The sequence below is a fragment of the Phocoena phocoena genome, chromosome 5, assembly GCF_963924675.1.
Source record: "Phocoena phocoena chromosome 5, mPhoPho1.1, whole genome shotgun sequence".
In the NCBI taxonomy this organism is placed as follows: Eukaryota; Metazoa; Chordata; class Mammalia; order Artiodactyla; family Phocoenidae; genus Phocoena; species Phocoena phocoena.
Window position 1 is genome coordinate 66,913,869 of NC_089223.1, and position 121,692 is coordinate 67,035,560.

At 41.3% G+C, this 121,692-nt stretch overlaps 1 protein-coding gene across 1 annotated transcript; it reads right to left on the reverse strand.

The window, feature by feature from the left end:
- Positions 1-12,007: 12,007 nt before the first annotated feature.
- SPATA18 (spermatogenesis associated 18) lies at positions 12,008-119,287 on the reverse strand. Its single transcript, XM_065877243.1, has 14 exons — positions 119,201-119,287; positions 111,643-111,748; positions 111,408-111,523; positions 109,876-109,988; positions 104,824-104,919; positions 102,985-103,239; positions 101,014-101,296; positions 99,347-99,505; positions 98,344-98,519; positions 95,748-95,871; positions 93,861-93,944; positions 91,200-91,245; positions 89,250-89,299; positions 12,008-12,145 (listed from the first exon to the last, which is right to left on the reverse strand). The coding sequence occupies exons 1-14, from the start codon at positions 119,285-119,287 to the stop codon at positions 12,008-12,010; spliced, it is 1,833 nt and encodes a 610-aa protein (XP_065733315.1).
- Between the last annotated feature and the right edge of the window lie 2,405 nt (positions 119,288-121,692).

The window sequence follows — 121,692 nt, forward strand, 5'->3', positions numbered from 1 at the left end:
AGAAAAGTGACTGCAAGTCATCTGCACTCTCTATGACCCTGACAATGTGACTGTTAGGACCACCCATGCCAGTTTGGATGACTAAAGCAAATGAGAAGCCTTAAATAAACCAAGCAGAGATGTCAAAATATTAGGATGGTCAGATCCCATCTGGCATACTGTGTTGAATTTTGGAGACCATATTTTAAGTGAATATCCTAAAGTTGTGTCCCAAGAATAGCAACAAGATGAGAAAGATAATGATAATTTATGTCAGGTTTTTAGCTCTGAATGAAGAGCTAAATTCAGGTTTTTAGCTCGGAATGAAGAGCTAAAAAACACTTAATAAGCATCATCGCATGGAATGTTCACCACAACCCCATAAGAGAGCTAGTGGTCCCCATGTGACAGACAAAAACACAAACACTAGAGAACTATAGGTAAAGTTTCTAAAGTCACAGCTAAAAAGCTATGAAGCTATGAAGATGAGTTACAGCCTCAGGTGTGTTTCATTCCAAAGTCTCTCCTCTTTACAGTTACAGAGATTTGGAACATGACCTTTCAGAAGAGGCTGGGAGCTCTTGAGAATGGCCAAGATGGAGAAGAATTGACAAAGACAAGACACAGCATTTGTCTTCATTGTAAGAAAAAAAAAAATTTTTTTTTCTATTTAGCTACAGACCTTGATTCTAGGATGGAAGCTTCTTAGAAGCAGGTGTGACTTAATATAAATAGGAATTCTCCAACAGCCTGAGCTGACTTAACAAAGAAATGGGCAGATGGGCAAGTTCTGAACATCCCCACATATTCAAGCAATAGCCCAGTGTTCTTCTGACAAGGAATGTGGTAGAGAGACCCTTGCATCAGGTGATGGCCAGACCATTACTTCTAAGATCTCATCAATACCAGGATTATGTAGTCCTGAGCCAGCATCTGCATTGTGTGTATCAGGTCATGTTACACACACAGCAGGCCAGCTCTTGAGTAGAGCAGCGTCTAAAGGAGGACTCTTTCTGATCTCAAATGACTGAAGGCCCAACTCAAACTGGCCTAGGCAAAAAGTAATAAAAATGGAAATAAATAAACCAGAGGGAACATACTGGCTCAAGCAATTGAAAAGTCATGTAGTTGTGGATGTGGCTAGAAATACCACTGGATCTAGTCACAAATAATAGCTTCAGGGTCTGACTTCTTCCTTTTTATCCCTCAGCTCTGCTCCATCTCTCTTGAGTGATTCTCACTTATAACATCAAGTTGGCTTCCAGAATTTCTGGGGGACTACATCCTTCCAGGTTCAAAACCATCACGAGAAAAAAAAAAAAGTTGAGCTGAGTGTGTTTGTCCCAACATTCCAATGAGCCCTGTGATTCACTTTGATAAAACTGGCTTCAGGACCTATTATGTCCAGAGAAATGAGAAAGTCTGATTGACCTGGGCCAGGCCACAAGTCAATTCCCAGGAGACCCACCCAGACCACACAGACAGAAGTGGGGAAAGACTAGATATTTTACTCATTCAATGAACATTATTCTATAAAAAAAGAATGAAATAATGCCATTTGCAGCAACATGGTTGGACCTAGAGATTATCACACTAAGTGAAGTAAGTCAGACAGAGAAAGACAAATATCATATGATATCACTTACGTGTGGAATCTAAAAAAATGATACAAATGAACTTATTTACAAAACAGAAATAGATTCACAGACATAGAAAACCAACTTATGGTTACCAAAGGGAAAAGGGGGAGGATAAATTGGGAATTTGGGATTAACAGATGTACACTACGATATATAAAAGAGGTAAACAACAGGGACCTACTGTATAGCACAGGGAACTATATTCAATATCTTATAATAACCTATGATGGAAAAGAATCTAATATATATATAATATATACATACATATGTATACATAACTGAATCACTTGGCTGTACGCGCGAAACACTGTAAATCAACTACAACTTTAAAAAATGAATATTATTGAGGACCTACTATGTGAATAGAGCTTTGTGCTGAGCACCAGCGAGCGTACAAAGATGACTAAAAAAATCAAACCTGTTCTGTATGACAGCTAAAGGACGGTTCATTTGTACTGAATGACATTTAGGAAACGGTTTTATGCTCATGATTTTGCCTTTGTGTTGGAAATCTTATTTTTCTTATATTATGAAATCTGGGGAACCTCTCACTGGTTCTCAATCGAGACAATTTTACTGTCCAGTCCCCACCTCCTGGGGATCATTTGACAACATCTGGAAACATCTTTTGTTGTCACAAGCAGAGGAATGCTCCCGGCATCTGGTGGGAAGAGGCCAGGGTGCTGCTAAACATCCTATAATACACAGGACAACACTTGAAAACAAAAATAAGCCTTGCAAAATGTCAATAGCACTGAGGTTGAGAAACCCTGCTGTAATGGAAAGCACATTGCATTTGCAATGTCCAGAAGCCTCCCTGTTACAGGTAAAACTCTATGGTACTGTAATAACTGAGAGCACAACAGTATAGCTCTGAAATGGGAGAGGTGTGCCACATTCAGATTGGAACAAAGGGTAGAGAATCAGGCCTGGGTTCTGCTTCATGCAGAGGCACTGCCAGTAATTGCTCACAGGTGGTTGGTCACCTACTCTCTCATCCTAATGAAACCATCCCCAGCTGGAACGCACGCCACATTACCTTCCAGCTTCCAAACTGATCACCCAACAATCAGTAACCCAGGATCACTAGGAATTCATACCTGCTGGAAACTAGCCAGACAGCTAATGAATTTCACAGGGTTGCTGTCAAACACACGTCTTTAATTGGTCAAGAGACCTAACTTCATTTCAAAACTATTTGCTTGCCTCGCAGATGGGTGTTCCAGATGTCAAGGACAGAATCCTGTTGATGACGCAGGAACTGGGCCAAAAATATCTGCTGGCAGTGCGCCAAGGAGTTGACGTCACACTCTTTGCAGTGGGCTAGAATCGGCCAGTGGTCGTGTCTATTCAAACCCCCCAACACTATCATTTTATTTATTCAGTTTTGCCGACGGGGAAACAAATCAACGGTTTGACTAATTTAGCATTGATTTCACTTAAGTCGGTAGTTCTCAATTTTGGCTTTATGTTGGGATCACTTATGGAGCTTTTATAAGTCCTAGTACCCAAGCCACTCCCTCAACAAATTCTTACGATTATGTAAGAATCTCTGGAGGTGGAAACCAGGAATCAGTATTTCTAAAGCTCTCCTGTTGATTCTAAAGTACTCCTGCCTACACATCCGTACTTCCCACTTTATGATCTGGTAACCATGAATGACTTAAGGAGGCTTAGACTATAAGCATGACCTGAGACTTACCACTAATGAAGGAAAAAGGCAGGAAAGAAAGGGAGGAAGAAAGAGAGGGAGGAAGGGAGGGAGGAAGGGAGGAGGAAGGAAGGAAGGAAAGAAGGAAGGGAGGAAATTCATTTCAGACCATTGCTATAGGTTCATTAGACTTGGAATTTGGGTTTCATGTATGCCTAACTTCCTCTCTATTAACAATAAAAAAGTAGCTGTTCAGTTCTCTTGTGCAGAAATAATTCTGCATAGTGAAAGTGGTTTTCTACAGTTTATGCAAGTAGAAAAGAAAGTCATAAACATTTTAGACCAGATAGTGTAGTCAATGCTGAGATATATCATTTTCTGGTATTACTACTTGTTTCCCCATGTTAATAAAAATATTGAGCCACAGGAAACGGCACGGTGGTTGGGGACAGAGGAGAGACTTCTCAATTTCATGTTAGTCCATTTAGGGAAGCACAGATGACTTCTATGCATTTGTGTTAGCCTTAACTAGAGACCACAGCTCTGTTATAGATGCTTGGCTTCACTTGGGTCATTGGAGCTAAGAGATGCCACCCACCTCCTTGAGCTTAGATTTTCCTAAAATAGTGGGACATAAAAGACGGGATGAACGTTCTCCTTCCCTGGTACAGGAGAGTTCTCTGGCATTTAGCCTCCCTGCAGGATCGAACACTACCCTTAAAAACTTCATAAATTCTGCCTGAGAGTTATGTTTTTCCAAGCCTAGGTTGCTAGTACAAGCTGTTTCCTGAAATTAATGACCAGTTGGAGAGAATATATGTTTGGAATTTGCATCCATGTAGGCTGTATAACCATCTCAGGACTAGATCCCTTTTTCCTGGGAGTGGTATGCTTCTCATAGCCCCTGATAGCTCATCATAAAAGGTTGTTGCTGGACTTCCCTGGTAGTTCACTGGTTAAGACTCCACGCTTCCAGTGCAGGGGGCAGAGGCTTGATCCCTGGTCGGGGAACTAAGATGCCACATGGCACGGCCAAAAAAAAAGGTCTTTGCTAAATTACTTGCTGTCACTCCCAGTGGAGACAGGAATGTTTGATACCATTTCAGGCGGTGAGGATAGGTGGATGGCAAGGCAGATGCAGAGAGGGTATGGGGCGGTAGGCCTACTCGGCTGAGGCCTCAAATGTACACTCAACTTTATCTCCAAAGCATGGAATTCATAGAGTCACCAAGATGACTGGGAAGATTCAAAGGCGTTATTCGTTACATCCATTTCATGTATACCCCACTAGCTGTTTACAGTGCCTCTAATATATTATGAATTAATGTGAATTAATATTTTAATAAATTCTGAATTTCTTATGAATAACATCATTACATTGCATTGTTTCTTCATGTGTTAAAAGTGCTAATATAGGGCTTCCCTGGTGGCGCAGTGGTTGAGAGTCCGCCTGCCGATGCAGGGGACGCAGGTTCGTGCCCCGGTCGGGGAAGATCCCACATGCCCGCGGCTGGGCCCGTGAGCCATGGCCACTGAGCCTGCGCGTCCGGAGCCTGTGCTCCGCAACGGGAGAGGCCACAACAGTGAGAGGCCCGCGTACCGCAAAAAAAAAAAAAAAAGTGCTAATATATTAAATGTAAACATTTACAATATACTACGATTTTTATAAACATGTTTGGATATGTCTGTTTTTTTTAAATGAACCTCAACCTATAGGAGTGGTCAAGGTCTCTCTCAAATTCTGAGGGGCCAGGGGGAAAGAGTGTGCGTCAGGAGATGGTCCCCAGAACCCTTCTGGGGGGAGCAAGGTATTCCATGTGGCTCTGTTCTCTGAAGCTCGGCTGGGGCTGGGGGTGGTAGCCCTTTGATCTCCCACATGCTGACAGAGCCACATTTGGCTCTCCCTCAAGCTGGCACAAAGGAGAGACCGGATCCCCTTTGAAGGGGTCCTGCCCAACAGAATGCAGACAGATGCTGGAGGAGGAGGTGCCCCCAGCACAGAGGCCTGTTGGATTAACCCTCCGCCCGTCTGCTGCTCTTTCACACCTTCCCTGGTGAGCAACCAGAGGCTGAGTTCAAAGGATACACAAGGGTCCTGGCCTCACCTGTGAGCACTCCAGTACCATATCCTGAGAAGCTGGACGTGCCCTAGACCTTGAGTTGAAGACTTTTATGTCTATGGGTTTTCTCAGATGATGACTCTACAGTGGAAAATTCTTCTCAGTGCCCCAGCACCATGGTTAGAGGTGCTATTGCTAATAAGAAGGGCAAGTACAAGTGGTTAGGCTAAATAATTTTTAAAAGAGCCAGTTCTAAACTAGTTGTAATAACAGAGCCAAGGATGATGGAGTAGTTTCCTACTGCAGCTGTTAACAAATTACCACAAACTTAGTGGCTTAAAACAACACGAATTTAATATCTTATAGTCCCAGAGGTCAGAATTCCAAAATGGGCCTCACTGGGCTAAAATCAAGGTGTCAGCAGGGTTGTATTCCTCCTGAGGCTCTAGGGGAAAATCGGTGTTCTTGCCTTTTCCAGTCTCTAGACATGCATTCCTTGGCTTATGGACCCTTCCTCCACCTTCAAAACCAGCAACAGTAAGGCAAGTCCTTCTCACTGAGCATCTCTCTGGTTCTGTCTTCTGATTCCCTCTTCCACATTTACACTTGTGATTACCTTAGGCCCACCCAGATAACCCAGGCTAATTTCCCTATTTTATTTTTAATCTTTTTTCTTGGCAATTTTTAAAATTTTATTTTTCCCAGTTTCACTGAGATACATTTGACATTTCATTAAGATATAATTCACTGAGAATACTGTATTAGTTTAAGTCGTACAACGTAATGATTTGAGATAGACAGATATAAATAGTGAAATGATCATCACAGTTAGTTAACATCCATCATCTCACCTTGTTACAATTTCGTTCTTATAATGAGAACTTTGAAGATCTATTCTCTTACCTATATTTTTGTATTCTATGGAAATACTATAATCTCCCTATTTTCGGATGATTAGCAGCCATAATTCCATCTGCAAGCCTAACTCCCACTTTCCCCACAACATGTAACCTAACATCTTCATGGGCCCCAGGGATGGGAAGGTAGACCTCTTTGGGAGGTCATTATTCTTCTCCCATAGGTGACATGGATACACTACAATTGGAGATCAAACAGGCTTTTATTAACAGACATTTATTGAACACCCAATTTGCACCAGGGACGTAACACTAGACACGAGGAGAGAAGGCAGTGTGAGAAGTAACAGGATGGATGCCTCGGCAAAGAGGAAGGAATGGCTCACTCTGCTCAGTGGGGCAGGGAAGTCCTCACGTGGAGCATGCTGTTTATCCAAGAATCTCACTTATTTCCGCCACTTTCCTGACAGTCATGTCAGAGCTGCAAAACTAAGTAGACAAATGGGTTCGTGTACCACCCTCACCATTGCTAATGTTTAATGGAGCACTTACTGCACGCCAGGTACTGTCCTAAGATGCTTTACTCATACTAACTCATTAAACCCTCGCAACAATCCAATGAGGCAAGTGCTGGTATCTCTTTAGTAGAGAAGGAACCCGAGGCCCAGAGTCTGCATAACTTGCCCAAGTTCGCAGAGCTGGAAAATATTCTTGCTCTTCCTCGTTCTGCTGGCTGTGTTTGTCATTGGCGTGGCCAAGAGACAGAAAATGATAATAGTAGTAGTAATAGTCATAGCAAGTGTTTATTGAATGTTTTCTCTTTACCAGGTGCAGTACTAAGTGTCCTACATACGTGAACTCACTTAATCCCAGCGACACCCCTGAAATATAATTATTATTCCCACTGTCCTGATAAATACATAGAAACTCAAAGACATCCACTTGACCATGGTCACCTAATCAGAAAGTGGTGTTCCAGCTCATCTAGCTTCAAACCCTGTGCTTGGGAAAAGGAAAACAAGGAGACAAAGTATGGCTCAGTGCAGTGGTTCTCAAACTTCAATGTGCACAAGAATCACCTGGAAGGCTGGTTGAAGTCCAGATGTTTCTGATTCAGTGGGAATCTAGTTAGATCTAGAGCTCTAAGCTGTGGCTATGGCAGGAGGAAATGACAGCTTCCTTGTTCTTTCAGCACTTCAGCTATGTTGAACTTTGACATTTGCCTCCGACCATCATGTGGAAAATTTCACCAGAGAACCATATGGGTGATATGATCATGGAGCCAGGCTTCCCAGAAACCTGGGAGACAATTTCATCTCAGGAGAACCTTATTAGAGCCAATCCTATTCTCCCAGAACTTCTGGTAACAGTGATGGGGACATTTGTGGCGTCAAAAACCTGGTGGGTCTGTGAGGACTGAGAAAAGAGCTTGGAGACATGAGCACTTATATAAATTGTATCATTATTTTTTTTCTTTAAAGGGTAAACAGTGTCTCATTTCAAACATTTCTCCTTCAGTCCTGTACTTGAAACAAAACCAGTGCCAGAGTCTTTTGGATTTGATGAAAGCTCAGCTTCATTTTTCCCCAGAAGTGCCATCCCTCTGCCAACCTCCTCATAATTAACAGCTGGTCATAACCTTCAGCTTGCACTTTCAGACACGCCTGGTAGAGTTCTCTTTTAAGATGCTAAAATCACCAGAAAGAGCCACAGACTCTGAGAAACTTTTCAGGTGTTAAGATATAACAAAAAAAAAAACAAAAAAAAAAAGATATAACAACAAAATTGACTTACTGAACACTTTCAATATTATCTCCTTTGGACACAAAATATATTCCCAGGAGAGTTAATCTGATAAAATAAAATGAGAAGCCAATGTCATGATTTATTAGAGAGATAGTTCTTGGAGAAGTAACGTCCAGGCCCTGGAGTAAGGGCTGATAAACACCTGGAAAACAGGGCCATGAGCATCAGGAAAGCCTGGTGTCTGTTATGCAAGTCTGTGAGAAAATTAGAGATAAAAAATGTCAGTCTGGGGCTTCCCTGGTGGCGCAGTGGTTGAGAGTCCGCCTGCTGATGCAGGGGACACGGGTTCGTGCCCCGGTCCGGGAAGATCCCACATGCCGCGGAGTGGCTGGGCCCGTGAGCCATGGCCACTGAGCCTGTGCATCCGGAGCCTGTGCTCCGCAACGGGAGAGGCCACAACAGTGAGAGGCCCGCGTACCGCAAAAAAAAACAAAGTCAGTCTGTGTCCCTCTCTCTTAAACACTGCACACTAGTGTGTGCTTACACACACGCACACACACATTTTTTAAAGGGTAGCCAGAATTTGTTTTAATCAGGTATGGTAAGACATGATAACATGAAAATGACGGTCACGAAGAAAGAAGTTTCTTATCCTCACAGATTCCTAGAAACAGGAGGCATGAGACACCACACAGGGCCATGTGGGGAAGAACCAGGGTTGGTGAGGAGGCAGAAGGAGTCAGGGGAAAACGTGGGCAAGAGCCTTAGGGTATGTGGTTTTTGTGGGAAGGGTAAGCAGGCTTAGGCTAGTTTGAATAAATTCAGCGAGTTCTGGGGCATAGGGGCTGTCCCTGGTTGTCTGGTATCTGGCCTTGGAGTGATCAGGGAGGGTAAATAGTGGCCCAGAGTGTGAGAATCCAGTAGAGAAGGTGGTTGGGGGAGAGGGTGGACTTTGCAATGATTGGTTTGCATCTGAAAGGCACACCCCTGGGAAAGTGGGTGCTATCTCTAGGAATTAGCTAACCCTGGAAGGGCAATCCCTCCAGGGCCAGCAAGGCCCCAAGATGTCAAATCATCAGAATACAGAAAATAGGAAGACATGATTAATATACACATAGACCCTTTGCTGGCAGTAGATGCTTTTTTCCCCCTGCAAGTGACTAGCTCGGTAATGGATGTTGCTGTCTTGTCTCTGCATCACATGTTGTTTTTATCACCAGTGTAGTGGTGGGAGGGGAGGGGGGGCGTCCAGGGTTTTAGCTTTTCAGGGCCTTTCAGGAGCTGCCCCAGCACTGAAAGAAAGGTGAGATCCAAATTTGGTGTAAGTCTGATAGGAAAGAAAAAAGGCCTCGCAGACTGATGGGAATGCTGATGATAGCAACTCCGTATATCACTGACACAAAAAAATTTCAAGGATTTTGGCAAACAGGTATTCTCTCAATATCCTCAAGAGGCCAATTAGGGGCGTATGGAAGCTTTGGTGTTTGTTTACCAGCACTCAGCTCCTTGCCCCTTTCTGATACCATACTCGATTGACCCCCTCTCCCGCCAATACTGCCACCAAGGTGGGTGACCCAGGCTAGGCCAATCCTAGTGTCCCATCTTGCTGGCCACATGGACCTTCACCCAAGCTGGAACAACCCCAGCCCTTCCCTGGGAGTTCTCTGCTGGTGTCTTCTAGGTTCAAAGAGCTAAAATAAAACAAACACTTAAAGAAACAATAGTGATAACTAATATGTGTTGAGTGATTATTAGATGCTGGACATACTCAAAACACTCTACATGGGTTATCTCTTTTAGCTTGATCTTCACAATCACCCTATAAAGGTAAGTACTGTTTTTGTCCTTATTATAAAAAGAGGAAACGGAGGCACAAGATAGTTAAGGAATTTGCTCAAGGTCATGACCTTGTAAGCAGTAGAGCCAGGATGCTGCCTGAGGCAGTCTGATTCCTGAACCCAAGCTCTGAACAATTATTGTCTATTTTCTCTGGAATTGCTGGCAGCTGTGTTCCCTGCTGTTTGAAGGAAACATATGTGGTAGAAGAGAATACTAAACTGTTTCCCATGAGGAATTGTTTTCAACTGCATATAACAGAAAACCCAAATAACACAGCCTTAAACAAGATTTAGGGAGTTAAACTTTTCTTTTGTATAATATGAAGTGCAGAAGTAGGCAGTCCATGGCTGGAATGCAGGCTTTCAATGTCATCGGGAATGCAGGCTCTTTCTTTCTTCTCCTCTGTCTTTAGTGCATGGTTTCCATCATCAAGCTTGCTTCATCATCCAAGATGGCCACTTGGAGCGCCAACCATCAGGTTATGATTCCAAGCAGGAAATACGAAGAATGGAGAGATGTGGGAAATGGTGGTTTTATCAACTCTTAAAGCCCCACCTGACAACTTTTGCTTATATCTCGCTGGCTGCTCTGGACTGAAGGGAACTGGGAGTACAGTCTTCAAGGTGGTAATTCCAAGGAAAGAGGGGAGAATAGGTGGCAGTTCTCAATTTCTGCTACAAACACAGATATGTTTTTGTAGCAGAAAACATACACTAACAACCAAAATTCTGTGTGTCCAACTCACTAGCTCGTATGTGCAAAACTGGGAAAAGATTTCAGTCTTCTGAACTCCAACTCAGGGAACTTTTCATCACACAAAGAGCTCACCTCCTAAAGCAGCAGCCAATGTTGAGCTTGGCATCCTTTTAAGCTCAGGAAGAGCCGGCAAAATCGAGTAGAATCAATCCACTGGCATCTCCATATTATCCTGGGGCTCGGAGAAAGCCTCATGCAGGAGAACTAGCTTGTTAGAAATGAGATATGCAGCAGGACACTGCCAACTTTCTCCAGGGGCTACCACAGACAGTGCTGACTGACATCCCAGGCAAATCACACAAGCTGGTTTCAAAGTTCTCTTGCATATCCCAACCCACCAAGGACCTAGACGACCAAATCCATTCCATAAGAACCTAATAATGCAATTATCACAAAGCCCCCAGAGCATATGAGAATGCTTTGTTCACAAAGTCCAACAGCCCTTGTAAACAGGCCCTAAAACTGGATTTCTCTCTAAATTTATGAGAGCAGTGAATTTATATTATTTCATATATCATGTAAAAATGAACAGTGCTGTGACATTTACAAGGCCCTCTCCCTCCTGTGTTATTCTTTCCTCGATATATATTCATATATACACAGTTAGTTAGGCTTGACTCAATCTTTAGGAAATATACCAAGAATGCAAAAGGGAGAACATTGCTGGTAATTAACCCTACACATCTGTCATTAGAAGATGGAAAAAGACGCTGATTCTTCACAGATGTACACTTACCCTATATGCACATTCACATAGTCTTTAGGCAGCCCTCGCCAGACCCTACACACGTCAGGGGCTTTTGTTTGTTTGTTGTTTGTTCATTTTGGCTTCTATGACTTTGCATGTGTTCTTCCCTCTGCCTAAAGCACTTTTATCTCCTTATCAGTCTGATGAACTCCTATTTGTCCTTCACAGCTCCACTCAGATGTCACCTCTTCTGCGAATCCTGAACTCCAAATTCCCTAGGATTCTCAAAACAAATTCATTACCAACAAGGACCTACTGTATAACACAGGGAGCTATACTTAATATTTTGTAGTAACCTATAAGGTAAAAGAATCTGAAAAGGAATGTATATACATGTGTATGTATAACTGAATTGTTGTGGGGTATATACCTGAAACTAACATGATACTATAAATCAACTATACTTCAAAAACAACCCCCTTGCTTTCTCTCCTGTGCCATTGCAGGTACTCAGCGTAATTATCATAACACATTGTTACTTATTTGTTTTCATGGCTGTCTCCTTAACTGGACCGTGAGCTCACCAGCAGGAACTGTGTCTTATTTATTTGTACATTCAGTGCTGGTTACACAGTAAGTGCTTAGCCACGTGGTCGAATTTTAAAGTGCATTGCGTTGGACAATAGCTCCCATCTCACACTGGTTTTCCCTGAACATATGACACCACCGTTATTCTCTCCCTCACTCACAGACTTGTGCTCCTCGAGGAATTGTGTTCAGTCTCACAGTGCTCAAGTTGCCCCATTCATCTCAGCAGCTGAATCCAAAGTTCTGAAAGTTTCAAACTCTGATGCGAGGAAATCCACTTCTCTCTTTGCACCCTGCTTATTTTTACTTAGCTTCTCTAAATTCTTCCCAAGAATCAGAACCTGTGAAAGAGGAAAATATGTCTTCTAACTAAGCAATTACAGATAAGATTTTAATTTCAATTAAAACTCCCTGTCTGATCCAGGAAAACCAAGGGGATATTATTGGATCAGGAAAGTTCCATAAGATACTCCTTATCTCCAAGTCAGACTGGCAAACTCTGAGCTCTGCTGGAGCCTGCTGGACTGTGGTTGGGAGGCTGTGATGGGTGCAACAGAGGACTGAGTGAGTGTATTGGCAAAGGACATTTGAGGGAGGGTGGGCAGGATGCCTGGATCAGATGTGGTTCATGTACAAGATTATCGGACTTAGTTTTAGAATGAATTTTATATGGTTGATGGGCATAAGAAGGCCCAGCTTTGGAGTTAGTCAGATTAAGGTTTGAATGATGACTTGGTCAATTACTAAGCTTGGTTCATGACTAAACTTGTGAGCTTGGGCATATTCTTTACTGGACCTTAGTTTATCATCTCAAAAATGAAGACAGTAATATGCACAGGGTGTCTGCTGGGATACAGTGAGCTTATCCCTTTAAAATATCTAGTGGCACATAACCAGAACATAGGAAGCTGAGTGTTACTCTCCTGCTTTCCTCTTTGAAACACGTGAGTCAAGAGATCATCATCCCTGACTGCCCTCCCCCTCGACCCCCTCCCTCAACCTTTAGAAGAAAAAGGAGACTTGCTTTGCCATTGAATAGAACCAGTGTAGGCACTTTCATTCACTCAACCAATGATTCAATGAATATTTAATGATGAATTGGACTACATCCCTTCTCTCAAAGAACTCACAGTCTAGAGAAAAAGACAGATCAGTGAGAGTTAAGATTTTATCCCCAAGGGCAATAGAGAGCCAGTGAAGAGACCATCATACGTGCACAGAGTGTAGAGAATGGATTGGAGGCAGAGCGAGGTGATGGCAATGCCAGTGAGATATTTGCAGCCTGATGGAAGGGGTTGCAGTGGACAGTTATGGAAGGAGAAGGGCAGTTAGAGCAGGTGTGCTGATTTAACACAGTGTAAACAGGTAGATGACAAAACTGGATAGATTGACTGTAAAGGAGGTGAGGAAGGAAGGGAAACTTAGAGTCATTTATGAGAGAGAAATACAAGGGAAGGAGCCTGTTGTGGGAGCTGGGAAGAAGGGTGGATAAGTTCAATTTTAGACACTGAGTTTGCGATCCTATGGGACCTCCGAATAGAGGTGTGCAGTGGGAAAATGGATGGGCAGTTCCTAAACACAGCAAAGAGATGTGGGCTACAGGCTCAGACTTGGGAGGAAGAATAGAGATGGCAGATGACCTGCTGAGATTATCCAAGAAGGGTACATAGATCCTAAGCCTTTGATCAGGAGACCAAATAAAATATTTCTTTATCACTTTTAATTATGAGGTTGACTATGTCTTTGGGGCCTATGGTTGTGTAGCTAAAATGTGAGCAAAGGGTAAACCAAAGAATCAGGAACAGGATCCTACCACAGCCTCAAGAACCCATAACCGGTCCTCTGTGGTTCAAAGATAGTGGCTTCTCTGGTCTCTCTTCCCCAAACATGTTTTGATTTGACTGATATTCAGAGAAAGGACACAGATGTGGCTGAGCTAATGCATGGCAAATGTAACTGTCTCCCTGTCCCAGATTTCCACAAGCAATTTAAGGTGCAAATGAGTATGGGCAGAGCTATGAGGATAGGACTTTTTCCAGGCTTGAGGTAAGCTGGCCCTCCTCCCCAATTTCCTGTAAAGGTACAACCTTGTTTATCCTGTGTTCTTCCAACGACGTCTCTGGTTTTCAACGTTCAATTCAATGTGCCCGTAGTAGTTCCTAGGTGCACGGTACTGGTTCTGCCTGGGTCATGTGGCCCTGACAATAGCATATCGTCAGGTCTCCAGGCAAGAGCAGCCTTTCTCACCTTGAATTGTGTACAGTCTTCAGATATCCTCTGGGATCAAGTGGCACAGCAGGATATCCACCCAAGCAGATGGGTCCAATTTCAGTTGCTCTTTTTTTGGCCAAAGGAATCCATATGGGCATTTACAGTAGCCATAGTGATTGCAAATTTTAACATATCTGAGTCATTGAGATAGCCATCTAAGAAAGCTAATGTTGGCAGGCCTATTCACTGAAGCATCTCAAATCCAGTGTAAGGAAATACAGTTTCTCATGGACACAGAGTCAGTTTCACACAATGGCTACACAGTTTTCAGAAGCTCTGGCTCTGGAGCTAGACTGACTGGATCTAATCTGTGGCTTCGGTGCCTATTAGCTGTGACCTGGGACTTCTATTTTTCCAGTCTTTAAAATGGAAATAATAATCCTACCCATGTCACTGGGTTATTGTGAGAACTGAATACAGGTAGCATGCCTAAAACTGTACCTGGTACATAGTAAATACTCAATAAACGTTTGGTATTATTATTTATATTACTATTTCTACATGTTTCTAGAATGAGGATAGTGTGCTCAAGCTTGTCTCAGTCTCACATAGTCATCCAAAGAAAATATCACAAATATGGAGTTAATTAAGAACAAGTGCCTGGGAGTATGTCAGAGTCAACTTCGAAGAGCTGGAGTTGGAACGCTAGCTGCATACAATCTGGCTGATGACGTCTTACAGAAGCTAAGATCATCAACGTGTTATGAAAAGGCCCAGAGCACTACTTAGCGTCCAGTTAGCTCTGACCAACCACATTCTAATGACCTGGGTGCAAATGAGTCAAAAACACACGGACTAGATTTCCTGTCAAGTACACATGGGTTTCAAAATTAAGGGGAAGGAGAGCTTGCCAAAATGCATTTCGTAATAATCACTATAATAATGAATGGCTCATTGAGCCAGAAACATCAATGGATCATCTGTGATCCTCATTAAACCCATGAGGCAGCAGGTTGAAATACTCAGGAAATACTTAGAAAGAGATCAAAGAGGCTCTGTCCCATCAGTGCTTGAAAGCTGAAATATGACTGATTGGAGAAGAAAAAGGAAGATGTTTCTTTTTTTTTGGAGGATTATTCCAAAGGAATATGACTTATTTAGAGAAAGTAGTCTATTTAAAGCAACATCATTAAAAAAACAAAAAAAAAAAACCAAAAAACCAGCACACTGTTCTAAACAGGGGTTTACTATAGGAAGATGTTTCTTAACTCTGGTCAGGAACACGGCACTAAGAAAGAGAAAAAAGATAGATTGAAAGGTGACAACTTGCTTCTCTGGACCGAGTGCAGGATTGCATTTTGGGAGGCTGGATCCCATGACAGTTCTTCCCTAGTTAGCTGCCAGACCTTGGACAAGTTCTTTCACCTCCTCAGGCCTGTTGCTTCATCTGCAAAGTGAGGATTTGGATACAATGTCCTCTAAGCTTTCTTGCCACGGTGAACACCAGTAGGCATTTTTTAGCAGAAAATAGGGACTTGAATCCTCTTGGTGTCTAGTAAGAAAATACCATTCCAAATTAGAAACAATAGGTCAGGTACTTGAAGATTTGGAAGAGAAGAACGCTGGAGACAAGAAAACTTTCCTGATCATAGCAAATCTCTGCTTTTGCCAGTTGAAGGCCTCACTGAGGAAAGCTGAAAGACTCACATCCAGATGGGAGTGTTTTAATAAGGCACTTTGGGCCCAATCTCTTGCTGCTGCAGTCAACAGCAGTTTCTGCTAATGAGCTTTGACAGGATTAGAAATATTAAAGTAAATTACAGATGTGGCAAATACACGGTTTGACTGAATTACAAATGTCTGGATGAAAAAAAAAAAAGCAAAATTCACCTAAAGCCAAATTATCCTAATCAGAGAACATACTTCTGGGATAACCATAATAAATCTAAATAATAATAATTATTATCAAACCTTTATTATTTAACCTTTTATTAGCTAAATTGTACAAATTTACCATTAAGATTTAGAGGAATAGTTTCTGAGCTTTGCCAGTTGCTAGATTGGTCCTGGGGTTACTTGCCTTCATGTCTGCTGCACTGAAGAGCCACTGACTTTAAACTGATAGCAGAAAAGGAGGGAGAAGGTTTTTAGATACTTCATTTTTCTCTAGTACTGTCTCATGTTCCTCATAGTGTATACTTTTTCTTACATCTGGATCAATGGTAATTTTTCATAGATGCTGCTGTACATGATTATGAAGATGTTCCTCCTTACATAATTTTGAGACGAAAAAGTTGGCATTCTGCTTTTAATTCATTCACCAAAATTCTTAAATGGTCTTTGCCTTCAAAGAAATAACCCAAATGGGGGTTAGATCACTCAAAATTAAATAATTTCTTTAAGATTATTTTGTTTAACGTTAGGAATGCTAATACACCAAATGATTCCACAAAGTTTCTAATTATGAATAAAATCGAGCTTGATTATTCAGCCTTGTGTTATTGTTTTAACTTTTATAAGCACGTGTTGGCTGGAAAAGGATATAAACTTCTTCCTAAAGCTGTGTGGTTAATACATTCTCTTACCGTTCATACAATGAATCGATTTACCTATTTAACTGTCCGAACATTCTTTTTGTTTTTGTATGTAAAATTAACAACTTTCACAATAATTAGTAATATAATATTACACTCTTTGAAATTAGTAAGGGTACACCTACTTCAAAGAAATAATAGAATTTCAACATATAAAACACATAAAGAGATTTTTCATCCAAGTTACATCAACAGTGCTTACCTACATTTAAAAGTGAGTATTCAAATGTTAATAAATTTGCTTTGTTACAATGATTAGATATGATAGACGTGATTGGAACTTATCCAATCGTGCAATCATTGAGACCAGCCAAGTTCAGGAAGGCCAAAAATGATACTGAAGAGGCATTTGGCTATTCAGCTTTCCAACAGTGGGGACCGATGTCTAAGTTAAGGGGCACCTTTTGGCCAAAGCCAACCTGCAGTGCATTCCTGCAGTGTTCACAGAGCTTCCCTCCAAAGCCTCTTAAAGAGAATTCTTTGCTCAGTCCATTTCTGGGCCTTAATTTCACTATTTAAGGCTATGGCTGGACATTAAAAAAACTGAAGAGCTTACATTTATTAACACGAGAGAGGCATGGACCTCAGTCTGGAAGGTGAGAGAGATCAGCTGAGGCTGGAGAGAAAGACAAAGACTAGAGACTGTCGGGAGCAGCTGCTGTAAAGATGCAACTCTGGGGAGAGAGAGATGTTTAAAGATGGGGTTTAGGAATGTTTGCTGTGTACTGTGTGGCAGTTTTCCATTTACTGCCTCTTCAAAGAGACTTCCATAAATTTTCTTTCCAGACATTTTGATGTGAAATTTTGTTTCCTCCTAGATGAGTCACATGCTTATTATTTTGAGAACACAAAGGCTTAGTCTCATTCAAATGGCAAAGAAGAAAAAGTCAAAATCACGCTGTCCTTGCGACACTGTTCACATTTAAATAGCTCTTGGTTAGAAACAAGTGGAAATATATTTCAAGCACATATAGGAATGTTCATTTTGACTCAGCAATTCCACTTTGAGTAATCTAGAGTAATTAGAAATGTAAGCAAAGATCTATGTGCACAGGTATTCATTATACCAAGATTTGTAGGAGCAAAATCAGTGGAAATCTTCAAAAGAGAAACGGTTCAGTAAACGGTACATATAATCACATGATGGAATGTTATGTATGTATCTATTAAAATGATGTTTTCAAAGATTTTAATTTGGAAAGGTCTCATATTTTTAAAGGGTTTTTTTAATCAGTATAAAATATAATTTTATGACACTGTGATGTATTTTTACCAGTATAAAATATATGTTTAACATAGATGTTTCATTTGCATCTTCCTGAAAGTTTTCCAGGCCGAAACAGTTTTGGCCAGACTAATGGAATAGAACTTGGACCTTCAAGTACCCATTTGTCTGTGCTTTGTAGCCCTTTGAAAACAATTTCCCCAGGGAAAAAACCTTGGGAACAAGCACCTCCTCAGCTCACTTCTAAGTAAATAATGGGATGGTCTTCTAAAAAGATGGGCAAGGTTAGGCCACTTCATTTTTCCAAGAGGATTTCAACCCTACCTTCATTATTTTACCCCAACTCCTGGAATCCCCACCATGGTCACCACCCAAACTGTCTCTTAAGACCCATGGGTCCATATCAGTGGTTCTCAGAGAGTGATCTCTGAAGTAACAGAAGCAGCAGCACATGGGAACTTATTAGGAATGCAAATTATTGGACCCCACCCCAAGCCCTCTAAAGCAAAACCTCTTGGGGCGAGCTGATAATCTAGGTTTTAAGAAGCCTTCTTGGGGAATCTGATGTAAGCACAAGTTTGAGAACCACCGTTCCATGTTTAACTCCAGGGTTCACTGGTAGTAGACCTCACTACTGTATTCCCCAATACTTACCAATCCTTGGATGAAAAACATTTTAAAACTATATTTACAGATGATTAATTACAGGATATGAAGTCCATCTATTTTTCTTTAGAATCTAAAATCTACCGCCATAGATTGTGCTGCTCTCCCACGTTAACTGCCTTTCCTGAATTCAACTTGGTCTTTTTTGAGGGATGCTATGAAACACAGACCACAAAATTCATCTTTTGTCCCAGTTGGGATGTTCCTGAAGTAGGCCTTCCCTTCTCCACTCTGGCACTCTCCCCCTACTTGAAATGATATATTTTTAACTTATTTACTTGGTTATTGTCTGTCTCTTTCACTAGAATGTAAGATCCCTAACACAGAAACTTACTAAATACTGTATTCCTAACACCTAGAACTGCCTGAACCAGAGTAGGTGCTTAATAATAATGAAACAATAAATGAAAGAATAAATAGCATCATTAATCACATTACACAATAGCCAAGTATTTATAAGATTACTTCTGCCTGGTCATAATATCAACAATAGCAGTATTTCTGTTGACAATTTGATCTGTTTTTAATCTTATGAACACCAAGCCTTTTGAAATGGACAACGCTCCCCTTTTTGGAACTAGAAGCTTACAAACTTAGAGCAAACTTTGTGGAATGCCAGAAGCATAAAAACCAGAAGGTGTTTATGGTTTGGAATTTTTAGTCAATTCCTGATTCCATTTTATGGTCTTACCTTTGTTTTTCCTTCCACTGTTCCTGTTTTTAACTGATGTCATATCACTCTGTTCTGTAACTTGGAGTGTGGGTACCTGAGCACAGTGTTCTGGTTCAAATCCCAGTCTCACCACTTATTTCCCTTGTGACCTTGGGCAAATTATATAACCTTTGTCTGCCTCAGTTTCCTCATCTGTAAAATGAAGATCATAAGAGTTTTTACTTTATATGGTAAAGTGCTTGGAATAGTGCCAAGCTTTTAATAAGTGCTGTCGTGCTGGTGGTGGTAAAAGAAACAAATAAGTAAACATAGAGATATAAAGAAAATATGCTCAAATGTTTATAGTGGTCATCTCTAGGTGCAGAGTTGGGGAATCATTATTTTCTTTTTACAGTTTCTGTGTTTTCAAAATCTTAAACAAAGAACACGCTTTAAAAAAAAAGCAAAAATAATAGTTCATGCAGTAGTGTAGTTGAGTTTAAAAAACATGACAGGAGAATTTACTCCAGTCATATCCCTAAAGAGCAATATATAGATCTGTCAGAAAAAAATCAGCTCTCTAGTTTATACAAAGATATATGGCTGGTGTAGATGACTGTGAGAGACACAGAGAGATGATTCAATCATAAAGATGACAGTGTTGGCTTATTTCCCTCAAGAGTTCCTAAAACTTGGACATGGACATGTAGGAAGATGGTGGTGGTCATATATTTCCCTTACATGTTTCAACCACAGTAAATAGTGTTATTTTAGGGTTTTACTGCCATTTCTAAACTTTTACCCTTTTTTTTTTTTTTTTTTACTCAGCCTAATTTTAAAGTGCAAAATAACAAAGGAAGTAGCAAACAATAAAAGGCACGTAGAGTGTAAGGCTCATTGCCTGGTTGAGATGGGGTGGTGGGTTGCCTCACTTGCCCTTCCAGATCCACCCTTCACCCTGCTCTGTGTCCTGGGACACTCACCTCTATGGAGTCTATCAGTTGGGCTTCTTTGCCCTCTGGTTCCTGTCTGTTTTGGCCAATGGCCATCCCTGGCAAGGGATTCAAGGTCAAGAAGAGAAAGATGTTGGGATATTTTGCTCCACGTTCCTTCCCTACTGCGTTGGCAGTGGTTGCGGTCCTCCACCAACAGCTACAGCTCCTGTCAGGCAGCCATCTCCTACAGCTGCAGACTCCTTCCATGTGCCAGCAACTGCTTCTCATGTCTCCTCCAGGCTCTGGCTGCAGTGGCTTCCTTCCAGCTGCAACCAGCCCCAGGAGGTCCCACCATAACTCACTGGTTTCCCTTAACCCTCCCCAGACCTTCATTAAACTCTTGACAATGATTTGTTAAAGCGTCAGGAGGGCCAAGACTCTGCCTGATGTGGGGGCAAATGTGCCAAAAGAGATGCAGTGAAGGAAACCAACCGGACTTGTATACAGTACGTAGTTCCAAGCCTCCTAGCAGCCAAGTCAAAAAGAAGAGCACGATGGATTACACGCTCTCCTTATCTAACAAAAGGAAGCATAGCTGGTAGCAGAAAAGGATGTTCTTGCTTTACTCAATATTCTGTGATAACCTATATGGGAAAAGAATCTGAAAAAGAGTGTATATATGTCTATGTGTAACTGAATCACTTTGCTGTACACCTGAAACTAACACAAAATGGTAAATCAACTATACTCCAATAAAAATATTTTTTTAATTTTTAAAAATTCTTTACTCTGGGCCCTGAGTGGAATTTTTCACATGTGCCTTTACACAGTGGAAGTGTCCGTACATCCCACCTCCATCATGGTGCTCTAACTTCTCATGTAGGAAGAAAGTGATCAGCATCAGGGTCAAATCAAGAAGTGGGGCAAGGGCTTCCCTGGTGGCGCAGTGGTTGAGAGTCCGCCTGCCGATGCAGGGGACGCGGGTTCGTGCCCCGGTCCGGGAGGATCCCACATGCCGCGGAGCGGCTGGGCCCGTGAGCCATGGCCGCTGAGCCTGCGCGTCCGGAGCCTGTGCTCCGCAACGGGAGAGGCCACAACAGTGAGAGGCCAGCATACCGCAAAAAAAAAAAGAAGTGGGGCAACAGTGAGGAAGATTCAGCACCATGAGGGCAGCTCTCCACACTTAACCAAGGTGATAATCATGCCTGTGAAGTAACCAGACTGCCAGGAACTTTGTGGTATCTTCTAGAAAAGTGCCTCAAGGCACATAGAAGACTCTCAATAAATAATAGCTGAATGAGACAATGAATATCTTAAAATCTTTGAAGCAACACATCTTGGCCTCTGGGTCTCAGTTTTTGAATGCCACATTTCCCATAAGGAAGAAACATGATATAGTAGAATAAGGTTCTCAAACTTGGCTGAACATTGGTGTTATCTGAAGAGCTGTGACAAATACAGTTGCCCGGGTCTTATGACAAGTCATTCTGATATCCTTGGTCTGGGGTTCAGCCAGGGCATGAAGATTTTTCCTAACATCATCCAGATGATTCTGACGTGCAGTCAGACGGAGAACATGGGTTTGCAAAATGTTCTGAAATTGGAGTCCTGGGTCCAGACCTCAGCTCTAGTAACGACAAGCAGAGAGTTCAACTCCTCTGAACCGCAGTTTTCCCGTGTGTGAAATGAAGACAAAAATATCTGCCCTGAATATCTCACAGGCTTTTGCGTGAATTAAGTAAAATTATGTCTGTAAAAATTCCTTGTAAACTCTAAAACGCTCTACATAGACATCACCACCATCATTAACATGTAACAGGAAATGTGTTAACATACTGCCATTAGTGACACATAAACCTGCTTACCATGTTGAATATTCTCCCTCAGGTCACATTTTAAAGTCCCCACAGAAGTGCATCTGATGTTGAAGACTTTCTTGAGATGCTATTTGAGGTCTGTAAACCATTATCCCCCAAGTTAAACAAGACACACCACACTTGGCAACAACACTGATAGCTCAAAGTAGAGGAAAAAGGCTTTTTCTTTAAACTCGATGAATTTGTAAAAAAGCCATGCTGAGAATGTGAATTTCCACGGTTATTTGGCTACACATGAGTACAATCTCAAGCTTGGTCATGCTAGAGAGTCCAACTGTGGCCCAGGATGGATGGACTTGACCCTAGCATTATTCTTTCTCTCCCAGATGTGTGTCCTATGGTGATGATCATTATCTCAGGTTCTTAGCATTTTAGAATCCTTGAGTCAGTTGGATCCCTTCCATTGTTTATTCATCCCCTTAATGTGTGTGACCATAGGAGATTACATTCCTTTTTGAAAACCCCAATAGATATTTTTAAAAATTCAGTCCAAAAAAGTTGGTATTACATACTCTACTAGTATAATTCTATTCAAATCTAGTGGGACATTTTGAAACTTTCTTTGGACTAAAACAAATAGTAGAATTCAAATGATACATTTTTATAAAACTGTAGATTGTCTTCTGTTTACTTGAAAAATCTGTTTTCCTTATAAAGTGTTTAATGTTCACTAGATCCCATTTAATTTCTATAAAATTTTCCAGGATGAGGAGTTGGGGGAGAAAACCCTGTAGGTTTTTTCAACCTAAACTTTTCTGTAAGTTCCCTTAATCATGCAAGTCTCATCTTCACATGCCATTTCCTAGAGCAAAAAAAAAAAATTCTCCCTTATAAGTCTGGAAGCCTTGTCTATCACATCTGAATTCCTTAGGAAAATCACTTCTTGCTAATGCTATGATTTTAATTCGACCAAGTGCCTCTGGCATCTCTTCAAGGTTACTCTAGGCCCAAATGTCAGCTTATAAACTCATTTGTACAGATATTGATGGGAGATGGTGTAGATTTCTAAAAGGCCATAGGAATGTGAAGACATGGAAGGAGCAGTGTAGAGAAGGTCACTTTGCCTGAAGAATCTGCCTGAAAACACCCAACTAAATGTTAGCTCTGTAGATAGGAAACAGAACAGAATCCTCATAAATTTCAAAAATATAAGAAAATATGTTTAGAAAGTGAAGAGATTAGATTTAAAGCAAGATAGGGGAGAATTCAGAAAAACACTGATACATTTTTAAAGACATACATTGGAGTACTTTGATTCCTTGATAGCACTTATATGCTCTAATGATTTTATATGTTCAACTTAACAGTTCAACAATTAGATGACAAATTACATGGTCCTGGCATGTAAAACCATGCCCAGATGAAAGTCACCCTTTTTAAGTATACAATTAAGTGGGTTTTAGTACATTCACAGAGTTGGTATATTCACCATAACCACTAATTATAAGTACATTTTCATCCCCCTAAAAAGAATCCCAGACCCATTAGCATTCCCATTCCCCCCTTACCTCAAGCCCTAGCAAACACGAATCTACTTTCTGTCTTTATGTATCTGCCTATCTTTGACATTTGATACAAATGGAGTCATATGATCTTTGCATTCATATTTTCCTTTAATTCTTTAGACATTGTTTCCTTTAGTTCTCTGCAAATATTTGCAATAGCTGTCTTAAAGTCTTTGTCTAGTAAGTCCAACGGTTGGACTTCCTCTGGATGCATTTCTATTGACTTCTTTTTCTCCTTTGTATGGACCATACTTTTCTGTTTCTTTGCAAGTTGGCAACCGGATATTTTCAATAATATAACGTGGCAATCCCCAAAATAAGGTTTTCCTCCTCTCCAGGGATGTTATTGTTGCGGTTCGTTTTTGTTGTTACTATTTGTTTGCTTAGTCATTTCCTTACTAATTCTGTAAAATCTATATTATTTTTTATTTGCAGCCATTGAAGTACCGTATTGGTTAGCTTAGTGGTCAGCTAATGATTGTATAGAGATTTCCTTAAATGCCTTGAACCAGTAAGTTTCCCACTCTTTTCTGAGGAGCTCTGTGTGTATATTGTGGCATGACTTCACCGCTGTGGCAGTTTACAATTCTGCCTCAGCCTTTACTACTTGCTTATACAGAGCCTCAAGGTCAGCCAGAGGTTAGAAATTAGAGCCTTCTCTTTCCTGGTAGTGCACATGTTTGTGTCCTTCTAGGCTCCCAGTAATATGCTGGAGCTTTTCAAAGTCCCCTATTCCAATTTTCCCTTTGGAAGTCCCCACCTGGTATCACTGCCTCCAGCCATTGTGATGCTAAACAATTGCCATTGATTATTTACAACAAACATCCTGGGAAAAGGGATTTCGCACTGAGCTAGGTCTGAGTCAAGTTAAATAAAGACAAGCTCTGCAAAGGAGGTTTTCAGAGAGCTGCCAGACAGGTCATTTTATGACAAATCTCTGGAGATGGGACTTGGGGGAGCTCCAAATCCATCTGCCTTCTTTAGGGGCCATGAGGCTGTTGACATAGCTTTGTCATGGTTGTAAGGCTGTTCATATTCAAGGCTACCATAAAACTGGAGAGAGGAAAATGAGATAGGGATAGTTAAAATGCCACAAAGCATGCTGTCCTTATCAAGACACAGCCATTTTTCTTGAATAAACACTCTTTAGATTTGTGCAAACTTTTGATTAATTTCCAGAGAACTGAAAATTTTAATTGTGAAAATTTTTACCAATGTTTTTGTTGTTTTCATCGAGGAGTGGATTTTTGGATGCCCTTATTCCACAATTCTGGAAGTACTTTCTCCCAAATAATAATTTCTCAAGTGTTATTGATTGAGATAGTCCTGGTTTGGGATCACAGCTCCAATTTTAGTCAGCCATGTGACCTTGGACAAAGTATGTGACCTTCCTAAGCCGATTGGTTTTCACTTCAGAAAATTTCTTGGAAAATCTTTGTAAGAGCCCATAATAGATGCCCACAAATGTTTATTTTTCTTTCACTTTGCCTGAAATGAAATGATACTAGCACTCCATTCTAGTGAGAGATCTAGTAGCAAGTCTGCTATACATTAACTGTTAACCTGGACAGATTATTTAACTCTAGGTATCTATATCAGCTATAAAATAGAGGGGTTTGTTAACCTCCCAAGTCCATTCTTTTTTTTTTTTTTTTAATAAATTTATTTATTTATTATTTTTGGCTGCATTGGGTCTTTGTTGCTGCGCGTGGCTTTCTCTAGTTGCGGTGAGCGGGGGCTACTCTTTGTTGCGGTGCACGGGTTTCTCATTGTGGTGGCTTCTCCTGTTGCGGAGCTCGGGCCCTAGGCGTGCAGGCTTCAGTAGCTGTGGCTCCTGGGCTCTAGAGCGCAGGATCAGTAGTTGTGGCACACAGGTTTAGCTGCTCTGCGGCATGTGGGATCTTCCCAGACCAGGGCTCGAACCCATGTCCCTGCAATGGCAGGTGGATTCTTAACCACTGTGACACCAGGGAAGTCCCCAAGTCCACTCTTGCACTCTGTTTCTATGAAAACTTGGTGCTTTCTTTTTCCACTAAGCAAATTAATAATGCAAACAGGCAGATTTTTCAAATTGATGCTAAACACTGTCTCTAAGCATTTTCAAAGTCAAAATAACATGATCCATTTACATGCACAAAATACATCATTACAAATTATGTTATCAGCTTGTTAAATTAGGCATTCTTTTAAGCAGAGAATTATTAATTTTTGTGATATTAAATCCTAATGTATTAAGAGTTATAACTATTAATTCTGATTTTCATGAATTTGAACTGTCTCTCTCTATTTTTTTCTACATTTGTAAAGGCATCTCAAGCAAGAAAATGAAGTTCAAAAGTGCAAGATAATCAAATTTTGGATTTAAAACAAAATATAGGTAGTTATCTCGAGTTAAAATATATTTAACTATTACCTATAATATAATAAATATAATACAAATGTATAATAAATACTTTTTTCACTCAAGACTAAAAGTGTGCTTAGATTCAATTTCAAAAATGAAGTGAAACAAAAAGACTAAGCCTTCTTTCCGGTTCACTTGGAGTGGCAGTCTTTTCCTGCAAAAGTTTTTGCATAATTATATTTCTAACTCATAGGACCTCCCAGATTTATTCATAGTAAATACCTGCAACTACAGTATGTCTCTCTTCACGCTGAAATCTACTCTAAAAGAAACTACGTGGTATCAGACTGTGAGAAATAATGTGACCTCATGTCTGTCTTCTGACATGACTGCACTGAAGTCTTCATTCATTTCTCATGTCTACTTGAAAAGCTGTTTCATAGCAGTAAATCCCCCTTTTCCAAGCAACTGAAAATACTGGGCAAGCTGAGGACAAAAGGGTCCAAAATTTATACCTGAAATGCAAATGTGGATTCTTCCAAATTTTTTAAGTAACTGTTCACTTTTGATTACAGAAATGATATATTTTACAGTTAAAAATTATAAAAGTATCCAAAAATAAGAAAAAAATGTCACCTATATGTTGATCATGCAGATATGGTCGTTCTTAATATTATGGTGTTTTTATTTTCTACCCACACACGTATATATAAAATACATGTATATATAGATATTTAAAATACGTTTTATATTCTCCCTCTCTCTCTCTCTCTTTTGCTCTCCAGTTATCCCTCAATATCTATGAAGAATTTGTTCCAGGATCCCCACAAATACCAAAATCCAAGGATGCTCAAGTCTCATATAAAATGATGCAGTATTGGGCTTCCCTGGTGGCGCAGTGGTTGAGAGGCCGCCTACCGATGCAGGGGACACGGGTTCGTGCCCCGGTCTGGGAAGATCCCACATGCCGTGGAGTGGCTGGGCCCGTGAGCCATGGCTGTTGAGCCTGTGCGTCTAGAGCCTGTGCTCCACAACAGGAGAGGCCACAACAGTTGAGAGGCCCATGTACCACAAAAAAAAAAAAAAAAAAAAAAGATGCAGTATTTGCATATAACCTACATACATCCTCCTGTATACTTTGTATACTTTAAATCCTCTCTACAGTAGGCATAATACCTAATACAATGTAAATGCTACGTATTTTTCATAGCATTGACTTCACCACAGTGGAGGGGGCGGCATGGGGTATGGGTCTTGGCCCTTCCCCACGCAGTGAGAACTCTGAGCACCTAATTGCAGCAATCACAGACAAAGACGAGGTAACCGGGCCTCCGACACCTCAGGGATGAAGGTCTGGGCCATCCCATTAGGAAAGTAGCCTAGGCATGAAATGATGGCTCAGAGTGAGAGGAATCTCGAATGAATAGAAGGACGTGTGTGTGTGTGTGTGTGTGTGTGTGTGTGTGTGTGTGTGTGTGTGATGGATTTCAAGTATGGCCTCAGATCCAGCTGCAACACAGGAACCACAGCTTGTTGTGTGAGCACTCCTGATTTTTGTCCTTTTCTCTTCTTAGAGACTGTGGCTGGCCACCACCTCGAAGCATAACAGAGCGGACGCATGGATCTGAGCGATGCAAACAAGGAACTACTTTACTGTTGCAGGGAGCCAAGCCACGAGAAGCTAAGGTCATGTCTTCATGGTGGAGGCGGGAAAGTGTACGGCAGTGGGTGAATTCACCACGGGGCGGTGTGGGGTACGGGTCTCGGGCCTTCCCCATCCAGTAAGAACTATGAGAACCTGGTGCACTGGAACAGATAACGGTTGCCGTTCCACCCCTCAACTCCTAGACAATTTGAGGCAGGTTGTCAGCTGCCTTCTTAACTACTTGCCTCTCTTTGCTTATCTGCCTGAAGGTTTTCTCCATCCCCCTGAGGGAATTTGTGCAGCCCTCCTGCAGGGCAACCACAAATGCCAGGGATGTTGCACATCCAAAGATAACTCTCAATTCATGAAGAACAGAAGCTGATGGATAAATGCTGCAGCTTCCTTGCCTCTCCAGGGGCCCCCAGGAGGTTGAACTCAGTCACTGACAGTGGTAAGTCCTCATTGCTGCCTGCGTATCAGCTTTGACCACTTCCCTCCTTCACTTTCCCTGTTGCCTCACTCTGTTCCTTGGGATCACCTTCCCAAATGGAGGACCTGCACTCCAGTCCTTGCTTCTGGGTCTGCTTTTGGGAAAACTCCAGTTCACAGTGTTTCAAAGGTTGAAAACAAAAGCACCAACAGGGAATGAACAGAGGCAGAGATAATACCCAGGAAACAGGAGTGGGCAGTGCAGAGATCACGGGCACATCCTCCCCCAAAGTTCATATCAAGGACTGGAAAGAGAGACAGCAGGAGAACAGAGGGGCCCAGGACTCCAAGTGGACACCCTCTGCATGGATGGTAGCTTAGGTGGGGCACCCTCATCCACTCAGTTTAAAAGAGAATTGATGGGAAGAATTCCAGGAAATCTTATGAAAGGGAAGTACATGAATAGGGCCTCAGGGAGCATGGGAAGTCTGCATTTATTCATCCGTTCATTCACTCAAATATTTATTGATGGCCCACTGCTTGCTGGGCATCATTTGAGGCCCTGGGGATACAGCTAGGAACAAACTAGCAAGACCCTGCCCTCACAGAGCTCCAGTTCTAGCAGGGGAAGACAGACAGTAGACACAATTAAATGTACAACGTTAGATGTGTGCTATGATGAAAAATAAAGGTGGGTAAAAAGAACGGTAGGATTTGTTTAGCTTTGTTTCTGTTTTAAGGTTAGGGGTCTCTTGGGGATTCTCTGATTAGGTGACATTTGCACAGACACCTGAGTGAATAAGGAAGCAAACCGTGCAGGTTTCTAGGGGAAGCACAGGGAAAAGAAATGGTGAGGACAAATGGCTGTCCTAGCCAAAACCCTTCAATTAGACCTGGAGCAAGCCATCTGCCTGATCTGCGTATTTGTTTTCTATCTCTGAGGTAATAAATTACCACAAATTAGTGGCTTAAACAGTACAATTTATTATTTTCCATTCTGGAGGTCAGATGTCTGACGTGACCTTCACTGAGCTAGAATCGAGGTGTCTGCAGAGCTGTGTTTCTTTCAGAGGCTCTAGGGAGCATCCATCTCCTTGCCTTCTAAGCTTCTAGAGGCTGCCTGCTCTCCTTACCTCATGGCCTCCCCTTCCTCCATCTTCAAAGCTAGTAATGCTTTGTCCCTTTGACCCTTCTTTTGTCCTCACATATCTCTCTGAGCACAGGCCTGGAAAGGTTCTCTGCTTTTAAGGACTCATGTGATTAGACTGGGCCCACCCAGATAATATGGGTAGTCTTACAAAGTCCTAAACCTTAATCACATTTGCAAAGCCCCTTTTGTAAAGGTAACATATTCACAGGTTTTAGAGATTAGGGCGTAGGCATCCTTGGGGGCCATTTTTCTGCCTATCACAGAGAGTTTGGATGAAGGATGTGGGGTCTTTGCTGATATAATTAAAGATCTTGAGATGAGATCATCCTGGATTATCTGGGTGCGCTCTAAATCCAACGACAAAGTTCCTACTAGAGTGAGGCCGAGGGAATTTTGACACAAAGAGGAGATGGTGACGTGAAGACAGAAGCAGAGTAGGCCAAGGAATGCTGGCAACCACCAGAAGCTGAAAGAAGCAAGGAAGGATTCTCCCTTAGAAACTTCAGAGGGAGAGGGGCCCTGCCAAAACCTTGATGTTGGATTTCTGTCCTCCAGAACTGTGAGAGAATAGATATCTGTTTTAAGACACCTAGTTTGTATATGAGAAAACTAATATACAAGTGCATCCAGGGTTACCGGATTCTCTCACTTTCTAAAATTAGGTAGAAATCCAGAATTTTTTACATGTGAAATCTTCTTATTTTTAAAGGTCGACAATGTTTTCAATGTTAAAACACTGAACCATCCAAACAAAACACATGTGCAGGTAAATTCTGAGTCACTGGTACCAATTTGCCATGTTTCTGCTAAATATTCACAAAGCCTTCCCAATGCTTAACCACTCATTAGTCAACACTGACTTCAACGCACATCCCCAAATCAGATTTTTTTTCTTTATGGGCCTTGTTCTGGAAATAGGCTCAACTGGTTTCTAAATCACAAGGTGGAAAATAAAAATCACTTGTTCTTTACATCCACCATTGTTCAACACTAAAAATGAGAAAGATTTCAGATCTCCTGCTTGATACATTTAGGGATAACAAACGCATCGATTAGTTTTTTTTGAACTTGACATATGTCTTTCAACCCAAATCTGTGTCAGAGACAGATGCCAAGCTGGGCCTGTTCAGACATCTACCCTCGTTAAGAGTTTGGCCAGCAAACACTGGCTTACAGGCCCATGACGCTGTCAGAAGAAATCAGCTGTGAGTCCATCTCCACTTCTCCTCTTTCCAGAGAGTTTTGCATACTTGCTGTTAGATTCATTCCTGTAAATAAGTTTTAATTTGCTGTCTCCCCATTAGCATTTTTAGGTTGCTAAGTCATTTTGCCTGGATTCCAAGGTAATTTTGAAGAGGAAATAACAACTAATCTTCCCCATATTTGGGCTAGGCCTGGCCAACAGGAGATTGGGCTTCAGTCCCAGTTTGCCACTAAACAGCTGCATAACCTTGGCCAACTCTCTTCACCTCTCTAGTCCTCAATTTCCTGTAGCCGATCTCTGAATTTCCTCTCAGCTTTAAAAATTATTTGGTAATTTAATTATGCAGTAAGATCTCAAATCTAGTTCATCTTTCTTCAGGTTTACCCAAGGGTAGGGAACGCAGGACGGTTGCTTGCGTTCATTCACCAACCATTCACTAGGCTTCTACCATGTGCCAGACGCTCTGCCAAGCGCTGGGGCACAAATCTGAATACAACACCGGCCCTGCCCCATGGATCCCACAGTCTCTTGGGAGCTGGGGGTGCAGCTACAAAGAAATCAGCAAATATGATACAGGGCTATGTTAGAGGGCTGCATGGAGCTCAAGAGAAGCCTTAGAAAGGCCAGGCAACTCACATGGGAAGAGTCAGGGGAGGGTCATTGAGGGGGTGGGGCTTGCAGGACCAGCAGAGGTTAGAAAGGCAAAGAGGAGAAACAGCAGCCCACGCAAAAATATAAAGGAATAAAACAGTCCCCAGAAAGTGCGCGTGGCACTCCGAGAATGGCCAGTAATTTTTAGCTGAATGAATAAAACGGGATGACAACCACAACACCTGAACTACATTTTCATTCATTCTTTCAAGGAACAGGATCCTCTAGATGTTGCCAAACAGATGTGAGCTAACAGTCTTACTACTAAATGAAATCTGAGTAATGGTCACTGTCACAATGGCTCACAATGGACAATGTTCGCTCTCCACACACCCGTTTATATGAAACTTTAAAGTTCTTGGGTGCAGAATAGACTCCCCACCTTATCCTACCTCAAACTTTTGTGGCTTCTTGACTCCACAGCCCAAGTGCTGAAAATATTCAGAGCGCACAAACAGGAAGTTATGGATAAGATAAAGCTTTTCAGCTTACTATAAAAGACCAAGAAATACTGTATTTCTATGTGAAGGACATGTTCCTTCTAATTTGATGAGAATGAGAGTCATAGCCACATACTGTGATTCCTTCTTCCTGAACATTCAAGCACATAAAACGCAAGATCTACAGACGATGACCTCGCATAATCTAAAGCGTGTTTACAAGTTGTTCCAGCTGATACTTTCAAAGGAAACAGGCAAAGAAAAAAAACTGTAAAAATAGTCAGCAGTCAATAGCTCTGCCTAAACCAGTTAAACGGCTACAGAATTGACCTGTGTACAAGAACTCTCTGGAACTTCTAATTAAAGAACCTCATCTGACCTTTGGTTTAGAACAAATGTCTTTTCAGGAAATTCAGCTGTAAGAAGGTGTTAGCATCTTGGGAGAAAGAGGATTGAAAAATGTACACCATCTATTTTCCTTAAAGAATAAAATCACAGCAAGCAAGTTAATTTGTGCCCATATTCCCAGCATGTTTATGCAACTGCTACGAGGTCAGTTCAAATATTTTTATTTTTTTAAAAAATTCTGAAGAACTCAACAGGACTTCTTGTGACCTTCCTTAAAAAAGGAAGCACTCACCAACTGGTGAAGACACAAAAGAATGGAAACAACCACCAACTAAGCACACTTAGCGGAAAGCCAAGGCAGGAGGATCCAACCCGGGGTCCTGCAGCACCTTTCCCCACTGCCTGCACCCTCTCCAACTTCTTTTTGCTTTATCATTGCTGAAGATGGGAATCTATTATATCAGCAGTCATATGCATTCTATTGTATCTCAAGGGACTGTTGAATCCTCTTCTTATTAAAATTATTTGATCTCACTCATTTAGCTCCCTTAGAGAGACCCCCCCAAAAAAGGACCATTTAAAATACATGAAAAGACTTGAAGTTCAGGCATGTTTTATTGCTGGTGTGATCAGTGATTTAAGCTATTTCACGTACAAGCCATGAACACTTGTCAAAAGGATGATGTTTTGCAAAACGAAATATTTTCTCTTAAACATTCCCTTATCTGCACCAGACTTAGCTGGATATGCCTTGACTCACGTTAATTTTGCTTTTTATTTCTCCTGAATAGTCATGATTTTATTTACTTTTAAAACTAATTGGTGAAATATGGGAACTTGTAAAAGCAAACATGAATCATACTTATTCTTTGGGTTTTATCAGGTAGATCAGGCTGAAGTTAATTTTCTTTGTCTTCTAGGAAAACATTCAAAAATATTACCTTCTCATGCCATTATCTTTAGTTTGAGGGAGCTCTTTACTCTTTTCCAAGGCCAATGCAGTGTTCTGGATCCAGGAGCTCTTAAACCCTCAGAAGGAGGTGATAAGACAAAGGACTGAACTTGCCCTTGCTGTAGGTCCAGTGCCTCCCTCCCCTCCAGCCAGGAAGCCACTGGCTTTAGGTCCTGCTTACTGCCTGTAACCTCCTGCAGGGCATAACAAAATCTCATTTCTCTCTGCACCTCCATCACCAGATACATAAAGAAGCAGGTGTTCAATAACCATTTGTTGAATTGATTAATGGCAAAAAAAAGATAAAACTCAAAACAAAATAATAATAAAAAATAACAATAATAGTTAACATTTATTGAGAGCTGCTAGTGCCAGCCAATATTTTAAGTCCTTAAATATTTTTCAGTTTGTTAATCTTATACAATAAAAGGAGGCTATTAGTATGACCAATATGAATGTCAATTATTATCAATAGCCAATAGAAGATTCTGCTTGTATTCTCCAGTTTTCAGATGAGAGAAATAGGCAGATGGGGTAGTCATTTGTTCAAGGTCATGAAGCTGATGAGTGATGGATCTGGGAGCCACACCCCCAGGCAGTCTGACTTCAGAGTCCATGCAATTAACCATGACAGCTACGAATTGCCATGTATCCAAGGAGTTCATGAGTTCTATCCACTGCTATAAACTGTTGCCCACACTTTGTGGCCCTTTCCCCATCACATTCCATCATAAGTTCCACTGGCCCACATTTCAACAGAGAAGCTCTGGGGACACTTGAGGTCTCAGGATGGTTAGATGACCCAAATCCTCATTGTAAGAGTAATAGATATAGAGCGCCTCCATTGTGTAAAATGTCTTCCAACATTTAAAAGGCTGTCACAAGAAAAGGGAGTTAAATCAGTTCCATGTTCATCCAGAGAAGAAAATAAGGACTAGTGGTAGAAGTTACTGGAAGGCTGACTTTTCCCCTAGTCCTTTATTATTTCAAATACAGAGAAAAGTTGAGAGAATAGTAAAATGAACACCTCTATACCTATTCCTTTCAGCCATTAATTTTTTGTCATATTTATTTTATTTACTATATATAAGCATATATGCTATTCTTCCTGAACCATTTTAAAGTTAGTTGCAGATATCATAATACTTCACCCTTATTTTTAAAATGCATCTCCAGTAATAAGGGCTTTCTCCTACATAAACACACGACCATTATCCACACCTAAGAAAATTAACAATAAATGAGAAGATGGATTTGATACAATATATTAAGGAATTTGTTCAGAATTAGAGCTCCCCAAAGATCAAGTATGAAGTGAGTTCTCCATCGCTGGTAGAATGAGTTCATAACTACCTCTCAAGGAAAACATAGGAAGACCGTACATATCAGGACTTGCTTGGAATTCTAGGTCCTTCCTGGGTTTGAGTTACATAACTAAAGTCTCTTCCCATTATCTTATCCCAGGAGACAGAACAAAACCTAATCTACTTTCCTAGAAAGAAGTGTGCTTTTTCTCCTTCTGCCATCATCCCAGTACCTATTCTCTCATAATCCCAGGTATCTGCCCACTGGGGCCACCCAGCCATCCTTCCTGGCTCCACTGCATAATTATTGACTCTTGAAGTTGGAAGATTCCATCAAGGCCACCTATGTTAGAGCCTGCTGGGCATCTTAAACACAACCTTCCCCCACCCTGCACCCAGCTTCCTCACTGCCCCAAAGCTGAATCTGCAGTAGCTCTTCAAAAGCTCCAAGCCCAGCCTGATGCCTGAACGCTCTTCCTAGAAAGGGAAGTCTGAACGCTGGGTCCCACGTGGGGTTATAGTTTATTGGCCTGAGCGCAAGGAAGGACAGGACTGATCTATGAGCCCAGAGTATGGGGTTGAGGATTATCCAAGTTCAGGGACAGTGAAATAGCAGACCAAGTGAAGGCGCCATCCAAAAAGACTAGGCTGAAAGCCTGGCTCTCCACTAGGCAATGGAACAGAAACCATATTAGTCAGGGTTTTCCAGAGAAACAGAATCGATAGGATATGCATAGATAGATAGATAATCATTTGTCAATTGATTGGTTGATTGATTGATTGATTAGAAGTTACAGGTTCAGGGTTTCCCTGGTGGCGCAGTGGTTGAGAGTCCGCCTGCCGATGCAGGGGACACGGGTTCGTGCCCCGGTCCGGGAAGATCCCACATGCCGCGGAGCGGCTGGGCCCATGAGCCATGGCCGCTGAGCCTGCGCGTCTGGAGCCTGTGCTCCGCAACGGGAGGCGCCACAACAGTGAGAGGCCCGCGTACCACAGAAAAAAAGAAAAAAAAAAAAAAAAAGAAGTTACAGGTTCACATGATTATGAGGGCTGAGTAGTCCCATGATCTGCCATCTGCAAGCTAGAGACCCAGGAAGGCCAGCAGTATAGTTTGAAAGTCTGAGAGCTAAAAAATTGATGGTGTAGATTCCAGTCCAAGTCCAAAGGCTTGAGAGCCAGGATCTTTGAGGGCAGGATGAGACCAATATCCAGCTCAAGCAGTCAGGCAGAGGGAGCAAATCCTCCCTTCCTCCACCCTTTTGCTCTATTCAGGCCCTCAATGGATTGTATAAAGCCATATTGGGGAGGGCTGTCTGCTTTACTCAGCCCACCAATTGAATCTCTAACAGAAACACCCTCAGAGATACACCCAGAAATAATGTTTAACCAGCTACCCGGGCACCCCTTGGTGCAATCAAGTTGACATATAACATTAACAATCACAGAAAACTAGGATCCCAGAGGTTGAGAGAGACCGGTTGGGGGCAGAGCCTAGTAAGAGATGCTAAGCTGTTAGCAAGGCACTCTTGATTAGTGTCCACACCCCCAGATGAGTCAGGAGGAAGCTAAAGGAATAGAAGCGAGTGGTTGCAATGAAGCCCAACTTGCAAAAAGAGGTACGTGAGCTAGGGGAGCAGGAGTTCAGTCTTCTAATCCAAGGAGTCTGATTAATTTCACGACGCTCTACTCAGAGTCCAGCCCACTCTGAGACACTCTGCCTTTCCTGTCCCCTACCTTGTAATCTGAAGCCACCTTGCCAACCAGAGAGAAGAAATGACTGAAAACTTTGAGCAGGGGCTAAATATCAGTGGAGGAGGAAACAATGGGATAAAAAAGACAGAGATGCTGTAGTAGAGGGAGGGAAAAGGCAGAAAAAGAGAAATTCCAGAAGAGATGCTGTCTGCTGACTGGGAGGGATGGTCACAACGCATATTAAAGGAAAAAAAAAATCTAGGGTCTGACAGAACACAGGGGAGGCTGACAGGCCAGCAAAACCAGACTCAGTTCCCCTCCTGCTGTGAACAGGATGATAACTCTTGAATCGGAAGTAAAGAACGAATTGAACATTCTCAAGATTGCAGGTGTGGGCTTGACCACTAACAGGAAGACCACTGTGTTACAGATGACACTGCCAGTCTTTTGTATATGGGGCATAGTGCAGAGCTACTAAGAGCTTTACAGAGGTTATCACAGGAGAAAAACAACTTCCCCGTACTCAACTATTCCTCCAGAAAGAAACCAGAAATTCACTTGTTTTATTTTATTAAGAAAATACCACCTTGGGCTTCCCTGGTGGCGCAGTGGTTAAGAATCTGCCTGCCAATGCAGGGGACACGGGTTTGAGCCCTGGTCTGGGAAGATCCCACATGCCGCGGAGCAACCGGGCCCGTGAGCCACAACTACTGAGCCTGCGCGTCTGGAGCCTGTGCTCCACAACGGGAGAGGCCATGACAGTGAGCGGCCCGCGCACCGCGATGAAGAGTGGCCCCCGCTCGCCGCAACTGGAGAAAGCCCTTGCACAGAAACGAAGACCCAACACTGCCAAAAATAAATAAATTAAATTTTTTTTAAAATGTGGCAAGTAATTGAGTTAATTTTAAAAAAAAGAAAATACCACCTCGTCTTTGTGTCTTACCTTCAATAAATGATGACTGGACAGAGACAGAGGTGGAAACGTGGATGCTTCCGAACTTCCCCTTTCCTTCTTCTCTGGCTATAAGCAAGGAGAGAAGACGAGAATGAGCCCGGGGTCTAGAGGAAGCTGGGAGAGGAGGCTGCCTCTCAAGCTGCGTGTCAGGAGAGACCTGAGCCCCAAAGATTGTGGTCTGCCTTCCTTCAACACACTCATGATGGCTCCGCAATGCTTGGCTGAACTACACTTCCCAGAATTCCCTTTTCTGCGCGTTTCTAGGTAGGGTGGGCCATAAGAGACATTTTGGTGCGAGATTTGGAGAGCAAAAGTGAAGAGGCAGTCATATTGGCTCCTGTGCTAGCAAGGTGGGCGCTTGCTCTTGTGTATCATTCTGTCTGCCGACCCACCTCCTTGTCGGGCAGCAGCCAGCTCTGCAACTGTCCCCTGGTCCCCTGGGTCCTGCTTCAGCGTTCCTTCTCCTGGGCTAGGTGTGTGTTTAGCTCCTTGGTGCAGGGCGCTAACTTCTGCAAGATACCACATCATCAAGGTTGGAAGCAAAGAGAACTGACTTGCATTCCAGTCAGTCTTCATGGGTTCCAGCTTGTCCTTGCTCTCTCCCGCTTGACATCCATCTCCCCTTCCCAGCCACCTGCCCTGTGAACTTCAAGCTCATGATTAGACATAAAAATATATCTCATGCACAAGTTAGATATAGATATAGATATATGCTTCTCTGATTGAACCCTGACTGATTCAATTCTCAGAGGAGAGTTCTAGGTCCTCCCCAGGACACGCTGCTCAACGTTTTCAAGGTCACATTAATTTTCCACCAGATTGTTATCAGCAAACCATTTTATATGCTCCCCTGTCAGGAGAAATAAAAACACAAGAATGCAGCCATTTCGAAGAATTTTCTCAAACACCTCCAAGCTGACAACTTGTATTAAACATTCTATGTCTCATTCCAAGTAGAAGAAGTTAATTATTCCCAAGCTATACGTGTTTTTGTTGTCATTTTTAATCTCTCTGAGCATTGAAAAGGCCCTTGTTAACTGTGCAATTTTGAGCAAGTAACTTCAACTCTTTGTATTTCATTTCTTCATCTGTAAAATGGATCTGTAACAGGATTGTTGTGATGATTAAAAATAATGACAGTAGGGCTTCCCTGGTGGCGCAGTGGTTGAGAGTCCGCCTGCCGATGCAGGGGACACGGGTTCGTCCGGGAAGATCCCACATGCGGCGGAGCGGCTGGGCCCGTGAGCCATGGCCGCTGAGCCTGCGCGTCCGGAGCCTGTGCTCCGCAACGGGAAAGGCTGCGACAGTGAGAGGCTGCGTACCGCAAAAAAAAAAAAAAAAAAAAAAAAAATTTTAAATAAAAAAATAATAACAGTAAAGAAATTTGTATAGTATCTGGTCCAGAATCATTATTCCGTTTGGAAAATAAGGAGAGAAAGCAAGAAGGTCTTGAATTTTGCCTGAAGAAAAAAGAAACTTAGCCATCTAGAAGAGAACTTGGAATCAAAAGATCAGGCACAGATGCGAAGAAAGAGCTCAGGAATTTTTCTAGATTTACTCTAGGGGCTGTGGCTAAATAAACTTTGAAAAGACTTTTATTTTAAGAAGGAATAATAAGATGAAGACTTCTTTAGTTTGTTGAGTAATTGTGCTTAAGAGACAGGGGCACCTGCTTCTAGAGGTCACAAGAAAAATATAAGGACTTCAGAATATTCAAAGAGAAAATAGTATTTTATCCTTTTAAAAATTATTTTTAGAAATTATTTTATTGATAGTTTTAAATGGGAACAATTGCTTATCGTACAAAATTTAAGATATACAAAAATACATATAATGAAAAGCAATCCTCCTTCCCCCATTTTCTCTTTCCTCTATTACCCATTTCTTGTATATCCATTCAGAGACAGTCTATACATGTATAAATACACACACATACATACACACAGACCCACCTGACAGAATACAGGTCAAGTAGACATGTATGCTTTATGTAATTATACAATATGTATTTCATATATTGTTTATTTTTGTATAGTTTATTCTACATATTCTTCTCTACTTTGCTTTTTATACCTCACAATGTATCTTGGAACTTCATTTCAGTACAAATATGCCTGCCTCATTCTTTTTAATGGTTGCATAATATTTGGTTTTATAGATGTGCAAAAAGTACAATAATTTTTGACCTGTACAATTACATTGTTGCCATTCTTTCACTATTAAAATAATGCTGCAATGAAGAGACTTGTACACATTATTTCACATGTGTGTGGTTATATCTTAGGTTAAATTCCCAGAAAAGGAAATTGTTGAGTCAAAGGATTTGTATGCTATTTATAGATATTGTTAATATAATTTTGTTAGAGATTTTATCAAGTTTTACTTCCACTATACAATTCTCTGTTTCCCTACACTAACAACATTGTGTTATCAAAAATTTCATATTTACCAATCTGGTAAAAGATATAACTCATTTTACTTTTAAGGACATTTCTCTTGTCATGAGTAACGACTGGATCTTTTCATATTTTAAGAGTTATATAAAATTTTGTTTTCTGTGAATTATCTGTTAACATGCTTGCCCAATTTTCCACTGGTGGTTGGTCTTCCTTATACCTATTTGTAGGAAAACTCTTTATACTAAAGAAATAAGCCCTCTGTGATATGAATTGTAAATACAGTTTGTCTTTGGTCTCCTGACTTTGTGGTGGTTTTATCAGGCAGAATTTTTTCAAACAAGCTGCATTTTTATATCCTATTTTGCTTCTGAAAAGTGCTGATCTACCAAAGCTTCCTGAGAGCTCAAAAGTTTATTCATGAAAACCTAGATTAAAACTCCCAAATAATATTAATTTAATAAAATGTTGCTTGGATTTGACCTAAGATTGAAACCATAGGTGGAAAATTTTCTCCAAAAACATTTATATCCTAGGAAAAGCTTGAAGGATTCCATAAATAAGTATTGGAGAAATATAAAGAAATACCCAGTTTGGGACAAAAACCGACTTATTAAGCATTAGTTTAATTAGACCTTTCTGTTTCAACTATCAGTATTGTGAAGGTATCTGTGCTAAATACTGAACCAGAAAGTATTAATTTAACAAATTTATTAAAACTCTTATTAGTGTAAAAAAATTAACCATAAAAGAGCCACAAGCTACAAGGTACACTAGTAACCCACAGGAAGAAAAGCCCTAAACCGAAAAGCCCATGTCTGCAAACATTTCACAAAGCTACATTCTCCTCAAGGCACCCTTCTCACAGCCTGTCCAGAGAAGCTTCTGCTGAGAAGTAAAGGGCAAACCACCTCCAGAAACCAGAGCATTTGGACTTGTGTGGCGTCTCTGACTTCACAAAGGCATCTCAGTGAGTTTTGTCACCTGAGATGGGAGGAAAATGGAGTAATTCCTGTTCTCTAATTGTAAAAGTCAAGTGCTATCCCAGAGCCAAACTGAGAGAAGGATACAGGAAGAAGGATACAGGCAATCCGGGGCAAAACAGGAAGGGCAAGAGGGTTCCGCAGACTTGAATGGACCACAGACAAACCCAGCAGGTACTCAGAAAAGAAAAACAACATCTCTCCCCTCTGACCAAGTCGCATTGCAGTCCTGGGAAGGCAGCCATCGTTTAGCAAGCACTCTCTCTCCCTAGGCTCTCCTTGGAGAAGGATCAAACCCTCAGCTAGGGAGCCCCATGTCTGTGACCCCAGAGACCTCGAACGATCGTTTCCGTTTGTGCCTGGTGTTGTCACAGATGCTGCTGGCTCCCTTGCTGACTCTGGCTCAAGGACCCATTGCCATCCCTCCAGAATGACTTCCCTTTGGGGTCCCTTTCCAGGTTCTCTCAACTCTGGTTCCTGAAACAGCCTTTTGGTTTGTGGTCTTCCATTTTTCAGTAGCTGAAGGAGACACTGTCAGGAGGTGCAAGGAAATATGTTGTGGAAAGGAGCTGCTTTTTACTCGCCTCGGCCAGCATGAAGCCAGAAAAAGAAGCGTTCTTTGCATGGCTTCACTCTGGGTCAATGTGGGCCAGAGGGAAGCAGTGGAGTAGGCTCTTCTGTGGCCAAGGACAGAGGAAGCTGTCTAAAATCAATATATGGAGTTGTCTCACACCATCAGTTCTCACTTTCAATATTTTAACCAGACTTTCTGCCCCTTTCCTTCTCTGCCTGCCCTTTCAGCTGGAGAGCACCGTGGATTTCACAGAACAGCGAGCATCTGAGAAATATTGGGACTTAAGGAAGTGGTAAATTATGCAGATGCTGTTGATAAACGGGGTCTCTAAAGCCAGCTGTCTGTCGCTATGCCAAAGCCTTGACTCAAACCAATGGTCATAGCTCTTACAGCCAGCAGGAACCCCGGAGACCATCAAGTACAGACACCCTTCTTACAGATGAGGCAGAGAGAGTAAAGGTGCTTAAGTGTCTTGTCCAGGGTCATTCAGCTGCAATTGGCAGAGCCAGGATGCTGAGCCAGGTCTTTTGACTGGAGGTCCTATGTTGTTGCCATGATCCACATATGAAGTGACTGCAAATGCAACGACACTTGCAGCCATGAGCAACTGGCTGTCCATAGGCTGGGATTTTGTGAAAGGATTGCTGCACCCTTCTTTGAGCTAGCCTCAGCAACGGAAATGTCATACACACACACACACACACACACACACACACACACACACACACACACACCCTATGTACAGTGCCTTTTCAGTCCTCAAGTCAGAAGGCAAACCCTGGACTTCCCGGTGGCTCAGTGGTTAAGAATCTGCCTGCTAACCCAGGGGACACAGGTTTGAGCCCCGGTCGGGGAAGATCCCACATGCCGCGGAGCAACTAAGCCCATGCGCCACAATTACTGAGCCTGCGAGCCACAACTACTGCACCCGTGTGCCGCAACTACTGAAACCCGCACACCTAGAGCCGGTGCTCCGCAACAACAGAAGCCACCAATGAGAAGCCCACGCACCATGACGATGAGTAGCCCCTGCTCGCCACAACTAGAGAAAAGCCCACGCACAGCAACAGAGACCCAACACAGCCAAAAATAAATAAATTTATAAAAAACAAACAAACAAACCCTTAAGCCTTTGGGCTTCTAACAAGTTGTGCACAACCTTCCCTAGCCAGTAATTGGGAGGTTTCTATAATATCAAACAATATATCAGCCATTCATTTGTCTAAGACGTGAAAATTTTGACCAATCCGAAAAAGTTACCTTTACACGTAACTCCATTGTAATTGCTCAAAGGTGTTCTCAGGTTTTGAGAATTTCAGATGGTCTAATAAATACTTCTTGCTGTTTATCTTTTGACTTTGGTGACTCCCAGATGAGCCTTGTCCAAAAAGAAAAAAAAAAGATTTAGGGAAAGGAAAAATTATGGACTTTCAGCTAAAAGGCTGGATTTAAAAGTTTTATTTGGCTCACATCGTGTTTGGCCTGGGAAGCAAGGGTTTTCCCTCAATTCTGGTCTAGAATTACATGTCTTACCATTTTTCCAGATATCTCATCTTTTCTTACAGATGTCACTATAATAATAAATTTGTTGGAGTAAGACATAGGACTGGCTGGGAAAGGTCAAAGGGCACAGAGAATCCCATTTCTTGAGCAACAATCTGGTCAGGGATGGTCACTTACTCTTCATACATTGGTAGCTGGCAGTCAGTGCTGGCTGTGAGCTGAGACTCCCACTTACAAGGGAACTAGAAATTCATCATTTTCCTAGCTCCCAAGGAAAAAGCGGGGCTCTGCTGCCATTGAATAAGGGGAGTTCCAGTATCACCCACAGATGCTGTAGGCAAAATAAAATCAGATCTTACCAATCCACTACAGTCTTCCCTGCTGATGACCCTTTCTCAGATATGAAAGTTACCTGCCACGAGGGAAATGAGCTGTCATCCACCCCAGAGAGGCATTTCCTCTCTCTCCTTGTACTCAAAGCATTACTTGGATGGCAACGCTGGTGGACTGGCAGTTGGAGGATGAAGGGGAGAGGAACAGGTCAGTGGTCTGTGCAATTATCACCACCATCACTCTCTCAGCCAGCACTGATTGTCACTGGGTCCGCACAGGACCTTTGGCGACAGCGCCCTCCTTGATAAAAGCAGCCTCAAGGCTCAGAGGCTCAAGACCTCTCTGAGAAGGACCCCGTCTCTGAGTGCGTCTGACGACATTTTACTGATTATGTGATGAGGAACTAGGGAGGCGGGTGTCCTGTCTTCTGGCTCCTGGACACACCAGAGTAGTCTATGCACTGTGGCTCTACACTTACCTTTCCATTTTTACCTCTCTTCCCTCCTCCATGCAATCCAGTTAGAGAATCAAATCTTAAATCAACCAATCTGTACCTGGATAGGAAGGAGGGGTAGGTACAATCTAATGGTGTCATGATTTATCTGTTTTCTAAGTCTTAAAACACTTTATTTCAACTTAAAAATATATGTGTACCATTTAAATTGTATACTATATATTGTATATTAAATATATAATACATAATCATAAAAATAGAAAAAAACATATAAATATACAAGGTATTTGTCAATGTGTAGGGCCAAGGCCTTTTCTTTTGGTGTGAGTACATTATTTGATGATCTGTAAAATCTGTCTGACACCAGCCATACCCATAATTCATTGCCTGACATTCCCAACTTCAATTTTTTAAAGATGAACAGAAATTTAAAGACACTTCCATATCAGTTAAAGAATAAAATTTTTCTGAATTTCTATTACTTTTTTTCCAGCCCTTGTCTAACACATGTAGTTATAGCTTATCTTTAGTTTGTGGCAATGAATATTTTGTGAGGTCTACAACAGTGGTCATAAAATAAATAGAACCATAACATCTTCTATCACTGATTTCATGTGTGATCATGTTTCATTTAACATTTGTAACTTTTGTTCTCTCTGAGAAAGGCACACTATAAAATGGGGAGAGAAATTCAAATAAAAACTGGTACACAAATGTTCACAGCAACACTGTTAAAAATAGCTAAAAGGTGCAAATTACCCTAATGTCCATCCACTGACGAATGGATAAACAAAATGTGGTCTGGCCACATGAGGGAATATTATTCAGCCATAAAAAATGAAATACTGATACATGCTATAACATGGAGGGGCCTCAAAAATACTATACTAAAAAGAAGCTAGACACGAAAGGTCATGTATTTTACGATTCCATTTATATGGTATATGCAAAATAGGTAAAGCCATAGAGACAGGAAGCAGCTTAGTGGTCGTCAGAGGCTTGGAAGAAGGGTGATGGGGGAGAGACTGCCTAAGGGGCACAGGGTTTCCTTTCAGGGTGATAAAATATTTGGGGACTAGATAGAGGAGGGGATTACACAACATTGTGAATGTACTAAATGCCACCGAGTTGTACACTTTTAAATGGTTCATTTTAGGTTATGTGAATTTTAACTCAATACAGAAAAAGAATGGGAGAGAGGGAATAGGTCCTAAGAACTTAGGAATAGGTGTCCCCCAGCACACACCCACTTTCACTCATGTGGTACACGTACATGTACATACATGAGTGATGTCCGTGACCTAGGGCTTCCTTAGCAGTGGGTCCTTCTGCCTTCCCAGAGGTTACTGCACAGTTACTCCGTCTTTCTGTACCAGGGGCCTGTTGATCTCTCAGACCCTTAGCACTGTAACCATCTTATGAGCGTCAGTTTCTCCCACCCAGACTCAATCCCATTCTCCTCTCCTCAAAGTCTGCACTAAAGGGACTGCCAGGATCCAGCCTTGATTGGCCATTTGGGACACTCTCCTGAGATGACCCCAAGAGGTCTCACTGGGCCATTTCCCGCTCCATGAAAGTGACCAGGGGCGTAAACTGCATATCCCTCCACCATTTGCATTCACTGAAGGAGCACAGATGGGCCACATCTGGAGATGAACACACCAACTGCTTCTCCCAAAACGTAGATGTCGTAAGCTAAGCCCTGATGGTGCTGCATACATTAGCCACACTGCCGTGCCTGGAATGTGCATCTCAGGATTGGGTGGGCTCAGCGACCTCTGACTGAAGCTGCCAAATGTTCCACAAGAAGAGGAAGAAAAAGAGCTCCAATGGGACAGCTGAGCTCTGAACAGGAGTTTCTCCCATCCTTATCTCTGGGAGCCCTGCATAAAGCAGATCCTGCCCTGGGAGCCCATCATGAGATGCGGTAAGCCTCGGAGAGGAGGATTGAGGCTAACAGAAAGCAAATGTCTTCTTTGGCAACATCCACAGCTGACGTCAGTGTATTTTTCTCTCCATTGTTAATGAAAAAAGGCTATAAGAAGACAGCTCTGTGGAACACGCTAAATACAAAAATGTTCTGTTTGAGTCTGATCATTTGCACTTCCTATGATAAGCAACATATGGCAGCAACCCTATTGTGTGAATGTACTAAATTAACAATTTAAAGATCTTTTCCACAAAAGTTTATCTGCTGGGGAAGAAAATGGCGAAGGACTAAAACAAAAAGAATGACTCCAGCAAAGACACAAATATATGTTTGAATGTACGTAATGAGCTTGATTCCGTCTGTAACCTGGTGTCCCCAGATTCCCTAGGTTTCTGGTGTTACCCTTTAACATCCAAATGAAATGGCTGGAACCTCCATCCCACGTGCTGTGGGAAAGACTCTAACCCCTGCCAGGAATTGCTTGGGGGGCAGGGGGAGATTTTCATTCTGTAGACCTGTCCAGGCTGAGCCTTCTTTCCGGCCATCACATTCAGCTCTACAGAGGTCGCCCTCTCTCACTGTCCTATTTCATGCCTTGCTGAACACAACCCAATGCACTTTGTCCCCCAGAGAATCACGAACCCAGGGTTGTTGTGCACCGCCTGTTTTGACTAAAAGTTGGGGACATAGGAGGAACTGACAACACAGTAAGGTAAATGGCAACAAATAAAACTGTATTAGACATCCCTTGGTTGTTCCCTGGGATAGGGAATTTTTTCCTGCTGGTCATGGTCTGTCCCCCAGACTGCAGCTTGGCACCAACGTCTTGCCTTCCTCTACCCTCCTGAGACCCTTTTCCTATGAACTCGAGTTCCCAGCTTCAACCGTCCTAAATAGTGCTTATTTTCGGACGTAATGCCGTTACCTACCACATCGCACGCATGCGCGCACACACACACACTCTAAACGATTCTCTGGGTCTAACTTTGCATCTCCAAATACCCCCAGTTAGTGTGCTCAACTAAACAAAGGATCTCCGCCTCCAAATCTCCACCTCTTGATAGCAGAAAACCCTCACAGAAGCTTCCAAGTTCCAGGATTTCCATCACCAACCTATATCACAGGTTATACCATTGGAGGGAGGGACAGGGTCAGTTTTTTGAACTGTGCAGGGAAAGGTGCAGGGGGGGTTTGCCTATTCAAAACTGGAATCATATTTGAGGGAAAGGGATGAAATAGATACTAGGTAGGCAACCAGTAGTTTCCCCTAGTTTTCTACCTCAGATCTTTGTAAATGGGGTAGGTGTGTGTGAATAATAACAGATTTGTTCCCCTTAGCTAGAACAAGTCTGGAAATATCGTGGGAGCATATTGCTCTGGAATCAAAGGAGATTTTATGGGCAATAGAAATGGATCATGCAGAAATATTAAGGAATCTCTAAACAGATCAAACAAGCTCCAAAACCCTGCATTCAAGCTAACATATGGAATGATGTTTATGCCTCAAGCTTGAGAAATAATGTGCTGTTTAACTCAATATGGAGGTGTACGATGAGAGTAACAATAATGAATTTCTGTGAATTGTGAACAGTAGTGAATTTGTAGTTTTTCAAAACTGCATTCTAATGTGTTGTCTCATTTGATCGTGCTTAAGTGTGCTACAACTAAGGGAATCATTCTGCCAGTTTAATTTTTAAAATATTTCATTTTCATTGATTAAGCCACCATTTTATGGAGATATTCAGCCTCCTCAAGTGCATTCTGACTTCAAGAAGCTGGTTAAGACTGCCCTGAGAGCCATGAGGAAGAAGCGATGGTTGATGATTTCAATCTGTAAAAAGGAAGAAAGATCAACCATTTTTATAGTTCTTCCTAGAGGAATCGCATTAAAACTAAATAATCTGGGCTTCCCTGGGGGCGCAGTGATTGAGAGTCCGCCTGCCGATGCAGTGGACGCGGGTTCGTGCCCCGGTCTGGGAAGATCCCACATGCCACGGAGCGGCTGGGCCCGTGAGCCATGGCCGCCGAGCCTGCGCGTCTGGAGCCTGTGCTCCGCAATGGGAGAGGCCACAATAGTGAGAGGCCCGCGTACCGCAAAAAAAAAAAAAAAAAAAACTAAATAATCTTATGTGAGTACTGGCAACAATTTTTCCTCTTCACGAAAGAGCTGCTGCTTCTGAAATTTGGGGGAAAGTCATAAAATATCTATTAATTAGTTTTATTTTTAAATATTACTTAATCAATCTAAAATGTTTTTAAATTATTGATTCCCAATATAGCCAAGCCAATCTTTTACCCTTAGCCAAAAAAAAAAAAAAAAAATCAGATTAAAATTCATTAGAAACATCCAACTGAACAGAAATTGTTTATGAATATGATGCCACAGAAAATAGTAATCTCAGGGTCCTCCTACAGAAAATCCACAGTTCAACAACTATATCTAACTTTCAATACATCAAATACATCAGTTTGTCAGAATGAAATTCTCAGAATACACATTTATGTCCTTTGAAGTATAGCAAATCCCTTTAGAATGTTTATTATACCTGTTGAAGGACATTTACACTAAAACAGGTCAAAAATTTAAATTCAGAAAGTCAAAAAATACCATGAATTTGTAATAGCTTAAGACAAATTTGGCTACCTAGAGTTCGTGGGATGTGCTCTGTAAGTTAGCTTCCATCTGTGTACGCTGTGAACACATTAAAATTTCCACAAAAGCAAATAATTTTGACGTCTCCAATTCATGCATTCTCTTGAAAACTCATGACTCTAGCAGATCCAAGGAAAGAAACCACTGAGAAACGGCTGTAATAATTTTAGGGAGAACATTTTACAGTTTGTGTTTCACTTCAGTTATCTCTTTGCTTCTTGTGGATGTTTGATTTATTACTGCTGTCAAGAAAACTCCTCAGTTTCTAGTAAGAAGCTGAAGAAAGGCTGAGACGCCCACATCCCAGATGTCCAAGGTTCCAGACACATGGCATCTGTGCAAATATGAGTGATAAAGCTCTGGTTTCCAATCTTAGTTGATGAAAATCAAGCTTTCAATTTTTCCTATCCCTCTAGTGGTTATATTCCTTTTGAACTTTATATTTTAAAGTTTAAAACTCCAGGAATATTGTAAACCAATGAGCCAAAGACTTTATTTGAAGAAATAAAATTATTTTTAAAAGTATCATTCTTTTTAAAAGTATCACATAATAACAATACCCCAAATCTCTGTGAAGCAGATTTAGGAAAACAATCAAAATCTCAAATAACCCCAAATCTCCAGAGATAAACACACTTTTCTCAGGAAGGGAAAGACAGAAACACTGGAAAGCAAATCTATATTCAAAAAGTTTCAATCTGAAGCATTCTGGCTAATGAAATCTCAGAAGCTTATTCAGAAAACTTTATATCTACTAATAATTATAGCCATCAAGTTTCCAGAAGGTATACAATTTTGCATTTTGTCAGAAGTTTTCAGGTTTGTACATATTCTTGGGAATACTTAGTCTCAGTCTTACTTTGGGGGTCTTTTGGGGAGACTGGTTGGAGACCAATAAATATGTATCCTAAGGGGTTTTACAAGTGGTTCTGGGCTCTCCTTGTGCCTGTACTGGACACTGTTAGCTCCCTGCACAGAATCTTTCTTCCTTCTTCCTTCCTACCAACTTAGGTTGAGCTCCTGCAGTAGCAGACCCTGAGGCAGGGATTTGTGGGCTAGGAGTTTGTTTGAGAGGTGATATGAGGAAACACTGGTAGGAGTGTGAGGACGCGACACAGGAAGGGAAGGGAAGGGAAGGAAGTAAATACAGTGTGTTGATGAGCCGATTATCACTGTGAGCAACGAACTCGGTACCCTTGGGGACCTAAAGGAGATGGTGGAACACACTTAAGAGTTTTCCCTCCAAGGGACAACATAAATTCTCATCCATTGGTGACTGAGTGCTGCTTCCAGGAGAATCAATTCCTCAGCACTTTTCAGTCTGCCCCCACATGCAAGCCAAACACGTTCTTGTGAAATCCCTCAGATAGAGCAAATCCCAGAGAAATCCCTCCGAGAGAGAGAGAGAGAGAGAGAGAGAGAGAGAGAGAGAGAGAGAGAGAGAGAGTAACAGACACTTGCCTAGGAAGTTATCAGCATGCATCAAAAATGGTGCCTAACAAGATGAGGGCAGGTATCAGTCATCTCTGCTACACTAAGCAAATACCAATTTTGTCCAGATATCCACTGCTCCCCAAAACACTATTGCCTCAGGAGAATGAGGCACCCATAGCTTTAAGGATGACTGAGACTGATATAAAATAATCTCATTTACATTTACAGTGATTTCAGAAATGGACCTGAAATTTATGGCAATTAAGTTATGGTTAGAGGTCGTCAGAAAGGAAGAAAGATTCTAGGGAAAGTTTCTTTCTGTTAAAACAGACTGTTAAAAGTACATTGCCTCTCTTTTTCCAGGGACAATGTCACATCTTGTGGTGAGTGCTGGAGCTGCTGCAGCCATTTTGCCACTTAATTGAGGAGGAAGCCAGCATTGAGAAGAGTTGTAAAGAACCTGTTCCTGACATTATTGGGCACATGAATCCACCGAGCCTGAATCCTGTCTTACTTCTGCACAGCTATTAATGAGGTATTTCCTTATGTTTAGGCCAATGTGTTTTAAGTTTTCTGTTTCTTGCTGCAAAAAGAATCTTCAACAATATTACCTATAGACTGAACAGGTAATATGAATTACTCATATAATTTCTACTACTTCCAGTGCTGTTGAGATTGAAAAATATTCATTCACAACTGTTACTAAAGTATTGAGAATACCTATCCCATTTATTTCCTCAACCAAGAGCTAATAAAAATACCACAATTTGTAAGAGGGTTCATATAAATTCTTTATCTTAAAGAAGGATCCTTGCACTTGAAAAAATAAAAAACCATGGCTGAAGATAATGAGAAATACGCTATTTTATGGTTACAAAAGACCAACCCATTCTTAACATTTATATAGACTTTATCATTTATAAAACATTTTCATACCCATGCTCTTGCTTTTACAGCAAAGTTGTAAAGAAGTTTAAGCTAGTATTTTTATCATTCCCAAGTTATAAACATGTATAGACATGAGGAAAGTGGGGCTCCAGGGTGGTAAGTGACCTGTTCATTGCCTTACAACTCTTAGGAACTTACTTACTCCAAGTCTCAAACCCAGCTCCTCTGATTAGAAGTACCAGGTGTGTTCTTAGCTGTGAAGCCTGATAGCTAGTGAAACCTTATGCATTCCATCCTCTGTCCTTACTGGCCAGAAAAATCCCCTACCGCTTTTAGTTAAGGAGGATGAGATCTATTAAGAAGTAAGACACCAGAATAGAAGTATACAGTACAAATGAATTTCCAAGCACTTCTGGTAAACAATTATGCTTAAAAGGGCTGCTTTGAGGAACACTGGACTGTTCAAAAGCCATCAACTTGCTTTCTGGAAATCATGTAGAGGGGGAAATGTCATGAAATTTTTCAAACAAACAAAAAACTTATACTTAAAAAGAGATAGTTTTCCTTGATTTAGGCTCACCCTGGGTTTACACTTCTGCATTGTTCTATATACTTTAATTCATTTGGTTTTATTCCCATTTTATAATTCAAAGAGTACGCACAACATGAAAAACTAAGAAAATAGTTTTTTGATTTTTTAAAAATGCTTATAATAACATAAAAGAAGGCATGAATATATGAAAGCACAGAGCGTGTTCCTGGATAGGAAGACAATATGGTTAAGAAGTCAATGCTCATTCAATTAATATATACATTTAATGTAATTTCCATTGAAATCTCAATGGGATTTGTCTTTGTCAAAATAATTCTAAAGTTTTTATCAGTCAGGCTTAAGTTGAATTCTGATTAATAGAAAATCCCAAATAACAGTGGCAAAGACAAACTTAGACTATTTTTCTCTCAAGTAGGCAGAACCCCTAGGTAAGAGGCATAGGGTTGACCTAACCCTTCTTGTATCTGGGGATTTGGCCCTTTTCACCTTATTACTCTGTCATTCCCAGTGCGTGGCTTCCCCTCGGGTCCAGGATGGCTGCTCAAACTTCAGCGGTGACTGTCTGCAGGAGGAAAAAGGAAGAGGGGGCAGGGCGTGTTCCTTTCCTTCAGAACTCTCTCCAGAAATTGAACACACCACTTCTACTTAAAATCCATTGGCCAGATATCAATCATACAGCCACATTTAACTTCCAGGGAGGTTTGGAACTGTAGTCATTATTCTTGGCAGCAGGTACTCACCTAAAACCTGAGGGTTTTATTAGTATGAAAGAAGGTGAGAGTGGGTTTTTAAAAATATTTTATCTTTTATTATTATTGGGGTTTTTTTGGCATGGCATGTGGGATCTTAGTTCCCCAATCTGGGATCGGACCGCACCCCCTGCAGTGAAAGTGTGGAGTCTTAACCACTGGACCACCAAGGAAGTCCCAAAAATGGGTTTTGAAGGACTGTTAGCAATGTCTATCATATCATTTGCCTTCTATATATTAAATAGGTACAATTATTAAATTATACCTACTGAAGAATTAAATAACAGATAAATTGATCAAAATATAAATCTCAAGAGTTTGTAAGAATTTAGTATATGATTTTTAAAAGGCAGTGGAAATTAAACTCCAGAGGAAAAATTCCAGCATATGGGATGGGGAGAAAAGGGTTACTACTTTTAATATTTAAAGAGCCCTTAAAAATTAGTGATGGCGGGCTTCCCTGGTGGCACAGTGGTTGAGAGTCCACCTGCCGATACAGGGGACACGGGTTCGTGCCCCGGTCCGGGAAGATCCCACATGCCACGGAGCGGCTGGGCCCGTGAGCCATGGCCGCTGAGCCTGCGCGTCTGGAGCCTGTGCTCCGCAGTGGGAGAGGCCACAACAGTGAGAGGCCCGTATACCGCAAAAACAAAACAAAACAAAACAAACAAACAAAAAAAATTAGTGATGGCACTATTTACAGATGAATCAACAGATGAATGGATAAAGAAGATGTGGTACATATATACAATGGAATATTAGTCATAAAAAAGAATGAAATAATGCCATTTGCAGCAACATGGATGGACCTAGAGATTATCATACTAAATGAAGTAAGTCAGAAAGAGAAAGACAAATAACCATATGATGTCTCTTATATGTGGAATCTAAAATATGACATAAATGAATGTCCATGAAATGGACACAGACTCACAGATATAGAGAACAGATTTGTGGTTGCCAAGGAGGGGGTGGAGGAGGGAAGAATTAGGAGTTTGGGATTAGGAGATGCAAAGCATTATATATAGAATGGATAAACAACAAGGTCCTACTGTAGAGCACAGGGAACTATATTCAATATCCTGTAATAAACCATAATGGAAAAGAATATGAAAATATATATATATTTATAATATATATACTTTTTCATATTCTTTTCATATTCATAAAGTATATAAAAAGTATATGTATATCTGAATCACTTTGCTGTATAGCAGAAACTAACACAACATTGTAAATCAACCATACTTCAATAAATAAATTTTTTAAAAATTACTGATGGCAGACCTCCACTTCCAGCTGATATGGAATAACAAGGACTAGATTTACCCTCTTACATGAAACAACTAAAACCCTGGACAGATATATGGTGCAGCAGTTTCCAGGACATTAGACATGAGGTAACAGTGATCCTTGGGAGACAAGAAACCAGCATGATAGGTTCTAAAATTGCCCCAGATTATTCCCTTGCTAGAGTTTCCAGGCTGCAGCAGGGTGGGGGAAACAGAGTAGAGCCCACAGATACCCTGGGTGAAGGAGGCAAAGGTGAGAGACCAGGGAGATCAAGGAAGCTGGAGTTCACAGGGCAGAGGACCTGAGAAAAAGAGGTACACAGAGGAGTCCAGAGATGTGTAGAAGTGTCCCCTCAAGTATCAGCAGAGTACTGATCAGTGTATGTGTTTGAGGAAACATCTGAGGCTACCCAAAAGGATTTCAGGGAATAGTTCCCAGAGCTCACAGAGGCAGGAGTGAGTGCCCACTCTTGCCAGCTACACTGAAAAATCTCATAATTCATGGAGCACCAAGTAGAGTTCTCCAAAGGGTCTTGCCTCAACGGTGATAAATAATGAACCCTAGAATAAACGATGCTCTCGTCCCTCCTAACAAATCTTATAAGCAAGACCAAAAGTTTCAAACTGTTTCCAATTAACTAAACTGCGTCTCAAAACAAAGCTTAAGAATGTTCACAGGAATATAAAAGTATCCAGCACCAACTGAATTAAAATCCACACTATCTGGCATCTAATAAAATGACCAGATATGCAAAGAAGTAGAAAAGTATAACCCATGGTGAGGAAAAAGAAATCAATCAATCAAAATTGACTCAGAACTGACACAGATGTGTGAATGAGCAGACAAATACATTGATTATAAATACAATTATAAATACAATTATATAACTGTGTTCCATATGTCCGAAAGCCCGAGGAAAGACAGAATATGTTAAGCGGAGACATGGAAGATAATTTTAGAAAATCAAAATTCTAGAGATGAAAACTAAAATGCCTGAGATGGAAAATACACTGGATGAGATTCATGGTATATTAAATATTGCAGAAGAAAATATGAGTAACCACGGAGACACGACCCAAAATGAAAACTATAAAGCCACCAATCCAAGGCTCAACGAGCGTCAAGCACAAGAAATAAAACTTTACCAAGACACATCATAATAAAATTACTGAAAACCAATAGCAAAGAGAAAACTCTTAAAAGCAGACCTGACCCTTCAGGGCGGCAGCCCAAAGAAATCTGGCTGTCCGCCTGGCAGACTAAAATAGGTGACTCTGCTTCTGCCCCACCTGTGACAGGAACCAGAGAACATGAATGACTTTAGCCAAGCTTCTGAGAGACCTTTAAAAACACTAACTGCTCAGAGCAGAGCATCTTGTGTGGTTCATTCTGAATGTGTTGATGGATACGTGCTCATTAAGAGCAAGTCTTTGATGTGGGCTGATCTTGAGTTTACATTTGTTCATAATCTAGATCCAGTTTTATATTTAGATACATGAATGTTTTGGTCACTTTTTAGATAATATTTATTTCATTTGCAGTTTGTGAAAAGTCATTCGGAGGAGACAGCGGCAAGAATAGCAAACACAGACTTGATACAGATGTGTAACGTGTTTCCCCATCTGTTTAAGGTAAGTCTCTCCAAAGCATAAAAGTTTTCCTCTTTTCCCCTTGAAGGAGAACGATTGGGTTTGTCAGTATCTGGAGTGGAAGAGTTTTCTTTTCTTCTGGCGATGCCAAAAGAAATAGATAGCAGATGCGCCCGAAGGCTCAGGTGTTGCAATAAAACCTCTCTCCATGCCCAAGGCAGCAGCTGAATTGACTTTGGCCTGGACGTCGCCTCTGGACTTGGGTCAGGGATCCAGAAGAGAGGCCACGCCCTCTGAGTGCCGGCAGCTCCAGAAGCCCAGAAGAGGTAACACTGCTGGGTCTCGCCTGCTCGGGGGCCACATTGCTCTTCTACACCCTGCCCTAGCTCTCCTTCCTCAACCTCCAGCCAAGGGACGAAAAGAAAGAGTCACAGAAGGGCCTCCCAGGAGTAAGAGCCACACGCATTCCCATTCATATGAGTTGGAAAGATGCCCCGCTTTCTCCCCTGCTAACCCCAGGGTCCAAGAACAACCTATAAACACTTTTATGAATATTTTCCTTTGGCCTTCAGTCTCTCACAGGCCCCACTGATTTCTGGTTGAGAGTGGAGCCCCAAATCCAAGCACTAGCTGTTTCGCTTTGATTTTTTATTCATTCATTCAGTAAATATTTATTGAGCACCTAATGTGAGTCAAGAACTCTACTGGGAATTCAAGATGTGCAAAATCTGATATGCTCCCTCCCCTCATGGAGCTTATAGTCCAGTGCGAGAAAAATGCGTGAATCAAACTATTGCACAAGATGATGGAAAATGGCAACAGTGACAGGTACACTACAAATGTGTGTGGTGGTGTGAGAGGAGTTGACCAAGGGTGAGTGGGGATAAGACCAATATGGTGTATGTGCTTATTATACAAATGAGTACTTTATAATACATGGTTATTATATTTAAGTGGAAATTGTGGCACATACGGTTTACCTAAAACCTTGTAACTTTGAGTGGTGTGATAACAGAATAGCATAGTAAGAGATTTGTAGTCAGAAGACATGAGTTTGCGTTCTAGCTCTCTGTCAGATGTGTGCTCACAGACAAGCTTTGAGCTCCTCTTTCGCTATGTGTAAAAGGGAAATAATACTACCTATTCCTCCTAACTTACAGATTTCTTGAAGAAATAAATAAGATGGCATATGTAAAAGCAGCTGTAAACTCTATATAGATATAGGAAGATTCATTTTATCTTTATCGATGAGGCATACGTCCCCTGGCTTTGTTATTATCTAGGGACAGCATGTTGAGGTGATAAATTAGGGCTTTTCTCTTCCGGATTTTAGGATACCAGTACTAGCCCAGCATCCTTTAACTTGAAGCTGCTTTTCCTTTTTTTTTTTAATTAATTAATTTATTTATTTTTGGCTGCGTTGGGTCTTCGTTGCTGCACACGGGCTTTCTTTAGTTGTGGTGAGCGCGGGCTACTCTTCCTTGCAGTGTGCAAACTTCTCATTGCGGTGGCTTCTCTTGTTGCAGAGCACGGGCTCTAGGCGCACGGGCTTCAGTAGTTGTGGCACATGGGTTCAGTAGTTGTGGCTCTCAGGCTCCAGAGCTCAGGCTCAGTAGTTGCGGCACACGGGCTTAGTTGCTCTGCAGCATATGGGAATTTCGCGGACCAGGGCACGAACCCGTGTCCCCTGCATTGGCAGGCAGATTCTTAACCACTGCACAACAAGGGAAGCCCCTGCTTTTCCTTTATGTAGCCCATAAAATCTGAATCCTTGGGGAAGGCCTGACTTTGTCATATGGCTCGAAACCAAAAGATGGGGAAGATGGGGCCAAAGGCAGTCAGGGAGCATGGAGACTTGGTGTCCCTTTACAGCGTCACCGCTTGCCAGGAGGGCAGGTGTGGAGTCCCCTGGGGCCCAGGTGAGGGTCTGAGACTCTGGAAGAGGAGGTGCAGGAGTAGAGGGGAACGTGAACACCAGGCAGGTCCCAGCTGGGAAATAAAATGGGTCAAACCAGGAGCACTTCTTACTCACAAATCAAAGGGAAAGTCTCGGTGGGCAAGTCACCAGGAGCGTGCTGGCCGCCCGTCAAAGGAAAAACGGAAAGGCTTATAGACTTCCATGAAAACACATGCCCAGGGCTTCCCTGGTAGCACAGTGGTTGAGAGTCCGCCTGCCGATGCAGGGGACACGGGTCCGTGCCCCGGTCCGGGAAGATCCGGCATGCCGCGGAGCGGCTGGGCCCGTGAGCCACGGCCGCTGAGCCTGCGCGTCCGGAGCCTGTGCTCCGCAACGGGAGAGGCCACAACAGTGAGAGGCCCGTGTACCGCAAAAAAAAAGAGAGAGAAAAAAACACATGCCCAGAAGTAAGCAGAGTTGTTTTCCCTGATGAGAAGATGGGAGAAGGAGGCAGTGCTGCCTCTGACCCCTCAGGAACATCTCACTCATTGTAGCACATTCTGCAGGGCAACAGTGTCTCATCACACATGGCTTGCAGCTCCAAGCATAACAGCTCATACTTGTTGTAAGATTTTAACTGAATCAAACTCAAGGTGAACAAAAAGAAATCAATTCATAACTGTTTTCTGAGCACACAACATGTACAACGAACTCTGTCGAGCGTGTCCAAGGTGAGACTGTAAAGAAAGGAGGATGTAACATATTTTATTTGATACGTTGTTCATTGATTTATACCTTATTTATAATTTTTCAGTATTTAGACATATGGTACAGGGTCTCCATCTGTACCCTTACCACAAGTCCTGCAATGGTGAAGAGAAAGCTTGGCCTCAGAGAATTATTTTAAGTAGCACCATGATAAATTAGTGCTAGCGAGAGAAGTTCCACAATCTAGCAGGCTTACTAATTGCGTCCTTAATGTATATTGGTGAATTAAGTGTTTAGAAGCCAATATTTATGATAGCCTTTTTCTGACAAAATGCCCATTAACAGAATGAGAATTTATAGAAAGTACTTTTTCTTTTAAAATATTTAGGTATTCAATAAAGGTTTCTTGATATCGCCATTAAAAAAAAAAAAAGCAAAGAAAAGGCTCGGCCTTTGGTGCTAGAGGCAGAGAAACAGGCAAGGCCTCACCAGATCATTTGGGGCACAGTTTGCCAAAATTCTCTACCTGCTTAATGCCCCTGCTGCCCACGCTCTAAACCTCATTCTCTCACCTTGCCAGCAATTGCCTTTCAGCAATGTTCTCTTTTGCTTAAATCGGTCAGAATTCATTTCGGTGGCATGCAACTAAGTACACTAAATGCAGAAAAGACTCTTCAGCGACCTGTGAGTTAGCTGAATGGCACGGAACCATCTCAATAAAATAAAGCCCCTTCATCTGCTAGCAGCTTCTATTCAGGATCCTGATTCTCAGTTTATGAAAGCTGTAGCCTTTCCAGGGCTCGCATGATCCAGGGAGAGTAAACTGCTTTCTGAAATCACAGCCACAGTCAGAGGCCTCTGGGGATTGTAACTTGCACAGCTGTGGGTCTGGGAAATATTGTTCTGGCTGTTTCCAGCTAAGGCCTTAAGCCTGAGTCACCTTTGGGACTTATATGCAAAGGATCTCTCTCCAGTCACAGGTTCAGACATCCCATCTCTGGGAGGTCTCAAAAGTGAAAAGTTGGAGATACTTAGACCCAGAAGAAAAAAACAATTGATAAGAGCGTACCATGCCTTGGCAGGGCCTCTCTCACCCAGATTTCAACTAAGGTCTTCCCCATCTTGTGCCATGATCCCAAATACATTAGGGATCCCTATCTTACGGCATTATAAACTCTTCTAGAACTGTACATAAAAACACACACACTCTTAAATACACCCCACTCCACACACACACACACACACACACACGCACATACATTTTATTTACATAAGAGGAAGGCAAAGACCATCAGGAGAGTCGCCCATTTGTTCATTGTGATTATTGATTAGTGGTAAGATTATAGGTGATTTTTTTTCTCCGCTTATTTGTACTTCCTACCTTTTCAACAATAAACAGATTGTATTTATGTAAAATTCAAGAAGCATGAAAAAGAGAAAAGGGAAAAGGGAGGAGTTCAAATCCTAAAACGGAGAGTTTACGATTTACACGTGAGCACTGGATGAACACTCACGAGTCTCCTCAACTGATAAACTCGGGCAAAATCTTATTAGTTCCATTAGTTGAGAACTTCAGCATTCTAACAGACTCAAAGTTGCCCTGGAATCACCCCCTTGATTATGTGTCAATATTTCCCTCAAAAACACATTTAATAATCTTGTCTCTATCATTGTGCCAGTTGTGTTGGCTTGCACGTGTTTTCATTCTATGGAGCTTTATTGAGGATTCCTGGAAGCATTATAAACATGCATCACTCGATCTCCCATACAGAAGCCTTTTTTTCTCTCTTCTCACTCTTCATTAACCTGAAGAATATGAGAGGCCCTTTGTCTTCAGCTAGAAATTACTTATCAGGTTGCAGAACAAGCAGAGGATCCTTACTTGGCGTGTTCTCACCTAAAGTTTGGAAGCTAACTTGAAATTCAGGCCTCAGTCTTCCTTCCATTCAACTTCAGGGGCATCCTCATGGCTCTCAGAGAGATTTTTTTCTCCCCTTCTATTTCAAAGAAGTTTGTAATCATTTGCCAAAGCTAATATGTTTATGATGGAAACATACGATAAGTTCTCAACCTAAATTTGCCTCATTGTTTGTAGGGACAAAAAGTCAAGATGCCAAATAAGCTGGTATTCTATACTAAAAGGAAATCTGAAATCAGTCTCTACAGTTATGGAGCCTATGGAGTTCTCCATGTGGGGCTCAGAGGGAGAATGAGAAGTCCAGAAGAATAAGTATCTGCAGAAGGTGGGCACAGGAAGAGGCAAATCATTTTTCACAGTTTCATTTAAGCAGCAAGAGCTAGATGTAGGAAGTATGGGAGGAGACTGGTTACAAGCATGATTCTGGCAATCAAACAGATATGGATGCAAATCCCAATCCCACCATACATCAGCCTTAGGATCTTGAAGAAACTACTTCATCTCTCTGTGCCCGGACTTCCTCATCTATAAAAGGGGAATTCTAATAGTATCTGTTTCAGAGTTCTTTTTTTTCCTGTTTGCTTTTACATCTTTGTTTTGTTCTGTTTTATTTTTAAGAATGCACTAAGACATACCACATAGAGTACCAAGCACCATGTCCAGATCGTAGTTCTCAATGAACATTGGTCTTTCAAACTCTATCTGGGGGATACTTCCAGTCGTCATGGATTAACAGGAATCAGGTTTACCCTCCTGCCTAGACAAGTTAAAAACCAGACAAAATTTTTTTCTTTTTTTTTTTTTTTTTTTTTTTTGCGGTACACGGGCCTCTCACTGCTGTGGCCTCTCCCGTGGCGGAGCACAGGTTTGGGACGCGCAGGCTTAGCGGCCATGGCTCACGGGCCCAGCCGCTCCACGGCATGTGGGATCTTCCCAGACTGGGGCACGAACCTGTGTCCCCTGCATCGGCAGGCGGACTCTCAACCACTGCACCACCAGGGAAGCCCCAGACAAAATTTTTGAAGCAAAAATTTCAAGACATTGGACACAAAGCAACAAAGGACAATGATCCCTAATTTGATTATTCCAATCAAATTTCCCAGCTGTTTTTTTTTTGTTGTTGTTGTTAAAATTTACAAACTGATTCTCAAATTCACATAGAAACAACTTTGACGAAGAAAAATAAACTTGGAAGACTTCTACTATGTTACTTTAAGACTTATTTAAAAACTACAGTAATTAAAACTGTATGTTATTGGTGTCCAAGTAAACAAAGATCAATGTAACAAAATATAGAGTACAGAAATAGACCCACACATGTATGGTCAACTGTTTTTTTCTACAAAGGCACAAGGGAAATTCAGTCTGGAAAGAATAGTATTTTCAACAGATATTTTGGGGTCAAGTGGATATCCATATGCCAAAAAAAAAGCTAACTTGAATTCATATCAGATCTCACACCAAATACAGAAATTAACTCAAAATGGATCGTAGATCCAAGTGTAAAACCTAAAACTAAAATTTCTAGAAGAATACCTAGGAAAAAATATTTGTAACCATGAGTTAGGCAACAATTTCTTAGGTAACATCAAAAGCAAGAGCCTTAAATGAATAAAAATGTATAACTATTTTTTGATCTGCATCAAAATTAGGAATGTTTCCCTTTGAAAGACGCTGTTATGAGAATAAAAAGAAAATGCACAGATTAAGAGAAAATATTTGCAAATCATATATTTGATAAAGAGTTTACATCCACAGTTTGTAAAGAATCTTCAAAACTAAATAGTAAAAAAATAAGCAATCAAATAAAAAGTCAACAAAAAAACCAAGAAACTTCATCAAAGAAGATATATGAATGCAAAAAAAGAAAGAAGAGCATATCCTCAGCATCATTTGTCATTAGTGAAATGTGAATTAAAACCACAATGAGATACCACCACTACGTACCTACTAGAGTAAGAAAGACTGACCTTACCAAGAGTTGGTAAGAATATGGAGCAACCAAAACTCTCATACACTGCTCAAGGAATGTAAGATGGTATAACATTTTGGAAAGTAGTTTGTTAGTTTCTTAAAAATTTAACCACCCAGCTACCATATGACCCAGACGTCTCACGCCTAAGTGTTTACCCAAGAGAAATGAAAGCATATGTTCACAACAAAGACTTGTACACAAATGTTTATAGCGTTATTTGTAATAGCCCAAGACTGGAAACAATCCAAATGTCTAATAAGTGAATGGATAAACAAATTGTGGTATATCCATACAATGGTATACTACTCAGCAATAAAAAGGAATGCACTATTGATACACACAAAGGATGAATCACAAAATAATTATACTGAGTAAAATAAGCTATACAAATAAAAGAGAGAGAGAGAAAGATGCTGTATGATTCCATATATATAAAACTCTAGAAATTTAAATGAATTTATGACAGAAAGCAGATAATTGGTTGCCTGGGGGCATGGAGAGTGCTGTGATGGAGGGATTATAAAGGAGCACAAGGACACTTTGGGGATTTGTAGACATGTTTATTATTTTGATTGTAATGATAGTCTCATGGGGATTTACATATGTCAAAAACTCATCAAAAGAGGGAAGAGCTATGGGGATATATGTATATGTATAGCTGATTCACTTGGTTGTAAAGCAGAAACTAACACACCATTGTAAAGCAATTATACTCCAATAAAGATGTTAAAAAATTAAAAAATTTTTAAATATGAAGCAACATAATAAAGAAAAAAACTCTCATCAAATTGTACACTTTAAATAACTTTGTTCATAGTTATATCTCAATGAAGATTTTTTTTTAAACTCGTCTAATCATTTTTTAAGAGTCTGTCTGTGAAACGATGACTGTGCGGTTTATTCACTGTAGCATTATTTTTAATAGAAAATTGAAAACAATCCATACCATTAATAAAGTTCTGGATAAATATGCTATGGTGCATCCATATATTAAAATATATATGGAAAGATCTCCAAGATGCTCTGATAAGGGCAAAAGGCAAGGTCAGAAGATTCTTCTAGAGCTCTGATCTTGAGTAGACATTCACACTCCCTTCCATGAGTACTGAATGGGGAAGTCTGGAGGCTCCAGAATACTAGGGAACTATATTCAAGTGTTTATTTAAAGAAGCCAATTGATTTGGGATCCTGACTTTTGTCCTCTGCAATTTAAATTAAAAGTTTATATTTACATGTGTGTGTTTAAATGTTAGAGATAAGAATCTGTATTCATTACCAATATATTCGATATATTATATATTTGCTCATATATATATAAAGATATTCTAGAAGGATTCCAAAAAGTGGGAAACCATGGAAAAGAAATAGGCAGATGGGGGAATAAGTACAGCAAGGAGCTTTTAAAAATTAACTTGATAATCTATATCAAAATCTTTCTGAATCTTTAAAAAAATAGAAAAATTCTGCCTAGGGACTGAGGAAAAGGAGAATTTCTAATGATAACTCTGAAAAGGTATATTTATTCAGAAATCTGGAACTAAGACCTCACAGCTTCCTCATCCAAGAGAAAAAGTACATAAAATAACTAGACTTCAAAGATGCAGAATCTTTTTTGGGACTTTCCCCCCTAGTTTCTTAGACCTTTTACTGAATTTCACAAAGCTTATTTCAGTTCCAGTTTTCTGATATATCCTGCTGAATTTTTAGTCTTGTAATACCTTAGTAAAATGGATTAAAAGTGCCAACAACTTCATAGTTATTGGTATATTCCTAATAATGACCAATATTCAAGACGTTTATCTGTTCTTCTCTTTTTCTGTTTTTCCGCCTCTTGCCAGCCCCTGTCTTACTTTCCTGTAGGTCAGATATTAAACAGTCAATGTCAAAAGTTACTTGCAGGCAAATAAGGAAATAAAATCATTGTTATTTTTTTCAAACAATTGTTTAGTTCCAGAATCCATACGAAAATGAGTGGTTAACTGTGCTTAACCTTATTAAATGAAAAAAGAAAGGGTATTGCAAGCATCACACACACAAAAATAAAGGAATTATTAAATCTCATTTATAGTATCATGAAATCTATACAATTCAGCTGAAAAACATTTGCCCACGGATGGCTGCCTCATTGTGAGCAGATGTTGCCTTCAAAGAATTTTAGACAACAGTGGGTGAAGAGCTTTCCAAATACAATTTAAATGTATACATCTATATTTATATGTTACCCAATGTCCAGTGGCATAGATACATTTTTTTATCTGGGATTCAATTTCTTCATGATTGCCTTAATCTGTGTAATAAGTTTCAAGTAATTGTGACCTTCACCATATCCCAAAACTAAAAGGATTTGGCAAGAAATAAATAAAAGTTTGGTTTTTCTCTTCATTCATCACTCATCAAGGTTATTATTTGCTATTTCTTTGGCTCAACATCTGTTTTATTGGAAAGACATGTGTGATGTAGAGAAAATTAAACCAGGATTATTTCCTGGCAATCAACAACCAAGAGTGAATACTAAATTTGTTGGTCGCTAAAGCCTTAAAGAGTATTTGGAGGAAAGAGTATTTCTTTCTCTCATTTCATTTACAGTGGAAAATCAAAAAGTGGATTCTGGAGGAATCAACTCCTGATGGTTTTTTTTTTTTTATGTTTTTATTTTCTCTGTGAATCTAGTGGAGATTGCACATTTCAGCAGAGATGGCCAATACACTGAGTTTTATAAAGGGACAGTTCTGAGTTTATTTTCTTAAATGGATTTATACTTCATATATAGTCCCCCTTTTGCTTTTAAGAAAACAAATGTCATTGGCTTTTCCCCATGTAGGAAAGTGTATAAGCTTATTCTGTACATAGGTTTTTTCTGAAACCTGGTTTCTATAACTTGGTTCCAGAGCCAGCTTCATGGGTGTGTGATCTGTCCAGTAACACAGGGCCCCTCACTCTGAAGGGCCCAATGCTTGAGTTAATGCTCTGCTGTCACCATCTTAGTTCTCTTAATAATTAGAACAAGGGACCTCACATTTTCATCTTGAGCTGGGCCCCCCAAATGATGTAGCAGGCACGCTCAGTCCATGTAAACAATCATCAAAGTTCTAGTGAAAGAGTATCCTGGGCCTTACGAAGTAAAATAGAGGACACTTATTAAGCATTAGGTGCTGTTCTAAGAACTTTATGGCTATTAATTAATTTGAGCCTTAAGAAAACCACTACAGGGTACGTGTGATCGTTGGCCTCATTTTACAGATGCAGAAACTGAAACACAGAGGTTCATGAAATTAATCACTTGCTGAGTAAATTGAGGGGCCAGAATTAGATCCCAGACAGCCTGACTCCAGAGCCTGCTATGTTAAAAGTAGTGAGAGCAGTTAAAGATCATTTCAGAATAATGTGGCTTCCATAACAGAGTGCCAATCTTGTTTTGTGCCTCTATTTCCCATTTTGCTACTTTCAGACTTTATCTGGGTAACCAGTATGCTGTAGATGTTTGATTTAGCAGAATTTGTAGGATTGCCCCCATTTCTTTGATCCATGAAGTATCCCACCTGGAAGTATATCCACAGACCAAAAGATCACATTCTAATTCTTTTGGGAGCATCCATGTTACCATCAAAACACCTGGGGTGTTTAAGGTTAACTTCCTAATTCACATATTTGCTAATCCAGAAGATATTCTTACTTTTTACTTCTTATTTAAGATGGACTCAGTTCTTTGGCTGAACTAAGAATGCATATTGCCCCATAAAACTTGCTTCAGCAGACTTCTAATTAGTTTGCCTTCTGTCAGCAATGGGGAAACCAGCTTCTGGACACTAATATTTTTCCGGCAGGGAAGGTAATAAAATCTGGCAGTCAGCAACTATGAATAAAAACAAAGAAAGCAGAAAGGAAGTCCCATTTTGTGAGACATGGCAACGCAAGGCCAAAACATCCATGTGGTAAGGGATTTACTTAAAAGTATTTTCTAACAAAGAAAAGAAGACGTAACATAAATACCTCACTGGAGGGAACATGATTGAAGGTGATAAAAAAGATTGCCAACATACACCCAGTGAAGGCAATGAGAAGAGTTTAGCCTGGTGGCTATGAGCTCTATAGCCTTAAGACCCGGCTTTAAATCCTGGCTTTATCACTTAATAGAAAGTGAAATCTTAGACAAGGTTTTCTTTTTTTTGGCTGTGTTGGGTCTTCTTTGCTGCATGGTCTTTCTCTAGTTGCCGCGAGCAGGGGCTACTCTTCATTGCAGCGCGTGGGCTTCTCATTGCGGTGGCTTCTCTTGTTGTGGCATGCGGGCTCTAGGGCACTCGGTCTTCAGTCGTTGTGACACGCGGGCTTCAGTAGTTGTAGCTAGAGGGGTCTAGAATTCAGGCTCAGTAGCTGTGGTGCACGGGCTTAGTTGCTCCATGGCATGTGGGATCTTCCTGGACCAGGGCTCGAACCCATCTCCCCTGCATTGGCAGGCGGATTCTTAACCACTGCACCACCAGGGAAGTCCTGGCAAGGTTTTCTTTTATGTAAAATGAACACCTACTATGCGCCAAGAGTTGTGCAAGTGTCAGGAAAAAAAAAGCAACCCAACATGGTGCCTGTTTTTAAGACATTTCCATCTAGAGTGATGCTATAGTAGAATACTACTATTGCACATATATACAATAAGTATAGAAGATGGTGAGTTCCAGCATCACTCAGTATTCCACCTCTCTGAGGAACTGGTTATAACCTTACCGAGGGTTAATAGAACGACTTGCACTGGGATGTCCATTTCTGGCTTCTGAGACCTCACTTCCAATGACACAAAGAGCTCATTCTGCTCAAGCACTCCTCAGGAGTGCTTACCAGGGCAGTGGTAGACCTGACACTGGGCTTCAGCAGCTAATGGTGTTTAGGGTTCTTCCCTTGAAGCATCTGAAGTACGGGGTTCATGAAGATGATGTTAAATATTCTCTTAGGGCTAAGACCATAAATTCAACTACAAAACTGGAACATTTTCAACCCTGTTTCCCCATAATGTGAGTGTTTGGGGGTTTTTTAAAGTACTTTTCCAGTAAATTGTACACTGCTTGTCCACAGAAGTAAACAGCAGCTCAAGGACAGATGATGAGCACCCGTGGCCTTCGGTGCATAAGTTGTAAGAACACTTCCCCTTCAAATGTCACCGAATTTCTACAGCCAAGTTAAGCACCATATGTGTGCCACATTTATTCCCAAGGTAGCTGTTACTCTTATTGCCCCCAGCAAAGGTTATGAGTCATGTTTGGGTGACTCAAGGCTTCATAAATTGTGCTAAGTGGAGTCAAATTTTCTTTTTCCTATGTGATTGAGCAACAAAAATCACTGTTCTTGATAACACAAACATGAGTGTTATGACATATGTTCACAGGGCCTCGAATAGGTTAATAGGCCCCTTTCAGAACATCTCCCATATTTGAAGGTCCATATTTTTTCCAGCACAGACTTGGGTACGAGGCTTGAGTGATTTTTGTATTCCCTTGGTCTCTCCGCATTAAAATCTTAGGCTCTGGTCAAGTTCAGCTTTCCAATCCAAACCTCCAGCTAGATAAAAGAAAATGTGCTAGAGATGTAGCTAACCAAATCTGGAAAAGGGGTCTTAGGAGTGTGGATGAGGGGTGACCTCACTGGGATGGGTAAGAAGAAAATCTTCTTTATCATCGGTTTGGTGGATGTCTGGAAAACAAAACGGCTGCAGTTATTCCCCTCCCTGCATCCAGGCCCTTTGCAATGTGATGCTGCAGCCCCTGCCATCATCAAGATGCAGCCTGTTTCCCCAGTCCTTGGATCTGACCTGGCCTTGTAACTTGCTTTGGCCAATAGAATGTGGAAGAAGTGACAGTGTACAAGGACCTGCACTCTCCCCCTCTCCTTGACCTTGTGAACAAACCTGGGCAAACCTGCTAGAGAATGAAAGACCACTTGGTCCATGGTCAGCTGACTTGATTTACCAACTGTAATCCCAGCTGGTACCTATGGTACACATGGTACAGGGTCCAAGAGCCCCATGTGACAAAGTCCAGCCAAGATGAGCTTATTGATCTGCAGCTGACTGTGTACAGGCATGAGCAAGCCCAGTTGACAACAACCAACCCTGGCCCAAATCATCAGAACCACACAGGTGCCCCACTGACTTGTGGGCAATAATATGTAGTTATTATCTTAAACTACGGAGGTTTGTTGTGGCTTGGTATACAGCAGTAACTACCTGATACAAGCATAATCACCATAATCACCTACATCATCAATAACCATCATTCATTTTCACATTTTTTTCCATACACCTTCTCATCCCACCCCCAGTTTCCCTTGTTATTAACATCTGACATTAGTGTGGCACATGTGTTACAATGATGAGCTAATATTAATACATTATTATTAACTAAAGTCCATAGTTACATTAGGGTTCACTGTATTGCACCTTCTACAAGTTTTGACTAATGTATGATGACATGTATTTCCCATTATGGTATCATACAGGGTAATTTCACTGCCCTGAAAATCCCCTGTGCTCCTATTCATTCCTCCTTTCCTCCCCCACTGAGTCGCTGGCAACCACTGACCTTTTTACTGTCTCCATAGTTTTGTCTTTTCCAGAATGTCATGTAGCTGGAATCATACAGTATGTAGCCTTTTCAGATTGGCTCATTTGAACAGTTTCTATTTGTCCTGCACTGTGTTACTTTTCCTAAATGATCTCATTTAACCCCGTAGGGTGCTATTATTATGCTTAGTTTACAGAGGAGAGAACTGAACTCACAGATGTGTTAATTGGCCCAAGGACACACAGCTAATAAGTGCTGGGGCTCCAGAAACTCCATCCTTTCTGGTTTTCGAGCCTAAACTCTTAATTATTACAGGAAAAGTTGCAAAGTGGTGGTCCAGAGGCCACATTCAGCCTACGGTTTTGTTTCATCTGGCTCACCTGCTGTTTTAAATACCAGAAAATTTCAGCTTTTCTTTTAAATATTGTAGGGTATGGCAATTTTAGGCCTGAGTTCTCACACTGCAGCTCTCTCAGCTTGGACTGGGTGGTTTAAACAACATTTGTTCCTCACAGTTCCGGAGGCCAGAAGTCCGAGATCAATCAAGGGGCCAGCAGACTGAGAAGTGAGAGCTCTCTTCCTTGTAAGGAGGATGGTCTGCCTAAAGGATGACAATTTCACTCAACCAAACACCTTGATGGATTCTGGTCCTGGGAAAATGGGCCTGGAGGTACATTAGGAATAGGGGCTGGAGGGAACAGAGCTAGAGGAGCATGGAGTCCCTATGGGTACCTTGGGCCATATGCTGGTGAAGGAGAAAGAAAGGAAATTGAGAGAGAGGAAGAGCTAGCAAAGTGGCATGAAGCCTAGGCATTATATGGTGTGGCAGAGCTAGTGAGAGGTGCTGGTGGTGATAGGTGTCTTAAAACATCTAAGACCAAGTGCTGGCAAGGATGTGGAGAAATTGAAACCCTTGCACACTTTAGTGGGAACTCAGAACGGTACAGTTACTATAGAAAGCAATATGGAAGTTCTCAAAAATTAAAAAATAGAACTACCATATGACCCAGCAATCCCACTTCAAAAGAATTGAAATCAGGATCTCAAAGAGATATCTATACCCCCATGTTCACTGCAGCATGATTGACAATAGCCAAGATATAGAGACAGCCCAAATGGCCAGATGAATGGATAAAGAAACTGTTATATATATATATATATATATATATATATATATATATATATACACACACACACACATACATAATGGAATATTATTCAGCCATAAAAAACAAAGGAAATCCCACCATTTGTGACAACATGGATGAAACTAGAGGACATTACGCTAAGTGAAATAAGCCAATCATAGGACAAATGTGCATGATGCCACCTATGTGAGGTATCTAAAAATAGTTAAAATTTTAAATCAACTATACTCCAATAGAAATTTTTTTTTAAAAAGTAGTCAACCTCACAGAAACCAAGAATAGAATGGTAGCTGTCAGGGGCTAGGGAAGAGGGAAATGGAGAATTGTTTCTCAAAAGGTATAAAGTTTCTGTTATGCAAGATGAATAAGTTCTAGATATCTGCTGTACAGTACAGTATCTATAGCTAACGACATGGTGTTGTGCACTTTCAAATTATGTTAATAGGATAGATCTCATGAAGTATTCCTACCAGAAAAAATAAAATGCAAAAGAACAAAGGAAATTTTTGGAGGTGAAACATATTTAGTACCTTGTTTGTGGTGATGATATCACAGGTGTATGCATATGTCCAAATTCATCAAGATATGTATATTAAATGTATGCAATTTATTGTATATCAATTATACCCCAATAAAATTTAAAAAAAAGAATAAAACTATTTAATATGCAATTTCACACTGATTACTGTGCAGTGTGGTGTTATGGAACTCCCTCATACTAATTCATAGACCTTTAGTGAAAGTTCTACTACAGTCCACATCTGTGTATTCACAATTGTTTGGGGGAGAGACATCAAGAGGAAGATTCTAAGTTTGGAGTAAAATGGGGCAAAGAAAATAGAAATAACACTAAGATTCAGAATGTAAAACAAGACTTCAGAGGACACAGGAAATCAGAAGGAGAGACAATGAATTTCAGAATGTTGGGTGGACATTGAACTTTAGCTGAGGTCTTTATTTGTGGGCTCAGGCTATTTCTGTCTAGATCATAAGGGCTCAGGAGACTTCAGATGATATATGAGTTACACAACCATTGTGTTTAATCAAGAATTTCCCACTGAAATCTCCCAGCTGGTTCCATTTGCCCTGCCCCAGGCAAATGCAAACCACAGGTATTTGACTCTAGCTGGGGAACAGAGTGTCCGGACAGAATAAATGCATGGGCCTTGATAGTGTATTTTCCCAACAATCTCTGCAATTAAAGAAGTTTGTAATCCAAGATTTGAATAAGTAGTTGTATGAGAGAAGATGGAATCTGTTTGAGGTTTCTAGATGAAGTATAAATAACAGAAATCCTTAAATTGCACTGAGCTTTTTACTTTTAAAAGTATGTCTTCAGAGTACAGTACATTTTGCCATGTTGACCTAGTGGAAATTTTTATCCCAAGCTCTTGATACTAAAGACTATTTCTGCTCATGGAACATTCTCCAGGATAGATCATATCTTGGGTAACAAATCAAGCCTTGGTAAATTTAAGAAAATTGAAATTGTATCAAATATCTTTTCCGACCACAACGCTATGAGACTAGATATCAATTACAGGAAAAAATCTGTAAAAAATACAAACACATGGAGGCTAAACAATACACTACTAAATAACCAAGAGATCACTGAAGAAATCAAAGAGGAAATAAAAAAATACCTAGAAACAAATGACAATGAAAACATGATGACCCAAAACCTATGGGATGCAGCAAAAGCAGTTCTAAGAGGGAAGTTTATAGCAATAAAATCCTACCTCAAGAAACAAGAAACATTCAAATTAAAAAACCTAACCTTACACTAAAACAATTAGAGAAAGAAGAACAAAAAACCCCAAAGTTAGCAGAAGGAAAGAAATCATAAAGATCAGATCAGAAATAAATGAAAAAAATGAAGGAAACAAGAGCAAAGATCAATAAAACTAAGAACTAGTTCTTTGAGAAGATAAACAAAATTGATAAACTATTAGCCAGACTGGTCAAGAAAAAAAGGGAGAAGACTCAAATCAATAGAATTAGAAATGAAAAAGGAAAAGTAACAACTGACACTGTAGAAATACAAAGGATCATGAGAGGTTACTACAAGCAACTATATGCCAATAAAATGGACAACCTGGAAGAAATGGACAAATTCTTAGAAAAGCACAACCTTCTGAGACTGAACCAGGAAGAAATATAAACAGACCAATCAAAAGCACTGAAATTGAGACTGTGATTAAAAATCTTCCAAAAAACAAAAGTCCAGGACCAGATGGCTTCACAGGAAAATTCTATCAAACATTTAGAGAAGAGCTAACACCTATCCTTCTCTAACTCTTCCAAAATATAGCAGAGGGAGGAACACTCCCAAACTCATTCTATGAAGCCACCATCACCCTGATACCAAAACCAGACAAAGATGTCACAGAGAAGAACTTTACAGGCCAATATCACTGATAAACATAAATGCAAAAATCCTCAGCAAAATACTAGCAAACAGAATCCAACAGCACATTTAAAGGATCATACACCATGATCAAGTGGGGTGTAACCCAGGAATGCAAGGATTCTTCAATATACACAAATCAATCAATGTGATACACCATATTAACAACTTGAAGGAGAAAAACCATATGATCATCTCAATAGATGCAGAAAATGCTTTTGACAAAATTTAACACCCATTTATGATAAAAACTCTTCAGAAAGTAGGCATAGAGGGAACTTACCTCAACATAATAAAGGCTATATATGACAAACCCACAGCCAACATCGTTCTCAATGGTGAAAAACTGAAACCATTTTCACTAAGATCATGAACAAGACAAGGTTGCCCACTCTAACCACTATTATTCAACATAGTTTTGGAGATTTTAGCTACAGCAATCAGAGAAGAAAAAGAAATAAAAGGAATCCAAACCAGAAAAGAAGAAATAAAGCTGTCACTGTTTGCAGATGGCATGATACTATACTTACAGAATCCTAAAGATGCTACCAGAAAACTACTAGAGCTAATCAATCAATCTGGTAATGTAGCAGGATACAAAATTAATGCACAGAAATCTCTTGCATTCCTATATACTAATGATGAAAAACCTGAAAGAGAAATTAAGGAAACACTCCCATTTACCACTGCAACAAAAAGAATAAAATACCTAGGAATAAACCTACCTAAGGAGACAAAAGACCTGTATGCAGAAAACTATAAGACACTGATGAAAGAAATTAAAGATAGTACAAACAGATAGAGAGATATACCATGTTCTTGGATTGGAAGAATCAAAGTTGTGAAAATGACTATACTACTCAAAGCAATCTACAGATTCAATGCAATCCCTATCAAACTACCAATGGCATTTATCACAGAACTAGGACAAAAAATTTCACAATTTGTATGGAAACACAAAAGACCCCGAATAGCCAAAGCAATCTTGAGAAAGAAAAACGGAGCTGGAGGAATCAGGCTCCCTGACTTCAGACTACACTACAAGGCTAGAGTAATCAAGACAGTATGGTACTGGCACAGAAACAGAAATATAGATCAATGGAAAAGGATAGAAAGCCCAGAGATAAACCCACACACCTATGGTCACCTTATTTTTGATAAAGGAGGCGAGAGTATACAATGGAGAAAAGACAGTGGTGCTGGGAAAACTGGACAGCTACATGTAAAAGAGTGAAATTAGAACACTCCCTAACACCATACACAGAAATAAACTCCAAATGGATTAAAGACCTAAATGTAAGGCCAGACACTATAAAACTCTTAGAGGAAAACATAGGCAGAACACTCTATGACATAAATCACAGCAAGATCCTTTTTGACCCACCTCCCAGAGAAATAGAAATAAAAACAAAAATAAACAAATGGGACCCAATGAAACTTCAAAGCTTTTGCACAGCAAAGGAAAACATAAACAAGACGAAAAGACAACCCTTAGAATGGGAGAAAATATTTGCAAATGAAGCCACTGACAAAGGATTAATCTCCAAAATTTACAATTAGCTCATGCAGCTCAATATCAAAAAAACAAACAACCCAAACCAAAAATGGGCAGAAGACCTAAATAGACATTTCTCCAAGGAAGATATACAGACTGCCAACAAACACATGAAAGGGTGCTCAACATCACTAATCATTAGAGAAAGGCAAATCAAAACTACAATTAGATATCACCTCACACCAGTCAGAATGGGCATCATCAGAAAATCTACAAACAATAAATGCTGGAGAGGACGTGGAGAAAAGGGAACACTCTTGCACTGTTGGCGGGAATGTAAATGGATACAGCCACTATGGAGAACAGTATGGTATGGAGGTTCCTTAAAAAACTAAAACTAAAACTAGAACTACCATATGACCCAGCAATCCCACTACTGGGCATATACCCTGAGAAAACCATAATTCAAAAAACGTCATGTACCACAATGTTCATTGCAACTCTATTTACAGTAGCCAGGACATGGAAGCAACCTAAGTGTCCATCAATAGATGAATGGATAAAGAAGATGTGCCACATATATACAATGGACTATTACTCAGCCATAAAAAGAAACGAAATTGAGTTATTTGTACTGAGGTAGATGCACCTAGAGTCTGTCATACAGAGTGAAGTAAGTCAGAAAGAGAAAAACAAATACCGTATGCTAACACATATATATGGAATCTAAAAAAAAAAAAAAAAAAATGGTTCTGAAGAACCTAGGAGCAGGACAGGAATAAAGACACAGACATAGAGAATGGACTTGAGGACACGGGGAGGGGGAAGGGTAAGCTGGGACGAAGTGAGAGAGTGGCATGGACATATATACACTACCAAATGTAAAACAGATAGCTAGTGGGAAGCAGCTGCATAACACAGGGAGATCAGCTCTGTGCTTTGCGACCACCTAGAGGGGTGGGTCAGGGAGGGTGGGAGGGAGACGCAAGAGGGAGGGGATATGGGGATATATGTATATGTATAGCTGATTCACTTTGTTATAAAGCAGAAACCAACACACCACTGTAAAGCAATGATACTCCAATAAAGATTCAAATAAATAAATAATAAAGACTATTTCTCTATACGTTTCAATCAGAATGATATGAATATTGATAAATTTCCATATACTATGTTTCAGAAAACATAATTATCAGTTAGGCATTATATTCAGCTGTGAGTAAACTGATACCTGAAAAAACTAGTGTATTGATCACACAAGAATGTATTCTCTTTTGTAAAAGAAGTCTGGAGTGAGGCCCTCCAGGGATCACATGGTGATTCAGAGTTTATCGCTTCCATATAAATACAGGAGCTTTCTTTGCATATCAGACTAGGAAGAGGCCTTTTGTGACTTCACCAGAAGTGCTGAACACTTTACTAATCTAAGGGTCCAAATGTTCTGCCTCCTTCCACAACTGCTGTCTCATGCGAGTCTCACCTGAGGTAGGTCTGGAGACATTACTACCTCCCTTGCACAAATCATGAAAGATAAAGGATGTGGGTCATGAACCAGGAAGTGGCAGTTCTCTTTCCACCAAGTGAATGAGTATGAAAAGCTCCAGATTTGCCACCAAAGACTGGACAAACAGCTTCTCTGGGACAATGGACACATTATGGGCACTGCTCTCAGGGCACACTGAGGTTTCTCACTTCAACCAAACAGTAAGTTCCTGGGCAGAGAATGCCCCCATCCAGACCAAGCAAGGCCTGGGAGAAAGAACCCAGCTGCCCTGGGTCTCAGTGTTCTATTCCCCCTAAGCGTCCACACCCTGTTAAAGCTCCAGACCCCACTTCTTATTTCATTGTGTGGCAAGGACAATTTATTTGCAGCTTTCTCAACTCTCACAAGGCCTCACTGTAGCTCTGTTGATCTGATTTAATTAAAGTAAATTCCTGAGAAAACTCATACAAAGGACTTGACCTATAACAATATTCATAGTTCTCTTTTGCTAATTTACTGGAAAAACGTACTTAAACCCATTGAACCCAACAGATTGCAGATACAACTGTATGATCATCCAAAAACGTATTTCTCACTTCCTAAACTAGTTATATAGTCAGGTTCAGGTTCACAGGAAACCCCCAGATCTCATGCAACTTTTTCAGAGTCCAGAGATGTGAGCTGTGTTCCCTTTAAGATGGACTGGAAATCTAGCATGGAAATGATGTTTCTAAATCAGATTCTCTCACTCTGCGGGCTCCAGCTGCTCACATTTCATGAGGAGGACTTCTCAGGGCCTTCAGATCTCATGTCACATCAAGCAAAATCTGGTCTTGATTAAAGTAGCAGTGAGGAAAGCATACGGCAGTCAGAGATGCAGAGACTGAGCAATCAGCCCCTACAGGTTCACACTGAAGAAAGTAAGAGCCCATAAACTGTCTGCATTGAAGTTGGGCTCTGAATGAAACATGAGCTTGCACAGTCCCTGTGTTTATATATTTGAGTTAATTGAGTTTTTAATTATTAAAAGTGAGTCGAGCCAGGCAAGGGATTTAGTGAGCTCAGTATTACAATAACACATAGAGGCAAACTTTGTCCAACTCTGACAGGATGAGGGTCGGGACTCTTTGTTGTCACGTATTTTAATAGGAAAGGAAGGGGTTGGAGCTGAGACCATGCACAAGTTACTAAGCTTTTGCATCTGCAGAGTGGAAGGAATAATGCCTTTAGCTTTCGAATTCCGTTAGGACTAGACAAAACACTGCTTCCGGGAAACACTGCAAGAACTAGCAATGCAAAGAGGAAATGGAGCTTCTCTTCCGGTCATCAAAGCTACAGGCCAGACCAGACCAGAAATTACACTGGTTACTGCTACAGACATGGCATGGGGAGAGCATTTGCGGAGAGGTCTCATTACAGAAGGAATCGATTCACAGGTCTTGTCCTAAATGTTTGGAGTTCTTTATGCTCAGGAGAAAAGCTTTAGAGGTGAAGTTCCCCAGCTTCATAAATTGTTTGCTTTTTTATTTTAACGGTGTAGAATATTTCAAAACAGTGCGATAGTATTGTAGCAGGCTGCTCCTGTTTTTTAAGATGTCTGCATCCTTTCCTGCCAAAACAATGTGCTATTCAGTCCTCTCTCTTATGCACAATCCTTAACTATTCTCAAAAATATTAAGTCTTTCTAAAGAAACAGCGGTGATGTTTTTTCACCAAAGCCCAGAGCAGAACCATGTTTGACCTGGCCGCCTGTATACTCTACAGTGGGTTTTCCTTGGCAAACAGTATCCTGCCTTCACTGACAGCTTCTCACAAGTAATATCCCAGGATTCCTAGAAGTGACCCTGCCTGGGAACTGAAAACCAGAAAACTGAGAGCCTGGGAATCAGAGAAAGGGGCCACAGCACTGGGGAAGAAAGGGACGGGGCTGGAGTGGGGTGTGCAGAGACGGAATGCTGAGCGCCGTCAGCAAGAGACAGCTTAACTTCTCCAGCTGCTTCTTCAATGTTCTATGGAGATTTGGGTTCTCAACACATTTATCTAGTACCTGTTCTGCATTGTTTCAAATTTAGTTCTTAAAATATCCCATTTTATCCATCAGGAAAGTGTGTCTCTGGGAAGTTAAATGAATTGCCCGAGTTCACAAAGGAAACCACAGGTAGCATAGGGATTCCCACCGCCAAAGAACTGATGCCAAGCCCTGGGCACTAGTTCCACAGACCAAACAGCCTGAAAATCCTGCCCAGAGGGTCAAGAGTCGGTTCCCATTGAGTGATGGAGCTAGGTAAGTCTCAGCAGTTCTGGGGGATGGAGTGAGGGGAGGTAACAAGAGGGAGTGGACAGTTTGGCGGTCAACTCAGAGGGAGCCGCACATGCTGAGACCTCCAGACCTACCCGGTAATCTGCCACTCCTTTTATCCATGATTTTTATCCTACCAGTTTCTCTCCCTACCCCTCTCTCTCTGTGCTGGCTTCAAATACATCTCTTTCATCCACCCAAATCACTCTCTCCCTCCTCCTGGCGCCCAAAGGGAACTCCCACCTACTGGTAGGAAAGCCTTGTTGCAGCCAGGGATTCGTCTTAGTTAGGGTGAAGAAGGAGAGGGAGAAGAGGGAAGAAAGGAAAGGAGAGAAGATAAGGAACCCAAACTGTCGCCACATTTCTTCAAAATGGTACCTCAGCAGGGACCACCATCAGGGAGTCCCTTCTTGTCTTCCTTCTGTATTCTCTTGTTCCTGACAGATCTCCCTGCAAGGCCCGGCATTCCTCAACAGAAACCAGGCCCTGCACAGCTCTAGCTAGTGACCATCCTCCAGCCCCAACATAATTGCAGGAGGAGCCACCGGTGGATGAGGCCATTCCTCTAACACACCCTGTGGGGCAATGGTGGAAGTTCTCATCCATCCAATGTCTCCAGGCTGGAGACTCGGATCCTTGGGGTGAAGTCTCCCACCTCCCTGAGATGTGGGCTTGGCCTGAGACCTGTCAGAAACCTCCCAAGCTCCGGACAGGGCTGCCTGAGTATAACATGGTCCCTGAGCAAACCTCTGCTTGCAGCTGTGTGAGGCCCAGTGTCACTTCTCCCATCCTCCCAGGAGGAAGAGAACCACCAAGGACAGGCCTCAGAAAGCTAGAACACCCCCAGACACTTCATTTGACTTTGAGAGGGCAAACTCCTGGGAAGATTTTTTTCTCTCACAGGAATCATTACAACCCACTTCTGAAGTTTCTGGACTGACAGTTATCTAAAAACTGGCATCAACTCAATTCTCATGCTACTCTCAGTAAGAGAAAATACTTTACTTCATGAGACATGAATTAATTTTTTTTCAAAGACTCATGGCCTGGGGTAGACTTTCTCTGGACACTTCCTCCTGAGGCAGGGTCCCAGCAGGCAGACTTTACATATTCAGAGTAAAATTGCCCCCAGCCAAGACTCCAGCCTTTATCAGCACACGTTTGCATGCAGTACAGGGTGTGTGTCCATGTGTTTGTGAGCAGTTGACAGAATCTCTCACTCAGCTGGCTCTGGAATGCCTGTCTGTTGGTCGTATACCAGCAGAGGAAGCAGCCCAGTGAAAAAGTATTGTCCTCACGTCACCTCCCAACCTCCCTCAGTCACTCTGGCCCTGCGTTTTGCACAGGACATCGGCAGTCTGCTGTGCTCAAAGCTGAGCCCGAGGAAAAGTGATGGAGTGGATAACCCAGCTCTCTTCTCTCAGTAAAACCTGGAGAAGTATTCTATTTATGCAAACGGCGCCACACCAGTCCCCATTCAGTGTCCACATTGGTTGGTGTGGCTCCCTCAAGGCTCAGAGACACCGTGTGCAAAGCTGCCTCTGTGGCTAGAATTCCCTCCTTAGACAAATGCTGTGGAGTTGAGGCTGGTACTGAAGTGAGTTCCCTGCCAGGGGTCCTGTGGAGAGGGCTTCTGCTGGCAGCCAGGACCATCATGTGGGCAGTAAAGAGCAAGAGCAAAGGGAATTGTCCAGACATCGGGAACTTCTTTTCTGGTCAGAGTTTCTAGTAACAAAACCAGTCCCCTCCCGTGTGGGAAATTCTGAAGAGAGGCGAGCACAGTAGCTGTGGGAAACGTGCAAGCTGACCATCTTCTCGAAAGCCTCAGTGGACAGATGGGCTTCATGTTTTGCCCCGTACATGTTATTTTGTCTTCAAAGACCTTAAACTTTGAAAAAATTATGACGCATCCCCTCCACCCATTTACAATTCAATGTTTTTCACAGTCTAAAATCTTGAGGAAGTCCAACAAAATTCTGATTTTTTTTCCCTAAAGCTACTTATAATACTTTTTGAAAGTAACAGACACTCAGTTATTTTACTTGGGAGGTGACCTTGCTCGGCTGATACCCTAGGCCATGGTCAGTCTGACTAGCAGCAGCCCAGGATTGGTCCTGGTCCTCTACATCCAAGTATAAAAATCAAAACAGGGCTTCCCTGGTGGCGCAGTGGTTGAGGGTCCGCCTGCCAATGCAGGGGACACGGGTTCATGCCCTGGTCCGGGAAGATCCCACATGCCACCGAGCGGCTGAGCCCGTGAGCCATGGATGCTGGGCCTGCACGTCCAGAGCCTGTGCTCCACAGAGGGAGAGGCCCGCGTACCGCAAAAAAAAAAAAAAAAAAAATCAAAACAGAGCATTCTTGTTGTCCCTTGGGGTTATAAGCAAACATAGGTCTGCAGGTTCATAAGAAGAAGGAAAGAATAAGCTTTCTTTTGTTTTCAATGACTCTATTGTCATAATTCAGAATATTTAGAAATTAACAAGTTCATTTAAATTTATTTATGGCTCTGGGGAAAGGGGTGTTCCAAGAGAGGAGGCTTAGTGGGACACGGGGTATTATCTCCAAAGGGAATGACTTTCCAAAGTTTCTTTAGGAAGTTCTTATTGTTCTTCAAAGCAGAGATCACTCAAGTGCTAGCGTACTCTGCACCATCCTGTAATTGAGGGAGGGCTAACTCTTCTTAAGGCAACTCTCCAGTCCACAGAGACTAAAGCCAAACAAGATAAGTATTTCAGAAAGCCCCATCAAAGAACAGACAATGGGATTACATCCGGTAATTAACAACTCCCCCTTGTCTCCAAGGAAATGTCTCTCTTCCTGACACAAGATGTTCTCTTTCAGTGTGAATGTCAGAGATTATATTTTGCTCAAGTAACAGTTTCTATGTTGTTAAATGTCTTTAAATTTTTATTCACTGTACGCTTGATTAGAAATGCCTTTTAGGTCCACCAGTACGGATGTCCACACATCAGACTGGCACTTCCATCCCAATGTCCATATTGGTCTGAAATACGCCTAGGATTAAAAGGAAGTGTATTGATCAGACCTGCGTAACAAAGTTCATGTGATCAGAAACTGAAATTGGGCAAATCCTCATTATTTCTTAGATCTAGCATTTTTTATTTTTGTGGCTACAGAGAAAAGTTGCTGATAAATGCAGTTCCATGTGATCCAAGAAACCTTGTTACTTTTGGTCTTGTTTTGATTCCAAACTGATTTCTTGAAAAGATACAGATCACAATGAGATTCTCTCATCAAAGCCCAGAGATACTAGCCATATTGAATTAATTTGCAGACAATTCAAAGCATGCATTCAGAATTCAAAAGAATGTATTATCAATATCATCCCTATCTTTATTTAAAGTGAAATACTTTGTTCGTCATGGATTTTTTTCATTAACTTTGACTTTTTTTTAATATTGCATTAAAATGTTATTTTATTACTGAGTTTTTGGTACCCAGTGCAACTGCTTGCCTCACCCTAGTCCAGAGCCTGTGCATACTTCTCTTCCTAAAGGATCTCAGAAGAAAGGGAGAAGCCCCGTTTGAAGAATATGGTTTATTTCCCCTCAGCAGGGGAACAGCAAAAATGGTTCTGATAATCTCTTCTATATGAGGCCTTCCAGGAACTTTGAAGATGCTACTAAACCAATACTAAAGCCACTTTCTCTTATGCAAGTTTGCTGGATAAGGTTCACTGTTGGGCAAAATGCACAATTCTAGGGAACACTCTCTCATCATAGTCTAATTGGTGCTGCTCAGGACTGCTATCAGCCCACAAGCTATTGATTTTAGGTCCACCATTAAATAAGGAGCTTGCATCAGAATTTAAATCAACTCTATCCCTAAGCATGCTGTTTAGTGCAGCTTTTTTTTTTTTTTTTCCATAGCAAAACTTTCTCAACAAAGGAAGCAGTTCATTGATTTACAAGCATCAGGTCCCAGCTCCTTGTTGATTGGCACTTTGAATAGCAGTGATCCAAGTGAGAGGTGCTCCCTGGGGTTGGGAAAAGCAAAATCTGCACAACTGAATGTGGACATCCTGTTTTCACCTCTCCTTGACTTCTTGATAGACACAGCTCCAGAAGCAAAACTAGTAACAAAGAGATGTCCTTGGAAACAGACCCCCTTCAACCTCTTCTTTAATCCTAACCCCTTTTCCTTATATCTTTAACACTCAAAACTTTTCCTTTCCATTTCCTGGATTGACTCTGGGGCAAAGTCACTATTACACTATTCTGGTTTAAGAGAGATAGGTACCTTACCCACAGTGACTTCTGTCCTCCTGGGACCATGCACAATGTCTATTTATTAAAATTAAATACTAAGTAGATGGATGCTCTGTTGTTAAAACTAAATACAAATAAGCTCTTGGTTTCCTGATGGCTTGTAACATCAATTAAAAGCATCTTTGTTATTGATAATAAACACACACCAAGGAAGAGTTTCCTTTCCCAGCCATCAGTGACAATATCCTGAAACTGTTATATCTCTGAGGATAGTGGAAAAATTGGGGATTTGATCCCCTTACCCAAAAGTCTGACCCAGGTGATACAGAGCCTAAAGACCTGGATTAAAGCCTCAGTGAAGGAGGGGGATGTATAAAATCCTTTGTAAAATTTTGTTTGGAGACTAGAATTTTCACTTAAACTTAGGTGTGTGGTCATTGGCAGAAGGAATATTTAACTGATAAATTCACTGACCTTAAAGACATAAATTTTAAGATCAATGCTCTCAGAAAAAATTATGTTAAAAAATAAAATAGAAAAAAAATACCAAAGCAGGTCTAGAGAAGCCAAAATGCAAATCTACATTTTTAAATTGAAGTATAGTTAATTTACAGTGTTGTGTTAGTTTCAAGTATACAGCAAGGTGATTCAGTTATGCATATATATTCTTTTTCGGATTCTTTTCCACTATAAATTATTACAAGATATTGAGTATAGTTCCCTGTGCTATACAGTAGGTCCTGGTTTATTTTATATGTAGTAGTATGTATATGTTAATCCCAAACTCCTAATTTATCTCCTCCCACCCCCCATCCTGGAAATCTACATTTTTGACAGGAAACATTTCTGCTTCTTCAAAATTTATTTTTTAAGTAAATAGTTTTAATTAATGCTATAGAATTTTCTTCCTTTCATTTGTGACCTTTTTCAAACACTCCCATATTATTCTTGTGAGTCCCTATAATTTCTTATGAGAGTTTCTCAACAATATTATTCCATCTTCCAGGTGAAAACTGAAATATTTGCTTGGAATAACCCTAAGCGTCTCTGAAACTGACCTCCCTGCTCAGGACAGACCTGGGGAGTTTGGACCATGGGAAAAGCTAACAATCTGAAAAAGTTTGGAAACCTTCAAGGATGATTAAACCTTCAGTTTCTCCTATTCCATGTTTAAAAGCAAAGAACTATATTCAAAATATTTATTAACAAACTGAATCATGCCTCATTAAGAGCTCCAAGTTAACAAGATGGTGGTGGTAGGTTGCCTAAGGAAATTTAAAAATTAACACACAGAAAGCTTTGTTTTAGCAGAGGAATTTCTTCCCAGGCCTTGGGGATCAAATACATAAATATTAGGTATAATAATAGCTATTTAACACTTCACATTTTCTATCACACTTTTTGTATTTTATGCATGGCCATCCTCCATCAATTTAACTTATTCTCTAAATTTATGGAGAGCAGTAAAACTGGTAATTGTTATAGATTTTACCTAAGGAATTGCTATTTCCCAGTTTGAGTCTTAGTACTGAGGGAGAGTAGCCTATTTCTTAAGCAACATTGCCATCTGGTGGCTATTCATACATTTCCCAGGCCTACATGAACTAAAGAGACCTCAAGATTGGAATTGATGTATGTCCCACAATTCCCTTTAATTGTGGATCAAATTAGTTAAGGACAAAGGGATTATCCTGCCCCCCCCCAAATTTTGCAACTTTTATTTCCAATAATCAGTGTTGTTTTGTTTTACAAGGCCACTTCTAGCTATTCAATGAAGAAAAGCTGAACCAAACAAGGAAAACATTAAGAAAAAATTTAAAAATCTATCATTATTTCCACGAAAGCACCATGTATTTCAAATACTGGCATATTCAATTTGAAGTTACATTTAGCCCCTCTGTATCAATATTTCTTTCTTGGAGCTTTTGAGAACCTAATTTTCAACACTAAGACACTAGTGATGAGAGATTATGTTGCGCTCTGAAAACAGAAAAAGTGCTTTAGATTTTAGGAATAGAAACTGAAACAGGTTCATTTCCAATCTTCTCTTTGGAACATTTGGTGAGCAAACAGAAAAAGCCAAATGTCTCTCCTCTAATATTTGGGAAAATTCCAGTTGAGGTGGGCCACCTGTGAGGTCTAATATTTGGATGTCAGTTTCACTCTAGTTTAGATTTTCTCTAGAGATTCATATGAATAATCATAAAGCTGTTCCAAAGTCTGAATCATCCAGGTGACAAGCTCCATTTGGCAGACAACCACGAGTAGGCAAACTGTGGCCAATGGGGACTCGTTATTCTGTGTTTCTAACACAGTTTAGAAACTGTGTTTCTAACAGGTAGAAGGGAATGACTTATGAAATACACATTCTGACAGCTCAACAAAGAGGCTATGCAAATACGAAACATAGGAAAGGACATTTTTTAACCTCTAGGGAAGAAAAATTAAATTTCTATTCTTTTTTGTCCTCCTCTTTCTTTTCTTGAACATCTAATTATATAGCAATCTTTTTATATGTATGTACACAGATAAAGAATACATATACTAAATTTTCAGTAACTTACCTATTACTGGAGTATGGCAAATAATATTCTCAGAGGCTTTTAAATTAATATATTATTTTCCATTTAGAAATTTAAGGACAGCATAATACATGCAATAAATTATTTCTGCAATATTCTGCTTGTGAGTCATTAAAGCCAGATCGAGGGCAGTGCTTTTCAAACTTGTCTGCCGATGTTAAAAATACAGATGCCCCTGGAGATTCTGATTCAGTATGCTTGGAGTAGAGTCCAAGAATCTATCTTTGATAAGTATGCCAAGTGATTTTCATCATCAAACAAATTTGGGAAATATTAATCAACATTTTTATTGAAGTGACTTAAGATGTAAGTATAATCACAACTCAGACTTATTGGAAGTTACACGTAAGTTAAGAATTGTCATTTTTAATAACCCAAATATGCAAAATTTTAGAAAATAGTTATTTAAGAATTTCATAAAATGCATGCATTATATGAATCAGGATACAAATTCATCTTTATAGGGAATACTATTCAGTGGGTTCTAATTTTGAATAATATCCATTTGTCTCTCTCACTGATTCATAATTACATTAAAGGTTAGGTACCTGTTTTTAAGAAGTGTAAATAGATTTACATTAGAGAGACTAACTAGGAAAACAAAACCCTGATAAAGCAGAAGAGAACAAGAAAGAGAAAATAGAAGTAAAGATGCAAAGGCATAACATGTGAGGGACTGAAGGAGAAACATGAATGCTGGAAAAGCAACACTGACATAAATACTGGGTTCAAGGGAATTTTATTTTATGATACACTTGATAGAAGGGTGAAGCAAATAAGACAAAAGGGAAAGATAAGCAGAAGTATAAAGAACAGGGATAAATAAGAGATTTCTATTTTGAGCCTTTTATTCCATAATGAATTTATTGAGCGAAAAGTCTGTTTATCAGAGTCAGAATTCTTCCTTCACTTGTAAAAGTTCATAAAATCTAACTCCCAGTGGTGAGCAGCATCTGTAATTCTAGAAAACCAATAGGTCTGAGGAAGAATTTCCTGAAACAGGTCTTCTAGAACAGTACTTCTTCAAGAACTCCATGAAAAAAAAGGTTTCCATGGCAAAATAAATTTGGAGAGTCTGCACATGACATTCTCTTTGAAGTTCCCCACAAACAGTAGATTAAAGGCTCTGAAGTCCTATAGAGATTTGTTCAAATCACATTTAACACATTGTTTTCCAAACTTAGTTGGCCACAGGACACTTTTTTTCAGTTCACATCTTATTAACATTCTGTAGAATCAGGGAGAAGAGTGTGGGGCTCAACATCAGAAAACCTGGGTTGAACTTTTGCTCTAATATTTACGTACTTCGTGACCTGGGTCAGGTTACTTAATAACTTAACCTTAGCTTCTCCATCTGTAAAATGGGTTTAATAATGCCTAGCACAACATCTGGCACATAAAAAATGTTGGATTAAGTACTAGTTACTTGTATTCTGCAAAGGCTATTCTGAGAAACATCTTAAGCTTTCTGTCAAATTATCAATATGAAGCGTATGTATTAAATGATGCCATCACTCTTCTTAACATCAGAAGAAATTTATTTTTCCAGTGAAAGAAAACCTGAAAATTTTTCTTTTATTTTTCCTCCCTCCACCCCCAACCCTTTTTATTTTCAGTTAGGCAATTTCAAATCAAACCAAGAAACGTCAGAAATCAGTGACATCACATCCAGGCCAGTGATATGAAGCAGACAGTTGTCATAAACAACAGGATAGAATGGATACAAACGGGTCTTAGATAAAGATAACCATTATCTTAGTCTGTTCGGGCTGCCATAACAAAAATAGCATAGAGTGGGAGCTTACTCAACATTTATTTCTCACAGTTCTGGAGGCTGGATTGTCGAAAATCAAGGTGTCAGCAGCTTCAGTGTCTGGTGAGAACTTGCTTTTGGGTTCATAGACAGTCATCTTCTTGCTATGTCCTTAGATGGCAGAAGGGCTGAGGGAGCTCGAGGGGGTCTCTTTTATAAAGGCACTAATCACATTCATGAAGGCTCCACCCTCATGACCTAATCACCTCCCAAAGCCCCCATCTCCAAACATCATCACATTGGGGTTTAGTTTCAACATATGGATTTTGGGGGGACACAAATATCCAGTCTAAAGCAACCATTTCTAAGATGAAGCCGCCTTCTGGAAACACAGAATTCTCACTGCCTAGTAAAACTCTACTGGTGCCAAACACAAGAGTGTAATAGGTGTGACTTGGTTTTCATGCCCTTGACCATCCCATTCAAAGGGTAAAATTCCACTATATATCCTGCCAACCCTAATCACATGCTAAAGGCCCTAATAGTCCTTCATCTCCCCCTCCATCCATATGACTTCCTGAAAAGACTCCAAAACCTCCTAACACCACGACTGGAACATCATTTAACACACATCAAGGGACTTCCCTGGTGGCGTAGTGGTTAAGAATCCGCTTGCCAATGCTGGGGACATGGGTTCAGTCCCTAGTCTGGGAAGATCCCATGTGCCATGGAGCAACTAAGCACAACTACTGAAGCCCACATGCTTAGAGCCCATGCTCTGCAACCAGAGAAGCCACCGCAATGAGAAGCCCACGCACAGCAAAGAAGAGTAACCCCCGCTCACTGCAACTAGAGAAAGCCCGCATGCAGCAACGGAGACCCAATGCAGCCAAAAATAAATAAATTTTTTTTTAAAAAAAAGCATAGACAAATGCTTCCTAAATGAATCAATCATGAATGAACGAATAACTGTTTCCATTCTCATTTCAACTTTGTGACCCACAGAGCCAGGCCAATCCTAAAGTCTGTTATTCTGAAGACACAGCTCTGCAATTTGTTCCCTGGTCTAAGATAGAAGCAAGTAGGAGGGGTGTATAATGCCACATCTGCCCAGCATCCCAACACCAGAAATCAATTGTGAAAGGGTCCGATTCATCAAATGGCATTCAAGAGCTTCTGACAATTATCCGATTACTATCTTTTCCAAAATATATTTCACATCACATTTCAAGACATTATTTTGGTTGCATCCTAAAATTATGGCTTAAACTATACTGAAATAAAGCTATAACATGCCCATTTATCATATTTTTTGTTGCTCACCCAATAGCAAATAGAGTTACCTGCCTGATTTTTTTGTTTGTTTTTTGGGTTTTTTTACATCTTTATTAGAGTATAATTGCTTTACAATGGTGTGTTAGTTTCTGCTTTATAACAAAGTGAATCCGATATACGTATAAACATATCCCCATATCCCCTCCCTCTTGCGTCTCCCTCCCACCCTCCCTATCCCACCACTCTAGATGGACACAAAGCACCGAGCTGACCTCCCTGTGCTATGGGGCTGCTTCCCACTAGCTATTTTACATTTGGTAGCATATATATGTCCATGCCACTCTCTCACTTCGTCCCAGCTTACCCTTCTCCCTCCCCATATCCTCAAGTCCATTCTCTACGTCTGCGTCTTTATTCCTGTCCTGCCCCTAAGTTCTTCAGAACCTTTTTTTTTTTCAGATTCCATATATATGTGTTAGCATATGGTATTTGTTTTTCTCTTTCTGACTTACTTCACTCTGTAGGACAGTCTCTAGGTCCATCCACCTCACTTCAAATAACTCAATTTCATTTCTTTTTATGGCTGAGTAATATTCCATTGTATATATGTGGCACATCTTCTTTATCCATTCATGTATCAATGGACACTAAGCTTGCTTCACCTGTCAATGGACAGTTAGGTTGCCTCCATGTCCCGGCTATTGTAAATAGAACTGCATTGAACATTGTGGTACATGACTCTTTTTGAATTATGGTTTTCTCAGGGTATATGCCCAGTAGTGAGATTGCTGGGTCGTATGGTAGTTCTATTTTTAGTTTTTTAAGAAACCTCCATACTGTTCTCCATAGTGGCTCTATCCATTTACATTCCCACCAACAGTGCAGGAGGGTTCCCTTTTCTCCACACCCTCTCCAGCATTTATTGTTTGTAGATTTTTTTGATGATGGCCATTCTGACTGGTGTGAGGTGATACCTCATTGTAGTTTTGATTTTCATTTCTCTAATGATTAGTGATGTTGAGCATCCTTTCATGTGTTTGTTGGCTGCCTGGTTTTGATACACTAATTGCCAGTAATACTGTGGAAAGTATGATGTTTATGCTGGCACCCAGGGGGAGATTTTTTTTTTTTTTTTTTGCGGTACGCGGGCCTCTCACTGTTGTGGCCTCTCCCGTCGCGGAGCACAGGCTCCGGACGCGCAGGGTCAACAGCCATGGCTCACGGGACCAGCCACTCCGCGGCACGTGGGATCTTCCCAGACCGGGGCACGAACCCGTGTCCCCTGCATCGGCAGGCGGACTCTCAACCACTGCGCCACCAGGGAAGCCCATGGGGGTCAATTTTTTAAGTGTGAAATTATCGCATCACACTGCATTTGAAAGAAAATTAGTTCCTGCTTCATTCTCGATGCCCCTATTCACTCAACGTATTAAGGCCACCAGCCTTCGCCGTTTTGGTATTTAAATGGCATATGCGGAATGTCACTTACCCGTATGGTTCCTGGGCTCACATTTCAATGACCTAATGCAGTTTGGAATACTAGCTTCTTAAAATCTCCATAACACATTACCCTTAACTATAGGTATGATATTATTCAAAGTCATACTACTAAAAGTCTTCCATTCAACCCAAACTTTATAGAACACTATTGGCAGCAATCTGCCTTGTGAAGGATTTGCAGGTGCCTAAAAGTGAATTATAATGCTCTGCAACTTGCCATTTCTTAGGAATATGGCAGGTGGAGGACACAGGTGCGGTAATTGGAAGTATTAGATGGATCTCTGGGCCCCTCCCCCTGCACTCATTTTATGGTTGGTGATGATGTTAGGATTATAGTTTCAGTAGATACTTGTAAAAAGACTGAGTAATTCACCTGTGGATGACATAACTGAGTTACTTTCTTTTGTGAAGTTCACCATATTTCTCCCATTGTCTTGCATAACTTTCTTATATATAGGTATTTGCCCCCCAAATTAATTCTTCAATTGATATGTGGCACTCTTTCTTTTAAATTTGCTCTACTGGCTGTATTTTTTTTCTTTCTTCCATCATATATGCTCTCTATGACAGGAAAAACACAAAGGAATGCAACTGGACATGACATTAAGCTCCAGAAGAGCCCGAACCATGTCCATCGCTACATCCCTACCAGCACATACGGTATCTGGCACACGGGAGGTGCTCATTGAACTTGTGACTGTATGAATGAATGAATGAACGCACAAACCAATAGACAAAAGAACTGATGCTATAGGCCATGGAGGAACAAAAGAAAAGAGGAGAGAATGTTATTCTGAAATAAAAAGGCTTGGAAGAAGACCACATGGTGTATTGGAGGAACAGGTTCCTAACCTATTTTACATTGAAGACAACCTGGATTTCTCGTGGGGAGAAACTGAAATAATGTACATGAAAACAGTATAGAACTCCTCAGAGAGTGTCTTGAATATGAACTCAATGAATTGTGAATAAAATAACCTGAAGCTGATAATTAACCTGCAGCATGGAATCACAGCATCATGGAGTCAACCCCAGAGCAGAGGCACCATTGATATTTATTGAGGGAATTTGTGGCCCTTTGTCCAGACCTCAGAAAATGGAGATGGGTGAAGGGAATCTACAAGGAAAGCAGTTCATTGCAAAGAACCTACAAGTACAGAAACACTTTTTTTCTTAATTTCATGATTAGATGTTAAACTGTTAATACAAAAACTAACATGTATCCAGGTTACAAAGAAAGAGTTTATCGCTTGTCAAAGTCACCAAGGTTAAGGTGCACACCCTGATGAAGTGAGTAGAGGTCAGCCTCCCTTGGTTTTGTGGATCCTTTCCAAGAATTAGTCTAGACTAACTGCCATGTCCTGTGCAATTACGGATCAAACCAGAGACTTGAGAAATGGCAAGTGGCCAGACAGGGTACAAAGCAAATAAACTGAGTGCATGTGACCTTTTTCCCAATCAGAGGCATTCCCATATTTCACTGATATGTAGGCATTCTCATTATTTGGTGAGATTTTAGAAAAGACCTTTTAACACATAACACATATAACACATTCTATGGTGTTAGTATACACCAGCTTCTCCAGGAATGCATTTACTATGTAAATTAAGGCACAGCCGTAAGTTTTTGTTCAAAACTTTACCAAGAGTTTTTCACCATTTCAGAAAACCCATGACATTAGCGTTTATGATATTGCCGGTACAACGCACATCGATCGGCACTTGTAGCTAGTAATTCTACATAAAGGCGTAAGCGTCTGATGACTTTATCTTCCGGGATAGTCATACCCAAGCTTTTTTGTTGAAATACATTCTATTTTATTAAAAACCGCTTTCCTTTTTTCCGATTTATATTGCAGTTCAAGTACTATATTCGTTGTTTAAAAGTTTATAAATCATATTAACTTTGTTTATAAATCATATTAACTTTGAACATCATTTCAGAATAGCCAAAATAAAATATTTGTTATGAAAGAGGGCATGAGTCTGGGAGGGTTGAGAGAACCACTGATCCCATCCACCCTCGCTATGCAGTGAAACTGAGGCTCAGAGAGATGCAGTAACTTGCTTAAGGCCACCAAGCAAGTTGATGACCAAGTCAGAACTGGAGTTACCTGGGCACTGGGTTCTCCTTCCAGCACGCGGCCCTGCCTCAAAGTGATGACTACATAAACGGAGAGGGAGAACAATTAAGTTCACGCTTCAGAATGAGTTGGTGACCATTAGACCCAAAGGGTGGAGACTGGGGAGGTCTCTCCCCGTCCCTGTGTCCCAGCACAAGAGGCAAGATGCTTTAGAGAAGATTTTTTTTGGTTTTTTGTGGGGTTTTTGGTTTGTTTGTTTTCACCTAAAAAGCCCCAGTTGCTGGTCCTAGTGCTGAGATTATACAAACTGAGCTGTGACCAGTTCAGCACTTCTCTCTAAAAGGCACACAGCAAAAGCTGTCATTTGCAAAGCTTGTGTTTAAAACCAGCATTAAAGTGAAAAGAATTTTTAAAACAAAAACAGAAAGAACAGTATTCATCTTGAGAAAGCAACATTCCATTATAATCTTGAATGTGAACTTTTTCAACAGTACTTCACAGCGAAGAAATCAAGGGATAGACATTCAACTTAAAATCCATAAATGGTACCCTTAGCTTTTAGCCTTGAGTTTAAGCGTTTTTAGTCAGATGGAGTTCTTACGCGGTCTGAGTTTGTAAACAACCAGGTGGAATAGGTAAAGGGGGTGTCCCAGGAAGCTTTTATATTTCACACGTACATTAAAACTGCCCGAAATATTCCCGGGAGATAAACACAAGGTAATTAACAGTTATCTCCAAACTGGCTTCTATCCAAATCACAGCTCTGCATTTATGAAGCAAGAGGATTCTCTCAAGTAAGTAGCTTCAACAAACAGTGCTCAACTCGGCCACACTGGGCACTTCACAGTAAGAGAAGAGAAGCAGGCCAATGAACTATATTCTCCTAAGTCATCATCACCTACCTTTAGCCTGAAGTCACTGCTATGCTATAAGTTCCCCAACCTGAGACCAGGGCTGTCTTCCAAACCCCCAAAGAAAATTAAAACACCCCAGATTGTTTTCCAGTTAAAGCTAAAACCAGCAATTATACTATTTATGATCAGTTTATAAACTGAAATGACTCCTCTTGTCTTTTGGACTCAGCACGGTAAAGATTTTCCACTTTAGTTCTTGTAGTTGCTATAAAAGAGCCTCGTGTTTCAGGATGAGAATCCTGAACCTGTGTAACGGACTTTGCTTCAAATGAATATGATCCTAAATACCCAGGCAATTGTTTTTTGTTGTTGTTGTTTTTGTTTTTTGCTGTACGTGGTCCTCTCACTGTTGTGGCCTCTCCCATTGCGGAGCACAGGCTCCGGACGCGTAGGCCCAGCGGCCATGGCTCACGGGCCCAGCCGCTCCGCGGCACGTGGGATCCTCCCAGACCGGGGCACGAACCCGTGTCCCCCGCATCGGCAGGCGGACTCTCAACCACTGCGCCACCAGGGAAGCCCTAGGCAATTGTTTTTTTATCAAATTAATGGAATCTGTATCTATAAAATAAAATAAAATGCGATATATCTGAAGTTACAAATGCACTAAGCCAAAACATTTAACTCTCTGTGTGAAGTGATACACAGAATTGCCTTTTCACATTATTTTAAGTGAGGTCTGAGGCAGACAGCTGGCAGGTGGAGGCACTGGGTAAGTTAGCCGTTGCAGACGTCCTGGGCAGAGGAACATGGCTGGTGGTTTTAAAACCCTAGGGAGAAAAGTAAACGGTTCATTATTATGGTCCATTTCTTTTGGGAAGACCTAAAAGAAAGGCGGATGGTTAATCTAAGTTTACATCAATCAAATCTCTCCATGAGAGCCTCTTCCGGTGTCACCCACGGCACCTGCTGTGGTACCATCCGCAAGAAGGCCCAGAAATAAAAGGTGTGAAGTGGAGGTGAGAAATGTTCTCCAAGGAGCAAAACATTCACTTTGCTGCATGATGCTGTGCTCTAAAAGCAACAATAAAAAGCAGAAACTTTGTTCCATCTAGACCATCCGACTTACTTGGCAATCCACACCTTACTGGAGAAGGACTCCGGCTTCGAGATATCTGGAAAATATAAAAGTGTAGTGCAAATTACACAGTAGATGGAGCTCAAAGAAAGAATCCTTTTGATGTGTTTTTCCTAAAACCAGCTAAAGAGTTTATCTGAAGCAGTTTAGAACTATGATGGTTTCCCCCTAAGGTTGAGCGCTGTGATTCCTTTTATACTTCCTGAAGTAAATGGACACTCAACTTAGCTTAAATTATATTATTAACTAAAAGCTAAGCTCTGTGGCCTAGTTGTTTATTGGTTTTTGTTGCTGTGGTTGTTTTTAGTGGTTTCTAAACACTTTGAGACTGGATGCTCACTGGCCATACTGAAGTCTATGCTTTCCAGAAAATACTTACTATTATTATTAATTAATGCTAAAATGATCCAATACTCTCTGGCACATCCTTTATATGAATTATGTCTTGTGTCCAAAATGCTGTCCTATTAAGGAGGGTCTCTGGGAAGCCAGAAAAGAGCCATTTTTCAAACCTCACCTTTGCTTTCACTGAGGAAAACCTACCCCCATACCTACAAGCCTGCGATGGCTCGGAAATAACTGACCACAATTATCATTTTTGCTGTGAGCTTTCAAGCACTTTAGATAAATAGACATTAACAAAGATGGAAGCTGTTCTGCATATGAGGTCTCAAACAAGTCAACCAGATTAACCAAAAATGTTTGTACCGGGCTTGTCGTAAAGAGATGATGCTGGAAAAGGACAGGATTTTAGCAGCAGTTTCACCTTTGAGCATCTACTTTAGTCTATCAAAAGCTTAAGTTTGCACTCCCTGGGCACAAAGTAGGAAAAAGAGAGGATGGGTTCAAACATACACAGGTACTTATTACAGAGGGACATTGCCCATTGCTAAGCTTTCCAATGAGGGCCCAGAGTTAAAATTTGCCATGGCTGTGAGTGCAACAGGTGTCTGATATGGCTCTTTCTCCTGACAGAACAGTTCCTCTTAGAATGAGCATTGTGATTTTCCAGTATAAAACTCATAATATGTCTTTTTCATTTATCAGCCCATTAAATGTACTCTCCTTTCGCTTTTTCCTACTGTGAATACCTATTTGGCAATAAGGATAATTAAGTTATATTAAAATCAGCAAGAACTAAAGAACTGTGTCTGACACATGGCTTTCCATTCTCAGGCCATTTCTTTCATGTGGATGGTCGTCCCCAGTTTCCCAGCCCACAGAAATTCTGCCAGATCACATAACAACTCTACCGTGAACTAAAGCCAGAGGGAATCTCTACCTCCTCCGACAGCTGTAACATTCAGTTACTTTGTTGAAATCATACTGATCTTCCTATATTGCAACCCATTCAGGGAAGAAACCATGTTTTAGTCATTTCTGTATCGCTCACACACAGACATACACACTAGCATCCATCCGATAATGGAAAAAATGTTTGATAAGAACGTTATCAGGGCTTCCCTGGTGGCACAGTGGTTAAGAATCTGCCTGCCAATGCAGGGGACACGGGTTCAAGCCCTAGTCCAGGAAGATCCCACATGCTGCAGAGCAACTAAGCCCGTGTGCTACAACTACTGAGCCTGCACTCTAGAGTCCGCGAGCCACAACTACTGAGCCCGTGTGCTACAACTACTGAAGCCCGCATGCCTAGAGTCCGCGCTCCACAACAAGGGAAGCCACCACAATGAGAAGCCTGTGCACTGCAACGAACAGTAGCCCCTGCTTGTTCCAACTAGAGAAAGCCCGCATGCAGCAACGAAGACACAATGCAGCCAAAAATAAATAAATTTCTAAAAAAAAAAAAAGAATGTTATCAAACATAATGTTTTGTTGAGAGGGGTTTAGAAGTTTAGGGCTAGAGTTGCATCACTAGAGATAATTTCAGAGAAGTTGCCTTCTCTACCACTCTCCCTAGAACAAGTTTGAACAAATATTTAAAGAATTTTTATTTGGAGGAACAGCAAATTGTTAGCCTATCTGGTATCTTAACATGTCTTGGTCTAGATCTCTATTCAAAAGGCATTGACTAAATATTATGTGTTGAATGAATGAACAGTGGTGAATCATATGAATGTTAGTTTTTAGGGATATTATATCCACAGTTTTCAGAGATGTTTTTGCTGTTATTTTTTTCTTTGATATATGTGTTAGTAATCCTAAGGATGAATACACAGAGACTAATCTTAATTCTTCCTACTTGGAAGTCTGGAGGAAAATTAAGACCTGCAATGCCCTTTATACAGTATTAAAATCCAGACCATTTGAGCAATTTCTCCAAACTCATACAAGAAGTTCTAGAGATACCAGAGACTGACGTGTGCAGAGATCAGTTGACTAAGATATCCTGTTCCCTGCTCAGGAGACTCATAGCTAATAGCCCATTTTCATTTAAAGATAAAAATAAAACACAAAATAACTAAAGTCTATTATTCTTTCAACTAATGAAGGAAAAATCTACCTCTGCCTCCTTCTTTCTAGAATGATAAATTCCTTAGCCAAGGTAGTATAAAAATCAATCTGGGGTGATTGTAGTAGGTTCTCTTTCTACCTACAAACTTATCATCGCCTCTTTTGTAGGTGACTATGGACAAAAAAAAAAACGTCAACCATAAGATGATTTTGTGTAAAAATGATTAGACAGATACATACCACGCTTAAACTAATACGGCTACGAGGGCAGATGGGACTTAAACTCCTGCTTCGACATCGACTTAGAGATCGCACTGAATTCCACTAGAAAAGGAGAAAGAGAAAAATAGTCAATAGTTTGTGAAAGCCCAGGTGGCTTAAAACAATACTCATATCCCATAGAACGAACAAGAGGTTTTCCCGATATGATTACACTTGCCCGTTCCTGGTCGCCAGTATAAGTACACTCATTTGCTATAGCTGCCCAATATTTGACAATAGCTCTAGGGTACTTCTCAAATAAAATCCCATTACAATGAACTTTGGGATATTCAGATTCATGATGCTAGTGGAACTTTGTTTTGATGAGTAAACTGTTAGAAATTACATTCAAGTTTGTAAGTGTTGGAGAACGTAAGCTCCATCTGGTCAGGGATTTGTGTTTGTTTTGTTCATTGCTGAATCCCCAGCACCTAAACACAGAGCTTGGGTCATAAATAACTATTGAATAAAATGAATTAATGAATAAGTGAGTGAGTGAATCACTACTGTGGCCCACCTACTGTCCAACTAAGTTAATGAACAAAAAGAAAATTTTACTTCCTATAATGAGATTTTACTAGTCAAAGTCTTCTCATCAATTCCCGTCATTCAACCCTTTCCCGGGTTCTTGCTTTTAGGGCATTTTCTTTGTTTTAGGAGTTTAAGCTTGGGTAAATATTGGTGACATACTGGAGGGGAGAGAAGAAGGAAGTTAAAAGGCATTGCTATTTGATGGAGAACATAGGAATAATGGCTATTTCCTCTCCCTCCCCTCCACATTGCACTGCAGACAGTTTACAAGAGTTCCTTAACAGAGGGTAATTGTTGTAAGGGCAAGAAGCACGTTTTATGAGTTCATTCGTTGTAGAGCACGTGCGATTGCCAAGTCAACGCAACCCAGTTTCTATGGGCTCAACTCTTACAGCACAGAATATTTTCATTGAGATACTTTATGCTACAGTGGGATGTTTAACCTTAAGTTCTTAAGTTCTTTTAAATACAGTATTCCGCTTCTCCACTTCATGTGTGAAAAGCTGCCATGAAGCACTTCCCCTATCCTCCAGGTCAAAGAGAACAGGAACTGAGACCACTCAGATGGTGGCTTTGCTCTGGACCTGGGAGCTCCTCTCCTGAATTCACTTAACTTCTAGGAAGGGCAGGGTAAAACTCCATAATGGGAACACAATATAGACTATCCAAGCACCTGTAGCAACGAGTTCCAACATCCTCTCCCCACCTTAACACACACACTTACACACTTGCATACCTAAGACTCCATTCTGAAGGCTGTCCAATTATTTAACATGTTCAAAACATTCTACAGCCAATGTAGATAGGAAGCAACCCTCCAAAACTGATTGGCTCTTCTCTCCCTACCTCCTCTGCCCTCTTTTTCTCCATCCCTCCCCTCCCTACACATCGTACCAAGGAGAGAAAAACAGGACACATTCATCATATCCCAAAATACAAAACTATCAGTAAAAATTGGGCCAATTGTTTTCTGATTGTTAATCGATCACTTTTAAATGCTTAGAACTGTAGAGGGCCTCTAAAAGTTGAGCTCAAGGGGCTTTGCCCTTATAATAGCATAATATTTCTAAGACAGAGGAGGCAAATAGGACCAGTTCTATCATGTAAATAAAGCAATAAACAAAGAAATGACTGGCAGGAAATGATGAAGACTCATGGAAGAATCAAAGAAAAGAATCTGTTCTTTCCCAGCCAGTCCCTTTCCTCTCCTTTGTACAAAATCTTATCAAATAACCCTTTATGAACTTCTTTTATAGAATCTCTGGGTTTATAAATGTTCTCGAACTTGTGAATCAAACACTTGGGATGAATTGTCATTATGCAAGGCCACCATACAAAAGCCCCTCTCTTGGTGACAGCTTCTCCCTTCATAACGACACAGTCCTTCTCCATGAGAGCAGGCCACACGTGATAGAAGACCAAGGGAGCCGTGAAATCGGAGTCATAGCTTCGACGGTACCTATTTTAAACACCCAAAAGAACAAGAAAGAGAAGATAAGCAGTTATATAACCTAACTGGGAGGGAAGCAGACATCAGTGTAAATTCTCATCTTTTATTCTGCTCACACTTAAATATGGATCCTCATTCTATTATTAAAGAGATAGTTGTGGGCTCCTAGAATAGGAACCACTGATAACAAGGACCCGACATGCGCTCACTAAAAACAAGTCATGTCATAGAGAACAGACTGGTGGTTGCCGTGGGGGAAGGGTTGTGGGAGGGATGGACTGGAAGGTTGGGGTTAGTGGATGCAAACTAGTCTATTTATTTTATTTATTTATTTATTTATTTATTTATTGCGGTATGCGGGCCTCTCCCTGTTGTGGCCTCTCCCGTTGTGGAGCACAGGCTCCGGACGCACAGGCCCATTGGCCATGGCTCACAGGCCCAGCCGCTCCGCGGCATGTGGGATCTTCCCGGACCGGGGCACGAACCCGTGTCCCCTGCATCGGCAGGCAGACTCTCAACCACTGCGCCACCAGGGAAGCCCCAAACTAGTATATTTAGATGGATAAACAACAAGGTCCCACTGTGGAGCGCAGAGAACTATATTCAATATCCTATGATAAACCATAATGAAAAAGAATATTTTAAAAAGAATGTATATAGAGATATGCATATGTGTAACTGAATCACTTTGCTGTAGAGCAGAAATTAACACAGCACTGTAGAAGTGCAATGTGCTATCACTGCACAGTGGAGCCACCCCAACACAATACTGTAAATCAATTATACTTCAATTTTTTTTAACTGACAAAACAAAAAGTCATGTCAGACTAGTCTTTTTCCTTCTCAGGATTACAAGAATTGTAATTCAGGGAAACGCTAGAGACAGAGACCATCTAAGTCCCACAGGCAACCTATAAGATTTCTCATGCTGGGAACTTCCCTGATGGCGCAGTGGTTAAGAATCCGCCTGCCAGTGCAGGGGACACGGGTTCGAGCCCTGGTCCGGGAAGATCCCACATGCCGCGGAGCAACTAAGCTCGTGCACCACAACTACTGAGCCTGCACTCTAGAGTCCGTGAGCCACAATTACTAAGCCCGCGAGCCACAGCTACTGAGCCCGCGTGCCGCAACTACTGAAGCCCGCGTGCCTAGAGCCCATGCTCTGCAACAAGAGAAGCCACCGTAATGAGAAGTCCGTGCACCGCAACGAACATTAGCCCCCGCTCACCGCAACTAGAGAAAGCCCGCCCGCACGCAGCAGTGAAGACCCAAAGCAGCCAAAAATAAATAAATAGATTTATTTTAAAAAGAAATTAAAAACAGAATTACCATATGATCCAGCAATTCCACTTCTAGGTATTTATCCAAAGAAAACTAAACACTAATTTGAAAAGATATATACACCCCCATGTTCATTGCTGCTTTATTTACAATAGCCAAGATGGACATCTAAGTGTTCATTGATGGATTAATGGTTTAAAAAGTTGTGTTATCTAAAAAAAAAAAAGTTGTGGTATCTATACAACGGGATACTATTTTGCTATTTAAAGAAAAGAGAATGAAATCTTGTCAAGTGAGACAACATGGATGGACCTCGAAGGCATTATGAAATAAGTCAGACAGAGAAAGACAAATGCCATACAATCTCACTTATATGTGGACTCTAAAGCAAACAAACAAACAAAAACCAAGCTCACAGATACAGAAAACAGATTAGTGGTTGCTGGACATGGGGGCAAAATGGGTTAGGGAAGTCAAAAGGTACAAACTTCCGGTTACAAAATAAATGTTATGCAGACGTATAATTGTTAACAATATAGTTAATAATACTGTATTGCAAATTTGAAAGTTGCTTAGAGAATAGATCTTAAAAGTTCTCATTGGAAGAAAAAAAAGTTTTGTAACTATATATGGTGACTGATGGTGATAATCATTTCACAATATATACAAATGTAGAATCATTATTGTTGTAGACGTGAAACTAATACAATCTTGTATGTCAATTATACCTCAATTAAAAAAAATTTTAAACAATATAAAGCAATATATGTCTGTATTTCTATAGCACTTTTTTTTAACATCTTTGTTGGAGTACAATTGCTTTATAATGGTGTGTTAGTTTCTGCTTTATAACAAAGTGAATCAGCTATACATATACATATATCCCCATATCTCCTCCCTAGCACTTTTATTTTAAAGAGTTCCAAACAGACTCCAGGTACTCATTAGTTCTCCCCAAGACCAATATGTTCAATGGAAATCATAACATCACCTCTGAAGCACATTTGACCTAGAAGGAAAATGACCCCAGAAGAGGGCCCTGCCCTGTAGTACAGAGAAGTATATAGCTGGGCCTGAAAATCAGGTAATGTCTGTTGATTTCCCCACCCAGAGTTATTTTCCCTAAATTGTTCCCAGAGAATACAGACAAGATAATTTATTTATAAAGAATCCCTTAGCTTCTGCTCCTATGTCTCTTACTTGCAATCATTAAAAATTTCTCCATCGGCCCCAAATGCAATGTCGAGGGGTGGGTCTAAAGTCTGCATTGCAAAGGCAATGCAACATATCTCCTGGATGAAGTTACTGAGGAGGCAAAAATCAACTTCAGGAGGGAATGAAATCTTGGGATTGACATTCATGGCTCGGATCACATCCTGAAAAACAAAAAGATGGCATCACCTTGTTACCAACCTGTGAAATACACACTGACAATCCTAAGGACGTTATGACTGCTGGGAGGGGGAAAGAGCATGTGAGTGAAAACAAGGTAAACTAGAAGAGAAGTGCATGTGCTGAAACAGAGAAGGAGGAAAGATGACAGAGGACAAATGACATACGAAAGGCCAAGAAAGTCTCCATAAACAAAAAACTAAAGCAAAAACCCTTAGTAGCTTTTATTTATTATTTCCTTCTTTTTCTGAGCAAGTTATATAATCGCGAACACGGGACTCTGACTTGTTCATAAACTATAATAATAACAATTATAATAGCTTGCTCTTATTGAGAGTTTACTCTGTGCCAACTCTTGTGATAAGCAAATTACCTGCTTCCTTTCATTTAATCCTCTCACAAACGCTATGGGGTCATGACCATTGTTGCTCCCATTTTAAGATTAGAAAACTAAAGTACAGAGAGGTTAAGTAAATGTGCAAGGTCACACAGCTAGTAAGTGGCAGAACCAGGATGCAATTCCATAGCTAGCTTTCCCAAAATCATTGCTCCTAAGCACTATGGTATTCTATCTTCCAATCTTAAGAGCCTGTCTGAAGAATAAAACTAGAAAGCTCAAAATATTTTCCTCATAATACGTCTAAGAAAGAAAGAGCCAATAATGACTGGTTCTACAAAATATATTCGATGCTCATTCCCGCTCTTCCATTACATAGATGCGACACTAAGCTGGATGGATTTCTGAGTTATTAGTATTCATTATAAACAGCAGCAGCAGCAAACCAGTCCCAATAAAAGACCCAACACTTACATTAACACTGCTTTGGGAATCATATAGATCAAGATGACAAATGATATAATCCAAGACAGCATCCTCAAAATCATTTGACCCTGCATACGACGGTGTCAGCGATTTCCTCACACGGATCTTAAAGTGTCTGAATGCCATTTTAGCTACATGGAACGCCTCCTGCACATAAAAGTACAGCAAATTTATCTGGCGGGAGGAGGGAGGTAAAGAGGTCCAAAGCAAGGAATGAAGAAAGAATGCCCAACAAAAATTCAACATCATACTTGACTTCTGGTAACTAAACCCATGGTCAAAACTACTTATAATCTGGGAGAAAATACATATCTAAATTTTGGAAAGTACATAAATACATATAAGACTACCCATATTCACTAAGTTCAAGACAGTTGACCACTGTTCTGGTAATCCTGATTGCAAGGAGCAGGATAATGCAGGCGTTCAAGGAAATAAAATCACCTGTGGTTACATAAATACTTGAAATATGCTAGTTGATGCTTTGATCCCACAGCAACTTTATACTCTTATCAAGAAATAAGAGAAACTTATAAATCTAGTGGTCACGTCATACATAGACACATATCAAGCGTCTGCCATGTTTCCTGGCATATATTAATTCAACAAATATTTATTAAATGCCTGTAATATAGCAGGCACGGGGAAAACTCAGTTATGCATGAAAGATATAGCCTCTACAATTACAGAACTTTAACCAACTCAGTACATGATTCTTAATTATATAAATTATATATAAATTAAATAATTCTTAATGATATAAATTCTTTTTTCTGTAAAAAGCCAGATAGTAAATATTTTAGGCTTTGCCGGTCACATAATTGTCTCTGTCTTTTTTTTTTTTTTTTTTTTTTTACAGCCCTTTAAAATGTAAAACCATTCTCATATGTTAGCTCTTGGGTGGCATTTCTCTTAGAATTACAGATCTGGGCCAGATATGGCCCAGGGGTCACAGTTTGCTGACTCCTGATATAAATGAATAAATATAGGATAAAGTCCGGTAGATTCTGATAATTCTGCTCTCACACCAATATTTTGTTTTGTTTGTTAATATTTAGCTGTTCTCATTACAGACTCTTAGTATCTCCGTATGGTACCCACAGAATAAACGCATTTGCTTTGGATTTTGAGATTATATATGAGCACTTTTTAATCTTGCCATACTCAAGTGGTTAGCAGTTCTAGTAACTACTCTTAGTTAACTAAACAAAAGAGTGAACACAATCACAGCCTTTTGATTTTTCTAAGAAGGGAAGGTAACCAATCAAATGATAGCCCTTAGCAATAATATATCCATTGTGCGTACATATACCCATATTACAATAGAAGATCCAGCGCGAATCAACTTCGTATATACCCATCTGAGATAGTCCTACATTTATGGATGCTTCAACAAATGTCTGGTCAAAATAGATATTGACATATATGAATAGTTATCGAGTGTGAAAAATAATTCATCGCAAATATCTGTAATGGAAGGCAGGCAGGGAGCGAGGGAGGGAGGGAGGAGACAGATGGAAACCCACCCTCCTTCAGTGACCTCAGGCCCTACCAAGTCTTTTTTAAGCCGTCTTGTTCAGTTTACCCAAGCACTGCCTGGCCGCAGCGCCCTTGGACCGCGGAAGTGCAGCGGCGCGCGCGCGAGGCTCACGTACCACTGTCGCGATGTAGATGATCCGCTGCACCGTCTCGGCTTTGTGGATGCAGCGCCGCAGCAGGCACTGCGCATCCAGGCGGGTCTGGGAATAGGCGTCGCTGAACCGGGACAGCAGGGCGGCCTTGCGCGCCACGCTGGACAGTTTGGCGCGACTCGGAGACGGGCTCTTGACCTTCGCGACCGCGGTGGAGGGGCTGGTGGACCGTCTGCGGCTGCGGCTGTGACTGCGGCTGCGGCCGCGCCTGCGAGGGTCAGGGCTCGGAGACCGGCTCCTGGCGGACCTGTTGGTGAACAAGAATCAGGCAGGGAAGCGCTCTGATTCCCTTCACTCTCTTGTTCCTAGACTCGGCTGCTTCTCTCCCCATAAACCAGAAGCCACGGGAACAGGGAGAGCAGCTCCCTGTGAGAGGAGCTGTGTCACCATAAGGCCTCAAATAGGACCACGAACAAAAAACAATACTCTACATTTGCCTGGTGCATTAGAGTTTATAACACACTTTCACTCACTCAGCACATCAATTTATCCTTCAAGCAGCCAGGTAAGGTTAGCATTGATTGTTGGCCCTTTTACAGATGAAGAAGTTGAGGCTCAGAAATGCTAAGAAAGCTATCCTAGAGTAACACAGCTAGCAAGAGCGAGAGTTAAATAAAAAGTCAGATTTTCAGTATTTCTTACCCCAACCTTGGGCCACTAACACATCACTGAGCTTTCTGGTATAAAATGAGATGAACACTGATTGAACAATGAGAAAGAAATTCTGTGTTCTCCTTCCACAGCAATGGAACCGTTTGCAGTCATTTTCTCCTCCGCAGGTCCTCCATTTTCACCTACATAATTTGTGCCCTATTTCGGGATGGTGGGGAGGTTATCAAGTGAGCTAATACATGTGGAAGTACTTGGTGAATCGAAAAGCATTCCATCAGTGAAACGTATATTGCTACCAAGTACAAAGTAAATGATCAGACTAGCTAGTCCAAAGGGAATGGGCCACCAAAAAGAGAAGTTTTGTAGAAGGAACTGTGGGGCAAAAGGTAGTACAAAGCAGACTCTCCGAAGGTGGAAAGGGAAAAAAAGCCCTCATTTATAGTGTTCGCCAGTTTCCATGATGCAACAAATACTCTCACCATAGCCAATTTCAAACTATCAGTGTGACGTCACTGAAACCAGAGTTAGGTAGAAATGCACAGAATCAGTTCCCAGAGCTAGTACAAGTTGGCACTCGTACAACACTGATGGAGTGACTCCCCAAAATGAAAGCCTAAGGTGACATTTAGGGGAATGGAGAACAGGGTTAGGGGTGGCTTTGATAGCCTGAATCTGGGCACACTGTGGGGCTGGGGGTGGGGGGGGGAAGAGGGGAAGTGTTAGAAAGAACAAGGAAAATGCAGAAACTCCAAAGAGAGAAACACTCTACTTTGTCCTCACTTAACACTGTCTGAATGACCTGTCTTAACGTTCTGTCCATCAGTAGAAGGGAATTTCACATTCCCTTACCTACTCATTCCATCAAACAAAGTGAGATGTAAAAAAGGCAATACCCTGTGAAATGACAGTTGGTCATCCTGGCGAGAGAACTCCTAGAACTCAGAGAACAGGACCCTCCCCCTATCATGGAACAGTCTTTCAACATGGGTACCGCCTCTTGCATTATAGCCGCTCAAATCTGGTATCAGGACAAAGAACCTTCCTTTGGCATGTCTTAGTTTCATTCCTTAAGCATCAATGTCAGTCCGAAATTAATTAGTGCCCAAGTATTGTCAATCCACGAGGTATTTTCTCTATGGAAGGGTGAAGTTAGAGAAAACAATCCCTCTACAATTCAAAGTTTTCCATATTATTGGGGTTCGCGCTCAGGATATCATTTTATTTTTCTTTTTTCTTTTTCTTTTTTCCTTTTCCAAGCCAGGCTTTTATCACTACCTCAACAAAAGGAGCTTAAATGAAAAGATCTGTGAGAATTTGTCCGACCTTCCTTGGAGTACAGATTTTTCAGCAGACAGAATAGCTCTCTTGTCCTTCAGCGTTCGGAGCTGTTTCTCATAATCGCATATCGCTTCTGCCTTCCGCTGGTCTACGCTCCACCTGTCGGCGCCCATCTGCTCCAAGCCCTGGGGCTCCGAGCCCCGCAGCTCCTCTCTCCTACGCTCGGAGCCCCGCTTCTCTGAGCTCCTATGCTCTGAGTGTCTGTGGCGAGATTCCTCCTGGGCTTGAAGAGATGTAAGCCTGAACAGAAGAAAAGGTTTGAAAGAAAAGAGAGAAAGGGAGGGATGGAGGAAAGGTAATAAACCGCAATTGGCCTACTTAAGGAGGCTGCTTTATTTAGTGTGCCGTTATTGCCCTGGGAAACTCAGATGGAAATACATAGGATCAAACACAAATGAACAAAGAGCAGAATTGCCAGGGTCAGGGTGCCACTTCATGTCTGTAGCTTGCATGGAAAAAGGCTCCTGAAGAAGAGATAGGCATGCAAATCCTCTAGCCAAAGCAGAGTGGGCAGAGTCATGAAGTCTTTGCAGAGGCAAAGCAGAGACATACTATTCTACGTTGGACGGCTTCACTGCACAAAACTCTGGAAGCCTGTGATCTCCAAAACCTAGTCCAGAAGCTGGTCAAAGATATAATCTATTCTCACTAGCTCTTCTATTCTCTGAACAGATGGAATGTGGGGGGAAACTGCAGTGGAAATTGAGTAACATCCACACCACCAAGCAGAAGTGTGGACCTATGAAAATAATGTACTACTATGGAAAGGAGTAAAGCTTTAGAAATAAAACTGGCATCCTCATTAATAAAAAGAAGTATGGCCATCATACAAGGGAACAAAAGCCATAAGAAGAGAACATGCTGTGATGAAAATAACAATGGTGTAAGAAGAGAAGGGAAGGCGTAAGATTAAGAAGGATGTAGAAAAGCTAAAAATGCAATAGCAGAATTAAAAGCTGCCCTAGAAACAGTAAAGAACAGAATTGGTGCGATAGGGAATTGCTGAGTAATATGCTCAAAGAACTGGAGAAGCTATATCAACTAGGATATGAGATTAGTGCTCCAAGCTAAAATTTATGGATGTTCCTGAAGAAATCAGAACAATTGGAACATGTATGAAGGCAATAGAAAGATATGTATGTACGTATGTGTGTGTGTGTATATATATATATATATATTTTTTTTTTTTTTTTTTTTACTGCAACTCCCATTTGCTCTTTTTTGGGGAAAAAAAAATCAAAGTTAAGATTGAAAAAAGCATACCCTTAAAGGATCAGTGTTTATTTTCCCCTTCTAGAAATTTATCTTTAGAGGATAATCTGAAATTTAAACTAAGATTGGCCACAAAAAATTATTTCCAATGTTGAAAATTGGCATCAAAGTAAATATTCCATGTTAGGGAAATACCCAAATGAGGAAATATGATGTACCTATTTAAGACTAAGCTCTGCTTTATTTTTTCTTAGTAATAGAGAAAAATAATGTTGAATGAAAAAATGGGGTCCACAATTGTATACTTACATTTTGTTGTCTTAACTTTATTTTTAATGTACTAATTGGAAGAAATAGCAAATTGTGACAGTAACTGGCACTGGAATTATGAGGGCTAAGGTTCCTTTCTAACATGTTGTACTTTGAAGATTTTCTATAGTGGATAAGTACTGTTTTGTAGTAAGAAAAATATATAAAACATCAATAAAAACATTGCTGCCTTTCCTCTTTATGGACAGATTCTTTCATATTGTAATGGAGCACCCAAAAAAGCTAAATTCAAAGGGTAATCAGCAGCCTGCAATAATCCTGTCATTTTTTTTTTTTCCTTACTGCTTTCTTAGCTGATTTATTTCCCCCTCTGCAGTCAGAAGGGATATGGCCGATCTGTTCTTGGTTTCTTTAAGAGTCTTTTCAGTTTCAGCCATACTGTAAGAGAAATCAGTAACTAAAGACAGATTTTACAAAATTGGCAGACTTTCTAAATCAAGGCAGAGGTTCTCTTGGGAACTTTTGCAGTATGATATAAATTCAATATAAACAACATCGAATTATAAGACATCTGCATTCAATTAGATGATATTACAAATATTATGGCACACTAGTATGCAAAAACATGCTAGTATCTTTCCTCGATGTCAAACACAAAGAAATTACAGAGCTACTACCTCTAAAAGACTAGGTAATAATTACTGGTATTAGAATGTAAAAGACAAACTTGTTCAGTTTCTCCTTCTCACCCTCCTAATTCATCTGCTCTAATGACACTGAATCCCCAGGTTGCCTCTCTATAAAATCTCCATTTTTCTGTAATATACTAATACCTACTCTTATTACTTTGCACTGTAGAGTTGCATTTGACTTAATTTTCCCAGATTTACTAAATATAGAAAAATTATTTGCCCACCTATAAAAAAGTCCTCCACAATTACACTCCACTACCAAGTACTTCGTGTCTTCCTGCCTCTGACTTCCACCACTAATTGAGCACAGTTTTCCTGAGTTTTCAACTAGCTTAGTCCTTGTTGGTTTCAAGGACTCTCCTCATTGTAGACAAATCATAATAAATCGTACTATTTCTTTAGGAAATGAGAATGTGATGGGTGCCATTGGATGAAGACCAATGGTTCTCAATGAGGTTGTCCTAGTACAGTGAGAGATTGTGGATTGGCAAAGGTTTTTGGACTTCTCTGACCTTGCATCCCTGGAACACCAAGTATCTTTCATCACAGTAGTTCTGAAGCTAAGAGATTGCAACTGCTATCCAAACTCACACCAGTCTTCCTCCCTACACTTGGATGGAAGCATGGAAGGTCAAACACTGGCCTCCCCTATACAGTGAGGCAGACTGAGAAATAATGGGACAGCAGGATCCCTATCAATTCCGCAGAGATCCGATGAGGCAATGCAGGAGGTGGTGTGCGTTTCCCCAAATTCCATCTCATCCCCTTCTCTTCTAACAAACGCCCACTCGTCCAATGAGTGCCTCTCCAAAGGCCACACCTGACTCCCAAGAAAAGTTTGTCTTCCCTTCTCCTGAGCTCCTCCGACACTTGTTCACATCTGTAATCTCATTACAAACACACTGTGAACTACTTGAAGGCAAAGATTTTATTTTATTCATCTCTTTATCTCCAGCTCCTAAAACAGTACCTGTCATATAGATTTTTTTTAAAAAACGGAAAAACTGAATGAATGAATGCATGAATGAAATGTCTGAAGTCTAAAATAAAACCAGAGGAGCAATAACTTCACGATAGGGATGCTGGCTATTGTAAGGAAATTGCTGTGATTTAATTTCAATGTGAATACGTTGTAGATTTTTTAAAGTATATATGGGAAAATGAACATTTTTATCAAGAGGAAACAGTGGAAAATTAAAAGAAGAAAATAGACCAAGAAAGAAACAAGAGTGTGAACAGTAATCAGGTTTTTTTCTCTCGAGACATGGCATACATGTGTGAGTACATATATATACAAGCAAATATATATGCGAACTTGGCCCCCTTGGATGATATACAGAGAGAAGAAAGGAGATACCTTCATGTGACAAGCATTGTTTTAAGCAGGCTAACATATTTATTTTTTGTTATGGATTTATTCATTCATTGAGCAACTTATAGAGAATTTACGACGCTAGATGCTGGAGATACAAGTGTCAGAATAGCGATACAGCACAGTAACCCTTTGGAGCTTCCAGTCTACTGGATCATAAATATTCACACAAATTTTTCAAAGTTCCAACTTGCAATAAGTGCTATTCTTAGATGATTGTGAAAGAGAATTAGAGGAGAGGGAGAGGAAAGACCATTCAATGTATAGTGGTCGCAGACTCTGAGAAAGTCACATTTAAGCTGAGACCTAAAGGATAAGAAAAAGCCAGCCATGCCAAGAGCCAGCAGAAGACTTCCATTTCTCTGAAAAAGCACAGGCAAAGGCCTCGAGGTGAGGAAGTAGACAGAAGACTAGGTGAGGGGAACTTGGCATGAGATGAGGGTGGAGCAAGAGGTAGGGTCAGATCACGCAGGGCTGGGAGAGCCCTGGGAAGGAATTTAGAATTTTTTTCTAAGTACTAAAAGAAGCAACTAACAGCTTTTAAGCCAGGGGGTGACTTGCTACAATAAAAGTATATCTATATTTGCTGTGTGGAAAATGAGTTGTAGTACAGCAAGAATGGACCCAGGGAAGCCAGTTGGAAGGCAACTGGCTGAGGGAAAAGGTAACAGCGACTTGAATGAGGGCAGTGGTAGTAGAATAGAAAGGAGCATGTGTGGGAGATGTTGAGGAGGTAGATTCCACTGGATGTTCTAATAGATTGGATATAGGAAATGAGGACAGGTGAGATTTCTAACCAGAGTCCCAACATAAAATCCAGCAGTCTTCCCTTGTCTAGGGCTCGTCAAACCTGAGCAGACCTGTCCCCATTCAGCACTCTATTGGAATTTGCACCTTTGCAATTGAGTCACAGCTAAACTGGTCTCCACGGGGTTAGACATGGGAACCTCCTGGGGTGGGCCCCTCATTCCACATTAGGTAGCATCCTGGATTTAGAGACAGGTAGGCAGAGTAGAGTGGAGGAGAGAGCTGGCTATCATAGAATGTGGGGAACAGCCTCCATCATTTCTGATGCCTTAAAAAATGGAACATGAACCACACGTGGGTTAAAAAACAAAAACAGGGAAAAGCAAAAGGGAAAAGCACCTTCCTGTGTGCAACTTTCAAAGGGCGAAGGGCAGTGTGTATACAGATAGGGAGAGTATACATACAAATGATAAAGCAGGGACTTCCCTGACGGCGCAGTGGTTAAGAATCCGCCTGCCAGTGCAGGGGAAACAGGTTCGAGCCCTGGTCCGGGAAGATCGCACATGCCGCGGAGCAACTAAGCCCGTGTGCCACAACTACTGAGCCCGTGCGCCACAACTACTGAAGCCCGCATGCCTAGACCCCGTGCTCCTCAACAAGAGAAGCCACCACAATGAAAAGCACGCACACCACAACGAAGAGTAGCCCCCGCTTGCTGCAACTAGAGAAAGCCTGCATGCAGCAACGAAGACCCAACGCAGCCAAAAATAAATAAATTTAATTAATTAAAATATGATAAAGCAAACAGGACAAGGGGCATATGAAAGGGTATATGGGTGTTCTTAGTACTATTCTTGCAAATTTTCTGTATTTGAAATTATTTCCAAATAAAAAGCTTTTTTAAAACAAGCGTGCAGTCATTGTTTTTGGTCCATGATGCCCCTGATGGGTAACTACACAGCCATAGTGACAAGAGAGGCAGGTAGGAATTCCTGGCTCCTACGGATTCTGACCGAAGACAAGAATCAGCAAAGTCGCGAAGCTTTGCCTCACAACCAGAGGCAAATGGAGGCAGCAGCAGGGGCCAGCGAATGCCTGAGGAAACTTAACCAGATGAGCCACAACTCAGCGCCCATCAGCACAAGACTCCAGTGCCCAGGTAGAACCAAGGCAACAAGAACCCAGAGGGCAGTACAAGACAAAAAACCCCTCTCCTCCATCACCAGGAGAGCACGGAAACAGCCCTTCACCCCTAGACGCCTGTCTAAGGAAGGAGGAGGACAATGAGACCCCTTGAAAGGGCAAACACAGTCCCAAACAGAGCTTGGAATTAACTGAATATTTACACAAAACGAACTACGATAAACCAGAAAAGACGTGGCAGATTTAAGGTTCCTTCTTACCCCTCTCCAAGTCAGTTGACGTTAGTTGAAATAAGTCATACGAATTCAGAGGAATTAGGCATTTTGCACAGTTCATTTGTAAATTTTGACTGCTGCAGCTGTAAAACTACACACTGACAGTGGTTCCAGTTGGAAAAATGAATGGGAGTGTGTAGAGGTAACCCTGTTACCGTGTGTGTGTGTGAGAAAGGAAAAATGTCTGGAGTAAAATATGCCAAAATGTTAACAGGCATGAACTAACGGTCGATTTTCATCTTTATACTTTTATTTGTTATATGCATTTTGACAAAGGAAATGTGTATTACTTTTATAATCGGACAAAATTAAATCAATCAATAGAGATGTTTTCCTTAGAAGGAAATCTAATCAGAGAACAAGGCAGAATGCCATACCCTATTCCATCACAAGCCTTAACTAGTGACAAAAGAATCCCTTGCCATCCTCTACATGTCAGCCATGGAGCAATGCTTTGGTAGGAGAAACACCTTACTGATGGATTTTTATTAGATATGTTAAAAGCAGCTGCATCACATTTGTCTATCTCCCTCAAGTACAACCCAAAGTTTGCAATTTTCTTTGCAGTGATTCCTTGAACTTGCTACCCTGGCTTTGCACACAGCATACATCTGAGATCTGTTACTGCCAGACATTGCTTAACTTTTTAAAAATACATTTTTATATCTAAAAGTTATTCCAAAATCTTGAATGATTCTCAGTTAGGCATGTATAACCCCTAACTGACAGATAGATGCAGGCTGCTTCATCTTACTTTTTCTCTCTTTCTCTTAATTTTTCTCTTTACCTGATCTTTCACTCTTTAACCCTTCCTCTTCTGCCTCTTTTCTTATTTTCCTCCCCAAAGTTAGATTTTCATGCAACAATCTTTCTCTTTCATACATATGGACTGATAGTGGGCCTATGGAAAAGGAGGAGCCCCAGGAATGAAGTCAAGGGGACCAGGGTCTTAGGGATCATAATGTAATATAGGAATCCTGTCCCCAAATTCAAAGACACTGCCTCCCAACTCATACACATACACACACACACACACACACACACACACATCATATGACTTATTTGCAAATGTCTACATTTTACATGAGCCAGTATTCTCCTTTCAAACTTAAAAATTAAGAACAAGCAATTCTTTTTGGAAGAAAATAACTTGCATTCCTCTTACTCGTCTTGAACCTGGTTGAGTTGATTACGAGTTGCATTCAAATCAGCATCTAATTGTTGTATGTCCCGATCCCGAGCACCAAACTCTTTACATCCGTCCTTATCAAACGTGTCCTGGAATGGTACACAAATCAAAACAGAGTCTGAATACTTGAAACTGCATGGGCAGATTGCAAAAACACTACGCTGGAAAAAAGAAGTCAAGTACAAAACGGCACATAATGTATAGTTCCATCTTCATGAATTTCCCATGCAGGCCAAATTAATGGAGAGTGATAAAAATCAGAAGAGTGGTTGCCCTGAGGGTGGAAGGAGGGGACTGGGAAGTGGCATAAGGGAATGCTCCGAAGTGATGGAAATGTTCTATATCTCGTTAGTGGTGTGACTTACAAGAATATATCCACTTGTCAAAATTCACCAACCTATGGTTTTCACTACAGGTAAATGATACCTCAGATTTTTAAAAAAGACAGTGAAATATCATCCTACACCTTTATACCCAAAATAACATCCACAGGGGGTAAAAATCTAAGATGCATATGAAAATCCCCACATAAAAAAATTTGTTTAATAACAGCTGATGTCTCCAGAGCCCTTACTACATGTAAGTTGTTTCGCAGGTTTATCACGTTTAACTCTCACAGTGACCCTGTTAGGTCAGCAAAAGCACTGTTTCCATATAACAGATGAGGAAACTGAGACCTAACAGGTTGGACAACCTACCCAGGACCATAGAAGATAGACTAGGATTCTGTCCAGTGATCTCTAAGCAGGAATCCTTTGGCCACTACCTCATAAGGCCCTCTTGCTTAGAACGGCCTGCTCTAAATGGTTCAGTTTTTGAAAGGAATTTATGTAAATCCATATAAACATTTAAAATCAAGGTTACAAATGTTTTGCCTATCCAGACATAGCGATACCAGCACCTTAAGCAAAGTACGCCTTCTGTTTCCAGTCTGGTCCTCAACTGTTAAAACACTGCCACTGTCGCATGGAAACCACCAATATCAATTACAAATGATGACGCTTATGATCAATCTACCAGAATTGAGTTTTCTTCTTATCTTGGAAGTTTCTAATTAGTTTTATTTTACTCTTTCAGAACACTGAGCTTTCCCCCATCTAATGATCTCTTTCTCTTCTGACTCTGCCCGGTGGTACCCTGTCTGGGTGGCTAACTTGTTGTTTAAAAGTTACTATTTAGTGCCTAGTGTGGGCCCAGCAATGTCCCAGATGCAGATCATCACCAGGACCTTTTCACAGCTGAGGAAGCAGGGGCTTCTTGAGTTGCCTGAAGCCATACCACCAGTAAGTAGGCAAGGCTGAGATTTTAATGCCGATCTGTCTTAGGAGGAAGTTTAATCCATTATGCCACGTATTACTGTATGTAGAAACTCACCTTTTCGACCCATGTCTCAATTCACTAACTAGAGTTGAGCCCCTCACTAGGTAAAAACCATGTCTTACATATGTTTGAGTCCCCAGAGCCTGATCAGGTGCTGAACACCTAGGAGGATCCTTTAGCATCCCTACCTGTAGAGAGGGGACCTTGCTGTCGACAGGTTTTCCTAGGGAAGCGGCAGTAAAGGAGGCCTCCAGCCAAGGCAAAAGGCGTGATTTGATTGTTTCCACACCATCATAATGTCCTCCTAGAAGAATCCACAAATCAGGTCAGTGAGAGAAATCCAACCACAGCAACCCAGTCAGAGAGCACAGAGAAGGGACAAAGAAAAGAAAGCAAAGACGGGGATGCATGGGCCATTCTCACCTTCTTGGGCTGCTGTAGTGAAGATCCCAAAGAGTTGTCCCTGCACTTTGGCAACTTGTTCAATGAGTTCGAGGCAACGATTTAGATTTTGATCACATGAGTTCGTCTGCAAAGCCAGAACAGTAGACATCAGTGCAATTTCCTTATTCTGGGACCCACTGCAGGTGATCAAGCACTTCACTTTACACAGGGCCAGCTGGCTCAGGTGTGCTCCCAGGGCAGAGACTGCTGTGTGCTCACAAAATGCACTTCCCTCTCCTCCTGGGCACCCACTAGACTGCTTTCCCCAGCTTCCCTAGCGGTCGGTGCAGCTGTGCAAACTGGTCCCTGTTAGGGATGGAAAGTAATGTGATTGTCCTGAATGATTGTCTTCTTCCTCTCTCCCCACGTCTACTAGCCAAATGCAGAGGACCCCAAGGGCATAAGAGATGGTGGAGCCACAGGATTTAGAAGGTTGCTAACTGAACACTTGAATTGAACTGTCATATCACTGAGAAAGTTTTTTGGTGGGCATTAGCCACTGAAACTTGGGGATTCTTTTTATAGCAATAACCCTGACTCCCTACTCAATGGAACCCTGCAAAAACTTCTTTTAAAAGTAAATAATCCTGGGCTTCCCTGGTGGCGCAGTGGTTGAGAATCCACCTGCCGATGCGGGGGACACGCGTTCGTGCCCCGTTCCAGGAAGATCCCACATGCTGCAGAGCGGCTGGGCCCGTGAGCCATGGCCGCTGAGCCTGCGCGTCCGGAGCCTGTGCTCCGCAACGGGAGAGGCCACGACAGTGAGAGACCCGCGTACCAAAAAAAAAAAAAAAAAAAGTAAATAGTCCTTTTGTAACACAATATAAATCACTGCCTCCTAACTTACCCACTTTACTGGTTCTTACCCTCTACCTAAGTTCAATACGTGCATAAAGGGCACTACTTGCTAACAATAAGAAGGTATTGCTGGTTTGAGGATACAATGGAGAATAAGACCAAAAAGATGGCCCAGGCCATACGGTGAGCCAGACAAGTGGGAGAGAGGAAAGTAGACAGTTACCCTGCAGTGGAATGAAGTCTTACTATAGGGATGAGCACAAGGTCTATTCAAGAGCCCATTGTCTTAGAAAGTCAGGGAAGGCTTCCAAGACAAAGTGAAATCGAGGTGAGAAGAAATTAGGCAGACTTGGGGAAAGTCTGTCCCCAGAAAGAAGAAGCTAAGAGGTAGACCTCTCAGCTCTTTTTCTGCTTTTCTCATCTCCTTGGTGACCTTTCACCAATTCCTCGTTAGCCAAACCTCTAACTGATTCTAACTCCAAAGGAATGAACGCAACTACAAGCAACCAATTGTGTGGGTGTAAAAATGCATAGATTTATGTGTGACCTCAAGCCATAATAAGGCACTAGCAGCGGGTACCTTCTGGGTACCATGAATCCCGAGGCAGCAAGTGGGAGCTAGAAACTGGAATGAAGAGGAAAGGTTCAGATGACCTCTAGGTAAAAGTTTACAAGTAAAATGCAGGTCTGTGTCAACAAGGGAAATGGTTCAGACAGGCAGTAAGCTCTTGTGGACAGAGGATATGCCTGGCCTGTCCACTGTTGCATCCCCAGCCCTGCATTCTATTGTCTCTCTGTATTCAAACTCAATATGTATTGGGTTGATGAATGAAAATGAGGCGATTCACTCACTGTGGCTTTATTACATCCCCCACAAATGCCAGGCACTGTTAATGCTTTACATACGTAAACTCAGTTAAGCCCACTATAGTACTCTAGGAGATTGGGAGGGCCTTTGTCATCATCCCCATTTTCAGATGAGAAAACTGAGACCCAGAGAGGTTAAATAACATGGCCAAGGTTACTTTAGTAAAATGTCGGAACTGAGACCTGGTTTCAGAGCCCATGCTCTTAACTACTAAACTATAGTGACTTTTGGGTCATGATTCGTGCCGGGAGGAAGAGGAGAAGGAATGGATGATGTGACAAAGTGTGAATGAGGAGCGCTCAGGGAGGCCTCTCTGAGGATGAGACACTGGAGCTAAGTTCCGGATGCAGAACACCAGGGAAAGAGCAGGCCAGGCTGTGGGAACAGCAAGGGCAAAGGCCCAACGGCAGGAAGGAGCCTGGCAAAATTGAACCAGAAGTAGGTACATGTGGCAGAGGACAGGTGGTCAGAGAGGTTGACAGGACAGATCCTGGAGGGCCCAGGAGGCCTGGTAAGCAGTCCAGATGGAATGGACTTGTTGTAACTGGGAGGAAGCTGCTGGTTTACCTTCCATGCCTGGTTAACGGTACCTGGGGACTAGCTCTGTTGTAGCATTGATTTCTGTTGTAGCCATTTCTTCTTCTGTCTCATCTTTCTATCCCCTTCTCCTTACAAGACTAAGTATTTTTGTTTGGGTTTGGTTTGGGTTGGGGTTCTTTTGTTTGTTTATTGTTTGGCCTCGCTGCACGGTTTGGGGGATCTTAGTTCCCCGACCAGGGATCGAACCTGGGCCCCCTGTAGTGGAAGTGTGGAATCCTAACCGCTGGACCGCCAGGGAATTCCCTGGTTTGGTTTTTTTTTTTTTTTTTCCTGGTTTGGTTTTGACTGAGTTTTTTTTTAAAGACTTTGTCTTTCTCATGTTTGTATCAATCATCACTAGTAACCATAGCAAATCGAAGGGCTCAAAATATTTGATGAATGAGTGAGCAAGTGAGTGACTTAGCATATTGACATGATCAGAACATATGGAACCCACAGTCTGAACAGCTCTCTCCATTCCTTCCTCATTGAACCAGCAGCTCCTTGCCCTTGCTGTTTTATTCCTGCACTTACCACAGTGAACTTCAATTCCCCACTTACAGCCATTTGCCCTCTGGCTAGATCATGCCATGTGCTAAGTGGACAGAGAAGGGGCTTGGGAGTCAAGCAGACCTGAGTATCTGAGCTCTGCTACCTGCCACGGTCCTGTGTGATCCTACACAGGTTATTTAACCTCTCTGATCCCATTTCCTATCCAGGAAAATGGGATAAAGCCTTGCAGAGTGTTAAGAGAGGAAGAGTGGAAGATTTGCTTTGATTTTACAAGAATTACTCTGGCAGAAACAGACCAGATAATTTGGATTAGAGAGCGAGTCCTGTGAGATGGTAGTAGCTGTCTGGCTGAGAGATGCTGAGAGCTGTGGCAATGACAAGGGTCCCCTAAGAGTCCTTCCCAGCCCCAAATTACATCTGTATCAGGCAAGGTCCCACTGATTCTAGCATTACCTGAGGAGGAAGTCAGGATGTTTGGAAACAGGTAAGAGGTATGAGAGGGAAGATACTGTTTTCAGAGAGTTTAAAGGGTTTGAAGGAGCTTCAGATAGAGAAGTCCAGTGAGAGTATGTAACCATTACTGAGCACCTACCCTTTGCCAGCCAGGCACTGTGCTAAGAGCTTTAAATACATGTTTAAACGTTTCATTTAATCCTCAAAACAACCCTACAAATTGGACACCATCCATCATCTCGAATTCACTAATGAGGAAGACAAAGCTCTTAAGTAATTTGGAAGACCTGGTGGTTCAGCTGGAACCTAAACTCATCCTTGCAGCTTCTGGAACTGGAGCCGAGCTCTCTAACACGAAGCTTTACCAAAAGCCGTTGGAAAGTCATCTGGATCTCAGAAAAGAGGTGAGGGTTAGAGGTGCGGCTTTGGAAGCCTCCAGCAGAGGAAGAATGGAAGCCACGTGCACAGAGGAGGGCCCATCGAGAGGGGAGAGTGGGAAGGGGGCTGAGGGCGGGGCAGAGGGCAATTTGACTGTTTCAGAAGTGGGCTGAGGAAGAGGGACCAGTGAATGAAAAACAAAGCAAGAGCAGTAAGAAATAAGAGGACAGCCAGAAAGAAGGATGAAGAACGAGGAAGCCAAAGAAGATGGTTTATTCTCTGCTTCACTCATGCATTTACGTTCTCAACAAATCTTTATGGAGGAGGCTACGGTGTGCTGGGTGCTAGGGACCCAAGATAGTCTCGTGCCCCCAAGGAATTTATAGTCTCACATAAACATGTAAATGAATGCAAAATCGAGTACTGCCTGCTATAATAAAGGTAGGTCCAGAATTCAGAGGTGAGGCTCAAAAGAGGAAGTGGTAAGAAGCCAGGAAGATTCAGGAAAGCCTTCACCCGAGGAGCCTTGTGGGCTCCCACTCTTAAAAATTCTAATTGCTCTAGTGTGGGATCTGGGCATTAGAAAGCTTAAAAAGCTTTCTAGATGATTTGTAGGTGTAACCAAGACCACAACGTTAATGGGAAGTGATATTGATTTAGTGAGTCTCATCCAGCTCCCCCTAAAAAAATTAATGAAAAAGAAAACAGAGTATATCACAATTACTAAAGAGAAGAATTATTTATGAACCTTTACTTCAGTTATATAAGGGTGTATGTGTGCTATGTCGTGATGTAAAATGCATTCATTTCTATGGGTAAGTTTTAAAAACACTGTCCCAGGGCATAGGGCTTTGCCTGCGTTGAGAATCACTGGTATGGGGAATGAGGAGCCCCCGCAAAACGATCCCCTGTACAGCTGTATAAAACTTGGATTGGAGGGCTTCCCTGGTGGCGCAGTGGTTGAGAGTCCGCTTGCCGATGCAGGGGACACGGGTTCGTGCCCTGGTCTGGGAAGATCCCACATGCCGCGGAACGGCTGGGTCCGTGAGCCATGGCCGCTGAGCCTGCGCGTCTGGAGCCTGTGCTCCGCAATGGGAGAGGCCACAACAGTGAGAGGCCCCAACAGTGAGAGGCCCGCGAACCGCAAAAAAAAAAAAAAAAAAAAATTCAGTTCCTCAGTTTGCACTTGCCAGATTTCAAGTGCCCAATGGCCACCATACTGGACAGTGCAGATATAGGTATAGATATAGATATAGTTATAGATACAGAACACGTCTGTCATCATAGAAAGTTCTGTTGGACAGCTTTGCTCTAAGACTGCCAGTATTGCTGGAGTGGTTGAGCAAGGGAGAGGGTAAGAGATGACATCACAGAATTTAAAGGACCACAGTTGTATAGGAGCTTGACGGCCATTGTAGGAACTCTTTTTCTGAGACAGGAAGTTTGGAGAGTTTCGCCAGAGGAGTAACTTGATCTGACTTGACATTTAGAAGAATCACTTTGGGTTATTTTTTTAATGATTCAAACAAAAGATGACCAAAGGTGGACAAGGGTGGCAGCAGCAGGGGTGGTGGAAAGTGATCAGGTTCTGCACAAATTTACAACTGGTACCCACAGATTCTGCTGGTGAGAAGAAAGTGGAGTATGTCATGATAAAGACTATTAAGTTAGGAAAGAAGTTGGCGTTTGGGGCATGGGGAGGCTAGGGTCAGTCTTAGGCTGATTTGACTTTGAGATGACAATAGCACAACTGAAAATGTCCAATGTACAGTTGAGGAAGAGAGAGCTCAGATGAGGATAGGACCTGAATATAGATATGAGATGATCAGCATAGGAGTAAGAGATGAAGCAGGAATGGAGGTAGAAGAGAAGATTTCTAAAGTCTGGCCCTTGAAGAACAGTTACAAGAGGGGAGTGGGTGAGGCAAGGAGACAAATTATTAGAGCCTTAGAAGAATAGGAGTGTCGAGAGTCAAATGTGACAGAGACGCCAAAGAGTTGAGGAGAAATGATGTTGCCCAGGGAATGGCCACAAAATTTGGAAAGCCATTGATCTCTTAGAGTGCAGTCTCTACTATTCATGTGTGTGTGTCTGTGTGTGTGTGTGTGTGTGTGTGTGTTTTAGGGGGTGGAGTGGGACAGGTGAAGAATCTAGATTAAAATGGTTTCAGTGAGGGCTTCCCTGGTGGTGCAGTGGTTGAGCGTCCGCCTGCCGATGCAGGGGACACGGGTTCGTGTCCCAGTCCGGGAAGATCCCACATGCCGCGGAGCGGCTGGGTCCGTGAGCCACGGCCGCTGAACCTGCGCGTCTGGAGCCTGTGCTCCGCAACGGGAGAGGCCACAACAGTGAGAGGCCCACGTCCCGCCAAAAAAAAAAAAAATAAATTGTTTCAGTGAGAACAGAGGAATGCGATGCACCAGTGTCAGTGAGAAGGGAAAGTGCAGTAAACTTTGGCGTTTCTCAGTACTTACAGGTATTTTCAAAGCAATCATTTAATTTGGTCCAGCCACTACTAGTATCATTTGTGTTAAATGTTGTCTGGTGACAAACTGAATACACTTTTTAATATTCCGAGTTAATTTAGACCACAAGCAAGAAAAACATTTTTTCTTGTAAGAGGGAGTTTTAAGAAGGGTGAATACATGTATAGGACTTGTTATTCTCAACCTTCTGAGACTAGGTAACAAGTAGCCACTTTTAAAGTTAGGTGCTAAGGGGAATCCAAGGCTTTGTGCTAGAGGTGAATTTTAGTTTTCCTGCAATCTCGGTGGAGAAGGAATAATCAGTGCTGGTTCTTTAAATGTGCGCGAAGGGGGTAAACCCTAGGAAGGAAGGCTAAGGAGAAAGCTGTAGCTATGCTTTGAACTCCCCTCCTCCCAGGAGCCCTGGTTAGAGGGTGGATAGGAAAGCCCAGGGACTCATGATAGCTACCAGTTGCATTTTTCCTGGTAGAATTTCAGAAACAAGCTGATCTAGACTAAAACTTTAAGATCTTAGAAAGCAACTTTACCTATCATCTAATTCCAGTCTCCCATTTAGCAGGGGAGGTACTGAGACCCAGAGGTTAAATAAGTTGCCCCAGATGGTTCAGCTAGTTCTATGCAGAGCCAGACCTAGAAGCTAGGGGGACTGATTCCGTGTCCCCAGCTCTCTCTGCCTCCCTGTTCTACTTGCTGTGTGAAAATAGGACTCCCCTTTTTAAGACAGACCAACCGAAGCAAAATTCAGCTCTGGAGTTCTACTCTCTGGGTGGTGGAGATTAACTGGAGCTGGAGTGGGGGTGGGGACTGAGGAGATTTGAAGAACCCTTCTGGGTTTGATGAGAGAATATGGGCTTACACATGCCTTGGCAACAGGCCTTCTGAAATCTGCCCTGGTGTTGAAACTGTGCCTTACTTGCCATGCTGACCAGAACACAAGTGAAACCCGCAACATTAACAACTTCCCGTTTCCCTGATTTCTGGATACTAACTCCTGGGTGTATTTTTATAAAAATCCATTCTGATACAACCACAAGTTATCCCCAGGGTGGGAGACTTGAGGAAAGGCAAGAGGAGGGATGTAGTAATAATAATAATAATTCGAGTCGGGGGTATGAGGGTAGACTGCTGGCGGAAGGGATAGGTGGGAGACTGGCAGGCTTGACCAGACCCCGGCGGCTCGCAGGGCTTTCGCGTTGCTAGGGCCGCCAGCGTCCTTGGCTACCGCTGGGTAAAATGCGTGCTTTCTTCCCAGACTCCGAGTCCCGCGCTCCGCAGGGAGAAAGGGGAACCCGCACTTTCCTTCCTTCCCGGCGATGCGGGTCCGACCCTGGGCCCCAGTTAGGCATCACAACCGCGGGACTTGGCAAAGCGGCCACCGGAGACCAGTCCTAAGAAGCCCCCGCCGAGGGTCGTGCGAGGAACTAGAGGGAGGGGCGAGCCCCGGGGGTCTCCCACCCTGACTCACGTTGTACTGCCTCAGCCAGGACTCTAGCTGGTCCTGCATCGATCTTAAAGATTCGTTGAAGACCAGTTTCCTCAGGTTATCTGCCATTGCTCGCTTTTCCGCTCGGCCCCGCTCTGGGAGATGGGCTCGTGGACCGCGGGGCGATGTGGTGGGAAAAGTGTTATCTTCTTGAGGGACTCAGAGCGCGGCTGGTGTTTCCATCCTCCCTCTCCGGTCGGACTGGGCAGGGTTCGGGAAGCCGGGGGGAGGTGCCCTGGGCCACAGCCGCCGCACCTCATCCGCCGCCCCGCGCGGTCTCCAGGCTCGCCTGCGGCTGCCCGGAGCCCCGGCCAGAACACCCGGGTGATTGTGAAACAAACCTTGACGTGAGCGCGCGGCTGTTAGGTACGCGCGCCGCCCAGCCCCAGCCGCGCCCTTCGCCCGCCTGCAGCCCAGGCGCTCTCCCTCCGACCCCGGGGGTCCCGGGCACCCCACGCGATGCCCCAGTTCCTCCCGCTGCTGATGGTGCTGCTGGTGGTCGAAAGCGAGGGTGCCCAAAGCCAGTGAGACTCCGGATTGGGCCGGGGGCTGGAAGATGCTAAGACTACGGACGGCGACTGCCCTACCTTCTGATGGACTGAGACGCGCCCGCAGTGTAGGATGGGAGGCAGCTGGAGGCCTCTTGTCTAGAAAAGCAAAGGTCGTTTCTCCCTAGACGTCTTTGGTTAGGCTCTGAAGAAAGCACCTGTTTGGGTCCTTCCTTTATTCTTTCATTTCTCAAGGCTTTAATTCTTCATTTGTTAACACCTAGGGTTTTGTGGGTGCCCACGTAAATAGATGTTAGCTCCAGGATGTTCACAAATTAATCAGGTTTAAACAAGATTTGGTCTATTTTTAGAATCACTAACACTCTAAAGTTTCATTTAATTATGAATTCTCTAATTGAGACTTTGTTCAAGTTCAGGGCCTGTCTGGCGCTATTTCAAAAGGGTGTATTACGCCACAGTGATAGTTTGAACTACTTAAGAAATGAAACCATTTCAACCATCATTAAGCACTTCAGAACCCTTACTTTCTATGCCATCAAATGATGTGCAGATTGCAAATCATCCTTATCTATTCATTAAAACAGTGTGGGTGGAGCAGGGCCTCAGCTAGCTAGTTTAATTCAGTTCTTTTTCTTCAGGTATATGAGAATATATGAACATTGCACATGTCCACCTACCGTAAAATTCAGAATTTTTGCCCCCTCCTTTTTTTCCCTTAATTACAATGGTTTTAATGTCCTCTAATAAAAATGAAAGGCTCATTTCTGGAGCCTATGTTCTTACTATCCTCTATAGACCACAAAATAAGAACTATAAAAGTTCTCATCACAAGAAAAAAAAAAAACCAAAACTTGTAACTATGTGTGGTGATGGATGTTAAGTAGATTTATTGTGGTGATCATTTCACAGAATATACAAATATTGAATCGTACATAATGTATTATTTTGATTATATCTCTACAAAAAGAGAAAAACTAAGGAATATAAAAAGAACACACATTATTTTATCATGGTGCAATAACAATTACTAAACTAAAAAAAACACTATTCATTAGAGACTTTCTTCCTTTAAAAAATTATAAAGAAGGAGGAAGGGAATGGAGAAGAATCTCATAGATTTCTTAATTTAGGGCCAGTAACTGCACATTTTAATAGGCAATTGGAATCTTTGAACAGTCGGATTTACTTATTCATAAAAACCAAGTTGGAATATTTTGCTTATATCAGATTCTGTTAAATCCTCTTCCTTGCTGTGGACACTTTAATTAACTGCTCATCCTTGTTTATATCATCTTACAATAGTTCTTACTTCACAGGAATATTACAGACTAAATAAGATCATTCATGTGAAGTATACTTAGCGCAGTGCTTGGCATTTATTATAGCAAGTGCTTCCTAAATGCTATGATCACTATTACGACGAATGTAGATCACAGTATTATATTAAACAGAGAAAATTAGGTTGGAAACAATGTAAATCAATGATAGGGTAATGACTGAGCAAATCATTCAATGAAATTTTCACACTAGAATTCTTGTTATTGAAGAATATCTAGTATCTAGGAATTCTTACTATATAATGTTAAGTGAAAAAAGCCAGACACTGAATTATATATATTGTGTTACATTATACAACATGAAACCAAGCATGACTATGGATGATTTTAATTTGTTCCTTTATAGTTTTCTGATTTTCCAAATTTCTACCATGAACACAAACTGCTTTTATGAAAACTTACTCAGAAACAAAGTTACCCAAAAACTTGACCACCTTCAGGAAAATGTTAGTCAAAATATCAATATTTAAGCCAACTCAAAACAGAATATGCTTTGACCAAATGTTCATATTACTAATTTAATAGACTTATAGAGTCTTAGGCTAAAATGGGTCTTTGAAATCACTTTACAATATGCTACCTGATGTTACTTATCTCTATAATACTGGAGCCCCACAGCTAGATTCAA

Excerpts from the sequence above, each read along its gene's own strand:
- SPATA18 (XM_065877243.1), bottom strand. The coding sequence starts at position 119,287 with ATGGCAGATAACCTGAGGAAACTGGTCTTCAACGAATCTTTAAGATCG. Across the intron at positions 111,749-119,200 it reads CCTGGCTGAGGCAGTACAAC|ACGAACTCATGTGATCAAAA; the intron begins GTGAGTCAGGGT and ends CTGGCTTTGCAG. Across the intron at positions 12,146-89,249 it reads AAGGAGAACCCAGTGCCCAG|GTTCTGATTCTTGGGAAGAA; the intron begins GTAACTCCAGTT and ends CCTCTTTCACAG.